The sequence below is a fragment of the Phaseolus vulgaris genome, chromosome 8 (assembly GCF_000499845.2).
Source record: "Phaseolus vulgaris cultivar G19833 chromosome 8, P. vulgaris v2.0, whole genome shotgun sequence".
Classification (NCBI taxonomy): Eukaryota; Viridiplantae; Streptophyta; class Magnoliopsida; order Fabales; family Fabaceae; genus Phaseolus; species Phaseolus vulgaris.
The window spans coordinates 18,173,381-18,317,559 of NC_023752.2; the positions used below are offsets into that span (position 1 = coordinate 18,173,381).

At 44.0% G+C, this 144,179-nt stretch overlaps 1 protein-coding gene and 2 pseudogenes across 1 annotated transcript in view; 1 reads left to right on the forward strand and 2 right to left on the reverse strand.

The window, feature by feature from the left end:
* Window positions 1-34,017: 34,017 nt before the first annotated feature.
* LOC137824690 (uncharacterized) lies at window positions 34,018-79,525 on the forward strand (annotated as a pseudogene).
* Window positions 79,526-108,775: 29,250 nt separating this feature from the next.
* LOC137827393 (small nucleolar RNA R71) lies at window positions 108,776-108,882 on the reverse strand (annotated as a pseudogene).
* A 33,926-nt stretch (window positions 108,883-142,808) lies between these two features.
* The window catches only part of LOC137824691 (uncharacterized), a 1,585-nt gene continuing 214 nt past the window's right edge, over window positions 142,809-144,179 (reverse strand). The window contains exons 1-2 of the mRNA XM_068630361.1: window positions 143,542-144,179; window positions 142,809-143,405 (exon numbers count right to left, since the gene is read on the reverse strand). The exon at window positions 143,542-144,179 is cut by the window's right edge and continues 214 nt beyond it. Coding sequence (XP_068486462.1) covers window positions 142,809-143,405; window positions 143,542-144,179 — 1,235 coding nt within the window. The remainder of the gene's footprint in view (window positions 143,406-143,541) is intronic.

Below are 144,179 nucleotides of genomic sequence, written 5' to 3' on the forward strand. Positions count from 1 at the left end.
TATCATCAGACTCGTTTTCCTTATAGGCCTTTATGTCTTTGTTGGAGGTTATCTTGGAAGTTTTAGCCATGAGGTCATCATAAGCCCTATGATAGATGGCTCTGTAATCAACGGAGGGAAGAGGGTTCGATGTGGTTTTGGTACGAGCCATCGAGAATAAAGCTAAAGAGAGAGAGGAAAAATAGGAAAAAACGAAGGCTCAAAAGAAAAAGATAGACGTAACTTAGGAAAACCTAGAAAAAAAGAGACTCGAAAACGAAGAACAGAGAAAACGTATAATGCAGAAAACATAAACAGTCCCAGAATAGTTATGGCATTTTATGAGCATCAAAATTATAGAGCGAGGGCAATCAGAGAGTAAAGATCATACCTTTGAAGAAATCAGGGTTTGAAGGTAGAGGTTTTTGAAAAAGAAGAGAGAGCGCTTCGAGAGTGAGAAATGTTTGGGAAATGCTTAAGTGAAGTAATGAAATAGTGAAGGGAGCATAGGGGTTTTGAGGGGTTTAATGTATATGAAGAAGAGCAAGCGGCAACGAGTCCTAACCGTTGATCTTGCCACGTGTACGCTAATTGAAAAAATATGGTGAAACGTCACTTCGATGCACTGTTCACGTCCTATCACTCATTGCCACGTAGGTCGCCCCAGACGAGTACTTAAGTCTCTTCGCTGAAGCAAGTTACAGCTTGAGACTAGGGGCTTGTGTACCGACCAGTCCTCGGTCATCGACGCCAGAGAAAGACCTCAAACATCGGCGCCAGAGAAAGACATCAAACATCGAACATCAGTGTCTGATAGTAATGGTGGGTTTCGTAAGGTGGGGCCCAAAAATCATATAAGATACTGATTAAACACCCAGATATAAGGAAAGACCTAAGTCACAAGAGGATCATGCGTGGGGTGTGCATGGTACATTCGAGTACGATACAAGCAAGTGGTCCTTAGAGGCGCTGAGGCACGTTAGGGTTAAAGTTTCCAAGGGAAGACCGCATGCATGGCATGTGAATACTAAGGGCACCCATAGAAAAGATGACCCCGCAGCATTGGTCCATGAGTTGGTACCTTAGCAGCCATATTGTTAGTCGTTGCACTCCAGTAAAGGGAAGTCTCATGTGCCAGATTACGCTAAGATTGTGTAATAGCGGCGTAAGGATGTTCTCCTAGGAACCCTAAATATGGGTAACAAAACATAAGTAACCTTAGTTACAACCTATATAAAGAGTGGTAAGAACCCTAGCAAGGTACACCATTTCTAAGACTAAAACTACTTTATACACTTACTATTTCTTTGCCCAAGTAGTGACTTGAGCGTCGGAGTGCAAACGGCCGCCAAAACGCCCTTTCGTCTTTGCAGGTGAGAAGTTCTTCAACAAAAGGAATTTTGATTCACAGGCGGAGACAGGCAGGCCAGAGACTGCTATTCGAGTCAATCGGCGAGAATAACTGGTAATTATTTAATCAATTTTTATGAGATATTTTGTGTTTTCTGCAGTTATTTTGTTGTGTTTCATTTTCTGTTTGTTATCTTCTTCTCTGTTCATCGTGTTTTTGAGGAAAGGTCTCAATTGTTGCGATTGTTTGGCATTTTTTTTACGTTCGTGGTTGTTAAGTTTTCTGAGCAAAGTTCTCCACTTGGTCTTTTTGGAAGAATAGGTTATTATTCATATAATTTTTTTATGTTCTTAGTTACCATGCGTAATAATATGATTTCATTTTTTGTAATGTTTTTTTGTTCTTCAGAACATGTCAGAATCAGATTCAAATTCAAATTGGGATGAAATAATAAGAAGGCCAACTAAGGGAATTTTTTCCTCCATGAACATTTTCGGGGAGGTATGTTTTGTATAGGTTTTAAGTTAACAACATTACTGTTCTTTGAAATATTTTCAACATTAATCATAGTCTTTTATTAATTTATTTTTGAAGGATATTGCTTTTGTGGATTGTGCTTTTGCTATAGAGTTTGCAACTAAACTTCGTGAGTTGTGGATTCTTCAAGACAATAATGGTGTAATACATTATGTGAACTAAAACATGAATTTGTTGTGTCCGGTTATTGACGATGAGTGGTAAGATTTAGTACAGTCTTATGAATTCAAAGATCATCATTGTATAATTTTTCGTTATGTTGGTGGAAATTATTTTCATATTACTATTTACAAAGGAAATTCACCACAATCTTCTGTGGTAGCTTTTATGGATGCCCTTAATCGTGCTTTACCGTTATCTGATGAACCCTTCTTTCATTTCACAATAACAACTACTCTCTACCAATGCCATGGACCTTACCTGGTGATAGTTACGTTGCTAACAAATTTACTGATATGGTTTATTTGCATAATGTTTATAATGTGGTCATTTCTTAATTATAATTCTTTAATTGGCAATCTGTGTAGGAACTTCCTCCTGTGTTTGACCCATTTATTCACTCACAGATGTTCAGTATTGTTTTTTTGCATGGTCCTTCAAAGGAGTTCACATGCGATGTTTTAATCGATCAATGGGAAATGGGATGTGTAGAATTTGGTAGTGGTTGAAGGGAATTTTGTGCATTACATGTTCTTGGAGAAGGTAACAAACTGTATTTTGAATGTGATACTGAGATGTCCTCAAATCACATTCGGGTCATTGTGGTTAGGAGCGAATCATATAGGTAAATGTTTACATATGTGATTAATATTTAGTTGCTACTTAAACAATTTTTCTCATATTTTTGCTATTTACTGTATTAGTTTATATGTTTACCTATATTATACTTTTCTATTTGTTTTATTGATTAATTTTATATTTATATTAGTTGGCATAATTGGTTGTGTTCAACTGCATATGCCTGTTTCAATAACAAAGAGTACATTATTATTTCAAATTGCAGGTTAGCAGAATAAGCACCCCATCTTAGAGTATTGGCTTCGACAAAGAAAGAAATTAAGTTTTACAAATGGACAATTCAAATTGGCTTCATTTAGGATTTTTTTTTTTCATTCAAATGTAGAATTCAAATGTTGTAGAATAGAAATATAAATTAAATGTAATGTAATTTTCGTTTAATATGTAAGTTGTATTTTGTTAATTATATTTAAATTTTATTTCAAAAGTGTTGTGAAGTTAATTCAAATCTAATGACTTCTCTCAATTAAAAATTGGAGCCCTAAATATATATACTAAATTTTGGGTAATAAATTAAAAACACAAGTATAAATTACATATTAAAGGGGAGTAAACATCACAAGTAAATGATAACGAAAGTGCGGTTATTTCATTCATGGACAATTAATAAAATTGAATAGAATTGAATAATTTTTAATATTAATTAAAAATGAATAAAGAAATAAATTAACTTAATACAAATTATAAAAAAAAAAAATTCGTAAAATTGTTAATAAATGAGCACTTCAAAATTATTAATAAATGAAGCAACAATTAAAAAAAATTCTCCTTTTAATATAAGTGATCCTGCCTGTTGACCGGAGCGCTGGAGAATGCCTCGTCAAAGGATCGACGTGCGCACCGCTTCTCACCTTCGTTCCTCCTCGGGATCTATCTCAAGAACCTGCAAAGAAACGACACGGCGCCGCTGCGGCCGATCGCACTCCGACGCTCAAGTCAGTGACGGTATCACCAAATACTAGAACTAGAACCGTGCAAATCCTCTCACAAACAGCTCTGTCACTCGCAAGCGTAAAGTGTATGAACTGAACGTGTGTACCTCAGAAAGTCTGTTAAGAACTCTTATATACCTGGTGGTTTTCTCTCTCCTGGCAGTTACAGACTTGGACACGTGGCTCGCATCCAACTGTACACGTGCCATCATCTGGAGGCTCCCTGACTTGGCGCCGCTTCTGCTCTCATTTTGGCTAAGTTACGTATGCATGGTACTGCCCAGTGCATAGCAAACTTAGGAGTGCGATCTCTACTGAAACTGGCGAGTTAGGGCCTTCATACACCTTCCCTGTGGTCTCGCCGGCCGCCTTCATAATCTGCTTCTCCTTCATCTTCGGCGATGTACTTGTTCTGGCGATCTCCGACTGCTTGGTCGCCTGGGTCTGCATCTGGCGACTTCATCTTCAACCTGGCGATCGCCTATTCTGGTAAGCTGGAAATCGGAACACGCCAACTTAACAACTGGCGACTACACGTGCCTCCCGACTTCCTTCCCATCCGCCAACCTGGCGCCTTGTCAACACGCCTACATTGTAGCAGGATGCCACGTCATCACACCCGACCACCAGGGCGGTACAATAAGTTTTCCATTCTCAATAAAAGTGTCTCATTTTCAAATTTATAATCACTACTCTTGCATATAGCATTTCAAACAGTTTTGAAAGGCCCACTTTTGTAGAAAACCTTTATCTATTATGGGCTTTTGCTGCATTCCTATTCTTTTTTGTTGTTGGGTTCTTCTTTTATGGCAAACCACATCCAGAAATCTTGCTTTCGTTCAGAATCTTTTATTCCCTTTCTGTTCTTTTATAGTTCATCTTTTTCCATGATTCCTTCCTTTCCCTTTATGTTCTATTTTTTGCACCTGAACTAATCCTTGCACTCTTTTTTCATGTCTTCATCTTTTAATCTGTGTTATTTGGCATTTTACATTTTTGTTTCAAAGTAAAATTATCTTCTTAATTTGTAATTAGGGTTTGGGGTTTGTTTATTTAATACGCCAATAAAGTGTATTTTTTTACTAATTGTATCATTTCGTTTTCCACATTCTTTTAATTTCTTTGATGTTCTGAAATACATTTTTATGGTCTCCATTGTGATATGTTTTTTTTTCTTTTATGCCATTTCAGGTTTGATCCAACTTTTAAAGATATTTTTGCTTTCAAACTCTTTTGAGTACATGTGTCCTTTTTTGTTATTGTCTATTTGACAATAAAATGTATATTTTTTGCTATCATTTTCAACATTCTTTTTATTTCTTTGAAGGTCTGAAATACACTTTTTTTTTGTTTACTGTCTAAGATGTTTTCTTCTTTCATGTTCATTTTATATTTGATCGAACTTTGAAAGATTTTTTCTTTTCAATGTGGTTTAAGTTATTTTCTGACGTGGGCTATTTTTCATCTTTGTTAGTATATATTATATTATTATTTATTACCATACCATTGATTACCATCTTACATCGCTATACTCTCTCTCACATTTTCCAAGCACTCTGACTTTGCCGTTTGCATTCTCCAAGAAAACTCCATTTCCCATGCTCTTCATCATGAACTTATGGAAGCGTATTTCCTCTTCATAATGTTTATTTTTTTATTTTCAATGATAACAATAGTATAATAATATATTTATAATTATTATAATAGAATAATAACTTTAATATTTATTTTGAAATGACAATAAAATATATTAACATTAATATTTATTATCGGAGTATATTTGTTGCTCCCAGTTTGGTTTGTCCATAATATTAAATGTTTTTGTCATTTTTCATGCAATCTGACTTCGTCGTTTGTATTCAACAAAAAAACTCCATTCACTTTTTCATAATAAAATTCTAATCTTAATATCTTGATTTCTTTATTTTAAATTATCAACTATCAATAATAATAATAATAATGATAATAAGAAAATATATTTAATTTTTAATTCCTAATAACCAACTTTCAATAATAATAATATCTTAATATGAATATCTTAATATATTTATTTAAGTTAATATATTTTATTATTATGTATTATATCTATTATAATCAATGATCCTGCCGGTTGACTTAGCGCAAGAGCGTTGCCTCGTCACGATCTTCCTCACCAGCTTGACACCACGTGCCCTCCAAGTCCACTCCACAGATAGCCTCTCTGAGAACCTGAAAAACACACAGTGGCGCCTCGGTGTTCTGTGCCACCTCGGAGGACAACTCGACCACGAAATCAGCGAAGACTTGCCCTTTGATCGATCCCCGGGGTTCATACTTGATGTCGAACTCCGAAAGCTCGACCGCCCACTTCACCATCCTTCCAGTCACATCGGGCTTCTTCAAAACCTTCTGCATTGGCAGATCAGTCATCACCAGTACCGTGAAGCTCTGGAAGTAATGGCGCAATCTCCTCGCCGAGAATACAATCGTTCTAGGGCCTGGTACCTTACCTCCGGGCCTTGCAGCACCTTGCTAACGAAATATATAGGCCTTTGGATCTGGTCTTGATCCTGCACTAGCACTGTGTTGATCGCCCTCTCAGTTATGGCAAAGTACAGCCTGAGGGGTGTTACGTCTTGGGGCTTGCACAGAACTGGAGGGCTCGCCAAATATTCCTTGAGATTTACGAAGGCCTCCTCACACTCCTTTGTCCAAACAAATTTGTTGTTCCTCTTCAAACATTGGAAGTATGGGTGGCCCTTCTCTCCGCTTGCCGATACGAATCGAGATAGGGCGGCCATCCGCCCCGTGAGTTGCTGCACCTCCTTCACATTGGCGGGGCTCCTCATTGCCAAAATGGCGGCGCACTTCTCGGGGTTAGCCTCAATTCCCCTCTCTGACAGGAGAAACCCCAGAAATTTCCCTGCTTCTACACCAAAAACGCACTTTTCAGGATTCAGTTTTAGCTTGTACCTGGCTATTGTGATGAACAACTCTTCCAAGTCTGTGACGTGTTTGTCTTTCTCCAGGGACGTCACGACAATGTCGTCGACGTATGCCTGCACATTCCTTCCGAGCATGGGCGCGAGCACCTTGTCCATCAGCCTTTGGTATGTGGCCCCCGCATTCTTCATCCCGAAGGGCATTACCTTGTAGCAATAACATGACCTTTCCGTCATGAAGGCGATCTTCTCTTCTTCCATGGGGTGCATTTTGATTTGGTTGTACCCCGAGAATGCATCCAGAAAACTGAGCAGCTTGCACCCTGATGCACTGTCTACTAGGGCGTCTATGCTTGGCAAAGGGTACGAGTCCTTCGGGCAGGCCTTGTTCAGGTCTGTAAAGTCAACGCACATCCGCCATTTTCCGTTGCTCTTCTTGACCAGGACAACGTTAGCGAGCCATTCTGGATATTGGATTTCCCTGATGTGGCCCGCTGCAAGTAGTTTCTGCGTCTCTTCTTTGATTGCCTGTCTCTTCTCCTCATTGAAATTTCTTCTTCTTTGGCGGATGGGTCTGACTTGGGGGTCCATTGCCAAACGATGGCACAAGAAATCGGGGTCGATCCCCGGCATATCTGAAGCAGCCCACGCAAACGCATCCAAGTGTCTACTTATTACCTCGGCGATCTGGTCTTGCGTCTTGCTATCCAGGGTTTTTCCCAACTTAAAGACCTTACCACTGATCTCCTTCTCGAGCCATTCCTCTACCGGCTGAGGTTTCCTCTCGCTGGCGATCAGTGCCCTCGCGATACCGGTTTCTCTGGCAGTCTCCGAGCAGTTTCTCTCCGACCTCGCCTCTGCATTCCCCATCGGCACATCGCCCTCGGCGACCACCTCTAACGCCGCATCCGAAACTCGCCGGGGTTCGCGCTTTGGCTCCACGCCAGGGGGAGGCGTTGTGGTTACGTGGCACACATACCTCTTGTTCTTGAGGCTGTTTTCGTAACACTTCTTCCCCTCCTTCTGGTCGGAGCAAATAGTGATGATCATTCCCTCCATAGACGGCAGCTTGACCTTCATGTGCCTTGTCGAAGGCACAGCTCCTGTTCTGTTGAGCGTTGGCCTTCCCAGCAGTATGTTGTACGTTGACGGGGCGTTTACAACAAGATACCTGATCTTCTCCGTTCGTTAGGCCAAGCCGTCAGTGAAAGTCATCCTCAGCTCGATATACCCCCTCACCTCCACTTGGTCACCGGCAAAACCGTACAAGCAGCCCCCATATGGTCTTAGTTGATCAGGGGAAAGTTGTAACTTCTCAAAAGTTGGCCAAAACATCACATCTGCTGAGCTTCCTTGGTCGACCAGCACCCGGTGGACGGTCCTTCCCGCCGTGACAAGCGAGATCACAATAGGGTCGTTGTCGTGAGGCACCACGTCCCTGAGGTCCCCCTTGGTGAACGTGATGTCCACGTCGGGCGAGTGATCCTCAAAGACTTCCACGTTGCGACGCTGTGCACCCCCCGCCGGAGAATTCGCCAGCTATGGTGTGGATCTCGCCATGAATAGGCACCTCGTGGTGTTGCCCTCCGCTGCTCGCCGGTTAAGACCCTGATGCTTGGTCCGCTTGCTTCTCTAGCAAGTAATCCTTCAGGAAACCACATTTGACCAGCTCGGCGAGCTGGTGTCCCAGAGCCAAACACGAGTTGATAGAGTGGCCAAAACTCTTGTGGAACTCGCACCATGCGTCTAGCTTTGGCCCCAAAATCTTCTCTGCCGTTTTCTCAGGCACTTTGAGCCTGGCAGCTATGTTTGGGATGGCGATCAAATCATCCAAACCCATCACAAACTCGTACCTCGGGGGGCGATTACTCTCCCTGGGGCGCTTTGGTCCCTTGCTCTTATTTTTCTTAGGGTCGTAAGGATGGTGCGTCCTTTGATCCCTCTTTCCCGCCGCCGCCTCCATTACCCTCTGCGGTTGTACCCTTGCTTGGGTGCACGGTTTAGTTGGGGCCACGTTTCCCCTCTTCTCGGTGACCTCACTCTCGGTGGCGATGTGAACCATAGCACGTCGCCGGATTTCGGCGAACGTGAAGGGGTGGCTCCTGATGAGCGACTCACTAAAAGGCCCAGGTAACACGCCCTTTTTGAAGGCGTGCACGAGCATCTCTTCGTCCTTTCCTGGCAAACGGACTATCCGAGCTCCGAATATGTTCAGGAAATCCTTCAAGGACTCCCCTTGGTACTGCCTTATATCAAACAAGTCGTAAGACACCAAAGGTGGCGCCTTGTTCACTATGTACTGCTCAACAAACATCTTGGAAAACTGTTAGAACGTGGTAATGTGGCCAGTGGGTATACTGACGAACCAGTCCAACGTCGTTCCGTTCAAAGTGCTCATGAACACCTTACAATACACCGCGTCTGAGCCCCCTGAGAGCATCATCTGAGTATGAAACGCCGTGAGATGGGCTTCAGGGTCCTCCACCCCAGTGAAAGACGCTTTCACTGCCACAGTGTTAGCCGGGACCACCGAGTCCATGATCTCTTGGGAAAATGGCATAGGAAAGCTGCGTGGTGGGGATGGGGGTGCAGATCTGTCCCCTGCCGCACGCTCCTCCCGCTCCTGAAGGGCTTTGCACAGCTCTTCGTTGATCCTGTTGAGCTCTTCGTTCCTTGCTTGCGAGCCCACCAGCGCCTCGTGCATCCTTTCCTGCTCAGAACGCGATGCAGCCACGTTCTCCTGCAGCGTCCTCATCATGTCCATCACTTGCGTCATCGACACAGCATCTTCGTCTGTTGATGGCGCAACTGAACTGGAGCGTGTTGTCCTCATCCTTCCTCAGCAAACTCAGCAGCTCAAAGAACTCCAAACAAACGGTGAAAACTCCAGGAGTCGACTGCGATAGCGAGCAGTCGAACAGAAAACACTCAAAGCACCACAAACACAAACTATGGTTGGGAATCACCTTTTATACGGCCCCGGTGCCAGATGATCCTGTCGGTTGACTTAGCGCAAGAGCGTTGCCTCGTCACGATCTTCCTCACCAGCTTGACACCACGTGCCCCAGATAGCCTCTCTGAGAACCTGAAAAACACACAGTGGTGCCTCTGCGCCGGTGGCGCTCCGACGCTCAAGTCAGTGACAAGAACACCCAAAAACTAAGAGAGAATATGCTCTGTAGGACCGTACTGTCGGCACACAACCCTAGCAGTATCAGCCGTAATGAAAAACGTACCCCTGCAGATTCTGTTAAGGTTACCTTTATAGCTAGGTTTCTTCTCTCTCCAGGCCGTTATGCTTTTGGCGCGTGGCTCGCATCCAGCCCTGCACGTGTCGCCATCTGGGCTGGGATAGCAGGTAGCGCCCAGCCCTACATGTGTCGTCATCTGAGCTAAGGCAACTTGAGCGTCATTTCTCCATGGCTCCCAACCCTACACGTGTCATCATCTAGGTTGGAGTAACTGGTGACATCCAACCCTACACGTGTCGTCATCTGGATTGGGGCAACTTGAATGTCATTCTTGTGTAGTAACCAGCCGCACAGCTAAGTCCTCAACTCAAGGAGCAACCTAGCACATAATGCGTTGTGAAACACCACCCGACAAGGCGAGTATCTGATGCAACAAAGTGCATCATCTCTATGATATCGCTCATCGCGAATGGCACCTTCCTTACTGCTACGCCATGCATGTTCTAGCTGGGGAAACCTCGCCACCAACAAATGTCCACTATGGGAATCCTGTCGCTGATGAGCAAGGTGTTTCCCCCCAACCCACTCGACCTTCATGCCCCATGCTGGTGCCACAATCGTCTTACTGAACTCACACGCTTGAAATTACCCTTCTTAGCCTTCAACAGCTTTAACTAAGTTTGCTGGGAGATCCGGCGATGTGCTCCTTGTGGCGGCGTGTAAACCACCCGATCTCCTAGCATTCCCGGGCGATCTCTGATCATCCGTTCTCCTAGCACTCTCATACGGCGACTGCGACGTAACTCTGGTGACCGCCGGTTATGCACACTAGAGATCGGAGAACGCCAATTCAGCGATCGGCGACTATGCCCACTTATGAACCATTCATCTTTTCTAGCCTACGCGTTCCATTGAGCACGCCCCACCCGAGCACGTGCAAGACACGTCATCACGCCTGATGACCGGGTCGGTACAATCAATTATATCTATTATATATTATACATATCTATTATTATGTCTGATCCTGCCTGTTGACCAGAACGTTGGAACTTGCCTCGTCAAACTTGGATCGACGTGTGCACCGCTTCTACCTCCGTCCTTCGTCGCGATCCACCTCAAGAACCTGCAAAAGAACAGAGCGGCGCCGCTGCGGCCGATCGCACTCCAACGCCCAAGTCAGTGACTGAACCACCAAATACTTCAATTGCAAACACTCAAGAACTCTCAAGGAACCGTGCAATGTTCTCTCTCACAGTATGCTCAAGAACTCGTAAGCGTAAAGAGTACAATCTGAACGTGCGTACCTTGAAAGTTCGTTGAGAAACCCTTAAATACCTGGTCACTTTCTCTCTCCTGGCAGTTACAGGCCTGGACACGTGGCTCGCATCCAGTCGTACAAGTGCCATCATCTGGAGCCTCCTTGACTTGGGCGCTGCTTCTGACTCTCTTTTGGCTAAGTTACTTATGCATGGTACTGCCCAGTGCATAGCCAACTTGGGAGCGCGATCTCTACTAGAATTGGCGAGCTAGGGTGCCTTCGTACACCTTCCCTGTGGTCTCGCCGACCGCCTTCATAATCTGCACCACCTTCATCTTCGGCGATGTGCTTGCTCTGGTTATCTCCAATCACTTGGTCGCCTGAGTTTACATCTGGCGACTTCATCTTTAACCCGGTGATCGCCGGTTCTGGTATGCTGGAGATCGGAGCACACCAACTTAATAACTGGCGACTACACGAGCCCCCCGACTTCCTTCCCTTCTGCAAATCTGGCGCCTTGTCAACACGCCTACACTGTAGTGATGCCACGTCATCACTTTCGACTACCAGGGTGGTACACAAGCCCCCCAGTCTTAAGCGAAGACTTGTCCAGCGAAAAGACTGAAAGAGTCACGTCAAAACCGATCTACGTGGCACTGACGCAGAATTCTAAACGGTTGTACTTTCTGCTTCTCTGACGCTCCACCAAACCCCTCACCCATCGCTCGACACGTGGCTTCATCAACGGTTACCTTCAGTTAACGTTTGCGCTTCCCAAACCCATTTCGAAAAACCCTTAAACTCATTTTCGCTTCACTGTTCCATCACTTTCTTCGTATTCTCAGACGCTCCAACTCTCTTCTGCAAAAAAGCTCTCAACGCTCTCCAACCTCCTGAATCACCAGCATCCTTCACTCCTCTTCCGATCATAAAAAGGTACTTCCTTTCCTTCTTCTGCTGGTTTTTCCTGCATTTTAACCGATTCGCATCATCCTTTAACTGTCTGGTGCATACGTTGTGGGTTGTTTTTGCTATTTCTCCTTCTTCGTAACTTAGGGCTTCGTCTTCGTTACAACGAACCTTCGTTCGTTGGTTTTTTTTTTTCACCCTTCGTTCCTGATCGAGTCAGCCTCTGCGAACCCTGATCATTTTTCCTTTTCTTTTTCCTCTGCAGCTTCCGCAATGACTCGCTCAAAGATCACCCCAAATCCTCCTCCTTCATCACGAAACCCCTCCTCACAAGCATACGACCCACCGCGAGCACGCGGTGCTTCGTCTTCTCAGGCTGAGAGGCCTGCACCTTCCCGCCCCAACCCGGCTCAGGCTACTCCGCCTGTCACCGGAGGAGCCTCCGTCCTCCCACCAGACTTCAAAAAACTATATCCCTGGGCCAACTCGACCTTGTTGAGGGAAACGTCTTCTGTAAACACTGCTGGGGCAGTTCTGCGATTGACGAAGGGGGATGAGCCTCACCAATCATTCCACAAGGAGCACGACGAGAAGATGACGGTGCTACCTTGCCCCCCGACCTGCCAGTTTGCGCCGACGACAAGGCGAGCAACGATGGGCCCTTCTGCTTCGTTTACACAACTTTGTTCAAGAAGGTGAAACTCAGGTTTCCCTTCACTCGCTTTGAGAGGGAGCTTCTTACCGAGCTCAACATCGCCGCCGCCCAGCTCCATCCCAACAGCTGGGCGTTCGTGCGGGCGTTCCAGGTCATGTGCGACCATCTGGGGTTGCCAGCATCTGTGGATGTCTTCTTATTTCTTTTTGAAGCCAAACACCCAGGAGACCGCCTGTGGGTAAGCTTGAACGGGATTGCTGGGAGGTCGATCCTCTCCATCTTCCAGCAATCCTATAAAGACTGGAAAGGAAAGTTCGTCCAGGTGCGCCCCAACGACAAGGACGCTTCCCTGCTCGACGGTTTCCCCTTGTATTGGGTAAACAAGGGGAACAAAGAGTCCAAAAGCAGCTTCAGGAGACCAAGAAGTCCTGATAGCATGGGCGCTTTGGACAGAGATCTCTGCTTCTTCTGGAAGAGTGTGGCAGATGCCAACATCACCTTCCTCACCACCACACTCATTTGCTTCGAGTTCTTCGAGGACCAGCTCGAAGTTCGCATAGGTTAGAACGTCTAAGTCTTTGTTCTAACATTACCTCTGTTAACTGTTTCTGGGCGTCTTGTGCGTTGTGCGCAAGACTTTGGTTTTATTTTTCTACACTATTCGTCTGCTTTGCTGCATACTGTCTTATGCATTTATTTTCTTTCTGGGCTAACCCATGCATTTTTGCTCTATGCAGATAATATGTTGGGCCGGGGCAAGCTCGCTGAACTGAGGGCGCTCGCCCGAACCCACGGGTTGGCATCGGGTTCCCAAACCGTGCCAAACTCTGTGGTGGAGATTGCCGCTGCTCAAGCCAGATCGCCACCCAGGGGCCCAACTTCCTCTGAGGCCCAACCCGCCAACCAACGCAAGAAGCTTGTCCTCAGGAAACCCAAGAGGAAAGCCCCCCAAGTGGTCCACGAGGAGGAGGAGGAAGACGACGAGGTAACTGAAGATGGCCTCGTCACGAAGAGGAAAAGGGTGGCACCTTCTTCTCCATCTGCTCCACCCCCTCTTCCAACATCAACGCCACCATCTACACCTGCTTCGCCTCCAACACTGCCACCTCCACCAGCTCCTGCCTCACCAGTCCAAGCAATCCCACTGGCGTCTGCGCCACCTGCGGTTGAGGCCCCCGAGCCAAATTTCATGGAGGGCCCCCCGAGCGCCTCCACACCTTATGTATCAGCTGGAGGGGGTCCTCCTTCAAATGCCTCAACCGCCAACATCGCACCAATCGGGGATGAGGTTGCCCACAACTCTCCGATTCTGATTACCGAATCCCCGACGTCGCCACCACGCTAGGAAGCGCCTGCTGAGCAACCAACTCAAGAAGGTGGCGGCGAAAACTAACAACAGGCCCACCCGGTGCCTCCACAGGCAGGTCTCTCCATTGAGGTTAATAGGATGTGGGAGCCTTTCTCTGCCAAACTGAAGATGATGGCAGAAGACTTCCCCACCATTATCTCTAGAGCTGTGGAGAGCTCCACCAGGAAGCTCCAGGACGACCTCTATGCCCTTCGAACTGAGAACAGCACTATAAGAATCGAGGCGGAGAAGTTGTCCTGCAATCTAACACTCGCGGAGATTGAACACTCCCGAGTAGAAGACGCAATGAGCACCGAGCTCCGGGTGGCGCGCAAGGAGGCTACCTATCTCCACCATAAGGTACAACTCTTGGCTCAAGAGAAAATCGAGCTGGAGAGCAAGATTGTACCTTATCGCGTCAAAGTGGCTGACCTGGAGGCCCTCATAAAAACTGACGCCGCCAAGGTGAAGAAACTGGAGCAAAGGTCAGCCAATCGGGAGGTCTTCCTTGGAAAGGTGGAGAAAGCGAGGGATGACGCCATGGCTGAGCTTGCCGAAGCCAACAAGGAAAAAGGGGAGATTGTTGCTGAACTGGGTCAGGTGCAAGCAGAATCCAAGAAGGTTGCTGAAGACCTTCTCCAAGCTCAAGAAACCATTGAAAAACTCAAAAAACAAGCTGAACAGCTGGAGCAGCAGAACAAGGAGCTGAAGGAACAAACTGAAGAACTCAAGAAACAGATTGAAGAACTTAATCTGAGTTCTGCCCAAATTCTAGTTGCTGGATTCGAGGCTGCACGGGAACAGTTCGCCTGCTTGTTCCCCGATCTGGACCTTAGCATGGTGTCCCTTGACAACGAGGTGGTGGATGGGAAAGTTGTTCCCGCTGAAGACTGATCAATTCCCTCCATCCACTACCTTTATGCTTTTTCTTTGCATATAAATTGTAATAAACTTCATATTTTCCTATACATGTGTTCTTGAATCTGATACTCACTTTAATGACAAAGTCTTGGTATTCCTTCTTATAACTTCTTTAGCTGCTTTAACTTTCCTTGCACAATTTGCTTCAAGAAATTAACTTAGCGATTTCGTAAGCGCGATCATATACTTAACTGCTTCGAACCACTTCAACTTCAAATAATAATCACTTTAACAACTTGTAATCTTAAGGCAATGAACCTTAGCGCAAAATCACTCTTCAAGCAACGAACTTAAACTCAACTACTGGCTTAAAACATCGCTTCACCCGATCTGTTTCATCAAAACGGGTCTTTAACTTTCTCGCCACTGTTTGAACTTTTCCTGGTCGCCAGAGACTCTTGGCGATATCAGCTTCTTTCTGGCTTCATACCTTGGCCATTGTTCTTTTATCTGGGGGTAGAGGCGCCTTTCGGATCCTTCTCTACCTTCCTGAACTTCAGAACAAAAGACCGGGTGGCTAGGCGCTCTCTTCGAACCTACCTTAGCCACCTTCCAGACTTCTTCCACCCTTTACACCATACCTGAACTCGTTCGAGACGAGAAGGATTTTATCTTGCCTGAACTCGCTCATCGGCGAGAAGGTCTTTAACTCGCCTGAACTCGCTCATAGGCGAGAAGGTCTTTAACTCGCCTGAACTCGCTCATAGGCGAGAAGGTCTTTAAATCGTGCCTCTACATTGCCCCAGGGGTTACATCTCCTCCCCCCCAGAAACACTTAGGACTTTTGCTGGTGCCTCTACATTGCCCCAGGGGTTACATCTTCTCGCCCCCAGGAACACTGAGGACTTTTCACTGGTGCCTCTACATTGCCCCAGGGGTTACATCTTCTCGCCCCCAGAAACACTGAGGACTTTTCACTCTTCCTCGCCTGCACTCGCTCGACGGCGAGGAGGTCTTTATCTCGCCTCAGGACGCGCGAGGGCGTTGAGGTCTTTTAACTGGTGCCTCCGATCGCCGAAAGACGATGAGGACTTAAAACTTTAACTGATGCCTTCGATCGTCGAAAGACGATGAGGACTTAAACTTTAACTGTTGCCTCCGATCGCCGAAAGATGATGAGGACTTAAACTTTAACTGTTGCCTCCGATCGTCGAAAGACGATGAGGACTTAAAACTTTTTAGAAAGCATGCAATATATCTTTACTTGCCTTAAATCACATATAAGTGACAAGGTCTTTCTTCAAAACTTTCTGAAAACAACAAGCACGCAATCTAAAACACCTTTGAACTTCGAAAACTCTTCTTTTATTGGGTGGCCTCATTAAAAACCCTCCTTAGGGAAAAAAGAGTGCCCCCTTCAAACTGTTTTAACAGAGACATTGTAATATAACTTTGTGTTTGTCTTTACTTACAAAGCTTCTTAACTGTAATACAACTTCAGGTGCGTGGCGTTCCAAGTGCGAGGAATTGCCCCTCCTTCCAATGTCTCTAAGCGGTAGGCGCCGTTCCCGAGCGCCTCGGTTATTCTGAACGACCCCGTCCACTTGGGCGACACTTTATTCTACATCTCGTACTGGTGGGCTTTCCTCATCACCAGGTCGCCTTCTCTGAACTGTCTCGGCATCACCTTCGAGTTATATCTTCGTTCAATCCTTCTCTTCACCGCCTCAGCTTTCAATCTCGCCTCTTCCCTGACCTCATCCAGTAGATCCAGGTTCAGCCTTCTCTCTTCATTCGAGTCTTCCTCTACGAAGTTCTGGAATCTCGGCAAGCTCTCCTGGATCTCCACTGGAATCATTGCATCACACCCATAGACCAAGCTGAACGGGGTCTCATGGGTTCCCGACTGCTCGGTGGTGTGGTACGCCCAGACTATACGGGGTACCTCCTCAGCCCAGCTTCCTTTGGCTTTCTCTAGCCTTCTCTTCAAACCTCTTAGCAACACCCGATTAGCTGACTCTACTTGACCATTTGTCTGAGGGTGCTCGACAGATGCAAACACCTGTTGAATTCCCACCCCTTCGCACAGCTTCTTCAACAGGTGACTTGCAAACTGAGTCCCGTTGTCCGACACCAGGCGCTTGGGCACACCAAACCGGCACACAATGTTCTTCCACACGAAACCTTCGATCTTTTGTGCGGTGATCTGGGCCACTGGTTCTGCTTCGATCCACTTGGTGAAATACTCAATCGCCACCACCAAGTACTTCATCTGCCTGATCGCCAGCGGGAATGGTCCCAGGATGTCGATTCCCCAAGTATGAAACGGCCAAGGGCTGTAGATCGACTTCAACTCCTTGGGAGGTGCCTTGTGCCAATCGGCGTGTTGTTGGCATTGTTTGCAACACTGCGCATACTTCTTGCAGTCTTCTCTCATCGTTGGCCAGTAGTAACCTGCACGGAGGGTCCTTGCGGCCAGAGCTCGACCCCCGACGTGGCTTCCGCATATACCTTCATGGAGCTCTGCCATAATCCTCGTGCATTTCTCACCATACACACATTCCAAGAGTGGGTGAGTGAACCCAAACCTGTACAACTCGCCATCGATCATTGTGTACTTGCTAGAATTTTTCTTTACCTTCCTAGCCTCTTTCGGATCCAGTGGGAGAAGGCCATCTGCCAGGCACCGCTTGTACTGTGTTATCCAGGTGTCTGGCTCATGGATAGCGCAGACCTGCGTCATGTTCACCTTCTCTCCTCGACATGCTCTAATTCTCGGCGATCTCAAAGTTTCTTGCGTCAGGGACTTATGACTTCTCGCTGCTTTCTCCGTCGACTTGCTTATATGAAGAACCAGGTGATCTGCTACAAATGCTCTCGGCGTCTTCAGAGTTTCTTGAATCACCGTCCTCTGCCTACCCCCCTTGCCTGAACTGGCGAGCTTAGCTAGCAAGTCAGCTCGGGCATTCTGCTCTCTGGGCACATGCACTACTTCAAAGGAGGCAAAGGAACTCTTCAATTCCTGCACATACTCCAGGTAAGCCGCCATTTGTGGATCTTTAGCCTGGAACTCGCCTGTTACTTGCCCTGTGACTAGCAGCGAGTCACTTTTAGCCATCAACACCCTGGCTCCCATCTCTTTGGCCAGCAAAATCCCGGCGATCAGCGCCTCATATTCTGCTTGATTGTTACTGGCTTTGAAGGCAAACCTCAAAGATTGTTCGATCAGCACACCGTTGGGTCCTTCCAAAATGACTCCAGCACCGCTACCCTGCTGGTTCGACGATCCATCCACTGAAAGCACCCAGCGGAAGTCGTCCCCTTCAACTCGTGTCACCTCGGATGAGAGCTCGACCACGAAATCTGCAAAGATTTGCCCCTTGATCGGGCCTCGGGGCTCATACTTAATATCAAACTCTGACAATTCTACTGCCCACTTTACCATCCTTCCCGCAACGTCAGGCTTCTTCAAGACCTTCTGGATGGGCAGGTCAGTCATCACCAGTATGGTGAAGCTGTGGAAATAGTGGCGCAACCTCCTCGCCGAAAATACCACAGCCAGCGCAGCCTTTTCCAAGGCCTGATATCTCGTTTCGGGGCCCTGCAGCACCTTACTAACAAAATAAATAGGCTTCTGAGCCTGATCTTGGTCCTGGGCGAGCACCGCACTCACCGCCCTCTCAGTTACAGCAAAATACAACCTGAGAGGGGTTCCCACCAGCGGTTTACACAAAACCGGCGGGCTCGTCAGATACTCCTTCAGCTTGACGAAGGCTTCCTCGCACTCCTTCGTTATTGCGCCTTAAGCACTGAAAATAGGGATGGCCCTTTTCTCCGCTAGCTGACACGAAGCGAGACATGGCTGCCATCCGACCTGTTAGCTGTTGAACTTCCTTCACCGTAGCTGGGCTCCTCATCGCCAAGATGGCGGCACACTTATCCGGGTTGGCTTCTATTCCTCTTTCAGTCAAGAGAAATCCCAGGAATTTTCCAGCCTCCACACCAAAGATGCATTTCTCTGGATTCAGCTTCAACCTGAACTTGGCGATCGTCGTGAACAATTCTTCCAAGTCTGCAACGTGCTTGCTTTTTTCTGGCAAGGTCACGACCATGTCATCGACGTACGCTTGCACATTCCTTCCCAGCATCGGTGCAAGTACTCGATCCATCAACCTCTGGTATGTGGCCCCCGCGTTCTTCAGCCCAAACGGCATCACCTTGTAGCAGTAGCACGATCTCTCGGTCATGAAGGCAGTCTTCTCTTCATCCATGGGATGCATCTTGATATGATTATACCCCGAGAAGGCATCCAGGAAGCTCAACAACTTACACCCTGCAGCACTATCCACCAGGGCGTCTATGCTTGGTAAAGGATATGAATCCTTTGGGCAAGCCTTGTTTAGATCAGTGAAATCGACGCACATGCGCCATTTCCCATTACTCTTCTTCACCAGCACGACATTTGCCAGCCATTCAGGGTATTGAACTTCCCTGATGTGGCCCGCAGCGAGGAGTTTTTGTGTTTCGTCCCTGATCGCCTGCCTCCTCTCCTCATTGAACTTTCTTCTTCTTTGTCGCACTGGTCTCACCAAGTTGTCCATCGCCAGATGATGGCACATGAAGTCGGGATCGATCCCGGGCATGTCCGAAGCGGACCATGCAAAGGCATCCAGGTGCCGTTCTATCACCTCAGCAATCTGGTCCTGGAGCTCGACCTCCAGAGATCTTCCCAGCTTGAAGATCTTTCCCCCGATTTCTCTCTCGAGCCACTGCTCGACGGGTTTTGGTCTGGTTTCTCTGGCGATCACCGCCCTGGCGATTCCCAGTTCCCTCGCTTCCTCAGGGCGATTCCTTGCCTCTTCCTCCTCCAGACCAGCGTTCCCCTCCCCCAGCTCAGCATCCACCATCTCCACGTCTCTTCCGACGGTCTCTTCTGTTACCGTCGATCTGGGCTTCACACCAGGAGGCGGGGTGGTCGTTACGTAACTCACCGATCTCTTGTTTTTCAGGCTATTCTCATAGCACTTCTTCGCTTCTTTCTTATCGGATTTGATGGTGATCACCACCCCCTCCATAGACGGCAACTTCACCTTCATGTGCCGGGTCGACGGTATGGCACCTATCCTGTTGAGCGTGGGTCTTCCCAACAGGATGTTGTATGCTGAAGGAGCGTTTACAACAAGGTATTTGATGTTCTCCGTTCTTGAACCCGCCACATCTGTAAACGTTGTCCTCAATTCTATGTACCCCCTGACCTCCACCTGGTCGCCAGCGAAACCATACAACCACCCTCCATTGGGCCTCAGCTGGTCAAGGGGCAGCTCCAACTGCGTGAAAGTCGGCCAGAACATCACGTCTGCCGAGCTTCCTTGGTCCACCAGTACCCTGTGGACCTTTCTTCCTGCTGTTATCAACGAAATCACTATGGGATCGTTGTCATGAGGCACAACAACCCGAAGATCTTGCTTGGTGAATGTAATATCCACTTCCGGCGAGTGGTCTTCAAACATATCCACCATCATCACAGACCTCGCGTACCTCTTCCTCTGTGATGCGGTGCATCCACCTCCTGAGAAACCCCCTGCAATGGTGTGGATTTCTCCGTGCGTAGGCATCTCGTGCTGCTGAGCCTCAGCGCCTGCTGGTTGGGAGCTCGACGCGCCCCCCGTCCTTCTATCCAGCAAATAGTCATTTAGGAACCCGCTCTTAACCAGATTGTTGAGCTGGTATCCTAAAGCCAATCACGAGTCCACTGTATGGCCAAAGCCCTGGTGAAACTCACACCAGGCGTCTGGCTTTGGTCCCAGCACCTTGTCGCCCACCTTTTCTGGTGCCTTCAACCTAGCGGATATATTGGGGATGGCGATCAGATCCGCCAATCCCATGACAAACTTGTGCTTAGGCGGGCGATTGTATTCCCGGCGTGCTGGTTGCTGGCGACCTTGGCCCCTACCCTTATTCTTCCTTGGATCGTAAGGATGGCGAGTCCTCTGATCCCTTCTGGCCGCCGCTGTCTCCAGCACCCTCTGTCGCTGGACCCTGGTCTGGGCGCGTGGCCTAGTGGGAGCCACGCTTCCTCTCTTCTCGGCGACTTCACTCTCGTCGGCGATGCGGGCCACCGCAAGTCGCCTAACCTCAGCAAACGTGGCGGGGTGCGCCCTGATCAATGCCTCGCAGAATGGTCCCGGCAGCACGCCCTTCTTAAATGCGTAGACCAGCATTTCCTCATCCTTGGCCGGCGACCTGACCATCTGCGCTCCAAAGCAATTCAAGTAGTCCCTGAGGGACTCTCCCTGGTACTGCCTTATATCAAACAAATCGTAAGACACCCTGGGCGGTGCCTTATTCACGATGTACTGCTCGACGAAAATCTTCGAGAACTGTTGAAAATTGGTTATGTGACCGTTAGGCAGGCTCACAAACCACTCCAACGTCGTTCCCTAGAGCGTGCTCACGAACATCTTGCAATACACGGCGTCTGATCCCCCTGACAGCATCATCTGCGTATGGAACGTGGTGAGATGAGCCTCTGGATCCTCCACGCTGGTAAAAACAGCCTTGACAGGTACCACACTCGTAGGAATAGGCGTGTCAGTAATCGCCTGAGCGAAAGGCATAGGAAACACACGAGTCGGCGTCGACGGCGCGACCTCTTCAGCTACAGGACGCCCTTGCTGCTCCTGAAGAGCTTGACGCAGCTCCTCAGTCACCTTGCTAAGCTCATCATTCCTGGCCCGAGAGGCGGCCAGGTCCTCATGCATTCTCGCCTGTTCTATGCGCGAGGCTTCCACAGTTGCCTGCAACGAGCGCATAATCTCTACCGTCTGCGCCATGGTCATGGCGGCGGCGCCTTCAGTAGCAACGGGCGCAACTGGACTTGAACGGTTGCTTCTCATTTTTCTCATGAAAACTCAGCAAATCACAGAGAATAATGAGCAACACTTCCTTCAGCGACGATCGATTCAGCGATCAATCGGTCAAACCGCGCGAAACTCCGCAAGAAAACTCAAAAACACAGCGAACCTCCACAGAAACCTGCAACTCCACCAGGAACCACCGCTTCTCCCTCGACAAACCAAACGAGCCAAAGAACTCAAACTTCACCGAACAGATCTCGCGCAAACAGCAGAAAACTTCACTTCACCGAACAAAAACCCGAACAATCGGTGGAAACGCGAAATCACCGAACAAAACTAGATGAATAGCGAACTACGGTTGCACCAGCACACAACCACTCAGAAAATTACGAAAACCTCCAAGAACTCACGCTGCGGATGGGAGCAAGTTTTACACGGCCCCACGGTGGGCGCCTGATGATCCTGCCTGTTGACCAAAACGTTGGAACTTGCCTCGTCAAACTTGGATCGACGTGTGCACCGCTTCTACCTCCGTCCTTCGTCGCGATCCACCTCAAGAACCTGCAAAAGAACAGAGCGGCGCCGCTGCGGCCGATCGCACTCCAACGCCCAAGTCAGTGACTGAACCACCAAATACTTCAAGAGCAAACACTCAAGAACTCTCAAGGAACCGTGCAATGTTCTCTCTCACAGTATGCTCAAGAACTCGCAAGCGTAAAGAGTACAATCTGAACGTGCGTACCTTGAAAGTTCGTTGAGAAACCCTTAAATACCTGGTCACTTTCTCTCTCATGGCAGTTACAGGCCTGGACACGTGGCTCGCATCCAGTCGTACACGTGCCATCATCTGGAGCCTCCTTGACTTGGGCGCTGCTTCTGACTCTCTTTTGGCTAAGTTACTTATGCATGGTACTGCCCAGTGCATAGCCTTCTTGGGAGCGCGATCTCTACTAGAATTGGCGAGCTAGGGTGCCTTCGTACACCTTCCCTGTGGTCTCGCCGGCCGCCTTCATAATCTGCACCACCTTCATCTTCGGCGATGTGCTTGCTCTGGCGATCTCCAATCACTTGGTTGCCTGAGTTTACATGTGGTGACTTCATCTTTAACCCGGTGATCGCCGGTTCTGGTATGCTGGAGATCGGAGCACACCAACTTAATAACTGGCGACTACACGAGCCCCCCGACTTCCTTCCCTTCTGCAAATCTGGCGCCTTGTCAACACGCCTACACTGTAGTGATGCCACGTCATCACTTCCGACTACCAGGGTGGTACACAAGCCCCCCAGTCTTTAGCGAAGACTTGTCCAGCGAAAAGACTGAAAGAGTCACGTCAACACCGATCTACGTGGCACTGACGCAGAATTCCAAGCGGTTGTACTTTCTGCTTCTCTGACGCTCCACCAAACCCCTCACCCATCGCTCGACACGTGGCTTCATCAACGGTTACCTTCAGTTAACGTTTGCGCTTCCCAAACCCATTTCGAAAAACCCTTAAACTCATTTTCGCTTCACTGTTCCATCACTTTCTTCGTATTCTCAGACGCTCCAACTCTCTTCTGCAAAAAAGCTCTCAACGCTCTCCAACCTCCTGAATCACCAGCATCCTTCACTCCTCTTCCGATCATAAAAAGGTACTTCCTTTCCTTCTTCTGTTGGTTTTTCCTGCATTTTAACCGATTCGCATCATCCTTTAACTGTCTGGTGCATACGTTGTGGGTTGTTTTTGCTATTTCTCCTTCTTTGTAACTTAGGGCTTCGTCTTCGTTACAACGAACCTTCGTTCGTTGGTTTTTTTTTTTCACCCTTCGTTCCTGATCGAGTCAGCCTCTGCATACCAAATTTGGATGAGATTTTGACAATGGAAACAAAGGGAAGTTTCCAAACCATGAGCATTTTAAACGAGGTATTTGTTTTCTATATTTGGTTTATTCAACATTATTAGTCACCAACATTATTGCCTTTGAACTTGGTATAAATTGGTTCTTGGTGGATAAAGAAGGCCATAAACATATTGTTAAATACAATATGGATTTGTGCATTCCTGAGATTTGTGGAGGATGGTTTGAATTCTGTGAATTTTATGGTCTTGAAGGCGATCATTTTGTATTTTTTCGGTATATAAGAAAGAACTTTTTTAATATTACTTTGTTTAAAGGAAAATTAGGCCCTTTATCCGTATTCAAATTTTATAATCGTATCCAGAATCAGTGCCCTCTCATTCATAGTTCGTATGTTCATTTTACTATCAAACTACCAAAATATCTCTGCAATTCAAGCCATTTGATAACTTTTTATGATACTATTTGTTAACTTGAATTTATTACTCTATTAATTTATTTATATCCTTATTTCTCTGGTTTTAGGATCTACCTCTTGATTTTGTAAACTACATTCAGGGTAGCAAGTTAAAGTATATTGTCCTTCATGGACATAAGAGGCAAGTGAAGTGCAAAATTCTGATTCGCCCACGTCCGAAAGCATCTGTTAAATTTGGCTGTTGATGGAAAGAATTTTGTGATTGCCATAAACTTCATGAAGGTGACAAATTAATTTTTGAGACTCATATTGGAATGAGCCTGATTGATATGAGGGTTCTATTAGTGGTTTGAACAGTTAAGGAATGGTGGTTTGCAAAGTACAATGCCATATTATAGTAATTAAGTTATTTATTTATTATAATAGTACAATAGTATGTCTTCATTCATTCATCACGTTTATTAGTATTTTTTTTCCTTAAATGTTTTGTATCTATGGCGAGGTAAGGCGAGGTACTATTTTGTAATTATGTTGCTTTTAATGTTCAAACCTCTTTTTTTCATATAAAGTCGTATACTATGAATCCAACATTTGCTTTGTAAATATACCTATAATTGTGATGTGATTCCAATAGCAAAGAAGAGAATGATTCTTGACATTCTTAGGAATCAACTTGAGTTGGACAATAGTTAGGCACTTTTTCTTAGAATTAGATCAATGTTCTAAGTCAAGAACTCATCAAAACTAGCACCAAATCCAAACTCATATGGAAGTTCCAAATATTGTCAAATTGAACCGATTAAAATGAAAGAAGAAGCAAATGCACCGAATAGAATTAGCTTAGAACTGAAATGAACCGAACATAAAGGCTAGAAATGAAGAAGAACAACAATGAACGACAAAGAAACCAAGGAACCGAACCAAAACACATAAGAATTGAAAACTGTCGAACAGAATTTCAAGAACAACAAGCTAAACATGAACAATTGAAAAAGAAGGAAGGAAGGAGAAGAGAAAGATCATGAAGATGGATGTATGGTTGGATGATCACGCCACTAGAAGGATGGAGACTCCTAGATGAGTGTGCAAGCCGCCACTTGAGGTAACCATGGAACCATCAAGATAAGACTAGTGAAGTAGGCACAAAGCTCTCCAATGCTCTCTCAAAATTTGAGTATAGTTTCTTTAGTCTAAATTCAAATCCGAAATGTACAAGGGAAGCACCTATATTTATAGCCTAGAGGTGCTGAAAATCAAACTAAAAGAATTCAAAATTCCCTCCTAAAAGCTACTAGAACCGGCGCCTAAACCAAACATGAGGAAGGTGTGACCTCTTCTCTCACTTTGGCACCTCCTTATTTACTCCTACACCTATCTACTAACGCACCCCCCCTCCTAAGACTCCTAACTAAAGACTAAAAGATGCTTTAACAATAGAGGTTTCTAATGTTTCCCTCTAAGCACCTTCAACCAAAGAAATTACAAAAAGAGTAAATAAACGTCCCCTAGCTCCTAAAGCTTTGAACATGCTTCTTGTAAGCCTTTGAGGTGGTCTTTGACCTCCATGGGCATCCTCCATTTGAGCCTCTACCTCTTCTTGATCTTGGTGTGAATATACCTATAATTGTCTTTAAAAAGGTTACAAGTCTGTATTGTTACAAAAAAAACGTGTCTACTCTAACGCACCTGTAAAGCCTATGTTATAGGTTTTATGTCTGACTTTGTTAAAATCGTGTTAATAGATTTTGTAAGTCCTCCTCGGAATGTGAAAGCACAAAAAAGGGATTGATTTTTAACACAAACATGTGCAATGTTGTTTTTTATAATAGAATACAATACTTAGCAGCAACAAGAACTATGTACTGTACCACATCTCAAAAAGGTAAATGAAAGGTATTTTTTTATATTTATGATCTAATTATATTTGTTATTGATCGATCGGTCATCGGTAGTCGATGACGTCAGCATCAGAGAACCACGTGGACCACTCGCGGGGTGACACGTGGACCAGGTGGCAGAGAGGTAGGGGGACGATCGCCAAGAGAGGCGATCGGTGGTCAGTAACCAAGTTACCACCGACAGATCAGGCGGCAGAGAGGTCGGGGGATAGATCACCCAGAATGGTGATCGGTGGTCAGTAGCCGAGTGACCACCAGCAGACCAGTTCCCAGACTCGCGCCTGGAGGCAGAGCGCGAGTAGTGAATAAACACTGATCAGTCATCGGGTGTATTGTCATCGGGGTCTCGTGTTACGCGCAGTTAAACTGGGACCAAAGTTCCCAGCGAGAGCGTTACGCATGGGCCTCGCATGAGCACACCTCAAGGAATCATGCACGAGAGTGGCCTGAGGGAACTAGTAAGCCAGTCGGTGGTTGGTGATTCCCTCAACCCATTACGTGCGTGTCATCCTGAAGGGTAAGTCGCCTACACAGAGAGTAACGTTTGGTGAGTGCGCCTAGACCAGCCCCACCCGACGTTCTCCTAAGAGTATGCAATTTACCCAGATAAGAGAAGCATCCTAGGTTACTCCGCAAGGGCGTAACTTAGGTAGACAAAGAGAGGCGCTAAAGCCCTTCCAGTAAGTGACACGTGTGTGTTTAGATGTAAGTTGCAGGCCTCCACGTGTCATCATCTGAGAGGGGTGCGGTCCAGACAAAAGAGCACTCCGTACCGCTAAAGGTACAGACAAGCGCAGACATGCGCAGACTCTCACGCTCCCCATTGCTGATTCTGAAGGTACGCTTTCTCTGAAAAACATGACAGGGTTCTGACACATGCCAGAAAAGCATAACAGAATTCTGTTATGCCCAGAAGCAGGGAAAGAGAGATAAAAGGCAGAATCAGAGTGAGAGTGAGGAGGAGGAGAAAAAAGAGAGACGAAAAAGATAGTGCATGTTTTTTCTCACACACACATTACTAGTTTCCAGTTTCTGGTGGTTCTGTTGGACTAACTTGATTGTCGGAGTGCAAACGGCCGCTAGAGGCGCCGCCTGTGTGTTTTGTAGGTCACATTTTGAAGACAGAAAGTTCAGGAGGTGATTCTTCAGGAGACGCAGTCGCGAAGACAGGGCAGAGAGTGTTGCAAAGCGATTCGCCCACGTTCAAGTTGCCGGCAGGATCATTTGGCGTCCACCGTGGGGCCCGAGTGAATCGTTGTCCCATACATACCACAGTTTTAAAGCTCACCAGAGTTTTATCATTTTCTTTGATAGAGAAGATGCCTAGAAACAGACAACCATCACCTGCGCCATCCGCTGATGAAGGAGCTGTGACAATGGCGCAGGTCCTGGAAATGGTGCGCACGCTGCAGGATAACGCTGCAGCGTCGAAAGTCGAACAAGAAAAGATGCAGACGGAGTTGGCTGCGTCGCAAAGCAGGAACGACGAACTGAATCGTGTCAACGAAGAGTTGAGAAGAGCGCTGCAGGCAGAGGGAGCACGTTGTTGACGAAAGGGTGTCTAGGCAGCCCTCACCTCCGAGGGCATTCCCCATGCCGTTCTCCCCTGAGATCATGGGAACCATGGTGCCTCCCAACCTGGTGGGGGTAAAAGCGTCGTTCAAAGGGGTAGAAGACCCGGAGGCGCATCTGACGGCATTCCACACCCAGATGATGTTGTCTGGGGGTTCAGATGCTGTGTACTGCAAGATGTTCATGAGCACACTGAGCGGAATCGCCATGGAGTGGTTCGTGAGTTTACCAGAAGGGCATATCACGTCTTTCTCTCAGTTCTCGAAGCTCTTCATTGAACAATACATCGTCAACAAGGCACCTGCAGTGGTGTCCTACGACCTGTTCGATGTGCGCCAATACCAGGGGGAGTCGCTGAAAGATTACCTCAACCGCTTTGGAGCACAAGTGGTTAGACTACCCAGCAAAGATGAAGACATGCTTGTGCACGCGTTTAAGAAGGGGGTGCTGCCTGGCCCTTTCAGCGAGTCTCTCATCAGGAGCCATCCCAGCACCTTTGCAGAGATCCGACGACGTGCGGTGGCGCACATAGTGGCAGAAACAGAGGTTTCTGAGAAGAGGGGAAGTGCTGCACCACCCAGACCGCGTGGAGGGCAAGGAAAACCACAACAAGCAAGGGTGCATGAGGCCAAAGAGGGGAAGAAGGTGCGGGAAAAACCTCGTCCCTATGCACCAGGCAAAGACCAGAGCAAGGGGCGTGCAAGGGAGAATAACGCACCCCCGAGATATAACTTCATGGTGGGATTGGCGGATCTCATCGCCCTTCCTGCCGTAGCAGCAAGGCTACGAGTACCAGAGAAGACGGATAAGGTACTCGGAAGGAAGAAGAATGAATGGTGTGAGTTCCATCAGGCCTTTGGCCATACACTTCATTCTTGTCTGGCGCTGGGACACCAACTGGCAGAGTTGGTAAAGTCTGGTTTTCTAGCAGATTACCTGCGTGAGCCGCAGGGGGATCGCGCGTCAGGATCCCAAGCTGGAGAGCAACAGCATGAAGTCCCCGTGCATGGGGAAGTGCAGACGATCGCTGGAGGCTTCTCTGGTGGGGGATGCACAGCTTCGCAAAGAAGGAGATACACTCGATCGGTGATGGCGGTCGATGCAGTGAATGAGAGTCATTACCCTGAGGTGGACATTATCTTCAGGAAAGCTGACCTACGGGACGTTGTCCCGCACGACAACGACCCTGTGGTCATTTCTCTCATCACAGCAGGAAGGCGGGTGCATAGAGTACTCGTAGATCAAGGAAGCTCGGCGGATGTCATGTTCTGGCCAACATTCAACAAGCTACAGTTGTCCCCTGATCAGTTAAGACCGTATACTGGTTGTCTCTACGGGTTCGCAGGGGATCAGGTAGAAGTGCGGGGATACATCGAGCTGAGGACGACGTTCACTGACGGAACGACAGCCCGCACTGAAAAGATAAAGTACCTGGTGGTGAACGCCCCTTCTGCGTACAATGTCCTGTTGGGGAGGCCAACGCTCAATAGACTGGGCGCAATACCATCGACAAGGCATATGAAGTTGAAGCTGCCATCGATGGAAGGGGCCGTGATAACCATCAAGTCGGATCAGGCTGAGGCAAGACGCTGTTATGAGAACAGCTTGAAACAAAAAAGAAGTGTGTGCCATGTCACCACGAAACCACCACCAGGCGTGCGCGAAGAGCGATTGGCGGTCAGGGAGACACAAGGCGCTCAGAGGATGGAGAGCGCTGCGGTGGGGGGCTCCCAGGTGGCCCAAGTTGAGGAAGAAGAGGAAGGCACGATCACTCCTCGCGAGTCAGGGATCGCGAGAGCGGTCATTGCCAGTGAGAGGAGGCCCCACCCAGCTGAAGGATGGGTCGAGGTGGACATCAGGGGAAGAAAATTCAAGTTGGGGGAATCCCTCGTTGAAGAAGAGCGAAGGCTGATCAGGGGTGTGATTGAGAAGCACATGAATGCCTTTGCATGGTCATCATCCGACATGCCAGGAATCGACCCCGATTTCCTCTGCCATCGTCTATCAATGGACCCCATGGTTCGACCGGTGCGACAGAGAAGAAGGAAATTCAACGAGGAGAAGAGGAAGGTGATCCACGACGAAGTGCAGAAGCTCCTTGTCGCAGGGCATATCAGAGAAATCCAGTACCCCGAGTGGCTAGCGAACGTGGTACTGGTGCAGAAGGCAAGCGGCAAGTGGAGAATGTGCGTGGACTTCACTGACCTCAACAAGGCGTGTCCCAAGGATTCTTACCCCTTACCCAGCATAGATGCTCTAGTCGATAGCGCCTTGGGGGGAAAGCTACTCAGCTTCTTGGACGCTTTCTCGGGGTATAACCAGATCAGGATGCACCCAATGGACGAATGCAAGACCGCGTTTATGACGGAATGGTCTTGCTATTGCTACAAGGTCATGCCATTCGGGTTAAAGAATGCGGGGGCCACCTACCAGCGGCTCATGGATAGGGTGCTCTCGCCCATGCTGGGAAGGAACGTACACGCCTATGTAGATGACATGGTGGTTACGTCCCAAGAGAAGAAGCATCATGCAGCTGATCTGGAAGAGCTATTCACCACCATTGCAAAGTATAGGCTGAAGCTCAACCCTGAGAAATGCATATTCGGTGTGGAGGCTGGGAAGTTCTTGGGTTTCCTCTTGACAGAGCGAGGAATTGAAGCCAACCCGGAGAAGTGTGCGGCGATCGTGGCAATGAGGAGCCCAACGACGGTGAAGGAGGTGCAGCAGCTCACCGGTCGCTTGGCAGCACTGTCCCGATTTATGTCTGCTGGTGGGGAGAAGGGTCACCCATACTTCCAGTGTCTCAAGCGCAACAGCAGATTTCTCTGGACGCAGGAGTGCGAGGAGGCCTTCATCAAGTTGAAGGGGTATATGGCAAGCCCACCAGTCTTGCGAAAGCCCCAGGTAGGCATCCCTCTTCGTCTATACTTTGCTGTTACGGAGAGGGCAGTCAGTTCAGTCCTGGTGCAAGAGCAGGACCAGGCCCAGAGGCCTGTTTACTTCGTAAGTAAGGTGCTGCAAGGCCCTGAAACAAGGTACCAGGCCCTCGAGAAGGCTGCTCTGGCGGTGGTATTCTCAGCCAGAAGACTCAGGCATTACTTCCACAGCTTCACAGTGGTGGTGATGACTGATCTGCCTATCCAGAATGTATTGAAGAAACCTGATGTGGCAGGAAGGATGGTCAAATGGGCGGTGGAATTGTCAGAATTTGACATCCAGTACGAGCCCCGAGGACCGATCAAGGGGCAGGTGTTCGCGGACTTTGTAGTCGAGCTGTCATCCATCGCGACACCTGCAGAAGGGCTAGATTTCCGATGGGTGTTATCGGTGGATGGCTCCTCTAATCAGCAGGGAAGCGGCGCTGGAGTCATCCTGGAAGGACCAAACGGGGTACTGATCGAGCAGTCCCTCCGTTTCGCCTTCAAAGCTAGCAACAATCAGGCGGAGTATGAGGCCCTGATCGCAGGAATGTTGCTAGCAAGGGAAATGGGAGCAAGAAATCTGCTGGCCAAGAGCGATTCGTTACTGGTCACCGGGCAGGTTACCGGGGAGTTCCAAGCAAAGGACCCCCAGATGGCAGCCTACCTGGAGTATGTGCAGCTCCTGAAGACGTCTTTCGCCGAGTTTTAGTTAGTGCATGTGCCAAGAGAGCAAAACGCCCGAGCAGACCTGCTTGCCAAGCTGGCCAGCTCAGGCAAGGGGGGGAAGCAGAGGACTGTCATTCAGGAGACCCTGAAGGTGCCGCGCGCGTTTGTATCAGACAACCAAGTGCTTCATGTATACAAGTCAATGGAGCGTCTAACGATCGGTCATCGGTCGTTGACTCAAGAGACGCTAAGAGCACCGAGGGTGAGATCGCGACCCTCAAAGACTGATGAGTCGATGGAGGTTCATGCGGAGAAGGAACCCAACACCTGGATGACGCCATACCGGCTATACTTAGAAGACGGTGTACTCCCGCTCGATCTGGCAGAGGCAAAAAGAATAAAGAGGGGTTCAAGTAAGTTTACTCTCATAGATGGAAGCTTATTTAGATTTGGATTTTCTCACCCTGTGCAGATCTGTGTACACGGCGAGCAATGCACCAGACTCATGTCTGAGCTGCACGAGGGGGTGTGCGGAAGCCATGTGGGTGGTCGCGCTTTGGCAAGTAGAGTACTCCGCGCGGGGTACTACTGGCCAAAGCTGAAGGAAGATTGCATAAGGTTTGCTCAGCGATGCAAACAATGTCAGCTGCATGCAGATTGGCACAAGGCACCCCCTGAGGAGTTGAGGTCCATCCATAGCCCGTGGCCATTCCATACATGGGGGATTGACATCCTAGGACCTTTTCCCCTGGCGACAAGGCAGATGAAGTTCCTCATTGTGGCCATCGAATATTTCACTAAGTGGGTGGAGGCAGAGCCAGTTGCACACATCACCGCACAGAAAGTCGAACACTTCGTCTGGAAGAATATTGTCTGCCGCTTCGGAATACCCAAGAGGCTGGTCTCCGACAATGGCACCCAGTTCACCAGTCATCAGTTGAGGAAGATGTGTGAAGAGCTAAAGATACAACAGGTTTTCGCTTCAGTGGAGCACCCACAAACAAATGGGCAGGTGGAGTCAGCAAATCGAGTGCTGCTCAGGGGGCTGAAGCGAAGACTAGACAAGGCCAAAGGAGGCTGGGCAGAGGAGGTCCCCAGAATTGTGTGGTCTTATCACACCACCCCACAGTCCAGCACCCATGAGACACCCTTCAGCCTTGTCTATGGGACAGACGCCATGATTCCTGTAGAGATACAGGAGAGCTCCCCCAGATTCTTGAACTTCGTTGCTGAAGAGTCCAATGAAGAGCGTAAGGTGAACCTGGATCTGCTAGACGAAGTGCGAGAAGAGGCCAGAGTCTGTGCTGAAGCTGTGAAGAGAAGAGTAGAGCGGAGGCACAACTCTAAAGTGAGGCCCAGGCGCTTCCAGGAAGGTGATCTGGTGATGAGAAAGGCGCATCAGAATGACATGCAGAACAAGTTATCCCCAAAGTGGACAGGCCCGTACAGAGTGGTGGAGACATTAGAGAACGGAGCCTATCGCCTAGAGACTTTGGAAGGAGGAGCAATCCCCAGAACGTGGAACGCCACCCATTTAAAATTTTATTTCAGTTAAAGTTGTACAGTAATGGCGTTCTCGCGCTAAAAGACACATGCTTTGTATGTGGTGGAAACAGTTGAACAGACAAGGGGGCACTCTTTTCCCTAAAAGAGGGTTTTTAACGAGGCCACCCAATTAAAGAAAAATTTCCAGCATATCAAGTGTGCTCAAGTATTAAAGTTAAAATCCTCCTTGCCCCAGGTGCAAGTGCAGGTGATTGGTTAGGCCGTACTTGCCCTAGGCGCAAGTACTGGCACCGATCTAAGTCTTCCTCACCCCAGGTGTGAGCGCAAGCAGAAAGGTTTGAAAAGCCAGGGGTGCTAGTAAGACCAAGAGAGGGAAAGGAAAGGTTTTGACAAAACGTCCTTACCCACTTCGCATACACCAATATTGGCCCAGTAAGACTCTCAGTCAGAAACCTTTCTCACCCCAGGAGTGAGACAGGGAATGAGCGACTCAACCCGCCAAAGGGTGATGACCTTGGGGAAAGGGAAAGGGGTTAGCGAGAAACACTTTCTTTCCCCAAGACGAGGCATCACTTTGAGCGATCGATGTCAAGGTCCTTTATGCACTTAGCGCTAGAGCGACAGGGAAAGCTAAGTAAGGACTAAAGAGCGATCACTGATGAGTTGTCGGTGATTGGCTAGTAGTGCAAAGCAGCGCACGAGGACTGTTAAACACCAAGCTGAGGGAATAGCCAGTCGTGATCAAGCAGATCGCGCTGAGCCTGAGCTGGTTAACACTTAGTCGCGCGCAAAGAGTAAGAGAAGCAGATCGCGCTAAGCCTAAGCTGGTTAACACTTAGTCGTGTGCGAAAGGAAAGGTAAAGCCCAAGATCGCGCTGAACCTAAACTAGCTAACAGTTAGTCGCGCACATAAAGATAAGTGAAGCTCAAAGAAAATACAAAGAGAAATTGAGCAGTTAAAATCAAGGTATATCACCAGAGATGTTCATACAATTGTCAGTTACAATGAGTCGAATGGTGCAGAAACGTAAGGTTGCAGAATGAAGCTTTGTACAGAAGAAGTCAAATTTACAAAAAGGAAGAGATTCAGGGAGTAGGAGGCCTAAGTTTTCCATCTACCACCGAGTGATGGATGCTGAATTGTGAAAGGTCCAGTTCTGGGAGGACGCAGCGGACTTGCTCGAGCGCCAGCTCGAATCCATCAATGAGGGAATCAGCGCCCACGTTCATCAAGTCCTCTTTCTCCGCCTCCAGACTTCGCCTCGTAGCCTCTGCAACATCCCTCTGCGTGGTGAGGGCAGCAAGGGAGGAGGCAGCTTCAGACAGCTTGCCCACTGCCTCCTCAAGCTTCCTTTCAGCAGCAGCAGTTGCCTCTTTGGCAGACTTGAGCATCTCCACCCGCTGAGAATCCTGTTGGCGTAGGGAGGCGTTCTCAGCCTGTAACACCTCCACCATTTGACTCTGTTCGCGCAAGGAAGAATTCTCAGCCTGTAGCTCTGCCACCTTGCAGTCCAGAGGACCAACAGTCTGCCCCATCAAGATCTCCATCTTGATGGTCTCCTGGACCTGCATCAAATACTCCCTCCTGGCCTTCTCCACCATGCCTCGCATCAGCTCAACAGAACCCTGGGCGGCTTCAAGGTCACATTGCAGCGACTCCTTGTCGTGCTCAAGTTCCTTCACCCTTTTCTCCAGGGCTTTCTGTTTGCGATGCTGGGTGGAGAACTCCAGCGAGAGCACCACCTGCTTGGCAAGGTGTGCATCTATCTCCTCCCCGCTCCAGTCGACGAGCTCCCCGTTGCTGATGTGCTGTCGCACCATGGAGATAACTCTGCTGAAGTTCTCATGGTTGGCCCCAGTGTTGCTTGGGCGCGAGCCGGACCCACCATGTTCAGCATGTGCAGTGGAGATTGGTAGTGGAGTCGGGGCACACTCGTTCTGAGCAGAGGCACCCCCAGCAGGGTGAGCGGATGGACCAGGCGATTGGCCTGCTGGGGGGGAAGTTGGCGGTAGAGAGACTGGGGGCGATTGTTGGCAAGGAGAAGATGGGCATGCGGGCTTTGGGGCAGGTCGAGTAGAGGGAGGGGGAGGTGGTGAACCTTCCTCTACCTCCACCACCTCGATCTCTCCAGGCTGGAGAGACGAGACCCCCTCAACCACTGGTTTCTTCCTCTGGCGGTGAATGAGGGGGGAGCCAGAGCTTTCCTCTTCCACTGAGGCAGCAGCTGCAGCAGGTACAAGTGAAGAAGCCTTCACCAGTCTTTTCCTTTTCTTCCCTGGCTCGGGGCCTTCAGCTGGCGCGACCGAGAGTGGAGGGGCTTCAATTGGCTCAGTGGTGGAAGAGGAGGAGCCAGTCCCTTTGGCCGCTCGGCGTTTAGCAAGCTCTAACACCGCCAACCTCCTATCTTTCCCTGACATTGAATCTGCATAGGCAAGAAAGGGGAAAATTAGACAGCTAAGAGACGCAAGCAAGGTGAAGCGTATAAGAGCATGCATGAGGAGGTATAAGTGCCCTAAGGGGCGGCAGAGGAAGAACTACCTATATATTTCTTCAGGGAAACCACATCAAACTCATCCTTGATGAGGCGAGCGGAGTCATACTTAGCCCCCAGGAGCAGCCCACACAGCTCGCGCTCGTAGGGGGCCATGGTCTCAAGGTCCTTGGGTTTTTTGAATTGAACCTGGGGGACCCAGTAGAGGGGGTACCCCTCGAGCAGATGAGGGCTTTGTGGGGTGGCGGATATCATGTAAAACCTGCCCTTCCAGTCTTTGAAGGACTGCTGGTACAGGCCCAGAAGCACCCGTCCAGCAACCCCGTTCAGGCTGACCCAAAACCTATCTCTTGGTTTCTTCGCCTCAAAGAAGTAAAGGAACACCTCCACCGAGGCGTTGTGCCCAAAGTGGTTGCACAGGATTTGAAACGCCCTGATGAAGGCCCAGGCGTTGGGGTGGAGTTGGCAGGGCGCGACGTTCAACTCCATCATCAGCTCTTTCTCGAAGAAGGTAAAGGGGAGTCGCAGCTTCAACCTTTTGAAGATCGCGGAGTAAACAAAAACGAAGGGCACCCCATTGGTGGCCCTGTCGTCAGCGCAAATGGGCATCCCTCGGGGAGGGATGCGGACTCGGATGTGGAAGTCGTTTTCCCTGTCTATGGAACACGAGGGTTCGTCCGGGTCGTGGCTCAGAAGTGAGTTAAGATGGTCCTCAGGTAGCAAGATGGACGTTTCAGATAGCAACGCCAGAGGGGCCCAGTCATAGACCTTGGCGTTGTCATGGAATGAGGTGACAACAGGCGGTGGCGAAGCTGGTGCACTCGCGGAGGGCTGTGCACCAGAGGAAGAGGCAATGACACGAGCGGTCTGCTTCAAGCGAGCCATCGAGAGATAGCTGCAATGGAGGAAAACGAAGGGTCAGAAATAGAAAGGGAGAGAGTGATGGATGGTTCGGTGAAAAACAGAGAGAGGGAACGAGAAAGAAATGCCCAGGTAAAGGAGAAAGAAGGGGAGGCAGAAGTCAAGGCGGAAACACGAGAAAAACCCTAGCGCGGGTTGAGAAGAAGAAAAACAGGGAAGATGGATGCATGATAACTAGAAGGATAAATGCAATCGGTAAAGATGACCAAAAAGGGGCCAGGGAAAAGAAAAACCATACCTTTGAATGATCGTAAGAGATTAGGATCACAGAGAATTTGAAGAAAGATGGGTGTGCAGAAGAGAAGTTCGCAGAGAGTCTGGGAGTCAAATGAAGAAGATGAAGGAACAGTGGAAGGGCGCGCCAATTTGAATGAAAGAAGCGCTAGCGACGCACAACGCTGGCCGTCGATGGCGCCACGTGTCGCGAGATGAAGAGAGGGAGTCCAAACGTTAAAGAAGCAGCACGTGAGGTGGCACGTGAGGCGGCCCCACTTGCCACGTGGACTGAAGGCACGACCACTTAGTCTCTTCGCTGAGAACGAGTTCTCGACTCGAGACTGGGGGGCTTGTGATCCGATCGGTCATCGGTAGTCGATGACGTCAGCATCAGAGAACCACGTGGACCACTCGCGGGGTGACACGTGGACCAGGTGGCAGAGAGGTAGGGGGACGATCGCCAAGAGAGGCGATCGGTGGTCAGTAACCAAGTTACCACCGACAGATCAGGCGGCAGAGAGGTCGGGGGATAGATCACCCAGAATGGTGATCGGTGGTCAGTAGCCGAGTGACCACCAGCAGACCAGTTCCCAGACTCGCGCCTGGAGGCAGAGCGCGAGTAGTGAATAAACACTGATCAGTCATCGGGTGTATTGTCATCGGGGTCTCGTGTTACGCGCAGTTAAACTGGGACCAAGGTTCCCAGCGAGAGCGTTACGCATGGGCCTCGCATGAGCACACCTCAAGGAATCATGCACGAGAGTGGCCTGAGGGAACTAGTAAGCCAGTCGGTGGTTGGTGATTCCCTCAACCCATTACGTGCGTGTCATCCTGAAGGGTAAGTCGCCTACACAGAGAGTAACGTTTGGTGAGTGCGCCTAGACCAGCCCCACCCGACGTTCTCCTAAGAGTATGCAATTTACCCAGATAAGAGAAGCATCCTAGGTTACTCCGTAAGGGCGTAACTTAGGTAGACAAAGAGAGGCGCTAAAGCCCTTCCAGTAAGTGACACGTGTGTGTTTAGATGTAAGTTGCAGGTCTCCACGTGTCATCATCTGAGAGGGGTGCGGTCCAGACAAAAGAGCACTCCGTACCGCTAAAGGTACAGACAAGCGCAGACATGCGCAGACTCTCACGCTCCCCATTGCTGATTCTGAAGGTACGCTTTCTCTGAAAAACATGACAGGGTTCTGACACATGCCAGAAAAGCATAACAGAATTCTATTATGCCCAGAAGCAGGGAAAGAGAGATAAAAGGCAGAATCAGAGTGAGAGTGAGGAGGAGGAGAAAAAAGAGAGACGAAAAAGATAGTGCAAGTTTTTTCTCACACACACATTACTAGTTTCCAGTTTCTGGTGGTTCTGTTGGACTAACTTGATCGTCGGAGTGCAAACGGCCGCTAGAGGCGCCGCCTGTGTGTTTTGTAGGTCACATTTTGAAGACAGAAAGTTCAGGAGGTGATTCTTCAGGAGACGCAGTCGCAAAGACAGGGCAGAGAGTGTTGCAAAGCGATTTGCCCACGTTCAAGTTGCCGGCAGGATCAGTTATTATTTATTATTAATTATAAAATAATTAATACATAATTTAGTTGTTTATCTCATTAATTAATATTTAGTTAAATATTCTAATTAATATTAAAATTTTGTCTGTTATTTTTTAATAATTTTCTTTTATTTATCTTATGCTTCATAAATACTCCTTTTATCATTTAAAATGCATTTTCCCTATTTTATGTAAATTTATAGTTGAGTGCAAAGTTGACTTCCAGTATTTCCAAAACTATGCTAAAACCAAGGATAACAGTTCAGTGAAAACATACTTTGCATATTAATAGATTGCACTGTTAAAGATATTGTGCACACTATGCATTTAATTATTCCATTAATGTTTAACTTTAATTAAAATTTTTGAAATATGTATTGTGAAATTTTAAACAAAATATTAAAAGTTACTTATATATATATATATATATATATATGTTGATAGGTATGTTCATCCAACTTCAGATAATTTAGTAGTTCTAGGTTTCTCTTAGGTGTATACTATAGTTTGGTATTTTCTGTTGTTTCTTTTGTGGTTCATGTAACAAAACATCATGTCCAAATTGAAAGTTCATAATCAGATACATTTTGTTATCGATGTTACTCCTGCAAAAGAAAACTAGAACATCATTGTTAGAGTTATACGTTTGTGGTTTGTTACTGGTCTTGCTAAATCCAAAATTTCGTTTTTGATGGAGTTGATTTTGCAAGACAAAGAGGTTATACTACATTGACTTACAATACTTTGTTCGGTTACATTTTTTTTTTTTTAGAACAGTAATCCTTACATCTTTATTTTCTGTTAGAATGATTTATGTTGTATTTTATTTCAGGGTGTTAGAATACATGGATCGATTAGAAGAACACTGATCTATAAATTTCAATGTCAGGTTTTTTATGGCAGTGTGTATTTTGTTCAATCGTTCAGTGTTGCAGCCAACGGTGGTTCCTACAGAACCACACACGATCCATATAAAATCAATTTTCAGTTTGGAACAAAGATAACTTCAGTTCCTGCACAGCTGGTACCATAATCTCCTTTTGAATACATCCCACTTTCTTCTATTTCTGCTCCAGGATTTGACACTGACTACTTAATGGGTATGTTGAAAGTTTAACTTAACATTCCCATTGAAGTAATTGAACTCGCTATATTCTTATAAGGATTTAATCTGTTATTACAATTTTTTCTGCCATGTAGATATTATAGGAGTGCTGATAGGAGTTGGAAATGAAAGAGAGTTGCAAAAAGATGGACGAAAGACAAAACTAAATGTCATCTCCTTAGAGTGTGATGGTTAATTCTTTTTTTAAGTTTATTTAATATTTTAATACTAAGAAATGTTTTTAAGTAGTTTGTACTGATGTGTTTTGTAAATAGCTTCCATATTGAATACACGCTTTTTGGAAACTGATCCTGCTTGTTGACCGGGACGCAAGAACCTTGCCTCGTCAAACCTGGATCGACTTCTGCGCCGTGTTAGCCTCCGTCCTTCACCGTGATTCACCTCAAGAACCTGCAAAAGACGAAACGGCGCCGCTGCGGCCGATCACGCTCCGACGCCCAAGTCAACGACTAAACCACCAAATACTAAGAGAAAACTTAAGAACTCTAAGGAACCGTGCAAAATTCTCTCTCAGCGTACTCAAGTTCTCGCAAGCGTAAAGAAGTAATCTAAACGTGCGTACCTCAGAAGTCCGTTAGAATCTCTTATATATCTGTGCATTTTCTCTCTCCTGACAGTTACACATCTGGACACGTGGCTCGCATCCAGCTGTACACGTGTCACCATCTGGAGCATCCTTGACTTGGGCGCCACTTCTTACTCTTCAGGCTTTTGGCTAAGTTACTTATGCATGAAACAACTCAGTGCATAGTTGCCTTGGAGCGTGATCTCTTTTGAGTGGCGAGTTCGGGTGCCTTCGTACACACCTTCCCTGTGGTCTCGCCGGCCGTCTTCATGATCTACTTTACTTGCTTCACCGTGTATGTTCAGGTAAGCTGCCTCCCGACCTCATCCTCTGGCTAGCTAGGAAATGACCATCTGACTTCGTCTTCGGCGATGTCCTTGTTTCGGCGATCTCTAACCACTAGGTCGTCTGGGTTCGCATCCGACGACTTCATCTCAACACGAGCCCGGAGCACGCCAACTTAATAATTGGCGACCACACGAGCCCCCCGACTTCCTTCCCTTCTGCCAGCCATGGGCCCTGCTCAACACGCCTACATAATAGCTCGCTGCCACGTCATCACTTCCGACTACCAGGACGGTACACAAGCCCCCCAGTCTTAAGCGAAGACTTGTCCAGCGAAAAGACTAAAGAAGTCACGTCACTACCGATCTACGTGACGCTGGCGCAGAATTCCGAACGTTCGTACTTTCTCCTTTCCTGACGCTCCACCAAACACTTTTCCAATCGCTCAACACGTGGCTTCATCAACGGTCATCTTTAGCTGTTGTTTACGCTTCCAAAAATCGTTTGAAAAAGCCTTAAACCCATTTCATTTCTACTGTTCCATCATCTCTTTGCCTTCTCAAACGCTCTGAGCTTCCTCTGCAAACCCACGACGCTCTTCAACTCTCTCAATCCCCAACTCCCTTCAGCGTTTGTCTGATCATCGAAAGGTACTTCTTTTACTTCCCCTGGCGATATTTGCTGCATTTTAACCGATTCGCATCATCCATTAACTGTCTGGTGCATACGCTGTGGATTGTTTCTTCTTCTTCTCCCTTTTCACAACTTAGGGCTTCGCCTTCCATCTCTTCCATCACAACGAACTTTCGTTCGTTCATTTTTGATCCTTCGTTCACAATCAAGTCGACCTCTGCAACCTTCGCTCACCTTTCTTTTCCTTTTTCCTTTGCAGTTCCCGCGATGGCTCGAACAAAGACCACCGCGAATCCTCCTCCTTCGTCACGAAACCCTCCATCCCAAGTGCATAACCCATCGCGAGCACCTGGTGCTCCCTCTTCCCAGGCTGAGAGGCCTGCAACCTCTCGCCCCAACCTTGCTCAGGCTACTCCACTAGTCGCCGGAGGAGCCTCCATCCCTACTCCAGACTACAAGAAACTTTACCCATGGGCCAACTCGGCTCTGCTGAAAGAAACTTCTTCAGTAAACTCTGTGCTGGCGGTGCACCGACTAAGGAAAGGGGACCAATCTGATCTTTCATTTCACAAGGAGCACGACAGCAAAATGGCCGTGCTGCCCTGCCACCCGGATGAGCCAATCTGTGCTGACGACAAAGCGAGCAACGACGAGTTGTTCTGTCTTCTCTACGCGACGCTCTTCAAGAAGGTGAAGCTCCGACTTCCCTTTACTCATTTCGAGCGAGAACTGCTAACTGAGCTCGACATCGCCCCTGCCCAGCTTCACCCTAATAGCTGGGCGTTCGTAAGGGCGTTCCAGATTATGTGCGCACACCTGGGACTGCCAGTGTCGGTGGACGTTTTTCTCTTCCTCTTTGAAGCTAAGAATCCAGGAGACCGCCTCTGGATTAGCTTGAACGGGATCGCTGGGAGATCGATCCTTTCCATCTTTCAGCAATCTTACAAAGATTGGAAGGGAAAATTTGTGAAGGTGTGCGCCAACGACCAAGATCCCTCTCTGCTCGACGACTTCCCCTTGTACTGGGTGCACAAGGGGAACAAGGACACCAAAGAGAGCTTCAGGAGGCCCAGAAGTCCCGACAACATGGGCGAGTTGGACAGGGACCTCTGCCTTTTCTGGAGGAGCGTAGCAGCTGCCAACATAACCTTTCCCACATCCTCCATAATTTCCTTCGAGTTTTTCGAGGGCCAACTCGAAGCTCACATAGGTTAGCGCTTACCTCAACATCTGGGTTTTTGTCTTGTGCTGCATCTCTGTTATTTGTTGTGGGGCGTTCTGCTCGCTACGCACTAGACTTGGTCTTTATTTCCTGCACCATTTGTTTAACTCGTTTGCACATGTATTCATATACTTTACTTTGTCTTTGAGCTTACTCGTATGCTTTTGCGCTGTGCAGATCTCATGCTGGGCAAAGGCAAGCTAGCTGAATTGAGGGCGCTCGCCCGCACCCACAAATTGGCATCGGGGTCTCAAACCGTGCCAAACTCAGTGGTGGAGATCGCCGCTGCCCAAGGCAGATCGCCCCCCAAAGGCTCGACTCCTCCAGAAGCTCTGCCCGCTCCTCAACGAAAGAAACTCATCTTGAGGAAACCAAAGAGGAAAACTCCTCAAGTGGTCCAAGAAGATGAAGAAGAGGACGATGAGGCAACAGAGGATGGCCTTATCACCAAAAGGAGAAGGGTGGCGCCTCCTTCACTATCTGTTCCACCTACCCTTCCAACGCCAACACCACCTTCTCCCCCAGCTCCAACACCAACACCACCTTCTCCCTCAGCTCCAACGCCGCCAGTCCAAGCAGTGCCCTTGGTGGCTGCACTTCCTGCGGTTGAGGCCAACGAGCCCAACTTCATGGAGAACCCTCCGAGCGCCTCCACGCCATTCGTATCCGCTGGAGAGGGTCCTCCTTCAATAGCCTCAATCGCCAAAGCTGCGCCAGGTGGGGAAGAAGGCGCTCATAACTCGTCGATAATCATCACCGAATCCCCTACATCACCACCACGCCAAGAAGCCCAAACTACACCAATCCAAGAGGGCGGTGGTGAGAGCCAGCACCAGGCTCCTTCAGCGCCTCCACCAACGGCGGTTGCAAGCCTTCCCCTCGCGGTTAAAGGGATCTGGGGACCCTTCACAGCCAAACTCAGAATGATGGCAGAGGACCTCCCCTCCATCATAAAAAAAGTTGTGGAGAGCTCCAGCAAGAAACTTCAGGATGACATCTCCGTGCTCCAAGAGGAGAATCGCCTAATAAGGTTCGAGGCGGAGAAGTTGTCTTGCAACCTTATGATGGCAGAGATCGATCATTCGAGAGTGGAGGACGCCATGAGCACTGAGCTGAGGGTGGCGCGTAAGGAGGCCACCAATCTGCGCCAGAAGGTGCACCTCCTAGCTCAAGAGAAAATTGAGCTGGAGAGCAAACTGGTTCCCTACCGTCTCAAGGTGGCTGACCTGGAGGCATCGATCAAAGCAGATGCAGCCAAGGTAGAGAGGCTCGAGAAGAGGTCAGTAGATCGGGAAGTCCTCTTAGGAAAAGTTGAGAAAGAGAGGGATGACACCGTGGCTGAGGTCGCCGAAGCCAGAAAGGAGAATGAAAAGATCGCTGCAAAGCTGGCTCGGGCGCAGGAGGAAAACAAGAAGGTTGCTGAAGACCTCATTCAAGCTCGTGAGAAAACTGAAGAACTAAAGAAACGAGCTGATGAGCTAGAACGGCAAACCGAGGGGCTGAAAAAGCAAAATGAAGAGCTCGAGTTGAGCTCCGCCCAAGTCCTCGCTGCTGGGTTTGACGCCGCCCTGGAGCAATTTGCCTGCCAGTACCCTGATCTGGACCTCTCCATGGTGTCACTAAATAACGAAGTGGTGGATGGGAAGATCGTTCCTTCTGAAGATTAGCTGCTTCCCTCCATCACTTATTCATTTGTTTTTCTCTTGCACAAACTTACTTGTAATAACTTTCCTTTTTTGTATGTGTATTTCGAACTGATACCACTTTGTTATGAAGTTTTCTGCTTCTTCATATAATCTCTCTGTTAGCTTTATTTCTTCTTGTACAAATCACTTAAACGAAATTAACTTAGCAATTCTGCGAGCGCAACTGTTCACTAACTGCTTCAAACTATCAACTTTCGAACGATAGCATTCTAATAACTTGTGAACTTAAGGCAATCGAGCTTCAGCGTGAAACTATTTACTAAACAACAAATAGTTTAAGGCGTAGTTCACCTGATCTGCTCCATCAAATGGGCCCTTTCTCATGCCATCGCCTAGACTTCTTCTGATCGCCAGAGGGTCTTGGCGATGTATGCTTCCTCCTGCCTTCACAATTTTGGCTATTGTTCCCTCATCTGGGGGTAGAGGCACCTTTCGGATCCTTCTCTACCTCCCTGAGCTTCAGAACGAGGAACCGGGTGGCTGGGCGTTCTCTTCGAACCTACCTTAGCCACCCTCTGAACTTCTTCCACCCTTTACACCATACTTGAACTCGTTCAGGACGAGAAGGATTTTATCTTGCCTGAACTCGCTCGACGGCGAGAAGATCTTTAACTCGCCTGAACTCGCTCGACGGCGAGAAGGTCTTTAGCTCGCCTGAACTCGCTCGACGGCGAGAAGGTCTTTAACTCGTGCCTCTACATTGCCCCAGGGGCTACATCTTCTCTCCCCTGGAGGCACTGAGGACTTTTTACTGGTGCCTCTACATTGCCCGGGGCTACATCTTCTCTCCCCTGAAGGCACTGAGGACTTTTCACTCTTTCTCGCCTCAGAACGCGCTAGGGCGTTGAGGTCTTTTAACTGGTGCCTCCGATCGCCGAAAGACGATGAGGACTTTTAAAACTTTAACTGATGCCGCTAATCGCCGAAAAGCGATAGGGACTTAAAACCTTTTAGAAAGTGTACCGCCCTGGTGGTCGGGTGCGATGACGTGGCACCCTGCTACAGTGTAGGCGTGTTGACAAGGCGCCAGGTTGGCAGATGGGAAGGAAGTCGGGAGGCGCGTGTGGTCGCCGATTGTTAAGTTGGCGTGTTCCGATTTCCAGCTTACCAGAATAGGCGATCGCCAGGTTGAAGATGAAGTCGCCAGATGTAGACTCAGGCGACCAGGCAATCGGAGATCGCCAGAATAAGCACATCGTCGAAAGACGAAGGAGAAGCAGATTATGAAGGCGGCCGGCGAGACCACAGGGAAGGTGTATGAAGGCCCTAACTCGCCAGTTTCAGTAGAGATCGCACTCCTAAGTTAGCTATGCACTGGGCAGTACCATGCATAGGTAACTTAGCCAAAATGAGAGTAGAAGCAGCGCCAAGTCAGGGAGCCTCCAGATGATGGCACGTGTACGGTTGGATACGAGCCACGTGTTCAAGTCTGTAACTGCCAGGAGAGAGAAAATCACCAGGTATATAAGAGTTCTTAACAGATTTCCTAAGGTACGCGCGTTCAGTTCATACACTTTACGCTTGCGAGTGACAGAGCTGTTTGTGAGAGAGAGTTTGCACGGTTCCAGTTCTTAGTATTTGGTGATACCGTCACTGACTTGAGCGTCGGAGTGCGATCGGCCGCAGCGGCGCCGTGTCGTTTCTTTGCAGGTTCTTGAGGTAGATCCGGAGGAGGAACGGAAGTGAGAAGCGGCGCGCACGTCGATCCTTTGACGAGGCATTCTCCCGCGCTCCGGTCAACAGGCAGGATCAGAAAGCATGCAACATAACTTCAACTCGCCTTAAATCACATATAAGTGACAAGGTCTTTCTTCAAAACTTTCGGAAGAACAACAAGCATGCAATCTAAAACACTTTAAACTTTGAAAACTCTTCTTTATTGGGTGGCCTCATTAAAAACCCTCCTTAGGGAAAAAAGAGTGCCCCCTTCAAACTATTTTAACAGAAACATTGCAAAGCTCTTCGTGTTTGTTTTTACTTACAAAGTTTTTAACTGTAATACAACTCGAGGTGCGAGGCGTTCCAAGTGCAAGGAATCGCCCCTCCTTCTAATGTCTCTAAGCGGTAGGTGCCGTTCCCGAGTGCCTCGGTTATCCTGAACGGTCCCGTCCACTTAGGCGACAACTTGTTCTCCATCTCGTACTGGTGGGCCTTCCTCATCACCAGGTCGCCTTCTTTAAACTGTCTTGGCATCACCTTCGAGTTATACCTTCTCTCGATCCTTCTTTTCACTGCCTCAGCCTTTACTCTCGCCTCCTCCCTGACCTCATCCAGCAAATCCAGATTCAGCCTTCTTTCCTCGTTTGAGTCTTCCGCTACAAAATTCTGGAATCTCGGCGAGCTCTCCTGGATTTCCACTGGAATCATTGCGTCGCATCCATAGACCAGGCTAAACGGGGTCTCATGGGTTCCTGACTGCTCGGTGGTGTGGTATGCCCAAACTATACGGGGTACCTCCTCAGCCCACGATCCCTTGGCTTTCTCTAGCCTTCTCTTCAAACCTCTCAGCAATACCCGATTGGCTAACTCTACTTTGCCATTTGTCTGAGGGTGCTCGACGGATGCAAATACTTGTTGAATTCCCACCCCTTCGCACAGCTTCTTCAACAGGTGACTTGCAAACTGAGTCCCGTTATCTGACACCAGGCGCTTGGGCACACCAAACCGGCACACGATGTTCGTCCACACAAAGCTCTCGATTTTGTGTGCGGTGATCTGGGCCACTGGTTCCGCTTCAATCCACTTGGTGAAATATTCAATTGCCACTACCAAGTACTTCATCTGCCTGACCGCCAATGGGAAAGGTCCCAGAATGTCGATCCCCTATGTATGGAACGGCCAAGGGCTGTAAATCGACTTCAACTCCTCGGGAGGCGCCTTGTGCCAATCGGCGTGCTGCTGACATTGCTTGCAACACTGTGCATACTTCTTGCAGTCCTCCCTCATTGTAGGCCAATAGTAACCTGCACGGAGGGTTCTTGCGGCCAGAGCTCGACCCCCGACGTGACTTCCGCATATCCCCTCGTGAAGCTCGGCCATGATTCTTGTACATTTCTCTCCGTGCACACATTCCAGGAGTGGGTGTGTGAACCCAAACCTATACAACTCGCCATCAATCATTGTGAACTTGCTAGAATTCTTCTTTATCTTTCTAGCCTCTGTCGGATCCAGTGGGAGAAGGCTATCTGCCAGGCACCGCTTGTACTGTGTTATCCAGGTGTCTGGCTCATGGATAGCGCAGACCTGCGTCATGTTCACCCTCTCTCCCCGACATGCTCTTATTCTCGGCGATCTCAAGGTCTCCTGAGTCAGAGACCTGTGACTCCTCGCCGCTTTCTCCTCCGACTTGCTTATTTGGAGAACCAGGTGATCTGCCACAAATGCTCTAGGCGTCTTCAGAGTTTCTTGGATCACCGTCCTCTGCCTACCCCCTTTGCCCGAACTAGCGAGCTTAGCTAGCAAGTCAGCTCGGGCATTCTGCTCTCTGGGCACATGCACCACTTCAAAGGAGACAAAGGAACTCTTCAACTCCTGCACATACTCCAGGTAAGCCGCCATTTGTGGATCTTTGGCCTGGAACTCGCCTGTTACTTGTCCCGTGACCCGCAGTGAGTCACTCTTAGCCATCAACACCCTAGCTCCCATCTCCTTAGCCAGCAAGATTCCGGCGATCAGCGCCTCATACTCTGCTTGATTGTTGCTGGCTTTGAAGGCGAACCTCAGGGATTGCTCAATCAGCACACCGTTGAGCCCTTCCATGATGACTCCAGCACCGCTACCCTACTGGTTTGATGACCCGTCCACCGAGAGCACCCAACGAAAATCATCCCCCTCAACTCGTGCCGCTTCTGAAGAGAGTTTGACCATGAAGTCAGCGAAGATCTGCCCCTTGATCGGACCTCGGGGCTCATACTTGATATCGAACTCCGACAACTCCGCCGCCCACTTCACCATCCTCCCAGCTACATCAGGCTTCTTCAGAACCTTCTGGATGGGCAAGTCGGTCATCACCAGTATTGTAAAACTGTGAAAATAGTGGCGTAACTTCCTCGCCGAAAATACCACAGCCAGCGCGGCTTTCTCCAGCGCACCTTGCTGACGAAATAAATAGGCTTCTGAGCCTGGTCCTGGTCTTGGGCGAGCACCGCACTTACCGCCCTCTCAGTTACAGCAAAATACAACCTGAGGGGGGTTCCTGCCAGCGGTTTGCACAAAACCGGCGGGCTTGCCAGGTACTCTTTAAGCTTGACGAAGGGCTCTTCACACTCCTTCGTCCAGGCAAACTTGTTGTTTCGCCTTAAACACTGAAAATACGAATGGCCCTTCTCTCCGCTGGCTGATACGAAACGAGACAGGGCAGCCATCCGACCTGTAAGTTGCTGCACTTCCTTCACGGTAGCCGGGCTCCTCATCGCCAAGATGGCAGCACACTTATCAGGATTGGCTTCTATCCCTCTTTCAGTCAAGAGAAATCCCAAGAACTTCCCCGCCTCCACGCCAAAAATGCACTTCTCGGGGTTCGGCTTCAATCTGAACTTGGCGATTGTGGTGAACAACTCCTCCAAGTCCGCGACATGCTTGCTCTTCTCCAGCGAGGTCACGACTATGTCATCTACGTACGCTTGCACATTCCTCCCCATCATAGGTGCAAGTACTCAATCCATCAACCTCTGGTACATGGCCCCCGCGTTCTTCAGCCCAAAGGGCATCACCTTGTAGCAGTAGCACGATCTCTCGGTCATGAAGGCGGTCTTCTCTTCATCCATGGGATGCATCTTTATCTGGTTGTACCCCGAGAAGGCGTCCAGGAAACTCAGCAACTTACACCCTCCAACACTGTCCACCAGGGCGTCTATGCTTGGCAGAGGATACGAATCCTTTGGGCAAGCCTTGTTCAGGTCAGTGAAATCGACGCACATGCGCCACTTCCCATTGCTTTTCTTCACCAGCACGACATTGGCTAGCCATTCAGGGTACTGGACTTCCCTGATATGGCCTGCAGCGATGAGCTTCTGGGTTTCGTCCCAGATCGCCTGCCTTCTCTCCTCGTTGAACTTTCGTCTTCTTTGTCGCACCGGCTTGACCTGATCGTCCATTGCTAGATGGTGGCACAAGAAGTCGGGGTCAATTCCCGGCATGTCTGAAGCAGACCATGCGAAAGCATCCAGATGCCGCTCTATCACCTTGGCAATCTGGTCTTGGAGCTCAGCCTCCAAGGATCTTCCCATCTTGAAGACCTTTCCCCCGATCTCCCTTTCGAGCCATTCCTCAACGGGTTTGGATCTAGCTTCCCTGGCGATCACCGCCCTGGCGATTCCCAGCTCCCTCGCTTCCTCTGGGCGGTTCCTCGCCTCTTCTTCCCGCTCAGCATTCTCCCCCTCAGCATCGGCGTCCATCATGGCGACGTCGCCCCCGGCGGCCACCTCCATCGCCGCACCAACAACTCGCCATCCTGTTGGCTTGGGCTTCACACCGGGAGGCGGCGTCGTTGTGATGTAACTTACTGACCTCTTGTTTTTCAGGCTATTCTCATAGCACTTCTTCGCTTCCTTCTGGTCAGATTTGATGGTGATCACCACCCCTTCCGTTGATGGCAACTTCACCTTCATGTGCCTGGTCGAAGGCACAACTCCTATTCTGTTGAGTGTTGGCCTTCCCAATAGAATGTTATATGTTGAGGGAGCGTTCACGACGAGGTACTTGATTTTCTCCGTTCTCGAGCCCGCCTCCTCCGTGAAGGTAGTTCTTAAATCTATATACCCCTTGACCTCCACCTGATCGCCAGCGAGACCATACAAACACCCTCCATAGGGCCTCAGCTGGTCAAGGGGCAACTGCAACTGTGTGAAAGTCGGCCAGAACATCACATCTGCCGAGCTTCCTTGGTCCACCAGAACCCTGTGGACCTTCCTTCCCGCCGTAACAAGCGAGATGACTATGGGATCGTTGTCATGAGGCACAACGTCCCTGAGATCTTCCCTTGTGAACGTGATGTCCACGTCTGGTGAGTGGTCCTCGAACATGTCCACCGTCATCACAGACCTCGCATACTTCTTCCTCTGTGACGCGGTGCATCCACCACCCGAGAAACCTCCTGCAATGGTGTGGATCTCTCCGTGAGTAGGCATCTCGTGTTGCTGAGCCTCACCACCTGCTGGCTGGGAGCTCGACGCGCCCCCCGTCCTTCTATCCAGCAAGTAATCGTTTAGGAACCCGCTCTTGACCAGGTCGTCAAGCTGGTATCCTAAAGCCAAACATGAGTCCACAGTGTGGCCAAAGCCCTGGTGGAATTCGCACCAGGCGTCTGGCTTTGGTCCCAACACCTTGTCGCCGACCTTCTCGGGTGCCTTAAGCCTGGCTGCTATATTGGGAATGGCGATCAGGTCCGCCAACCCCATGACAAACTTATGCTTCGGCGGGCGATTGTATTCCCGACGTGCCAGTTGAGGGCGCCCTGGGCCCCTGCCCTTGTTCTTCCTTGGATCATAAGGATGGCGAGTCCTTTGATCCCTCTTGGCTGCCGCTGTCTCCAGCACCCTCTGTGGCTGGATCCTGGTCTGTGCACGTGGCCTAGCGGGGGCCACGCTTCCCCTCTTCTCGGCGACCTCACTTTCATCAGCGATGTGGGCCATCACAAGTCGCCTAACCTTAGCAAACGTGGCGGGGTGAGCCCTGATCAGCGCCTCGCAGAAAGGTCCCGACAGCACGCCCTTCTTGAAGGCGTAGACCAACATCTCTTCGTCCTTGGCCGGCGAGCGGACCATCTGCGCCCCAAAACGATTCAAGTAGTCCCTGAGGGACTCTCCCTGGTACTGCCTTATGTCGAACAGATCATAAGACACCCTAGGGGGCGCCTTGTTCACTATGTACTGCTCGACGAAAAGCTTCAAAAACTGCTGGAAATTGGTTATGTGACCTGTAGGCAGGCTCACAAACCATTCCAGTGCTGTTCCCTGGAGTGCGCTCACAAACATCTTGCAATACACAGCATCCGATCCTCCTGACAGCATCATCTGCGTGTGGAACGTGGTGAGATGTGCCTCAGGATCCTCCACGCCGCTAAAAACAGCCTTCACGGGTACCACACTCGCAGGGATAGGCGTGTCCGTAATCGCCTGAGCGAAAGGCATGGGAAAAACGCGAGGCGGCGTCGACGGCGCGACCTCTTCAGCGACTGGGCGCCCTCGCTGCTCCTGAAGAGCTTGGCGCAATTCCTCAGTCACTCTGCTAAGCTCTTCGTTCCTGGCCTAAGAGGCGACCAGGTCCTCATGCATCTTTTCCTACTCTATGCGCGAGGCTTCCACGTTCGCCTGCAACGCACGCATGATCTCCACCATCTGTGCCATAGTCATGGCGCCTTCAGCAGCAACTGGCGCAACTGGACTTGAGCGGTTGCTTCTCATCTTTCTCATGAAAACTTAACAGATCACAATGGGCGACGAACAACACCTCCTTCAGCAACGATCGATTCAGCGATCAATCGGTCAGAGCTTCGCAAACTCCAAAGAACTTCAAGAACACAACCTCAACAGCGAACCTTCACAGAAACTCACAACTCCACCACAAATCACCGCTTCTTCCACGAAAATCCGAACGAACGGCGAAACTTAGATCTTCACCGATTAAAACTTGCGTAAGCAGCGAAAAACCTCACCTCACCGAACAAGAACTCAAACGAACGGTGGAAAACACAAACTACCGAACAAAGCTTAGATGAACAGCGGAAAATGGTTGCACCAGCACACAACCACACAAAACTGCAGAAACTTCCAAGAACTCACGCTGTGGATGGGGACAGGTTTTACACGGCCCCACGGTGGGCACCTGATGATCCTGCCTGTTGACCGGGACGCAAGAACCTTGCCTCGTCAAACCTGGATCGACTTTTGCGTCGTGTTAGCCTCCGTCCTTCACCGTGATTCACCTCAAGAACCTGCAAAAGACGGAACGGCGCCGCTGCGGCCGATCACACTCCGACGTCCAAGTCAGCGACTGAACCCCCAAATACTAAGAGAAAACTTAAGAACTCTAAGGAACCGTGCAAAATTCTCTCTCAGCATACTCAAGTTCTCGCAAGCGTAAAGAAGTAATCTAAACGTGCGTACCTCAGAAGTCCGTTAGAATCTCTTATATACCTGTATCGTCCCGTATCCGGGCGTTGACTAAGTCGAGGTCAAAGTCAACGACTGGAGAGTCAAAGTCAACGCCAGGCGTCGCCTAGGTGGAGAGACGCCAAGTGCCAGCATCGCCAAGAGGAAGCGTCGCCAGGACAAGGCGTCGCCTAGGCGATGGCGTCGCCCAACCAGGGCGTCGCCAGATCAAACAGTGCTAAAGCAAGGCAATCACGGTGTGGTTCCCCGATACCCATGGGTAGGAAAGACCATGGAGGGAGCGACGCCGTGGGAAGGCCTCAGGTCCCGATAGCCCGGAGCAGCGATACAGAGAAGGAAAAGGTGGCTTCAAGGCCATAGTGATAGCATCAGTGGAGGGCAGCCTGACTCGTGAGGTACCCCTGCCGCCCCAGAGACGCCTTGGGGACAGATACGACTCAAGAGGAAGATCATGCCCAGGGCAGCCGGGTGCAAGGTACGAGAGGAAGGCAGATACGCTCTCAAAGTAAGTGACTAGATGATTGGGGGCATGAGATGGGGCCACGGCGTCGTAGAAGAGGCGGCGCCCGTCGAGGATGATAGCAGGGAACAGCCAACGGCTAACGCCGTAGAAAGGGAGATTGGTGGCAAGACATTCAAGCTAGGGAGTTCGCTGAGCCCAGAAGAACAGGAAGGGTTGGCGGAAGTGATTTCACGCCACCTGGATGCCTTCGCATGGTCCGCCTCGGATATGCCCGGCATCGATCCCGATTTTCTATGTCACCACCTCATCATGGACGCCACGGTCCGCCCCGTGCGTCAGAGAAGGAGAAAGTTCAATGAGGAACGACAGCAGGTGGTGAAAGACGAAACACAAAAGCTGTTGAGTGCTGGCCACATCAGGGAGATTCAGTACCCTGAGTGGCTTGCCAACGTCGTCTTGGTGAAAAAGGCAAACGGAAAGTGGAGGATGTGTGTTGACTTCACGGACCTGAATAAGGCATGCCCGAAGGACTCGTACCCGCTGCCCAGCATCGACGCCTTGGTAGACAGTGCGTCCGACAGCAAGGTGCTGAGTTTCTTGGACGCCTTTTGAGGGTATAACCAGATCAAGATGCACCCCAGAGATGAGAACAAAACTGCATTCATGACTGAGACTTGCAGTTATTGCTATAAGGTGATGCCCTTTGGGCTGAAAAACGCGGGCGCCACGTACCAGAGGCTAATGGACAAGGTCCTGGCGCCCATGCTCGGGAGGAATGTGTACGCCTATGTCGACGACATGGTGGTGGCGTCGCAGGATAGGGCGCAGCGTATGACGGATCTGGAGGAGTTGTTCGTCACAATATCCAAGTACCGCCTCAAGGTGAACCCGGAGAAGTGTGTTTTCGGGGTAGAGGCCGAAAAGTTCTTGGGTTTTATGCTCACAAAGAGGGGGATAGAGGCGAACCCCAACAAATGCGCGGCGATTATCGCCATGCGGAGCCCGACGTCGGTAGAGGAGGTGCAACAGCTGACAGGGCAGATGGCGGCACTCTCGAGGTTTGTTTCCGCCGGAGGAGAGAAGGGGCACCCATATTTCCAGTGCCTCAAGAGAAACAGTCGCTTTGCATGGACTGAGGAATGCGAAGCGACTTTCATTAAGCTGAAGGAGTACCTGGCGACGCCACCGGTCCTCTGCAAGCCGGTAACGGGCGTGCCCCTCCGGTTATATTTTACTGTAACAGAGCGGGCCATCAGTTCTGTGTTAGTCCAGGAGCAGGACCAGAGTCAGAAGACCATCTATTTCGTAAGCAAGGCATTACAGGGAGCTGAGACGAGGTACCAAGCGCTAGAGAAGGCGGCGCTAGCGGTAGTATTTTCTGCCAGGAGGCTCCGTCATTACTTCCACAGCTTTACGGTGGTGGTGATGACCAACCTCCCTATACAGAAAGTGCTGCAAAAGCCTGACGTGGCGGGAAGAATGGTGCGCTGGGCGGTGGAACTGTCAGAATTCGACATCCAGTATGAGCCTAGAGGATCCATCAAAGGGCAGGTGTACGCAGATTTTATAGCAGAACTGTCGCCCGGAGGTGAGCAAGAGGTGGAGTTGAGTTCGCAGTGGCTGCTCTCGGTTGATGGCTCTTCCAACCAGCAAGGGAGGGGTGCGGGAATAGTCTTTGAGGGACCCGACGGCATACTGATCGAGCAGGCCCTGCGTTTCGCCTTCAAGGCAAGTAACAATCAGGCAGAATATGAAGCCCTGATAGCAGGAATGCTCCTGGCCAAGGAGATGGGCGCACAGAACCTCCTGGTGAAGAGCGACTCCCAGCTGATTACGGGGCAGGTGTCGGGTGAGTTCCAGGCGAAGGACCCACAGATGGCGGCGTATCTGAAATACGTCCAGTTGTTGAAGGGAGCATTCAACGCTCTTGAGCTGATACATGTCCCGAGGGAGCAGAATGCCAGAGCTGACCTGCTCGCAAAGCTGGCCAGCTCAGGCAAGGGGGGTAGACAGAGGACAGTGATCCAGGAGACTCTCAAAGCTCCGCGTAGATTCGTGGAAGACAACAGGGTGGATGTCCTCCAGATTTATACATCAAGGGGAAGGCCGAGGAGTCATTCCTCTTTGACCCAAGATACGCAGAGGGCGCCCCGCATCAGCATGTACGCGGGTGTGCCTGAGGAAGAGCAGATGCAGGTATGCGTTTTTTCGAAAGGAGACACCTGGATGACGCCCTATAAGCGGTACCTGGCGGATGGGGCTCTCCCAGTGGACCCTGAAGAGGGTAAAAAAGTCAAAAGAAATGCCGCAAGATATACTTTGGTGGATGGGGTGTTGTTCAGGCACGGTTTCACTCACCCTATCCTAACATGCGTCAGTGGCAATGAGTGCACCAGGATAATGGCGGAGCTACACGAAGGCATCTGCGGGAGCCACGTAGGGGGAAGATCCTTAGCCTCCAAGGTAATACGCGTAGGTTTCTTCTGGCCAACACTGAAAGAGGACTGCGCACGGCACGCCCAGCGGTGTAGGCAATGCCAAAAGCACGCCGACTGGCACAAGGCGCCGCCAGAAGAATTGCGATCCAGACACAGCCCGTGGCCTTTCCATACATGGGGAATCGACATCCTGGGCCCCTTCCCACTGGCGATCAAGCAGATGAAGTATTTGATCATCGCCATCGAATACTTCACTAAGTGGATAGAGGCAGAGCCCGTTGCACAGATCACTGCGCACAAGGTACAGCATTTCGTGTGGAAGAATATTGTGTGCCGTTTTGGCATACCTAGGCGCCTGATATCTGATAATGGGACCCAGTTTGCCAGTCAGCAGTTGAGAAATCTGTGTGCTGAAGTAGGAATCAAACAAGTGTTCGCATCGGTTGAACACCCCCAGACCAACGGACAAGTGGAGTCAGCAAACAGAGTCCTGCTGAGGGGGTTAAAAAGAAGGTTAGAGAAAGCCAAAGGGGCATGGGCGGAAGAGGTTCCAAGAATCGTATGGGCATACCACACCACGCCCCAATCCTCTACTATGGAGACGCCTTTCAGTTTGGTGTACGGGTCGGACGCGATGATTCCAGTAGAAATACATGAAAGCTCACCACGTTTTCAAAACTTTGTGGTGGAGGAATCCAATGAAGAGAGGCGGGTAAACCTGGACCTGCTAGAGGAGGCCATGGAAGAAGCTAGAATAAAAGCTGAAGCGATGAAGAGAAGAGTAGAGCGGCAATATAGCTCTAAGGTAAAGCCGCGACAGTTTCAGGTCGGCGACCTAGTGATGAGGAAAGCTCACCCATACGAGTTGGAGAATAAGCTGTCTCCCAAGTGGACCGGACCCTTCAGAGTTACCGAGGCTAAGGGCAACGGTTCGTACAACCTGGAGACTTTGGATGGAGGTCCCATCCCGCGCAGTTGGAATGCAGCCAACTTAAAATTTTATTTCAGTTGACTTATGTAAGCAGTATGTAACAATTTAGTTGAAGGGGACGCTCTTTTTCCCTCTCGAGGGTTTTTTAATGAGGTCACCCTAATAAAAGGTAAAATCAGTTTGAGGAAACGAAGTGCCTTGGTTTTCAGCCTTTATCTTTCTCCGTTTGAAGTAATGTGATGCGTCGCCAAAAAAGAAGGCGTCGCCTAGGTCATGGCGTCGCCAAGAAAGAGGGCTTCACCTAGATAAAGGCGTCGCCCCTGTGAAGGCACGCATCATTGGAAGAACAGGACGAAAGAAAAGCGCGCGGTATGCGAAGCATATGCAAAGTAAAGTGGCGTTGCAAAAAATCAAGTATGATATTGAAAAGTTGTGTTACAAGCAATGTTCAATACAATGGGAGTAGCACCAAAGGAGAAAACGCTACAGATCATGCAAAACACGAACAAGCCATTTCTCAGTGGTCGTCAGAATCAGCACTGGAGGAAGGCGAAGCCCCTTTCCCAGCCCGAAGAGCTCGAGTAAGCCGTGTCCTCCTTTCTTGGTTTATTTTCGAGCCTGCACCAAGGGAGATAAACGTGTCAGAAACACCATTAAGCAAGACATACACAGTCAGAAAGCAATGAAGGCGGAGGTTTCTAAGGCGGTGGTTCTTACATATGTACTTTTCGAGAGTCCCAGCGTTGAACTCCAGGCTGATCACAGTGGCAGAGTCAAAACCTCCCGCCTCAGCAAGAATCCGGCAAGCTATTTGATCACTTGGAGCCAACTTCTTGAGGGGTTTGGTTTTGAGGGCTCTCTCCTCTCTCGCCCAGTACAGCGGAAACCCATCCAGAGCGTCGGGAACAAGGTCGGTACGGCAGATCTTGAAGAACCGGCCTTTCCACCCAGTGAACGAGCTTTGGAAGGGTGTGAAGAGAACTCTCCCGGGTACATTACTGAGAGTTACCCAGAGGTTGTGTCTCTGCCTCTTCACCTCAAAGAAGTGAAGAAAGAGGTCAACCGAGGGTGCACAACCCAGAAACCCGAAGAGAATGTCGAAGGCTTTGACAAAGGCCCAGCTGTTGGGATATAACTGGGCCGGAGCAACGTTGATCTCCGTCAGCAGTTCCTTCTCGAACCAGGAGAAGGGTAAGCGCACTCCGATGGTCTTGAACACCACCTGGTAAAAGTAAAAGAAAGGGACCCCTTCGTTGGCCCGTTCGTCTCCACATACTGGCTCCCCTAGAGTGCAAGGGAGCACAGCGATGTCGTCGTCATGCCTCCTCGCAAAGGCCCGGTGGTCATAGGAACACGAATCCCCTTTGTGCTCCCTTATGGCCCTGGTAGAGAGTAAGCATGAACTCTCGTCAAGAAGTTCACTCGAAGCCCAATGGTACAAGTTCTTGGGATTGACCCTGGAGGAAGCAGCATGAGAGGACATTCTTCAACAAGATCAGGGATAGTCAAGGGTGTAGGGACTGCCGGAAATGCAAGGGTTTTAGACACCCGGGGACGATACGGCGCTGCTGTAGCAGGCCTCTCCTTAGGCGTGGGCGCCGGGTGCTAAAGATCAAGGAAAGAACTGTTTCGGTGCTAGAGACACCCCGTGGACGATGCGACGTCACTAGGTGAGCCGCTCCATGGGTGTGAGGGGTGGCACGCGACCTTACCCGGGCATACAAGGCCGCCCAACGAAGTGAAAGAAACAGGCAAAATACAAATAAAATAACCAAAGCGCGCGAAGGTAAAGGATGAGAATAAAATCGCACAGGCAGAATTCTATATAGCGAGGACATGAAAGTAATTGTAACAAAAATCCAGAGTTGCGTCGAGAGTGCAGATGATTCAGAAAATTACAAATTTGTCAGAGAAGCTTAAAACAAGTGCAAAGAAATGGGTTGATGATCGGGGGGTAGCGGCTCAGTCGTCTATTTCCAAGGGCACGACCTTTCCATCAACAATGTGGTGAGTGGGATCGCAACTGGAAATGTCAATCCCCAGATTCGTGCAAGCTGCTTGATCTAAAGCTTCTTGGAACCCCTCCTCGAAAGTACCCGCCATCTCCTGGATGAGGCTCCTATTTGCAAAGCATGAGGAAGGTGTGATCCTTTCCTTCACTTTGGCACCTCCTATTCTACTCCTACACCTATCTACTAATACACCCCCCTAAAGCTCCTAACTAAAGCCTAAAAGATGCTTTAACAAAAGAGGTTTCTAAAGTTTCCCTCTAAGCACCTTCAACTAAAGAAACTACAAAAAGAGAAAATAAATGTCCTTTAGCTCCCAAAGCTTTGAACATGCTTCTTGTAATCCTTTGAGGTGGACTTTGACCTCCATGGGCGACCTCCATTTGTGCCTCCACCTCTTCTTGAGCTTGATGAGTGGCCTCCATGTTCTCTTGAGCTTGATCTCCATCATACTCCCCGAGTTGGAGAGAATTCGACCACGAATTCTGGAGACCTACAGAAAAAGGAGTTAGATCGCTGACATTAAAAGTATGACTACCTAAGAATGTATCAGGCATATCTAACTCATAAGCATTGTCATTAATCCTCTTGAGGACTTGGAAAGGTCCATCCCCTCGAGGCATTAGTTTGGACTTCCTTTGAGTAGGAAAACGATCCTTCCTCAAATGAAGCCAAACCCAATCGCCCTCATCAAACAACAATGCTTTTCTCCTTTTATTGGCAAGTTCAGCATACTTGCCAACCTTCTTCTCAATTCTCTTCTTGATGTCTTTATGCAAAGTTTTCACAAAAGAAGCCTTTTCATCCCCATCTTTGCACAAGACATCTTCAAGAAGGGGAATAGGAAGAAGATCAAGAGGTGTTAGGGGATTAAACCCATAGACTACCTCAAAAGGAGAATGAGAGGTGGTAGAATTTACTACTCGGTTATATGCAAACTCAACATGGGGTAGTAAATTCTCCCACACTCTAGGATTCCCCGAAATAAAGCATCTCAATAGTTGTCCCAAAGTTCTATTCACCACCTCGGTTTGACCATCAGTTTGTGGGTGGCAAGTGGTAGAAAATAAAAGCTTAGTTCCAAGCTTGCCCCACAAGGTCTTCCAAAAGTGACTCAAGAACTTAGGATCTCTATCGGACACTATAGACCTAGGAATCCCATGCAAGCGAACCACTTCTTGGAAGAAGAGGTTTGCAATGTGGCATGCATCATCCACTTTGTGGCAAGGAATAAAGTGAGCCATCTTTGAAAAACGATCCACTACCACAAAAATGGAGTCCTTTCCCTTTGATGTCTTGGGTAAGCCTAAGATGAAATCCATAGATATATCTACCCAAGGCATTGAAGGGATAGGAAGAGGAGTATAAAGACCATGGGGATGCATTTTAGATTTAGCTTTGCGGCAAGCTATGCATTTATCACACAAACTATGAACATGTTTATGCATATGAGGCCAAAAGAAATGTTCATGCAACACATCCAAAGTTTTAGCAACCCCAAAATGTCCCATTAAGCCCCCCTCATGAGCTTCTCTAACAAGAGATAATCTAATAGAGCATTGGGGAACACAAAGACGTTTTCCCTTAAAAAGAAAGCCATCTTGAATAAAAAAGTCTTTGTGTCCTCCCTTAAGACACTCTTGATAGAGGAGAGAAAAATCAAGGTCATCATGATAAAGTTCCTTAATGTGATCAAAACCAAGATATTGAGAGGTTAAAAGATTTAGCAAGGTGTATCTTCTAGAAAGAGCATCCGCCACAATATTTATTTTGCCTTGCTTGTGTTTGATCACATAAGGAAATTGCTCAATGAATTCCACCCACTTAGCATGCCTTTTGTTAAGTTTGTTTTGGCTTTTCAAATATTTAAGAGATTCATGATCACTATGTATCACAAACTCTTTGGGAAAAAGATAGTGTTGCCAAGTAAACAAAGCCCTAACAAGTGCATATAATTCCTTATCATAGGTGGAATAGTTGAGATGACTTCCCTTCAATTTCTCACTAAAATAGGCTATGGGGTGGCCCTCTTGAAGGAGAACAGCCCCAATACCTATGCTTAAAGCATCACACTCAATCTCAAATGTCTTAGTGAAATTAGGAAGGGCCAATATGGGAGCATTAGTCAATTTTTCTTTCAAAGTATCAAAAGCATTTTGTTGTGCTTCTCCCCAATGAAAGACCACATCCTTTTTCACTATGTCATTGAGTGGTGCGGCAATGGTACCAAAGTTTGGGACAAATCTTCTATAGAAAGAAGCAAGCCCATGAAAACTTCGGACCTCATTCAAAGATTTCGGTGTAGGCCAATTTTGAATGGCCACCACCTTTGTTTTGTCCACATGGACCCCTTTACAACTCACAACAAACCCTAGGAATTCTATATGATCAAGAGCAAACATACATTTAGCAAGGTTAGCATACAAATGTTCCTTCCTAAGGGTTTCCAAAACTTGCCTAACATGCAACCTATGGTCATTCAAAGATAAGCTATAAATGAGAATGTCATCAAAGTAAACCACAACAAACTTACCAATGAAAGGTCTAAGAACATGATGCATGAGGCGCATGAAGGTACTTGGTGCATTAGTTAAACCAAAAGGCATAACTAACCACTCATATAAACCAAAGTTGGTCTTAAAAGCCGTCTTCCATTCATCACCCGGTTTGATACGGATTTGATTGTAGCCGCTTTTAAGATCAATCTTTGAAAAGATTTTAGAACCATGTAATTCATCCAACAAATCATCTAGTCTAGGTATGGGATGCCTATACTTAATGGTTATGTTATTTATGGCCCTACAATCCGAACACATTCGCCATGTGCCATCCTTTTTTGGCACTAAGATGATAAGCATAGCACAAGGACTCATGCTATCTTGCACCCACCCTTTCTCAATCAAAGCCTCAACTTGTTGGCGAATTTCCTTGGTTTCACTTGGATTGGTCCTATATGCTGGACGATTTGGTAAAGAAGAGCCCGGTATCAAATCAATTTGGTGCTCAATCCCTCTCAAAGGTGGAAGTCCATTTGGAGGATCTTGAAACACATCTTTGAACTCTTCTACCAATTTTTCCAAGCAATGAGGACTATCAACAAGTGATTCTATGCTAAGAGTTCTAGGGATGGCTAAAAAAAGAGGATGATGAGCCACTATTTCCCTTTCAATGTCACGCCTAGACACAAGGAGTGTAGGCTTAGAACTCTTATCTTTTTTATCTTTTTTATCTTTTTCACTCTCCCTCTTTTTCTTCATGATAACTTGGTCCTCATGGACTTCTCTTGGAGAGAGAGATTTTAAAGTAACCTTGTGACCATGGAATTCAAAAGATAATTTGTTGGTAAAGCCATCATGTAAAACTTTTCTATCAAATTGCCAAGGCCTTCCCAAAAGAACATGAGTGGCTTCCATGGGCACAACATCACATAATACCTCATCTTTGTATTTTCCAATGGAGAAATGGATGAGGACTTGTTTATTAACAATTATTTCTCCTACTTCACTAAGCCATTGTAACTTGTAGGGCTTTGTATGAGAGATAGTAGGCAATCCAAGCTTATCTACTACTCTTGTACTAGCCACATTTGCACAACTACCCCCATCCACTATCAAGGAACAAATGTTGTTTTGAATAAGACATCTTGTATGGAAAATATTTTCCCTTTGACTTTCATCAAAAGGTTGTGAAACTTGTCCAAGAAGTCTTCTCACAACTAACAAGTCCCCTTCGAGTGGACATTCGCTCTCTTCCTCACTAGATGTATGAGAATGCAATGAATGCTTTGGAGAATCCGAATCATGCTCACTAACTACAATGCCCTCATGCATGTACATACTTCGTTTGGAAGGACAATTTGCAGCAATATGACCATAACCCATACATTTAAAGCATTTAGTGTTAGATGTTCTAGTGGGAGACTTAGGTCTAGAAGTTGATGGCTTAGATTCCTTGGGTTTGAAAGAAGAATCTTTGGAAGGATGTTTAGAAAAAGAAGTTTTGTTTCTCCAAGACTTGGAGTAGTATCCATCATTGGAAGCATTTTTAAAAGAGTTTTTCTTAGCAAGTTGGGCTTCCACCTTCATTGCAAGATGAACTAAAGAGCCCAATGATGAATACTCTTGTAACTCAACAATGTCTTGAATATCCTTCCTAAGACCACTCACAAACCTAGCAACCATGGCTTCTTCACTTTCTTCTAATTCAATTTTAAGCACAAGCGTCTCAAGCTCCTTATAATATTCATCCACATTTAGCGTGCCTTGTTGAAACCGTTGGAGTCTCAACATGAGGTCTTTCCTAAAATGTGGGGGCACAAACCTAGCGCGCATATGATCCTTTAAAGAGTTCCAAGAGTCCACGGGAGGACCCTTGTGATAGATAATGTCCTTTACAATTCCATGCCACCATTTCATGGCATAATCACTAAACTCTAGGGTGGCTAGCTTGAGCTTATGCTCATCTTGGATCTCATGGATCTCAAAAATTTGTTCACACTTAGCCTCCCAATCTAAATACACATTTGGATCACTAGAACCATTAAAACAAGGTAGTTTGACCGAAGGAAGCTTGGACTTTGCATCATGGTAGAAGCCATTGCCGTAGTGAATTCTTTCCCCTTGGTGATGATGTCTTTGTCCATGGACTTGGGGTGGAGGTCTCCTTCTCCTATGCTCATCTTCACGGCCAACATCATTTGAAGAAGCTCTTGAAGATGGTCTATGAGAATGATGTCCATCATGGATAGAAGGAGATGGTCTAGTTTGTTGGACCTCCATCTTTTGCAATTTCTCCTCCAACCGTCTAATTGTTCTTTGAGCTTCATGTAATTCACCAATAATTGAAGCTTTGGAAGGAGAATTCTGCTTGTAGGATGCATCACTTGAAAATCCAGCCATTTGTAATTAAAAACAGCAAACACACAAAAACAGCAAACAAGTTAAAAATTAGCAAAAACAGTGAGCTGTAATGAAACTGCCGAAGTGAACTAAGGCTGAAAAAGATATCACTCTCAAAGAAATAATGTTCTTGCTCCAATCTGATCTTGAGGCCTTGGAATCCTCAAATGAAATATGTCAAAGCAAGCACACCAATCTTAAGAGCAAACCACCACAAAACCAAAGAAACAATAAAGACAAACAAGAAAAGGTAATTGCAAAAGGAATACTATATGTAAGACAAACTCAAAGAGTAAGAATGAAAGACAATCAAGAAAATAAAGAACTCAATGAGAAAAGTAGGCACACAAAAGAATACCTAAGGAAAAGCACTAGAGTAGATGAAGAAAACAAAAAAAATTTAGCTACTGGAAAAAAAAAAAAAATTATGCAAACTGTGTTTGATATTCACTGATTTAACTGGAACGTTGTAGAGCGAACTGGATTATGAAATTTATACCACAGAAACTTCAAGATGTTAACTCAAAAATGGCACTGGAATCAAATAAAAACAGTAAGCCAATTGAGAGAAATAAATTTTTTAAAATCGCTGCCAGATTACCGTATTTTTTTCGGCAGGAATGTACACTTTTTTTATTTTATTTATCATTTTTTGTGTACTTCATATTTTTGAATGATTCTTTTTTCTATTCTTTTCTAACACTTTGAATATCTCAAATCCAGAATTTCAGAATTTTACAGTACGTAAATCAGTTTCAATAAGGAAAAACAGTAAGCACTTTTTTCAGAAACAGAGGAATCCTAATTGGAATAAAAAACAGGATGATGAACTAGCAAAGACATAATAGAAAATGATGTATTGGAACTTGTATAGGTCTAGAATACAAGTATGAACTCAATTCTAAAAAGAAAATGCACAAAGGATCAACATCAAATCAGAAAATTATATGACACCAAAGCAAGAAACAATCAAAACAATAAAAGTACTACTAGAAGTAATGACATATATGGAATAACATGACTAAGACAAAACTTGACATGATTCAAAAATTAAAAGACACAACACAAATTGTAACAAGTGAAAGGAAGCTTAAGGTAAACTCTAGAAAGGATAATGCCATTCCAAAAGAGCAACCATACTCATAAGAATTATGAGTGCCATAAACCTTTCCACAAACACTTGGAGTAAAAGAAAAACAGCAAGAATACTCAATTAAAATTCTAAAACAGAAACTTAAATTGCAAGAAATTAAAAAGAGCTCTTGAAATAAAGTGCACACAACTCAACAATTAAACAAGAATGAACCTAAGACTCATGATACCACATGATGTGATTCCAATAGCCACATAGAACAAGATTCTTGACATTTTTAGGAATCACCTTGAGCTGGAAAATATAGAGGCACTTTTCTTAGAGTTGGATCATGGTTCTAAGTCAAGAACTCACCAATAACAAGTACCAAATCCCAAACTCATTTGGATGAACCAAATATTGTCAAATTGAATCAACAAAGGAATTATAAAAGGGATTGACCGAACAGAATTAGGCAAGAAAACATATGAACCGAACATAATAGGAATTAAAAACAAAAACAGAACATAGGTGCTGGAAAATGGAATAGCCGAACCAAAACAAATCAAGAACACAAGGCAACATGAACAATTGAAAAAGAAGAAAGGAAGGAGAAGAGAATGCTCATGAAGATGGTAGAATGGTTGGATGATCACGCCACTAGAAGTATGGATGCTCCTAGATGAGTGTGCAAGCCGCCACTTGAGGAAACCATGGTCCTTCAAGATAAGACTAGAGTAGAAGGCTCAAAAGCTCTCCAAATACTCACTCCAATTTTTGAGTATAGTTTCTTTAGATAAATTCAAATCTGAATTTTACAAGGAAGGCACCTCTATTTATAGCCTAAGGTGCTGAAAAAATGAAAGCTAAAACAATTCAAAATTCCCTCCAAATCAATCTAGAACCGGCGCCTATTTGCAAAGCAAGGAAGGTGTGATCCTTTCCTTCACTTTGGCACCCCCTATTCTACTCCTACACCTATCTACTAATACACCCCCCTAAAGCTCCTAACTAAAGCCTAAAAGATGCTATAACAAAAGAGGTTTCTAAAGTTTCCCTCTAAGCACCTTCAACTAAAGAAACTACAAAAAGAGAAAATAAATGTCCTCTAGCTCCCAAAGCTTTGAACATGCTTCTTGTAATCCTTTGAGGTGGACTTTGACCTCCATGGGCGTCCTCCATTTGTGCCTCCACCTCTTCTTGAGCTTGATGAGTGGCCTCCATGTTCTCTTGAGCTTGATCTCCATCATCTTCTCCTCCTCCAGAGCAGTTACCCTTGTTTCCAAGGCCTGGAGAGTTTGGGTTTGTACGGCAGCGTTCCTGGCCTGGGCGCGCCATTCAAGGGCCACCGCCAAGAAGGCCCCCAAGTAGAAAGGCATGCCTTCCTTCCTATCTGTGCCCTCTGGCAGAGTCCCGCCACTGAAGCCCCTCATTAGATGCATGATTGGAGGAGGGATGGCGATAAAATCGGGGGCGGCAGCGACGGGAGCAGGGGAAGCAATGGTTTCTGCCGGCGGCGGAGGCGGGGCAGATTCGGCGCCTTCGCCCCCTTCCTCTTGGAGTGTCATGGGAGGAAGTGAGGTCGCACTTGGGGGGTTGTCCATGAAGGAGTTCCCTCCCTGGGGCGACGCCTCTACCAAAAGAGGAACCCGCGCAGATTTTCTTCTCTTAAAGGGTGCCACGCCTTCTGAGTCCTCATCATCTGATAGAATCTCCAAGACCCGTTTCCCTTTGTCAAGGGGGGTTGGAGCCGGTGACGAGGCCGCGGCTAGCGGAACGGCGGCGATGGCTGGAGGAGAGCTAGGAGTCTGAAGTGCTGCGGGGCTATGTGGAGATGACGGAGGTGAACTAAAGGGAGCTTCGGCAGTGATCGGAGGCGGCTGTGACAGAGTTGGTGGGGGAACCGGATCGACAGCAGGGGTGGAGGAGACGCCCCCCTTAGCGGCGCGAGCCTCCTTCATTGCTTTCGCCAGCATCATTCTCTTAGAAGCGCCCATCACCGATCCTACATCAAAACAGACCAAACAGCAAAAATTAGGACCAAAGCAGCTATGCAAAATTACAATACACATGGAGGCGTGAGAGGCAAGTAACATGGCACAATATAAAACGAGTAGATTAGTCTGGGGAAACAAACGTCCGGTAGCAGGCTGTTCACAACAAGAAGGATGAGGGGAGAGTCCCCTTACCAAAGTAGGTGGTCAGGGCGTGAGCATTGTACTCGCTAGCGACAAGCTTCAAGGTATCAAAAACGATCCCCAGCCCGACCAAGGCTTTGCTTACCTCCCTGTCGGCGGGAGATAGCTCTTCCAGGGTTTTGGCCCTGAGCAGTTTTGGGCGCTCCGTCCAGTAAAGGGGGAAGCCATCCAAAGCCGTGGGATCGTGCTTGGCGCTGCACACCCTGAAGAACTTCCCTTTCCAGTTCTTGTAAGAAATTTGGAAGAGGGAGAGGAGGATCCTGCCTGCGATCCCGGAAAAGCTTACCCAAAAGCTTTTCCCCTGCTTTTTCACCTCAAAGAAATGCAGGAAGACGTCTACAAAAGGGAGGATACCCAGGTGTCCGCAAAGAATTTGAAAACCCCTCACGAATGCCCAGCTGTTCGGATGAAGCTGGGTGGGGGCGGTATTGATTTCAGTGAGGAGTTCCCGTTCAAAGGGGGTGAAGGGGAGGCGCACTCCTACGCGTTTGAACACGGTCTGGTACATGAAGAAGAAGGGTTTCCCCTTTCTAGGTCTGTCATCCAAGCAGACAGGTTCCCCAGGCCTGCCGGGACGGACGGATATGTGGGCGTCGTGTGTGCGGCAGAAAGCGTTAAAGTTGTACAAATGGGGATCCCCACGATGAGCTTCCAGGTCCTGGAAGGAGGTCAGGCTGGTACATTCGCTCAGGAGCTCGTCGGGGGCCCAGGGGTAGAAGGCTTTGTAGTTGGACTTGGGGGTCTTGGGGGAGGAATCAGGCTCCGCGTTCGTGCGCGTCATGGTGTAAATAAATAGCTGGAGAAAGAAGAGAGGAAAAAGGGTTTAGCAAGTGTAGCCATGGCAGGAAGGGGAGTGACCCCCAGGAAACGTCACCCACGCGAGAAAACCCAGAGGAGGAAGGAGAAGTGAAGGAACGCAGTAAAGCATGAATAACAACAGTCCCAGGCAGTTTAATAAATCATACAACGCGACGAAAGGGAAGGGTCGTGAGTGTTCGAAAATCATACCTTTGCTATCGAAGGGAAGATGGAAGAAGAGCACAGGAAGGGAAGAACAGCAATCGCGGAGAAAAGGAGTTTGAAGAAGACGAACAGTGCGAGGATACAGAGGGAGTGAATGTAACAGTGGGGTGAGCACGGGGTTTGAAGTAACTTAAACGTTACATTTCGCAACTCAAGAGGCGCTAACTAAGGGCCGTGAGATTGTACCACGCGTCAAAGGATCAATCACCCCAGGGAAACGCAAGGGTCTCGAGAGGCTAGCCGTGCGATGGGCCACGTGGCGCGCGATCAAGGGTAACCCCAAAAGGTGTTATTATCATCATTTCAGAGGAGGTCCAATCAGTCAGTAAGAGCGCTCCTAGGGTTCACAGAGCGTCACGTCAACAATTCAAGAATTGTTGAGTCAACAGGGAATGACACGTCATCAGGATGGCACGTGGACGGCGTGGGCGAGGCTTTAGTCTTTACGCTGAAGACAAGTCTTCGGCTTAAGACTGGGGGGCTTGTGTACCGTCCCGTATCCGGGCGTTGACTAAGTCGAGGTCAAAGTCAACGACTGGAGAGTCAAAGTCAACGCCAGGCGTCGCCTAGGTGGAGAGACGCCAAGTGCCAGCATCGCCAAGAGGAAGCGTCGCCAAGACAAGGCGTCGCCTAGGCGATGGCGTCGCCCAACCAGGGCGTAGCCAGATCAAACAGTGCTAAAGCAAGGCAATCACGGTGTGGTTCCCCGATACCCATGGGTAGGAAAGACCATGGAGGGAGCGACGCCGTGGGAAGGCCTCAGGTCCCGATAGCCCGGGGCAGCGATACAGAGAAGGAAAAGGTGGCTTCAAGGCCATAGTGATAGCATCAGTGGAGGGCAGCCTGACTCGTGAGGTACCCCTGCCGCCCCAGAGACGCCTTGGGGACAGATACGACTCAAGAGGAAGGTCATGCCCAGGGCAGCCGGGTGCAAGGTACGAGAGGAAGGCAGATACGCTCTCAAAGTAAATGACTAGATGATTGGGGGCATGAGTTGGCACCCAAAAAGTCACCCCTAGCGCAGTAGCACTCCTGAGCAGGAGGACTCACGCGTAGAAACGTCCCCAGCTGGGCAGAAACGCCCCCAGATGGGGCCACGGCGTCGTGAGTACCTCCACGTGTACGACAGCCATGCCAGAATAGAAACACCCTTTAGTCAGGTGCCAGGTAATTAAAGTCATTCAATACAGTTTCCGTTTCGAGCGTTCAAGTACTATGATGGCTCCCAAGCGTTTCAACGTCTTAAATGCGCTACGTTTTCTAATTAAACGCTTTAATGAGTGCGTTACGTTTGTGATTAAAAGCGCTTTAAGGCGCTTTAAATGCTTGGGTAGTTTAAATAGCGCAGAGAATGTTGGAAACGGGGTTGGTTCGAACTTTTGGCAAATTTACCAGAGAACTCTCTAGTTGCTTGCTCGTGCTTAAGGTTACGCACAAGGGACTGGGGAAAGATCTTTTCCTAAGGGAGAAAACACACACATACACACAGTTCTTTTTACCACCTTCAGAGTGCCATACGCGGTGCTCGGAGACGTAGGTGAACAGTTTTGGTGTTTCTTGCTGGCTGACTTGAGCGTCGGAGTGCAAACGGCCTCTAGGGCGCCTCTTTGTCCTCATTTTTGCAGGAATCCACAGGTAACCAGTGGGAAGGAGTCCCTAGCTGACGGTTGAGGTCGCGCACGAAGACGTCCCGGTCAACCAGACGGAACAATACCTGTGCATTTTCTCTCTCCTGACAGTTACACATCTGGACACGTGGCTCGCATCCAGCTGTACACGTGTCACCATCTGGAGCATCCTTGACTTGGGCGCCACTTCTTACTCTTCACGCTTTTGGCTAAGTTACTTATGCATGAAACAACTCAGTGCATAGCTGCCTTGGAGCGTGATCTCTTTTGAGTGGCGAGTTCGGGTGCCTTCGTACACACCTTCCCTGTGGTCTCGCCGGCCGTCTTCATGATCTACTTTACTTGCTTCACCGTGTATGTTCAGGTAAGCTGCCTCCCGACCTCATCCTCTGGCTAGCTAGGAAATGACCATATGACTTCGCCTTCGGCGATGTCCTTGTTTCGGCGATCTCTAACCACTAGGTCGTCTGGGTTCGCATCCGACGACTTCATCTCAACACGAGCCCGAAGCATGCCAACTTAATAATTGGCGACCACACGAGCCCCCCGACTTCCTTCCCTTCTGCCAGCCATGGGCCCTGCTCAACACGCCTACATAATAGCTCGCTGCCACGTCATCACTTCCGACTACCAGGACGGTACACAAACTATGTGGATGAGTTGAATGTGTTTGTGTCATCTGGTGAAGTACAAAATGTTGTTGTAAGTATTGAGTTCAGCAAAGTCTAAGTTTTTCAAGGTATATAAAGTAAATTATTGATATTTGATATGGATTTCTTAACATAAAGAATGTATTATATATCATAATATTATATTTTATGTTTTCTTTGTGTTTTATGTTTAGATAAGGTTTATATCCAGAACTGCATTGATTGTACCAAGGTACAATTTAATTTGAACACCGAAGCAGCACTTGCTTTGAAAAAAAGGTTGTCTCTTGATTGACGTGATATTAACAAATGCAGAACATGACTGATGTATTATTTAAGATTATAGATAGAACTGATACCTATATTGTGTATGGCGCAGGATGTCTTCAAGTAGTGAATTACCTTCTCAGGGACTTAGTCAACTTTTTGAAGCTTCTAAACATAGTTTAGAAGTTGAGTTCCTTCAGCTCACTCCTAGGAACACAATAGGAGGGCTCAAGGACTACATAGAGGTAATACTGTGAATAAATCTTTTATATAGACAAATGTTTTCATAGTTCTAGGGATATGTTTGTTAACAGATAACAATTGTTACAGGTAAACAGATTCATTATATTGGGCACCATCAAGCATGTTGTCGACGACGATGACTGGTGGTACACTGCCTGCGTTTGTAATAAGGCAGTGTACCCAGATTCAAAGATGTTCTTTTGTGAGAAATGTAACAAGCATGTGATGAAGGTTTCTCTCAAGTAGTACTTTTTTTATAAATATTTGTTTTAGGGTTGCAGAATTGTTATTCTAAGAGATCAAGTTCTAACATAAAAATAAAAATTATATTTATATGTATTTCAGGTATAAGATTAAATTGCGTGTTGTTGATGAACCAAATTCAACCACGTTTATTCTTTTCGACAGGGAAGCAAACTCGCTCTCAAACAAGTCATGTGCTAAAATTTTTGAAAGCCATGATAAGGTCTTAACTTTGATATCATAATTTTATTTAATTATTTTTTTTATATTTATACCTATATTATTTTATTTATAATATATATTTTAATAATATTATACATTAAAATATTCTTTTTTTCTTTATTTAGATCTACAATCTTTCGAAAGAGTTTTCAGATCTGTTGGATAAATCATTTCTATTCAAGGTTGACTCAAGAAATGATCAAGGCATTCGATTAGAGCAATCTTTTAGAGTTAAAAAGGTTTGTTTTGAAAATCAAATTATTCAGACCTTCATAGAAGGAAGAAGTAAGTCAATTGTAAGTATTTTATTATTCGTATTTACATTTGTTTCAATTTGCTTAAATGTACACTTAGTTTTAACCGCACTTTCTGTTTTTGAAGGACTTATATGAAAAAAATGGAAAACATTCGAAAGGAAAAACTCCTCTCAGTGATGGTACATATGTGAAAATTACAAAGGTAAATCAATTTAGATGCCAAAGAATTTTGTTCCAACTTATTTACCATGTAATTTTTTATTTTTTTTATTTGTGTAATAGGATTTGTTGTCAAAATTTTCTATTGAATGTACCAATTATGGATCTCAAACAATTGACCTTGGAAATGATAGCATAACTATGAAATCACATAAAAGAGAATCCCCCAATATTGCAGCTGGAAGAGGATAATCTTCCTTTGAAGATTTAAAAAAAAATATTAAGATTGAGAAATGAATTATTTTCTAATTTTGTGTTTTTTCATTAAACACTTTCTTCAGTTTGTAATATTTAAGGACCATAGAATTTTATTATTGTAAGTTACCGGTGTTTTGTAATTTGGATTATGTTTGTCGAATGGTTAGGTTTGGTCGTAGCTAATGAAGAATTATTTTATGTGTCAAGTATGAGCATCACATTTTGTTTCTACATCTACAGAATATTTATATTTATTATATTTTCTTAACTGTTTCATTCTCTTCAGACTTCTGTGATATAATTGAATTGAGTAACTTGATTTGTAGGGAATGCAGGAAAGTAAAGCATCAATATAAGAAACATACATTGTTATGTAGTTGAGTTCAATAACTTGATTTGCAGGGAAGGCATCATTTGTCCTGTCAATGTATTCAATGAATTTTGTACTTCAGACAATTTAGTATATAGTATTGTAATTTTATCGAATGTTTAAATTTAAATTATTTATATTGTAATAATAAGATTGTAATATTGTACTTCAGACAATTTAGTGTATGTTAGTGTAGTTGTAATAATGTAATTATATTGTAATATTGAAATTTCCTATGCTAAGTATTTCCTTTATTTCTTTTATATCAAATAACAACAATAATAATATATATATATAATAAATAATAAAAAAATAAGTATAACAACAATTAATAAGTTTAATTATATATATAAATATATATTATATACTATATAAGTATATATATATATATATATCAGTATATGTAAGTATATATAAATATAAGTAAATAAGGAATAAGAAATAATTATATATGTATCGTAAATATTGGAATTCTATAAGAAATAATTATATTAAATAAGAAGGGTATTAAATAAGTGGTGTACGAATGCTTATTATGTGTATTGAAAATTTTACAGTGTAAAATATAGAAAAAGATATGCAGAACAAAGTTGTTGGTGTATTCAGACATAACTTTAGGGACTCTTTTGAGATGATTCATTCTCTTAGTTTCTATCTTCTCTTCACTTTTCATGACATTCATTCTCTTAGTTTCTATGTTTTTTTTTCAATTTTCAAGACATGCAACCCATGATTCAAATTCCACAAGTCTTTACTGTATTTGATGTTGAGGAAAAATTAGATCTTGGCTCATTTTGCAAGAAAAATGAGAGCTTTACAAGTTTGGTTTGGCGAACAGTTTATTACCATACTTCTTTCTCTTGCATGCACAATCTCGATCATTGTTATGGTTTGTTTTCTTTTATGGTTTGTTTTCTTCATACATCTTGAATATGTTTACAACACTGAACTTAACACGAAAAGGGATTCTTGATTGGAAATAGAACTTCATAAGCTAGTTTGTTGGTTCTAAAAGGTTGCATCTTTCGTTGTTCTGAAGAAAAGTTGGAGCACAATTCCCTTTTTTGACAACTCATCAAAACAGAAGCAATATTATAATCATTCCTTGACATTGTTGCTCTTTTTTTCCATCTTTGTGCTTCTTTGTGGTTTCCTTCTCATGTCAAATTCATTCCATTTTTTTACCAACACCATCGAAAAGGACAAGGTATCTAAATATATTTTAAAACTTTTGAACAAAACCTAACAAATTGATTCTATGATATTTCAAAAGTTCTGAACAAAACCTGTGAAATGTATTCTATTTCAGCTATTTCAGATATCCTCTAATAATAGTCAACCAAGCAAAGCCAGTTTTTGTATGATTGAAAATAGAAATTGATATGATAGCAGAGAATTGGTTTGGAATAATGTTTGTGCTCTGTGTAAATTAATTTCCTACATGTTTATCTCTGCATACGTATTCTGTCTTTCTTTTTTAATGAAACATTATAATACTAATCCTAAACCCTAACTTTATTTTTAGATAAAAAATGTAATAATTTTGGTTTTTTGTTCTAAAGTACAATCATGACACTATAAATACAAAATTACAAAGAAAATATCATTTTATTTTGCATTTCATTAATTTAGAATGGAATGAATACATTGTTTATCCTAAAGTGATATGATTTTTTTGTGCTATTTTTAGGTTAGACACAATGTGTTCTGCATTGTCCAATATTTTACTTTTAAAAGAAGCAATATAAACAATATAAGTAAATATAAATAATTGCTTAACTAAGCTATTTATAGAGTTCTCTTCAAAATTGGTGCCAATTGAAAACACATCATTCGCTATTTAAACTTTATTTTGTGCAAACTAAACATTGAGGCAAAAACTTCATTTTCTTTGTTCAACAAAGGTATGGATGAAGATAGATAAAAAAATCCAAGTAACAAAATGGTTCTGAATTTCGAAACAAATTCCAATGCAAGTAGTAATATATCAGGTAAAACAAACTATCCACCTCTTTTTATTGATTTGTATTTGTATTTTTATATTTTGTATACATTTGTATATCATGTGAATATAAAATCTTAATTCAAGTTCAAACAACGTTTGAGTGAAAAAATTACAGTTATGTTAGAAGGTGAATAAATTTTTTGTATGGGGTATTTTTTTTTTGACAAGGTAGCACACTGAGAAAATAAAATGGCAGATATATGATGTTAACACTTGAGATTAAAATGACTCTTAACTTATATATTTTTTTTGTAATGTGTTGTTGTATGAAGTATTTTACTTCATTTAATCATTTTGACAGTTATCGTAGATAAACATAATTCACAAAATGCAAGAATGAAAAGGAAAACTATTCTTGCTCTGGAAATAATGAAGAAGAAACAAAAAGTGTTGTGAACTAGCATTGAAGGTGAAACTGAAAATTATTCACAATTGTCAACACTTGAGTTCAATATGACTCAAAAAATATCAGGTAGGATAAGTTTTATCCCTAACATATTCAACATCTCTCAGTTTGTTATGCAATAAGAAATATAAAATAAGTAAGTACTCAAATGTGTAATTTTTATTACAAATCAAATTTCATATATAATTGTATATAATTATAAGTGTATATAGATTTGTATCTACTATCATTTACCATTTAATTAATTAATTAATTTATATTGGATAAATGCAGTTGATAACAGGTTGAATAGGATACCTTATCTGAGATAAGCAATGGTAAGGTTAACTCATATATTATTATTCAACATGTTGTATGGAGTATTTATACTAATTATTTGGTTTTTACGTGATGTAACTATTTTGACAGTGAGCGTAGATAAACAAAATTCACGAAACACAAGAATGAAAAGGAGAAATATACTTGCGCAGAAATCAATGAATAACAAACAAAAAGTGTCAAGTACTATCAATGAAGGTGAAAGTGAAAAATTTTCACAATTGATATCAGTCAAAACATGTCCACCATAGGTTTAATCCCAGACATATTCACTACTCTTTGTTTGTTGTGTAATAAGAAATGTGAAATAAGTAAGTACCCAAAGGTGTAATTTTTATTACAAGTCATATTTCAGCTATAAGTGTATATAGACTTGTAATTGAATTACTTTGTCATTGAAATAATTAATTAATTTATATTCGATAAATGCAGTTGATAACACTTTCAATTGGATATCGTTATCTGACATAAACAATGCTAAGGTTAACTTATATATTTTTTTTCAAGATGTTGTTGTATGGATTATTTGTACTAATTATTTAGTTTTCACGTGATGTAATCATCTTTACCGTTATAGTAGATAAACATGATTCAAGAAATGCAATAATGAAAAAGATAAATATAGTTGAGCATAAATCAATGAAAAAGAAAGAAAAAGTCTCAAGTACTATCAATGAAGGTGAAACTGAAAATTATTCACAATTGCCAACACTTGAGTTCGACATCACTAAAAAAATATCAAGTACGATGAGTTTTATCCCAGTCTAATTTAGTGTGCCCTTTTTTTTGTACAATAAGTGGCCAAAGGTGTATTTTGTTATTAGAAGTCATATTTCATATATAACTGTATATAAGTATTATATACAGTTGTAATTGAATTAATATATCATTATATTAAGTAAGATTGTGAGCATGATACCCTTAAATATGATTTCTTTTTCAACATTTATGTTGTTCTGTTGATTATATGGATTATTTGTACTAATTTCTCGATTGTAGGAAAACATGATTCAAAAAAAGCAAGAATAAAAAGGAAAAATATACGTGCTAAAAAATTGTTGAACAACAAACAGAAACGGTTCGGTACAATATACTATCCTTCTATCGTTATTATAAGTCACATTTTACACACACTCTGAGAATAAAATGACAGGTTTATCAATGCCATGCGATATGAATGGAAACTATTCAGAATTGTCAACATATGAGGTGAATATGAGTGAAAATATATTAGGTACAATAACTCTTATCCAAATATATGTTTTGCATTTCTTTTTTGTGAAGTAACGGTGTGTAATAAGTTCAACTTCAATATACCGGTTATTAATGGAATAACTTTATATACAATTGAAATTTAATTAATATTAATTTTTGGAAAAATGCAGTTGATAACATACTTAACAGGAAACAACAGTTGATAACACGAATGAGCCATATAATTTCTTCACCATACACGAAACATATTAAGATGTTATATAGCAAAACCAAAAACAATAAACACTCTTTCAATTACGAACAAAACAAAGGTAATTAAAAAGATTATCTTACCTTTGTTTTAACTTGATATTAGATGATGAACAAAGCAAGTTCATCTCTGGTTTGTATGCAAAAGCTGAAACTGATGGTACATTTCTAAGAAATTGATTGTGTTATTATTATATACTATATCTTATTGCAAACATGATTAATTATTCTTTTTTTTTGAAAATTAGGAATTCTTGAATTTGGACAACCTGCTATACAGTGTGAGCATTCTATGGCTGAAGTTTGGTACGAGGAAAGATCAGATAAAACACAAACATATAAAAAAAATCATTTCTCCATATGTTGTCAAAAGGGAAAAGTTCAACTTCTTTTTTTACAAAAACCTTCTCAATTGATTCAAATGTTATAATGGTCAAGACAGCATAAGCAATCATTATCTACAAAAAAGTCGGAACTACAACAATATGTTTTCATTCACTTCAATTGGCGGTATGATTCATTCTTCAATTAATGATGGATCTGGACCTCCACAATTAATTCTGAATGGTCAAAATTACCATCGAATTGGAAGTTTGCTACTAGAAAGTGGAAACACTCCTATGTTTGCACAGTTGTACTTATATGATACTGAAAACGAAGTAAAAAACAGAGTCTCTAACTTTGAGTAAGTGTTTGTACATTGCTTTTCTTTTGAAAAATGTTTTACTACTGACAACTAAAAACTTTCAATATGAATTGTACAGGTCCAAAATGAAAAACTTCAGATTTGATAAGTCATTGATTATAGATTTAATGAAGACGATTTATGACCATAATGTTCTTGCACAATCCTTTAGAAGAGTTAGAGATGTCTTACAGACTGATGAACATTTTGACTTTGGATTGAGATTATATAGAAACCGATTCAAGGATCCTAGAATTTACAATACTCCCACATCTGATGAAATAGCAACATTAGTAGTGGGTGACCTTAGTACCATGGATGTAGGAAGAGATATCATCGTCAAAATAAGTGTTAGAGAATTGACAAGAATCCATGAAACCCGTACAACTTTCATTCCATTGCAATATCTGTTATTGTTTCCATATGGAGAAGATGGTTATCAAGAACATATTCCAATTCATGAAGCTATCACAACCAGTCACATAACGAAAAGGATTTGTATTTCCTTTAGGGAATTTATTGCTTTTAGAATTTAAGACAGACAAATTGAGTTTGGCAATGTAGTAAACTCATGTGACTGTTTCAACAATTTTTGGTTGATTCATAGATGATGATTGAGGCACAAAGGTTGTCATTCATTAGAGCTAACTAGAAACTTATTCGTTGTGATATTCTTCATGGTGTACAAGAAGCAATACACCAAGGAGAAACAAATTCTTCTATCATAAGAAAGAGTATAATTCTACCCTCATCGTTTACAGGTGGTATGAGGTATATGTTCAATAACTTCCAAGATGTTATGGCCATATGTAAGAAATTTGGATATCCAAATTTGTTTATCAAAATTACGTGCAACGTAAGCTGGCCTGAAATACGTGATTTAGTTTCCTCAAAAGGTTGTGCAGCATCTGACAGACCTAGCATTGTGTGTAGAGTATTTAGAATGAAGTTGGATCAAATGATGACTGATTTAAAAAAAAATGAATTCTTTGGCAAAGTAAATGTAGGTAATTTAATTTTTTTGCTTCTCATACATATTACTATTATTTCATAAGTTATGAAATCTAATATTCAATTCCCTTACTAATGTAGGCATGTACACAGTTGAATTTCAAAAAAGGGGATTACCACATGCGCATATATTATTGTGGTTAGACGGTGCAAATAAGTTGTTAAATCCCAGGGACATTGATAAAGTAATTTCAGCTGAATTACATCATGCGAAATTGTATCCTTAATTGGCAAAGATAGTTGTTGCATTCATGATACATGGACCGTGTGGTCCCGCTAGGTTTAGCTCACCTTGCATGAAAGGAGGTGGATGTTCTAAATTTTATCCCAAAAACTATACATTGTCCAATACTATTGATCAAGATGGATATCCATGTTCTAGACGTAGAGATAATGGCATATTCATAGAAAAGAATGGGATTAAATTAGATAATAGAAACATTGTCCCATATAGTAAATTGCTTATCATGAGATATCAATGTCATGTTAATACGGAATATTGCAACAAATCCAACTCAATCAAGTATTTGTTTAAATACATCAACAAAGGTCCTGATAGGGCAAGTCTTAAAAACACAAAGTCTTGTGAAGACTCGGTTATAGATGAGATACAACAATACTATGATTGTAGATACATATCTCCATGTGAAGCAGCTTGGAAAATATTTGGGTTCGATATTCATAATAGATGGCCTCCTATTCAAAGATTAACATTCCATTTATTCCGTGAGCAAGAAGTGTTGGTTAAAGATGATGATGAAATTGATGACGTCTTGAAGAATAATGAAAACAAGAATACTATGTTCTTAGCTTGGTTTGAGGCTAATAAGAAATATGTTGAAGGGAGAACTCTGATGTATGCTTATTTCGCTACCAAATTTGTTTGGAAGGCTCAATAAAGAGAATGGGAACCAAGAAAAAATGGATTTAACAATGGAAGACTTAACTTTGTCCCTCCAGGCTCAGGCGAATTGTATTATTTGAGGATATTGCTAACAAATCAAACAAGTTGTACTGATTATGACAACATAAAAACTGTTAATAGCGTAACTTACAAGACGTATCAAGAAGCTCGCTTTGGAATGGACCTATTAGCCGATGATAGAGAATTTATTGATGCAATTAAAGAACCTAGCTGCATTGCTTCTACACAACAACTGAGAACTTTGTTTGTTACACTATTAATGATGAATATGATGACTAAGCCTGATGAAGTATGGAGATGTACTTGGAAGTTACTATGTGATGATGTTCTATACAAAAAAAAAGGATTGAGTTAAACTTACCAGGTATAAAAGAAATGCTTATTGCAAAGTTAAATTATAATTCAAAGCTATGTAATTTCTGCTTATATTTGTATGACTTAAATCAAATGTCTAATATAATGTGTTTTCCAAGCCTTCATATTGACGATTTTGAATTACAAAATATTTGTCTTTTATAAATAGATGAATTATTAGTTTCAAATGGTAAGTGTTTAAAGGATTTCAGCTGTCTACCTCAGCCTATTCGATCAAATTCATATATTTTGAAAATTAGATTTCTTATTGATGAACTCAGTTATGACAGAACAGCCATTTCTGAAACACATGAATCACTATATAGATGTCTTACTGCTGAACAACTAAATGTATATGAAAATATAATGACAACAGTACATAATCAAGTAGGAGGTTTTTTTTATATGGATATGGCGGAACAGGCAAAACATTTATGTGGAAAACATTGTCCAGTGGAATCAGATCTACAAGAATGATAGTATTAAATGTTGTTTTAAGTGGGATTGCTTCTTTATTGCTTCCTAACGGAAAAACAACTCATTCTACCTTTTGTATTCCACTAATTATAAATGAGGAATCAACCGGTAACATAAGTCATGAAAGTCTTCGTTCAAAGTTATTGATTGAGACAAAGTTGATTATATGGGATGAAGCTCCAATGATGAACATGTTGTAATTAAGGCTTTCGACAGAACATTAAGAGATATTATGAAGGTTGTAGATGAAAAGAACAGTAAGAAGTCTTTTGGTGGGAAAGTTGTTGTTCGGGGAGGTGATTTTAGGCAAATTCTGCCTGTTGTCAAAAAGGGATCAAGATACGACATTGTAAAGGCAGCTATAAACTACTCTAAATTATGGAAACACTGCAAAGTTTTTACACTCTCAGAGAATATGAGATTAGCAAATCAAGAATCAGTTCAGAGTGTCGCAGAGATAAAGGAATTTGCTGAATGGATTTTAAAGATTGGTGATGGAAATATGAAGTTAAATGAAAATGGGGAAGGCATAATTGAAATACCCCAAACATCTCTTAATTGAGCATAGTGAGTCACCTCTACTTAGCTTACTCCAATTTGTGTATCCTAAATTCTTGGATAATATCAGCAATGCTAACTATTTTGATGACGGTTTGTCCAACAACTGAGTGTGTAGATGAAGTTAATGAATTCATCCTATGTTTAATTAATGGAAAAGAAGTTACTTACTTAAGTTTAGAGACACCTTGCCCGTCTAATGAACAAGGAGACATTCAAGCCGAGTGGTTTAGATCAGAGCTTTTAAACGATATTAGATGCTCGGAAATTCCTAATCATTGCCTAAAATTGAAATCTGGTGTTCCAATAATGTTGTTAAGAAATATTGATCAAGCAAATGGATTATGTAATGGTACCAGATTACAAGTTAATGAGTTGGGAAAGAATGTTATTGGTGCTACAGTCATAATCGGTAAAAACATTGGGCATAAAATACTCGTTCCTATAATGGACTTGATTCCTTTTGATTCATGACTACCTTTAAAGTTTCAAAGAAGACAATTCCCAGTATCACTGTGTTTTGCAATGACTATAAATTAAAGCCAAGGTGAAACACTTTTCAAAGTGGGGCTTTATCTTCGAAGACCTGTATTTACACATGGGTAGTTATATGTTGTTGTTTCTCGACTAAAATCCAAAAAAGTTTTGAAAATCTTAATTTTGGATGAAGATGGACAACAATGCACTTCAACAATTAATGTTGTTTACAATGAAGTGTTTCAAAATCTTGAAAATAAGATGTCACATAACACATGAGGTATGAACAACTAATGTCTTATTTTCTTACATATAAAACACATGATTGCCATGATATATTTTATTCGAGTTATATTCTATGTTTTTATTTAATATGGTTATGATATAAGGATTTTGTTTAGGTAATAAGTTGGCCGATCACAGCTCAGAATGTTACAGGTACTTAAATATAAGTTATTAGCGTTTTATACAATATAAAGTTAACCTCAGTCCATGTTTTAGTTCTCTTATTTCTAATGTAGTAAATTTTGGCTTATTTAAAATGTTTTCAATTTTAATTTAATATTGTTACATAAAAATAAGCCATCTAATTCTAATTGTTAGTTTTTACTCTGTTTTGCTTTCATATGTATGTTACAATCTCAAATGCTTAATTATTAGTGAAATTTAAATTGGTTATAATCATTATACATAAGTTGCAATAAATTTTTTATTAGGCACAACTCATTTATACATGCTTACAATAAATGTCTTACAGAGCATTTATTGTAGCACTCAGTGTAGTTCTAATAGCCATATATTTCTTGCTACATAATTTATAACTTACTCATTACATTATGCAATTATCCATTATTAATTCACTATGATTTTTCATTGAAATGTAAATATATATATATATATGTTTTTATATATTTATATTTATGCATATATAAATATTTATTTAATATTTATCTACATATAACTCTTTATATATATTAATATATTTATACTATAAATTAAAACTAATCAATATATTAATATATTATATATTAGTTTATTTTATATATTACTTATACTTATATATATTACTATATTAAAATTTGAAAATGCCAAAAATATGAAATATTAAAATAATTTTAATATAAATTAATTTTGGAATGCTTTGAGTGAAATGTCAGAATTGATGGTTGTAGTTTGGAAAAGCCAAACGTCTCACATTTTACATATTAATATGCTATTTATTATATATCCATAATCCTATTTCATTGTTTGTGTTGTAAGTCCTTTCATATTCTTTTGTTCATTTCTTCCTTTCATTTACTATGAAGGCAATGATGGCAACTACTGACAATATTGTCACACTGGATACCAAAGGCATGTTCTAAACAATGAGTGTTAAGGGTGAGGTATGTGTTTTTGGGGTTTATATTTTTATATTTGATTTTCCACAATTCAATGAATTCCTTATATATATATATATATATATAGATATTTATATTAATATATTAATATTTACAAATGTAAAAATATGAAATATTATATTAATATTAATACTAATTAATTTCGAAATGCTTTAAATGAAACGTCAGAATGGATGGTGGCAGTTTGGAAAACCCAAACGTCTCACATATTGGATATTAATATGCTATTTATAGGTGTGGTTTTTGAGATTATTGTATACACAAAATCCTCTTTCATTGTTTGTGTTGTAAGTCCTTTCATATTCTTTTCTCTTCATTTCTTCCTTTCATTTACTATGACAATAATAACCAGAACTGCTAAGGAGATTGTCGGGCTGGATATGAAAGGCATGTTTTAGACAATGAGTGTAAAGGGCGATGTATGTATTTTCTTGGTTATGCTTTTATATTTGATTTTCCAAACTTCAATGACTTCCTTACAGTTTTTATTTTGATTTTTAAATAACAGTATGGTATTGTTGATCGCGCATTTGCTATAGAATTTTAAAATGAACTTGGTGACCACTAGTTGCTGGCAGATTGAATCCTGAAATAGCCAATGCATGTGGGAGTTTACGTCATTTTTATGATCTTAAAGGAGAACACCGTGTATATTTCCGATACGTTGGTGATAACTGCTTTCATATTAATGTCTACATGGAAGAGGCTTCTCAAATAATGGTATAGTTGAATGTCGTGAACCACTCCCCAATGTTTTTTTTCAACATTTCTCTATAATGTTATCTCTTCGTCAGACTCAATCAAGTTATCTGGTGAAAATTTACTTTTTTCGTATTTAATATTTCAATCCTTACTTTGTATATTAAGTTGTTTACACAATGTTTTATTTTCTTGAAGTATCTACCTGGGGATTTTGCCAAATACATTCGTAGAGACAGATTCAAAAAAGTTGTTCTTCATGGGCTTATAAAAGATTTTCAATGCAAGGTTTAATGGAGACCTTTACTTGCAAAAAGTGTGAAGATTGGATATGACGGGAAGAACTTCTGCCAGGTTCATTCTTTTCGGGAAGGTGATAAAATAATATTTGAGTGTTCTAACAAGCCCACATCGCACATCAGAGTTCTTTCCATTATGCATTGCTATTATAAAAACCAATGAGGCCCTGTCCTGGAAACTTGAACAATTTATGTTTTTGTTAAATTAGGGTTATAACTTTGGATGTTTAGTTTTATTTTTATGTTTTTGAATTCAGATATTTTTTTTTTATTTTTATGTTTATGTTTAGGACCCTGGATATTTATTTTTATTGTTATGTTTATGTTTATTATACTGTTTTATTTATGGTTTTCTTTACGGTATTTGTTCTGCCCATGTAATATACATAAAATAACTGTTATATGATATTAAATTTATTTTTCAGATTTCACTTACAACATGGAGTTTGCTGAGCTGAAGACATGTTATTTTTATAAAATAACTGTTATATGATATTAAAGTTATTTTTCAAATTTCACTTACAACATGGAGTTTGCTGAGCTGAAGACATGAAGTTTTTTTTTATAATTATTGTTGTAAATAGAAATTGAGAGAGTATGTAATTCAAAATTTTGTAATGTGTAATTTACTTATTAATTTAATTTAGATGTTTTTTATTTTTACTTTTTTATGTTTATGTTTATGACCCTGGATATTTATTTTTATTGTTATGTTTATGTTTATTACACTGTTTTATTTATGGTATTTGTTTTGCCCATGTAATAAACATAAAATAATTTTTATATGATATTAAAGTTATTTTTCAGATTTCACTTACAACATTAATTTTTTATTTTACTTTTATTATTTATTAGTTATTTGTTATGTAATGTTTATTTACGAGAGTTGAGAGACATTTGTCATTGTTTCATTAGTTGATTAGTAAGAGATTTGCTATATGTGGTAAACAAAATTGTGGACTTAATTCATTTGAACTTATGTATGTTACTGACTTCAAAAGCAACAATATCAAGATCAATGGAGCAAAGAAACTGTAAAAGAGATGAACAGAATCAACATAAACATCAAAAGCAAGCAATTTTGAAAAGAAAAGCCAAAAAGAAATCATTTTTATGTTGCGAAAAATGTAACAAGCACTTAAGCAACAATATCAAGAACAATGGAGCAAATAAACCGATAAAGAGATGAAAAGAATCAACATAAATGATAAAAGTAAGAAACTTTGATAAAAAAAACCCAAAAAATAAAATTGATGTTGCGAAAAAACGTAACAAACAGATGAAGAGAATCGTTAGAAACAATAAAAGCAAGCATGTAGAAAAGAAATGATAAATAATAACCTGTTCTTCAAAAATTGAAAAGAAGAAATGAGAATGAATGAATATCTATTTATCAGAACCTATATAAACTCAAAACCCCATGGTGCAGTTGCCAAATTTGTGAAACATAAGCATAACAGAGGAGAGAAATGTGAGAGAGAGTTTTGGAGGGAATGCAGAGGTTTAAAGTTTAGGAAACGGAGAATGAAGAGAGTGGGAGGAATGGGCGTTTATATGAGCGCTACGTGGCTTCATGTGGTTACGTCATTTGTCAGCGTTTGATTGGTTCCTTCCTTTAGATTTTCTACATTTGGTAAAAAAAAAATTGAATTTTTTTAGTGAAATTTCTTTATTATTTATTAGTTATTTGTTATGTAATATTTCTTTTATTTAGTTTTATTAGGTGTCATTTTTTATAGAATACTCGTGTTGTGCACGAGTACAAGGCTAGTATATAACAATCGAGGGAGCAGAAACAGACCCATTTTTACACGTTTTAATCTCAAATTTTATTGGAAAAAAAGAACAAAATCAAATTTACCAAAGAAGAAAACAGGCCTGTACTTCAGTTGGCCCACATTGAGTGAGCCAACCCAATATGAAGAGGTGGAGGAGAAATTAGGGTTTCTGAAGGTGTATTTTATGTGGTTGATAATGGGTTTTCCTTTCCCGTGTATGGTTGTGCCCTGCGAAATCCAGTAGATGTTTCATAATAATCACAGAGCACCATTTCAGGTAATGTTTTTTGAATTTGAATTTCTGATTTCTAAAGTTTTTTTTTCGTTTTTCCCATTCTCTCTCTAAATTATCGCTATCTTTTCTCTCAAACCCTAATCGTAACTCTTCATCTCAATCTTCTTTCCTTTTCCTTTACCCCTTTTCACCATTTCGGAAACTGCATAAGATGCCGTATTAGAACACATTTTTTCCTTTTTGCACGACTGTTTTTCACTATATATATGTTGTTTTATAAAGCTAATCTTCTTCATCTTTTTTATGGTTTCTATTCTAAAGTGTTTTGGAAATTTTTGGTTGTCTGTTTGGTGAACCTCCGCACCTGATGCAGTTTATAAGGTTTTCTATTCACTATTTCTTCCTTTTATGTCTTTCTGACTATACTCTTCATCTCTTTTACCATTAGTTCTACACTGTTTATCATAATTTTGGTTATCTATTTGTTACGTTTTTCACATTTGTTAGGATTTTCTTATCAAAGTTATAAAATTTTATCTTTTCAGTTGATCTTCTTCATCTCTTTTGCGGTTTCTTTTCTATAGTGTTATAGAAATATTTGGTTCTCTGTTTGGTACTTTTTTGCAACTCATGCAGTTCATAGGGTTTTCTCTTTACTATTTCTTGCTTTTATGTTTTTTTTTTTACTATTCCCTTCATCCTTTTTACCATAAGTTCTACCGTGTTTATCATATTTTTGGTTATCTGTTTGTTACGTTTATCGTGTTTTTTTTATCAAATATGCAAACTTTTATCTTTTCATTGATCTTCTTCATCTCTTTTGCAGTTTTTTTTTTCTGTAGTTTTTGGACATTTTTGGTTATCTGTTTGTTATGTTTTTCGTATTTTGTAGGGTTTTCTATGTTTTCTTTTTTGCATTATTGATTCTTGAATATGTTGGCATAGTTTTTTGGACTATGTATACGTGTTCTTCAAAACTGATTTGGCACTGCATTCAATATCCCTTTTTTTGTTGCTTTGTTCATACGGTTGTTGTGGTGCATTTCATATTCATTTTCATTCTATTTTGGACCTCTTCTCATTGGATTCATTGATACATTTTGTATTCGTGTTCAAGTGCGTTGTTTTTTTATGACATGCATCTGTTGTTTAGTTTTTTTCTTCCTCATTGTTTTGCTGCAAGTGGAATGGTTTTCATATTGATAATGGTTCTGTCACATGTTTTCTTCCGCACTGTATTTAACATGGATTTTTTTTTTATGTTAGATTCTTTTCAGGCTACCATTTTATGTTTTTCAGATTATGCTATCTTAAAATTCTTTGTTATGTGTAGGCTGCATTTGACGAGCACTCTGAAGAACACGCTGCTTATTGTCTAAATGGATTGAAGAACATGCTTATTTCATATTTGTAGGAATCTGTAATTGTGTGAATACACATGTATACTTTGATGCAAACAGAGGAATTAAATGTAATAGAGAACCACTCTCTTTGATTGTGTAAAGACATATTTTGTATAAGTTGATGAGAGAAGTTTGTATCAATGTAAAATCAAATTTTGATGTAAACTATTTAGATTATATTCAATATAATTTCCTTTGTTGGGTGTTGAAGCTAGATGTAAACAGTTTGAGAATGGTAAATAATATGAATACTTTGTCATTGTTTTTCTTTATTTTGTACCACATTAAGTATTGCATTGTGAATCATGATATATTGGAATAATGTTAAATCTGCAGTCACATTAAATAGTTAATCATATATCCAACATAATTATAAATCAAATTATTAATAGAGGAATTAAAATGACATATGAGAATCGAATGGCTGCTATTATATCAGTGAGACTGCCAAACGAAAATGTTTTGTCATTGAATATTATTGTATTGAATATTGCACTGTGAATGATGTAGGTGTCAAACACAAAGTAATATACATTCATTACATTCAACATAGGAATAAAAAGTTTAAAAGGTATGTAATCTGCAAAATTAAACAACTTGATAGTAAAAAAAGAAGAAGCAATAAAACAATAATAAACGTGCCATAGACTTGAGAACAATGGGAAAACACTTCATTGGTAGAATCTGCAAAATAAAATAACTTTATACCCCACCAAAAAAAGCAATAAAACAACACAAACTTTCAATTGTTACAATATTGTATAAACTTCAGAAAAGTATACGAAGATTGTAAAGAAATATCTGCAAACTTCCTTTTCTGTATATCACAGCTGTTGTAGGCAAGCTAATGTGTTGCATCAAAATAATTTTGAACAAGTTAACCAAGTGCAAGCTACCAATACACTGAAGTACTGTGACCAAGAGAAAAAGCAATAGACTACCATCCCTATGTGAGCCTTGCTCAAATTGAGACATGGAAACTTTAATCAGAAAAGGATCAGTGAATATGCATTCTTAAGCTCTGTTATACAGAAATGTGCAATACAAGTTTTGCTACTATTATATCAGTGAGACTGCCAAACGAAAATGTTTTGTCATTGAATATTATTGTATTGAATATTGCACTGTGAATGATGTAGGTGTCAAACACAAAGTAATATACATTCATTACATTCAACATAGGAATAAAAAGTTTAAAAGGTATGTAATCTGCAAAATTAAACAACTTGATAGTAAAAAAAGAAGAAGCAATAAAACAATAATAAACGTGCCATAGACTTGAGAACAATTGGAAAACACTTCATTGGTAGAATCTGCAAAATAAAATAACTTTATACCCCACCAAAAAAAGCAATAAAACAACACAAACTTTCAATTGTTACAATATTGTATAAACTTCAGAAAAGTATACGAAGATTGTAAAGAAATATCTGCAAACTTCCTTTTCTGTATATCACAGCTGTTGTAGGCAAGCTAATGTGTTGCATCAAAATAATTTTGAACAAGTTAACCAAGTGCAAGCTACCAATACACTGAAGTACTGTGACCAAGAGAAAAAGCAATAGACTACCATCCCTATGTGAGCCTTGCTCAAATTGAGACATGGAAACTTTAATCAGAAAAGGATCAGTGAATATGCATTCTTAAGCTCTGTTATACAGAAATGTGCAATAGAAGTTTTGCTGCTATTATATCAGTGAGACTGCCAAACGAAAATGTTTTGTCATTGAATATTATTGTATTGAATATTGCACTGTGAATGATGTAGGTGTCAAACACAAAGTAATATACATTCATTACATTCAACATAGGAATAAAAAGTTTAAAAGGTATGTAATCTGCAAAATTAAACAACTTGATAGTAAAAAAAGAAGAAGCAATAAAACAATAATAAACGTGCCATAGACTTGAGAACAATGGGAAAACACTTCATTGGTAGAATCTGCAAAATAAAATAACTTTATACCCCACCAAAAAAAGCAATAAAACAACACAAACTTTCAATTGTTACAATATTGTATAAACTTCAGAAAAGTATACGAAGATTGTAAAGAAATATCTGCAAACTTCCTTTTCTGTATATCACAGCTGTTGTAGGCAAGCTAATGTGTTGCATCAAAATAATTTTGAACAAGTTAACCAAGTGCAAGCTACCAATACACTGAAGTACTGTGACCAAGAGAAAAAGCAATAGACTACCATCCCTATGTGAGCCTTGCTCAAATTGAGACATGGAAACTTTAATCAGAAAAGGATCAGTGAATATGCATTCTTAAGCTCTGTTATACAGAAATGTGCAATACAAGTTTTGCTGCTATTATATCAGTGAGACTGCCAAACGAAAATGTTTTGTCATTGAATATTATTGTATTGAATATTGCACTGTGAATGATGTAGGTGTCAAACACAAAGTAATATACATTCATTATATTCAACATAGCAATAAAAAGTTTAAAAGGTATGTAATCTGCAAAATTAAACAACTTGATAGTAAAAAAAGAAGAAGCAATAAAACAATAATAAACGTGCCATAGACTTGAGAACAATGGGAAAACACTTCATTGGTAGAATCTGCAAAATAAAATAACTTTATACCCCACCAAAAAAAGCAATAAAACAACACAAACTTTCAATTGTTACAATATTGTATAAACTTCAGAAAAGTATACGAAGATTGTAAAGAAATATCTGCAAACTTCCTTTTCTGTATATCACAGCTGTTGTAGGCAAGCTAATGTGTTGCATCAAAATAATTTTGAACAAGTTAACCAAGTGCAAGCTACCAATACACTGAAGTACTGTGACCAAGAGAAAAAGCAATAGACTACCATCCCTATGCGACCCTTGCTCAAATTGAGACATGGAAACTTTAATCAGAAAAGGATCAGTGAATATGCATTCTTAAGCTCTGTTATACAGAAATGTGCAATACAAGTTTTGCTGCTATTATATCAGTGAGACTGCCAAACGAAAATGTTTTGTCATTGAATATTATTGTATTGAATATTGCACTGTGAATGATGTAGGTGTCAAACACAAAGTAATATACATTCATTACATTCAACATAGGAATAAAAAGTTTAAAAGGTATGTAATCTGCAAAATTAAACAACTTGATAGTTGTACCGCCCTGATGGTCGGATGCGATGACGTGGCATCCTGTTACAGTGTAGGCGTGTTGACAAGGCGCCAGGTTGACAGTTGGGAAGGAAGTCAGGAGGCACGTGTAGTCACCGATAGCTAAGTTGGCGTGTTCCGATCTCCAGCTTACCAGAATAGGCGATCGCCATGTTGAGGACGAAGTCGCCAGATGCAGACTCAGGCGACCAAGCAGTCGGAGATCGCCAGAACAAGCACATCGCCGAAGTTAAAAGAGAAGCAGACTATGAAGGCGGCCGGCGAGACCACAGGGAAGGTGTATGAAGGCCCTACCTCGCCAGTTTCAGTAGAGATCGCACTCCTGAGTTAGCTATGCACTAGGCAGCACCATGCATAAGTAACTTAGCCAAAATGAGAGTAGAAGTAGCGCCAAGTCAGGGAGCCTCCAGATGATGGCACGTGTACGGTTGGATACGAGCCACGTGTCCAAGTCTGTAACTGCCAGGGGAGAGAAAACCACCAGGTATATAAGAGTTCCTAACAGATTTTCTAAGGTACGCACGTTCAGTTCATACACTTTACGCTTGCGAGTGACAGAGCTGTTTGTGAGAGAGATTTGCACGGTTCCAGTTCTTAGTATTTGGTGATACCGTCACTGACTTGAGCGTCGGAGTGCGATCGGCCGCAGCGGCGCCATATCGTTTCTTTGCAGGTTCTTGAGATAGATCCAGAGGAGGAACGGAAGTGGGAAGCGGCGCGCACGTCGATCCTTTGACAAGGCATTCTCCAGCGCTCCGGTCAACAGGCAGGATCATCAGGCGCCCACCGTGGGGCCGTGTAAAACGTGCTCCCATCCGCAGCGTGAGTTCGTGGAGTTTTTCGAGGTTTTCTGCGCGGTTGTGTGCTGGTGCAACCGTCGTTGGCAGTTTCTTTGAGTTTCGTTCGGTGAGTTTGTGTTTGTGCCGTTTGTTTGTCTTTCAATCGGTGGAGTGAGGTCTTTTGTTGCTTGCGCGCAATCTGTCTGGTGGAGGTTCGAGTTCTTTGGTGGTTTTCTGCAAAGGTTTGCGGTGTTTTTGGGTTCTTGCGCAGTTTCTTGAGTTTTCCCCGATTGGTAGCTGGTTCGTTCGTGGTTGAAGTGTTATTTGCTGTATTTCTGTGGCTCGCTGAAGTTGATGAGAAAGATGAGAAGCAATCGGTCCAGTCCCGTGGCTCCCGTCGCAGCTGAAGGCGACGCCGCCATGACCATGGCGCAGATGGCAGAAATGATGCGCTCATTGCAGGCCACTGTAGAAGCCTCGCGCGCCGAGCAGGCAAGGATACATGAAGACCAGGTCGCCTCTCGCGCCAGAAACGAGGAGCTCAGCAAGGTAGCTGAGGAGCTACGTCGAGCTCTTCAGGAGCAGCAGGTTCGTTCTTCCGCTGAAGAGGTGGCACCGTCGACGCCGCCTCGTGTTTTCCCAATGCCTTTCATTCAGGCGATTACCGACACGCCAATTCCCACGAGCGTGGTCCCGGTTAAAGCTGTTTTTACTGGCATGGAAGATCCAGAGGCTCATCTGACCACGTTCCATACACAGATGATGCTGTCAGGGGGGTCGGATGCTGTCCATTGTAAGATGTTCGTGAGCACGCTCCAGGGAACGGCGATGGAGTGGTTTGTGAGCCTGCCTAATGGCCACATAACTAATTTTCAGCAATTCTCGAAAATCTTTGTCGAGCAGTATATTGTGAACAAGGCACCGCCCAGAGTGTCCTATGATCTGTTTGATATAAGGCAGTACCATGGGGAGTCCCTCAGAGACTACCTCAATCGCTTCGGAGCACAGATGGTCAGATCGCCGGCCAAGGATGAAGAAATGCTGGTTTATGCCTTCAAGAAGGGCGTGCAGCCAGGGCCATTCTGCGAAGCCTTGATCAGGGCTCATCCAGCGACGTTTGCTGAAGTCAGGCGACTTGCGGTGGCTCACATCGCCGACGAGAGTGAGGTCGCCGAGAAGAGAGGCAGTGTGGCTCCCGTCAGGCCACGCGCCCAGACCAGGATCCAGCCACAGAGGGTGCTGGAAACGGCAGCGGCGGCCAGAAAGGATCAAAGGACTCGCTATCCTTACGATAGGAGAAACAAGGGAAGAAGCCAAGCGCGCCAACCGCCAGCACGCCAACAACCAGCACGCCGGGAATACAATCGCCCGCCTAAGCACAAATTCGTCATGGGACTAGCGGACCTGATCGCTATCCCTAACATATCTGCTAGATTGAAGGCACCCGAGAAGGTGGGCGACAAGGTGCTGGGGTCGAAGCCGGACGTCTGGTGCGAGTTCCACCAGTGCTTTGGCCACAACCTGGACTCGTGTTTGTCTTTAGGGTACCAGCTCGACGATCTGGTTAAGAGCGGGTTCCTAAACGACTATCTGCTGGACAGAAGGACCGGAGGAGCGTCGAGTTCCCAGCCGGCAGGGGGAGAAGCCCAGCAACACGAGATGCCTATCCATGGGGAGATCCACACCATTGCAGGGGGTTTCTCAGGTGGTGGATGCACCGCATCGCAGAGGAAAAAGTACGCGCGATCGGTGATGTCGGTGGACATGTTTGAAGATCACTCGCCCGAAGTGGACATTACGTTCACCAAGCAGGATCTTCGGGACGTTGTGCCTCACGACAACGATCCCATTGTTATTTCGTTGATCACGGCGGGGAGGAAGGTTCACCGAGTTCTGGTGGACCAAGGAAGTTCGGCAGACGTGATGTTCTGGCCGACTTTCACGCAGCTAGAATTGCCCCTTGACCAGCTGAGGCCCTATGGAGGGTGCTTGTATGGGTTCGCTGGCGACCAGGTGGAAGTCAGGGGGTACATTGAGCTGAGAACCACGTTTACCGATGAGGCTGGGTCGAGGACGGAGAAAATCAAGTACCTCATCGTAAACGCCCCTTCAGCATATAACATCCTGCTGGGAAGGCCCACCCTTAACAGGATAGGCGCAATTCCATCGACTCGGCACATGAAGGTGAAGCTGCCGTCCATGGAAGGGGTGGTAATCACGATAAAGTCTGATCAGAAGGAAGCGAAAAAGTGCTATGAAAATAGCCTGAAAAATAAAAGATCAGTGAGCTATGTCACAACCACCCCACCGCCCGGTGTGAAGCCCAGACCGCCGATAATGGAGGAGGCCGCCGGAAGAGATGTGGAGATGGTAGACGCTGAGCTAGGGGAGAGGAATGCTGCCCTGGAGGAGGAAGAGGCGCGGAATCGCCCGGAGGAAGCAAGGGAACTCGGAATCGCCAAGGCGGTGATCGCCAGAGAATCAAGGCCCAAGCCCGTCGAGCAGTGGCTCGAGAAGGAGATCGGGGGGAAAGTTTTCAAGCTCGGAAGATCTCTGGAGGTCGATCTCCAGGACCAGATCGCCAAGGTGATTGAACGGCATCTGGACGCATTTGCCTGGTCCGCTTCGGACATGCCCGGGATCGATCCCGACTTCTTGTGCCATCATCTGGCGATGGACAACATGGTGAGACCGGTGCGACAAAGAAGGAGGAAATTTAATGAAGAGAGGAGGCAGGCGATCAAGGATGAGACCCAGAAACTCCTCGCTGCAGGCCACATCAGGGAAGTCCAGTACCCTGAGTGGTTGGCGAATGTCGTGCTGGTGAAGAAGAGCAACGGGAAATGGCGCATGTGCGTCGATTTCACCGACCTGAATAAGGCTTGCCCAAAGGATTCGTATCCTTTACCAAGCATTGATGCCCTGGTTGATAGTGCTGCAGGGTGCAAGCTGCTGAGTTTCCTGGACGCCTTCTCGGGCTATAATCAGATCAAGATGCATCCCATGGATGAAGAAAAAACAGCCTTCATGACGGAGAGGTCGTGCTACTGCTATAAGGTGATGCCGTTTGGGCTGAAGAATGCGGGGGCCACGTACCAGAGGCTGATGGACCGAGTACTTGCACCAATGCTGGGAAGGAACGTGCAAGCTTACGTCGATGACATGGTCGTGACCTCGCAGGAGAAAAGCAAGCACGTTGCAGACTTGGAAGAATTGTTCACGACGATCGCCAAGTTCAAGTTGAAGCTCAACCCGGAGAAATGCATTTTCGGCGTGGAGGCTGGAAAATTTTTGGGTTTTCTCTTGACTGAAAGAGGAATAGAAGCCAATCCGGACAAATGTGCCGCCATCTTGGCGATGAGAAGCCCGGCTACAGTAAAAGAGGTCCAGCAGCTGACAGGTCGGATGGCAGCACTATCCCGCTTCGTGTCAGCAAGCGGAGAAAAGGAGCATCCCTATTTCCAGTGTCTGCGGCACAATAACAAGTTCGCTTGGACGAAAGAGTGCGAGGAAGCTTTCGTCAAGCTGAAGGAATATTTGGCGAGCCCGCCGGTTCTGTGCAAACCGCTGGCGGGAACCCCTCTCAGATTGTATTTCGCTGTGACTGAGAGGGCGGTGAGTGCGGTGCTCGCCCAGGACCAGGATCAGGCTCAGAAGCCTATCTATTTCGTGAGTAAAGTGTTGCAGGGCCCAGAAACGAGATATCAGGCCCTGGAGAAGGCTGCATTGGCTGTGGTGTTTTCGGCGAGGAGGTTGCGCCACTACTTCCACAGCTTCACAATACTGGTGATGACTGACCTGCCCATCCAGAAGGTCTTGAAGAAGCCTGACATTGCAGGAAGAATGGTGAAGTGGGCAGTGGAGTTGTCAGAGTTTGACATTAAATATGAGCCTCGAGGCCCGATCAAAGGGCAAATCTTTGCAGATTTTGTAGTTGAGCTCTCTTCAGAGGCGACGCGGGTTGAAGGAGACGATTTCCGTTGGGTACTCTCGGTGGATGGATCGTCAAACCAGCAGGGTAGCGGTGCTGGGGTCATATTGGAAGGACCCAACGGCGTGCTGATCGAACAATCGTTGAGATTCGCCTTCAAAGCCAGCAACAATCAAGCAGAGTATGAGGCGCTGATCGCCGGGATTCTGCTGGCTAAGGAAATGGGAAACAGAGTGCTGATGGCTAAGAGTGACTCGCTGCTAGTCATAGGGCAAGTAACAGGCAAGTTCCAGGCTAAAGATCCACAAATGGCGGCTTACTTGGCGTATGTGCAGGAATTGAAGAGTTCCTTTGCCTCTTTTGAAGTGGTGCATGTGCCCCGAGAACAGAATGCCCGAGCTGACTTGCTTGCTAAGCTCGCCAGTTCGGGCAAGGGGGGTAGGCAGAGGACAGTGATTCAAGAAACTTTGAAGACGCCGAGGGCATTTGTAGCAGATCACCTGGTCCTTCAGATAAGCAGGTCGACGGAGAGAGCAGCGAGAAGCCATAAGTCTTTGACGCAAGAAACTCTGAGATCGCCGAGAGTTAGAGCTTGTCGAGGAGAGAAGGTGGACGTGATGCAGGTCTGCGCCACCCATGAGCCAGACACTTGGATAACACAGTACAAGCGGTGCCTGGCGGATGGCCTCCTCCCGCTAGATCCAACAGAAGCTAGGAAGGTAAAGAAAAATTCCAGCAAGTATACATTGATTGATGGCGATCTGTACAGGTTTGGATTCACTCACCCACTCCTGGAATGTATACACGGCGAGAAGTGCACGAGGATAATGGCAGAGCTCCACGAAGGAATATGTGGAAGTCACGTCGGGGGTCGAGCTCTGGCCGCGAGGACTCTCCGTGCAGGCTACTATTGGCCATCCATGAGAGAAGATTGCAAGAAGTACGCCCAGTGCTGCAAACAATGCCAGCAGCACGCCGATTGGCACAAGGCACCTCCCGAGGAGTTGAAGTCGATCTATAGCCCTTGGCCGTTTCATACTTGGGGAATCGACATCCTGGGACCTTTTCCACTAGCGATCAGGCAGATAAAGTACTTGGTGGTGGCGATTGAGTATTTCACCAAGTGGATTGAAGCAGAACCAGTGGCCCAGATCACCGCGCACAAGATCGAAGGCTTTGTATGGAAGAATATTGTGTGCCGGTTTGGAGTGCCTAAGCGCCTGGTATCAGATAATGGGACTCAGTTTGCGAGCCACCTGTTGAAGAAGCTTTGCGAAGGGGTCGGAATTCAGCAAGTGTTTGCATCCGTCGAGCACCCTCAGACTAATGGCCAGGTGGAATCAGCTAATCGGGTGTTGCTGAGAGGTTTGAAGAGAAGGCTCGAGAAAGCCAAGGGAAGTTGGGCTGAGGAGGTACCCCGAATAGTTTGGGCGTACCACACCACCGAGCAGTCAGGAACCCATGAGACCCCATTTAGCTTGGTCTATGGGTGTGATGCCATGATTCCAGTCGAGATTCAGGAGAGCTCGCCGAGATTCCAGAACTTTGTAGAGGAAGACTCGAATGAAGAGAGAAGACTGAACCTGGATCTGCTGGACGAAGTCAGGGAGGAGGCAAGGCTGAAGGCTGAGGCGGTGAAGAGAAGGGTCGAGCGAAGGTACAACTCAAAGGTGATGCCAAGGCAGTTTAGAGAAGGCAATCTGGTGATGAGAAAGGCCCACCAGTACGAGATGGAGAATAAGCTATCACCCAAGTGGACTGGACCGTTCAGAATAACCGAGGCACTCGGGAACGGAGCCTATCGCTTGGAGACGTTGGAAGGGGGGGCGATCCCTCGTACCTGGAACGCCACACACCTGAAGTTGTACTATAGCTAAGAGCTTTGTAAGTAAAGACAAACACGAATATTACATTGCAATGTCTCTGTTAAAACAGTTTCAAGGGGGCACTCTTTTTTCCCTAAGGAGGGTTTTTAATGAGGCCACCCAATAAAAGAAGAGTTTTCGAAAGTATAAGGTGTTTTCAGATTGCGTATGTGTTATTTCCAAAAGTTTCGAAGAAAGACCTTGTCATTCGTACATGACTTAAGGCACGAAAAGATATGTCGCGTGTTTTCTAAAGTTTTAAAGTCCTCATCGTTTTTCGGCGATTAGAGGCACCAGTTAAGTTTTTAAAGTCCTCATCGTTTTTCGGAGATTAGAGGCACCAGTTAAGTTGTCAAGTCCTCATCGTTTATCGGCGATCGGAGGCACCAGATGAAAGACCTCCTCGCCGTCGAGCGAGTGCAGGCGAGAAAGAGGAAAGGTCCTCCGTGTTTCTGGGAGCGAGAAGATGTAACTCCCGGGGCAACGTAGAGGCAAGTTAAAGACCTCCTCGCCGTTGTGCGGGCGCAGGCGAGAAAGGTCCTCAGTGCATCCAGGGGGGAGGAGATGTACGCCCTGGGCAAGTTGAGGCACCGGACAAAGTCCTTATCGCCGTTGTGCGAACTAAGGCCCATCAAAGACCTCCTCGCCGTCGAGCGAGTGCAGGCGTGAGAAAGAAAAGGTCCTCAGTGCATCCAGGGGGGAGGAGATGTACACCCTTGGCAAGTTGAGGCACCAGACAAAGTCCTTCTCGCCGTCGAGCGAGTTAAGGCCGTTTAAAGTCCTTCTCGCCGATGAGCGAGTTCAGGCGAGTAAAAGTCCTTCTCGCCGTCGAGCGAGTTCAGGCGAGTAAAAGTCCTTCTCGCCGATGAGCGAGTTCAGGCGAGTTAAAAGACCTTCTCGCTTGTGCGCGAGTATAGGCAAGATAAAATCCTTCTCGTCTTGAACGAGTTCAGGTATGGCGAAGAGGGTGGAAGAAGCTTGGAAGGCTGGCTAAGGTAGGTTCGAAGAGAACGCCTAGCCAGCCAGTCTCTAGCTCTGGGGTTCAGGGAGGTAAAGGAAGATCCCAAAGGGCATTTCTGCCTCAGATAAAGAAATGACTGCCAAAGCCTGAGGCTAAGGAAAGCTGGTGTTACCAAGAGGTCTAGGCGATCGCGAAAAGTGCAAACACGGCGAGAAGGTTGAAAGACTTGTTTGATAAAGCGGGTCGAGTGGGACGTTGTTTGAACCGATGTTTGGATCACAGTTCGTTGCTTGGAACTCTTTCTTACGATCAGGTTAGTGCCTCAGGGGTACAAGTTGTTTAAAGCGATTATTGCTTAAGTTTGAATCGGCTCGAAGCAGTTATGTCAAACGTCATGTTTGCAAAATCGCTAAGTTAAACGCAGCAGAGTTAAACATACAAAGAAAATAAAGCGCTCAAAGGGAGTCAGAAGAAATGTCCAAGTTTCGCTATTGAAATAAGAAGCTGTTCAAAATACGTGTGCAAGAGTTTTTTACAAGGCAAATATAGGTGAATTTATAAAGAAGCAGATGGGGTGGAATTGGTTGAGCCTTCGGCGGGAACGACCTTTCCATCTACTACTTCATTGTTTAATGACACCATGCTGAGGTCGAGATCAGGGAATAGGCATGCGAACTGTTCTCGAGCGACATCAAACCCGGCAACCAGAATCTGAGCGGAGCTTAGCTTAAGTTCTTCGATTTGCTTTTGAAATCCTTCAACCTGCTGCTTAAGCTCCTTGTTCTGCTGCTCCAGCTCTTCGACCTGTTTTCGGAGTTGTTTGTTGGTCTCTTGAGCTTGAAGAAGGTCGTCAGCCACCTTCTTGGATTCTGTTTGAGCTTGGGCCAACTCGGCAGCCATCTTCACCTTTTCTTTGTTTGCCTCGGAGAGATCGGCCATGGCGTCGTCTCTTGCTTTCTCTACTTGCCCAAGTAGCTTCTCGCGGTCGATCGACCTTTGCTCCAGCCTCTGTACCTTATCGGCATTGGCTTGAATTTGAGCCTCCAGGTCGCTCGCCTTGGTACGTAGAGGCACGATTCTGCTTTCAAGTTCAACTTTTTCTTGGGCAAGTTCATGGACTTTGCGGCGAAGGTCAACAGCTTCCTTGCGCGCAAGCCTAAGCTCGGTGTTTAGGGCATCCTCCACTCGAGAATGTTCCATTTCCGCGAGCGTTAGGCTGAATGACACCTTCTCCACCTCGACCTTCATTGTGCTGTTCTCGGTCTTGAGGTTGTAGATATCATCCTGTAGCCGCCTGGTGGAGCTCTCCACAGCTCTCGTTATGATTGATGGGATATCCTCTGCAATGGTTTTGAGTTTAGCAGTCAGAGGTTCCCACATCCTCGTGACCTCGAGGGAAAGATTTGCAGCTTGGAGAGGCGCCAGGGGGGCTTGTTGAGGGTTCTCGTCGCCGCCTTCCTTAACAATATTTTCGGTGGTTGCTTCTTGGCGCGGCGACGCAATCGGGGACTCGGTGATTAGGATTGGAGAGGTGTGAGCGACCTCATCCCCGATTGGAATGATTCCTGCAGCTGAAGTGTTGGAAGGAGGGCCCCCTCCTGCTGATATATGTGGTGTAGAGGCGCTCGGGGGGTCCTCTAAGAAGTTTGGCTCCGGGGCCTCAGTTGCAGGTGGCGCGGTGGCCAATGGAACTGCTTGGACTGGTGGTGAAGGAGCTCGTGGCGTTGGCGATGAGGGAGGAGGGGCAGGTGTTGATGGTGGTGTTGAAGCTGGAAGAGGGGGTGGGGCAGGTGGAGAAGGCGGTGCCACCCTTGTCCTCTTTGTAACGAGGCCATCCTCAGTGACCTCGTCGTCCTCCTCCTCATCCTCTTGGACAACTTGGGGGGCCTTCCGTTTTGGCCTCTTCACGACCAGTTTCTTTCGTTGCGCGGGCTCCTTAGGCGGTGATCGCCCATGAATGATGGCCTTCTCGACCGCCGAGTTGGGCACAGTCTGGGAACCGCTCGCCAACCCGTGGTTGCGGGCGAGCGCCTTCAAGTCAGCGAGCATATTCTTACCCAACATGGTGTCTGCGCAAAATGAAAGTGCATAAGTTAGCTCAAAGGAGAATGGAGTAAGTGTACAAGGCAATGAAACAGCAAAAGCAGGCATATGCAGAAAAGATAAAACCAAAGTCTTGTGTGTGTCGCACAAGACGCCCAGAAACAATATCAGAAGCAATGTTAAGACAAGGGTATAGCGTCCTAACCTATTTGGAATTCCAACTGGTCCTCAAAGAACTCGAAGGAAATCAGGGTGGGGGTCAAGAATGTTATGTGGGCATCTGCCACCCTCTTCCAGAATAGGCAAAGGTCTCGATCCAAAGCTCCCATGCTATCAGGACTTCTGGGCCTCCTGAAGCAGCTCTTGGACTCCTTTTTCCCCTTGTCCACCCAGTACAAGGGGAAACCGTCGAGAAGGGAAGGGTCTTTGTCATTTGCGCGAACCTGGATGAACTTTCCCTTCCAATCCTTGTATGACTGCTGGAAGATGGTGAAGATGGATCTCCCAGCAATGGCGTTCAGGCTGACCCACAGGCGATCTCCTGGGTGTTTGGCCTCAAACAGAAATAAAAATACGTCCACTGACGCGGGCAGCCCCAGGTGGGCACATGTTATCTCGAAGGCTCGGACAAACGCCCAGCTGTTGGGGTGAAGCTGGGCGGCAGCGATACTGAGCTCGGTTAAGAGTTCCCTCTCAAATCGAGTGAGAGGGAACCTGAGTTTGACCTTCTTGAAGAAAGTGGTGTAGACGAAGCAGAAGGGCCCGTCGGCGCTCACTTTATCATCGGCGCACACTGGCAGAGTGGCAGGGCAAGGCCGCACCATCATTCTCTCATCGTGCTCCTTGTGGAATGATTGGTGGACCTCGTCCCCATTGGTCAATCGCAGAACCGCTCCCGCGGTGTTCACCGACGACGTTTCCTTTAAGAGGGTTGAGCTAGCCCATGAGTACAAAACTTTGAAGTCTGGCAGAGGGATGGGGGCTCCTCCAGCGTTTGGTGGAGTCGCCTGGGCCAGAGCGGTTTGAGAAGGCGCAAGCCTCACAGCCTGCGAAGAGGGAGCGCCACGAACTTGCGTGGGGTCGTGTGCTTGTGAAGGAGGGTTTCGCGCTGATGGAGGGGGGTTCGGGGTGATCTTCGTGCGAGTCATGGTAGCAACTGCAAACGAAGGAGGAAGGAAAAATAATCAGGAGGGTTACAAAGGCTGACTCGATCATGAAAGGAAGGTGAAAGACGAACGAATGTGAGTTCGTTGCGACAATCGGCAAAGCCCTAAGTCACGCAGAAGGAGAAATGGAAAAACAGCCCACAGCGTATGCACCAGACAGTTACAGGATGATGCAAATCGGTGAAAATGCAAGAAAACCCAGCAGATGAAGGAAAGTAGTTACCTTTCGATGATCGGGAGAATGTTAAAGGGAGGTGGTGATCTAGAGCGTCGAGGAACGTCGAGAGCTTTCGCAGAAAGAAATGAGAGCGTATGCAAGTGTGAAGAAAGTGATGGAACAGTAGGAGCGTAAGGGGTTTAAGGGTCTTCGAACGGTTTTGGGAAGCGCTAACGGCAGATGAAGATGGCCGTTGATGAGAGCCACGTGTCGAACGATGCGCGAAGAGTTTGGTGGAGCGTCAGAGCAGCAGAAAGTACTACCGCTTGGAATTCTGCGCCCATGCCACGTAGACCGGCGTTAACGAAGGCTTTTTAAGTCTTTTCGCTAGACAAGTCTTCGCTTAAGACTGGGGGGCTTGTGTACCGCCCTGATGGTCGGATGCGATGACGTGGCATCCTGTTACAGTGTAGGCGTGTTGACAAGGCGCCAGGTTGACAGTTGGGAAGGAAGTCAGGAGGCACGTGTAGTCGCCGATAGCTAAGTTGGCGTGTTCCGATCTCCAGCTTACCAGAATAGGCGATCGCCATGTTGAGGACGAAGTCGCCAGATGCAGACTCAGGCGACCAAGCAGTCGGAGATCGCCAGAACAAGCACATCGCCGAAGTTAAAAGAGAAGCAGACTATGAAGGCGGCCGGCGAGACCACAGGGAAGGTGTATGAAGGCCCTACCTCGCCAGTTTCAGTAGAGATCGCACTCCTGAGTTAGCTATGCACTGGGCAGCACCATGCATAAGTAACTTAGCCAAAATGAGAGTAGAAGTAGCGCCAAGTCAGGGAGCCTCCAGATGATGGCACGTGTACGGTTGGATACGAGCCACGTGTCCAAGTCTGTAACTGCCAGGGGAGAGAAAACCACCAGGTATATAAGAGTTCCTAACAGATTTTCTAAGGTACGCACGTTCAGTTCATACACTTTACGCTTGCGAGTGACAGAGCTGTTTGTGAGAGAGATTTGCACGGTTCCAGTTCTTAGTATTTGGTGATACCGTCACTGACTTGAGCGTCGGAGTGCGATCGGCCGCAGCGGCGCCGTATCGTTTCTTTGCAGGTTCTTGAGATAGATCCAGAGGAGGAACGGAAGTGGGAAGCGGCGCGCACGTCGATCCTTTGACGAGGCATTCTCCAGCGCTCCGGTCAACAGGCAGGATCAATAGTAAAAAAAGAAGAAGCAATAAAACAATAATAAACGTGCCATAGACTTGAGAACAATGGGAAAACACTTCATTGGTAGAATCTGCAAAATTAAATAACTTTATACCCCACCAAAAAAAGCAATAAAACAACACAAACTTTCAATTGTTACAATATTGTATAAACTTCAGAAAAGTATACGAAGATTGTAAAGAAATATCTGCAAACTTCCTTTTCTGTATATCACAGCTGTTGTAGGCAAGCTAATGTGTTGCATCAAAATAATTTTGAACAAGTTAACCAAGTGCAAGCTACCAATACACTGAAGTACTGTGACCAAGAGAAAAAGCAATAGACTACCATCCCTATGTGAGCCTTGCTCAAATTGAGACATGGAAACTTTAATCAGAAAAGGATCAGTGAATATGCATTCTTAAGCTCTGTTATACAGAAATGTGCAATACAAGTTTTGCTGCTATTATATCAGTGAGACTGCCAAACGAAAATGTTTTGTCATTGAATATTATTGTATTGAATATTGCACTGTGAATGATGTAGGTGTCAAACACAAAGTAATATACATTCATTACATTCAACATAGGAATAAAAAGTTTAAAAGGTATGTAATCTGCAAAATTAAACAACTTGATAGTAAAAAAAGAAGAAGCAATAAAACAATAATAAACGTGCCATAGACTTGAGAACAATGGGAAAACACTTCATTGGTAGTAATCTGCAAAATAAAATAACTTTATACCCCACCAAAAAAAGCAATAAAACAACACAAACTTTCAATTGTTACAATATTGTATAAACTTCAGAAAAGTATACGAAGATTGTAAAGAAATATCTGCAAACTTCCTTTTCTGTATATCACAGCTGTTGTAGGCAAGCTAATGTGTTGCATCAAAATAATTTTGAACAAGTTAACCAAGTGCAAGCTACCAATACACTGAAGTACTGTGACCAAGAGAAAAAGCAATAGACTACCATCCCTATGTGAGCCTTGCTCAAATTGAGACATGGAAACTTTAATCAGAAAAGGATCAGTGAATATGCATTCTTAAGCTCTGTTATACAAAAATGTGCAATACAAGTTTTGCTGCTATTATATCAGTGAGACTGCCAAACGAAAATGTTTTGTCATTGAATATTATTGTATTGAATATTGCACTGTGAATGATGTAGGTGTCAAACACAAAGTAATATACATTCATTACATTCAACATAGGAATAAAAAGTTTAAAAGGTATGTAATCTGCAAAATTAAACAACTTGATAGTAAAAAAAGAAGAAGCAATAAAACAATAATAAACGTGCCATAGACTTGAGAACAATGGGAAAACACTTCATTGGTAGAATCTGCAAAATAAAATAACTTTATACCCCACCAAAAAAAGCAATAAAACAACACAAACTTTCAATTGTTACAATATTGTATAAACTCAGAAAAGTATACGAAGATTGTAAAGAAATATCTGCAAACTTCCTTTTCTGTATATCACAGCTGTTGTAGGCAAGCTAATGTGTTGCATCAAAATAATTTTGAACAAGTTAACCAAGTGCAAGCTACCAATACACTGAAGTACTGTGACCAAGAGAAAAAGCAATAGACTACCATCCCTATGTGAGCCTTGCTCAAATTGAGACATGGAAACTTTAATCAGAAAAGGATCAGTGAATATGCATTCTTAAGCTCTGTTATACAGAAATGTGCAATACAAGTTTTGCTGCTATTATATCAGTGAGACTGCCAAACGAAAATGTTTTGTCATTGAATATTATTGTATTGAATATTGCACTGTGAATGATGTAGGTGTCAAACACAAAGTAATATACATTCATTACATTCAACATAGGAATAAAAAGTTTAAAAGGTATGTAATCTGCAAAATTAAACAACTTGATAGTAAAAAAAGAAGAAGCAATAAAACAATAATAAACGTGCCATAGACTTGAGAACAATGGGAAAACACTTCATTGGTAGAATCTGCAAAATAAAATAACTTTATACCCCACCAAAAAAAGCAATAAAACAACACAAACTTTCAATTGTTACAATATTGTATAAACTCAGAAAAGTATACGAAGATTGTAAAGAAATATCTGCAAACTTCCTTTTCTGTATATCACAGCTGTTGTAGGCAAGCTAATGTGTTGCATCAAAATAATTTTGAACAAGTTAACCAAGTGCAAGCTACCAATACACTGAAGTACTGTGACCAAGAGAAAAAGCAATAGACTACCATCCCTATGTGAGCCTTGCTCAAATTGAGACATGGAAACTTTAATCAGAAAAGGATCAGTGAATATGCATTCTTAAGCTCTGTTATACAGAAATGTGCAATACAAGTTTTGCTGCTATTATATCAGTGAGACTGCCAAACGAAAATGTTTTGTCATTGAATATTATTGTATTGAATATTGCACTGTGAATGATGTAGGTGTCAAACACAAAGTAATATACATTCATTACATTCAACATAGGAATAAAAAGTTTAAAAGGTATGTAATCTGCAAAATTAAACAACTTGATAGTAAAAAAAGAAGAAGCAATAAAACAATAATAAACGTGCCATAGACTTGAGAACAATGGGAAAACACTTCATTGGTAGAATCTGCAAAATAAAATAACTTTATACCCCACCAAAAAAAGCAATAAAACAACACAAACTTTCAATTGTTACAATATTGTATAAACTCAGAAAAGTATACGAAGATTGTAAAGAAATATCTGCAAACTTCCTTTTCTGTATATCACAGCTGTTGTAGGCAAGCTAATGTGTTGCATCAAAATAATTTTGAACAAGTTAACCAAGTGCAAGCTACCAATACACTGAAGTACTGTGACCAAGAGAAAAAGCAATAGACTACCATCCCTATGTGAGCCTTGCTCAAATTGAGACATGGAAACTTTAATCAGAAAAGGATCAGTGAATATGCATTCTTAAGCTCTGTTATACAGAAATGTGCAATACAAGTTTTGCTGCTATTATATCAGTGAGACTGCCAAACGAAAATGTTTTGTCATTGAATATTATTGTATTGAATATTGCACTGTGAATGATGTAGGTGTCAAACACAAAGTAATATACATTCATTACATTCAACATAGGAATAAAAAGTTTAAAAGGTATGTAATCTGCAAAATTAAACAACTTGATAGTAAAAAAAGAAGAAGCAATAAAACAATAATAAACGTGCCATAGACTTGAGAACAATGGGAAAACACTTCATTGGTAGAATCTGCAAAATAAAATAACTTTATACCCCACCAAAAAAAGCAATAAAACAACACAAACTTTCAATTGTTACAATATTGTATAAACTCAGAAAAGTATACGAAGATTGTAAAGAAATATCTGCAAACTTCCTTTTCTGTATATCACAGCTGTTGTAGGCAAGCTAATGTGTTGCATCAAAATAATTTTGAACAAGTTAACCAAGTGCAAGCTACCAATACACTGAAGTACTGTGACCAAGAGAAAAAGCAATAGACTACCATCCCTATGTGAGCCTTGCTCAAATTGAGACATGGAAACTTTAATCAGAAAAGGATCAGTGAATATGCATTCTTAAGCTCTGTTATACAGAAATGTGCAATACAAGTTTTGCTGCTATTATATCAGTGAGACTGCCAAACGAAAATGTTTTGTCATTGAATATTATTGTATTGAATATTGCACTGTGAATGATGTAGGTGTCAAACACAAAGTAATATACATTCATTACATTCAACATAGGAATAAAAAGTTTAAAAGGTATGTAATCTGCAAAATTAAACAACTTGATAGTAAAAAAAGAAGAAGCAATAAAACAATAATAAACGTGCCATAGACTTGAGAACAATGGGAAAACACTTCATTGGTAGAATCTGCAAAATAAAATAACTTTATACCCCACCAAAAAAAGCAATAAAACAACACAAACTTTCAATTGTTACAATATTGTATAAACTCAGAAAAGTATACGAAGATTGTAAAGAAATATCTGCAAACTTCCTTTTCTGTATATCACAGCTGTTGTAGGCAAGCTAATGTGTTGCATCAAAATAATTTTGAACAAGTTAACCAAGTGCAAGCTACCAATACACTGAAGTACTGTGACCAAGAGAAAAAGCAATAGACTACCATCCCTATGTGAGCCTTGCTCAAATTGAGACATGGAAACTTTAATCAGAAAAGGATCAGTGAATATGCATTCTTAAGCTCTGTTATACAGAAATGTGCAATACAAGTTTTGCTGCTATTATATCAGTGAGACTGCCAAACGAAAATGTTTTGTCATTGAATATTATTGTATTGAATATTGCACTGTGAATGATGTAGGTGTCAAACACAAAGTAATATACATTCATTACATTCAACATAGGAATAAAAAGTTTAAAAGGTATGTAATCTGCAAAATTAAACAACTTGATAGTAAAAAAAGAAGAAGCAATAAAACAATAATAAACGTGCCATAGACTTGAGAACAATGGGAAAACACTTCATTGGTAGTAATCTGCAAAATAAAATAACTTTATACCCCACCAAAAAAAGCAATAAAACAACACAAACTTTCAATTGTTACAATATTGTATAAACTTCAGAAAAGTATACGAAGATTGTAAAGAAATATCTGCAAACTTCCTTTTCTGTATATCACAGCTGTTGTAGGCAAGCTAATGTGTTGCATCAAAATAATTTTGAACAAGTTAACCAAGTGCAAGCTACCAATACACTGAAGTACTGTGACCAAGAGAAAAAGCAATAGACTACCATCCCTATGTGAGCCTTGCTCAAATTGAGACATGGAAACTTTAATCAGAAAAGGATCAGTGAATATGCATTCTTAAGCTCTGTTATACAGAAATGTGCAATATAAGTCTTGCTCAATTAATGTGAAAATTCAAAAAAATTTATTTTCAGAATCTGCTCAGAACAAAATTTAACTATAAGTATCAATGGAGTAAGCAATGATATATTTTTTATGAATGGATTAAGAAGCATTAACAACTTTGTATAATCAGAATGAGAATAGTACAGAGTGGACATTGAGGTGCCAAAAAAACACACTTCAGGTTAAGAAGACATTGAACATAGAAATAAGAAGACAAAAAGGTATTTCGTGCTTTCACATTACAAGTTCACTAGACTGCCCAATGTTGAGTGATGGACTAAGGAGAAATGCATAAACAAATACTGGGGAAATATTGCATTGTGTGTTTTCTGTTGGGTTCAATAGTGTCAAAGTTCAAGAGGGGGGTGAATTGACCTTTTAAAACTTTCGCGCAGATTCAGATTTTATCACAGTACACAGAAAATAAATCGATTTATTTAGCAATGAACAGATTTATTTTTATACTGTTTATGTACTTTAAGGCGTTTATATCAGTTAAGTAATTCTTTAATGTTAAGAAAATTAATTCGCAAGCTACACACACATTGATTTTAGAGAGGAAATTGTGAAGAACAAAATCAGTGAACTTCAACTTCTAAAGCAAGTGATAAATGTTCAATTACTAGCTTGACAATTAATTGAGTTACCTTCCACAATCAAAGGGTTCCAGATGTATTCAACAGTTCATATACCTTTTTTTAAAAGAACCAAATAGATTTTCCAAAAATCAAGAACAGAACGAGCAAGCCCAGAAAGAACAAATTTATTTTTAATTGAACAGATTCAATTTCTGACAGATTAACAGAGAAAGCAATAAAAGAGTGTAGGGATGAAGAGAAATTGAACACACAGCGATTATACTGGTTCACTCAAATGAGCTACATCCAGTCTCACCTAATCCAAGGTGAAATCTACTAAACAAACGAATCAAACACACTTACACAGCCACTGTTCTTGAACCCTACAAGAAACTTGGCACACTAGCTGAAAAACATTATTCCAGCACACAGACTCTTCAAGAAACACTATCAAGAAGAGTTCACAACCACACTTTACAAGAAATTGAAGTATTAAACGAATACACCTGATAGAAAATGCAGAAATCTGTCGTAGACCAGTAGAACAGATTGCTCAAACAGTGACAACACCTCTAACCAAGCCTTAAAACCAACCAAGAACAAGCACACTTTGTGATTTGGAAAATCTTTCAATAACACATGCTAATTCTCTGAAAATCCTCAGTTCCCTGTTGTAAAACTTGTTTTCTCAATTATATGATCAACATCTAAACGCAGGAACAAACTCTCCTTTTATAGAAAAACATCTTATAACAGATTTTGAAAACACAGTTAAAGTTGTTATAAAAAGAACAAATTGAAAATAAAATGAACAAATTTATTTTCAAAAGCCGTTAGAGAATTAGTTATATGTAGAAGACTTAGTCAAACTCCCTGGTGCAAGGATAAACCGTGAAAAGCCTTTTAAAAGAACCAAGGCACCAGACTTAAAAAGAATCTAGTCATTTACAGAAGAACAAATTCATTTTTCAAAACAATAACAGAAACTTCTTAACAAGTGAAACACAGTCATTTTGATGGAATGAAGACTTAGTCAAAATACATGATGCACAAAACATGAATTTTTAAAAACATTTAATCAAAGCATCAGCTTAAGAAAAGAATCTATTCATTTAGAAAAGAACAGATTCATTTTTATGCAGTAAGGATATTTTTTTTTCAAAACATGTGAAAAACAGTTTCATAAAACTTGTGCTTGCTCTTATCACATCGTCAGGGGTTAAGAGGTGAGTTACCTAGCAAAAAGCCTAATCTAAACAACCTCTAAACTATACCTAATACATTCTTAAAGCAAATGTAAATACAAATAAAATTTACACAAATGGCTTCATCAAATACATGTTTTGAAGGGGCAGCAACCATCTTCAACATATTCTACAAAATAAAACACCTTTATACCCAACCAAAAATAAAAAATAAAGCAATACAAACTGAATAATGTTTGTTGTAATAGTGTATAAAGTTTAGAAACCTATACCAAAATCGTAAGAACTTTATGCAAATTTCCATTTTTGTATAGCACAACTCTTGTAGGCAACCTGATGTGCTACATCAAAATCATTTTGAATATTGTGACTTAGAGAAAAAAAATGGATTACCATCAAAATTGTGCCATCAAAATCTTAAATAAATACATATCCTAAATTATTTAATGTCCTACTTAAATAAAAAATTTGAAATAAATAAAATTTTTAAAGTATTCAAAATTCTAAACAAATACAATCCTAAATTGTCTTACTTAAATAAAGTGTCTAAAATAAATAAATCTCCTAAATTATTCTAATCTCAATAAATACAAATTCTACATTATTTAATGTCCTACTTAAATTAAAATATGAAATAAATAAAATTCCTATTTTATTTAAAATTTTAAATAAATCTAAATCTAAATTATTTAATGTCCTACTTAAATAAAAATTTGAAATAAATAAAATACTTAAATTATTCAAAATTCTAAACATATACAAATCATAAATTATTAAATGTCATACTTAAATACAAATGGCAATAAATAAAATTCCTAATTTCTGTTTTATATTTAGCAAATATTTTACTTGATTATTCAATTGTTCCATGTGGGTTCGATATTCGTCCTTAGGGATACATTATTACTTATGACAACACGGTGTACTTGCTGTAAAAAGTCATTAAGTTATAATTGATTTTTTTAGTATAAATTGCCATATATTGTGAATATTTTAATTGTTTTTATTTTTAATTATTGTGTTTATATATGTTACTATTTTTATTTTGTTTTAAAATAGATTTGTTTTATTGTTTTAATTCTTATTTTCAAAATTTATTTGTTTTAATTTGTTTCTATTTATTTTAATATTTATTCTGTTTTTTTTATTTAGTTCAAATTCTTGAATTTATTTACTTTTATTTTTATTCTTTTTTAATTGTGTTTAATTTTAAAAAAAAACATTTTTTCACTACTAGTGATTTTTTGTAATAATCCTTGAATTAGCTGTTTTATATGATATTGAGAGTTCAAATTTCCAAAGACGAATTGTTATTTGAAGCAAAGATTTAAAGGGCAATTAAAAGAAACAGAGAGACCAGAAGACACAAGAAAGTAATCCTTAACCACTTTTTCTTTTTCCACTAATATTTTTCAGGAAGAAAGCAACATGGCATAAGAGCAAGCACCACCTCTTAGGAGGACACTTGGAGATTATGTCATGTATCGAGGGCCAAGGCATTTTTCTAGTATTGTAATACCTACTACCACCAATGCTTTGGAAATAAAAGTCGTTTTTCTTACTCTTATCAGTACCCATCAGTTTACAACAATGGTCATGAGGATCCATATGCACATTTGTTTACATTTTATGAATTGGTGGGAACAATGGGCTTCCATTCAGATGATCTTGAAAATGTCTATATGCGTTTATTTTCTTTTTCATTGGCAAGAAAGGTTAAGGAATGGCTCAACTTATATCCAAATCAGAGCTTTACTAGTTGGAATGATGTAGAGGAAAAATTTCTACAAATATTTTTTCCAATCTCTCGTTACATCAAAGATAAGTTTGAAATCTCTATGTTCAGACAAGGAGCAGAGGAATCTTTCAGTGAGACATGGGACAGATTCAAAATGATGCTTAGAAAATGCCCAAATCATGGGTTTGAAGACATTGCTCAACTGAGCATTTTTTTATAATGGTCTCAGATTTGATACCAAGATGCTTCTAGATGCTGCAGCTGATGGTACAATGATGGCAATTGACACAGAAAAAGCAACAAAGATTATTGAGGTAATGACATCCACAGATTATCAAGCCCAAAATGATAACAAAAATGAGCCAAAGAAGGGGACGATGGATCCTAATATTTTAAACACACTTGTGGCTCAAAACAAAATTTTGGCGCAATAGTTGGAAGCATTAACTGCACAAATGACTAAAATGCCTCAACAAATACAAGTTGTGCAGGTTTCTCAAAGTCAAAGTCAAGAAATAAGGTGTGAATTATGTGGATGTGATCATTCCAATGGCCACTGTGCTTATCAAAATAATTCATTTAAAGAAAAAGATTTTTATATGGAAAATCAAGGAAGGCAAGGTGAGAGAAGAAATCAGAATCAAAGTTTTAAGCAAGGCACTTTTCAACAACACCAACCACTGTATCCTTCGTTCCAAGAGAGAATAAGCAAATTGGAAGAAATTATACAAAAATTTACTCAAACAACATTGGCCCATCAAAAGAATTTTGAGAATTTGGAGACACAATTGGGGCAAATTGCGCAACGGTTGAAGAAGTCCAGGGAGAAATGTAAGTCAGTCACTACTAGAAGTGGGATGGTTGTAGGAAAGGGAATTAGTAATAATTTGATTGCTGAGAAAGAGAGAAAATTTGAGGAAAGAGACATGAAGAGTGAAGAAGATAGAAAACACGAGGAAAGAAAAGTTGAGAGTGAAAAGGAAAAAGAAGAGAAGAAAGAAAGAAAAAGGAGTGAGGAGGAGACGGAAAAAAATGAGAGGGTACAGGAAGAAAAGAAAAAAGAGAAAAATGAGAATAGGAAAAAAAGTGTTCCAGTTTTAGATTTACCTTATCCACACTCTTCCTCAAGAAAGAATATAAAAAAAATAGTTTATCAGATTCTGTGAAATTCTGAAACAACTGGAGATAAGTATTCCTTTCACTGAAGCTTTGGAACAAATGCCTACTTATGCCAGATTTATGAAGGATCTGTTGACTAAAAAGAGAAGATTAAAGGAACAAGAAATTGTGGAACTAGAAGCAGGATGTAGCGCCATTATCTAGAAATCATTACCAAAAACATCTAAAGATCCTAGGAGTTTTACTTTGCCAGACACAATAGGAAATTTTACAGTGGGTAAGGCATTACTATATCTTGGGGCAAGCATTAATCTCATGCTACTATCTATGTTGAATAAAATTGGAGATGTTGAAATTTTCCCTACAAGGATGACATTGCAATTAGCTGACATATCAATAAAATATTCACATGGAGTAGTTGAAGATCTTTTGGTTAAGGTAGACAAATTTTACTTCTCAGTTGAGTTTTTAATCATGGACATAGAGGGAGATGTTGAAGTACCTCTCATTCGTGGATGTCCATATATGAAAACTGCAAAAATTATGATTGATGTGGGCGAAGGAAAGTTGAAGGTTCGAGTGCAGGATGAAAAAGTTAGCTTTGATGTATTAGAAGCAATGAAACATCCGATTGATCAGAGAGATTGTTTTAAAATGGATGCACTTCATGAACTATATTTGGAAAATCAAAGACAAATATCTGCAAATGATTCGTTATGAAAGCAGTCCTAAATAAAAATGATGATTCAAAAGACTGGGATGATAAGGAAGTCAAGGAATGTTTGAAAGATCTGGTGATGTGATTCCACTACCCATATAGAGAAAGGTTCTTGACCTTCTTAGGAATCACCTTGAGTTGGACATTATAGAGGCACTTTTCTTAGAGTTGGATCATTGTTCTAAGACAAGAACTCACCAAAAATTAGTACCAAATCCCAAACTCATTTGGATGAACCAATTATAGTCAAATTGAACCGAACAAATGAGCAAGAAAAGCAAAGGAACAAGATGAATGGACAGAATTATAAAACTGCCGAACCAAAAACTCATAAAAACAGCAAGAACATCTAACCAAAACTCAAGAACACAAGCTAACACAAACAATAGAAAGAGGAGAAAGGAAGGAGAGAAGAAATGCTCATGAAGATGGAAGGAGGATGGATGATCTCGCCACTAGAAGTGTGGAATGCTCCTAGATGAGAGTGATGCCGCCACTTGAGGACTCCATTGATCCATCAAGATAAGACTAGAGAAGAAGGCTCAAAGCTCTCCAAAGTTCTCTCAAAATTTGAGTAGAGTTTTCTTAGATTAATTCCAATCTGAATTTTACAAAGGAAGCACCTCTATTTATAGCCTAAGGTGCTGAAAAATAGGTGGGAAATTTCAAATAAACTCATTTGAAATTCCCACCAAAAACAAGTCACATGGGAGGTGTGACCTTTTTCTACTATGACACCTCCCAAAAACTACACCTACACCACTCTCCTAAGTCACATGGACAATGTGACTTTATTTTACATTTTCACACACCTTTATTTAATAACCACACCTCCTAAAACTATACAAGAGTATTTCAAAGCTTGGCCTTGCCCCTCATGGGATGGACTTGGGCTCTTTGGGCTTTGGCCTTCTTGGGCTTGGGCTTGGGCTTTGGGCTTGGGCCTCATCTTTATTTTATGTCTTCTTTTAATTTTGAGAAGACTAGAAGGAAGAACTTCAAATGTGAGGGTGGATGTCCTCTTCCTCCATTAATAAAAGCCTCCTTTATTTGATTCTCATCATCTGGGGAAGGCAAGAGAAGTACATCAAGGGTTATTTTGATGAATTAGAGTTAAATAAAGTCAACACTCCTAAAAAAATAGACTTGAAACAGTTGCCATCTCATTTGAAGTATGTTTTTCTTGAAGAAAATGGGAATAAGCCAGCTATTATAAGAAACCGTCTATCCGAAAAAGAAGACCAAAAAGTAATAGAAGTGCTGAAGGAAAATAAAGAAGCTATAGGATGGACATTTGCTGACTTGAAAGGTATAAACCCATCATATTGTATGCACAAAATTCACATGCAGCAAGATTTCAAACCTGTAGCTCAATCGCCAAGGTGCTTAAATCCTTATATGAAGGAGGTTGTTAGAAAGGAGGTACAAAAGCTTTTAGAAGCAAGAATGATTTATCCCATTTCAGACAATGCTTGGGTTTGTCCGGTACAGGTGGTACCTAAGAAAGGAGGTATGACAATTATTTATAATGAAAAAAATGAATTAATTCCTACAAGAACTGTTACAGGATGGAGAATGTGCATTGACTATAGGAAACTAAACCAAGCTACGCAGAAGGATCATTATCCATTACCTTTTATGGATCAAATGTTGGAAAGATTGGCAGGTAAAGCATATTATTGTTTTTTGGATGGTTATTTAGGTTATAATCAAATTGGGGTGAATCCAGAAAATCTAGAGAAGACAACATTTACTTTCCCATTTGGCGTTTTTGCTTATCGAAAAATGCCATTTGGGTTATGTAATGCTCCCACAACCTTCCAAAGGTGTATGTTTGTTATTTTTTGCAGATATGATCGAGAAATGCATTGATGTATTTATAGATGATTTTTCTATGTTTGGATCTTCTTTTGATGATTGCTTAACAAATATTGACATCGTACTGAAGCGATGTGTGGAGACAAATCTTGTGCTAAATTGGGAGAAATGTCATTTCATGGTCACGATAGGGATTGTCTTAGGCCATAAAATTTCTCGTAGAGGGCTTGAAGTAGATAAAGCAAAACTTGAATTCATTGAAAAGTTACCTCCACCAGTCTTGGGCATGCTGGTCTTTACATAAGATTTATAAGGATTTCTCCAAGATTTCAAAGCCCTTATGAAATGTTCTCAATAAGGATACTCCTTTTAAATTTGATGATAATTGCTTAGCTGCTTTTAACATTTTGAAAGAAAAACTCATCTTTGCACCTATCATAACTGCTCCTGATTGGGAACTCAATTTTAAGATAATGTGTAATGCTAGTTACTATGCAGTAGGAGTAGTTTTAGGACAAAGAAAAGAAAGAATTTTTCAAGTAATACATTATGCAAGTAAAGTTTTAAATGAAACTCAAAGTAATTACACCACAACAAAAAAAAAGAATTACTTGCTATAGTATATGCACTTGAAATTTTTTGATCGTATTTGATAGGTTCTAAACTTATTTTTTTACTGATCATTTTGCAATTAAATATTTATTGAATAAAGCAAATTCTATGCCAAGGTTTATACGATGGATACTTTTGTTGTAGGAATTTGATTTTGGAAATCAAATATAAGAAAGGATGTGAGAACAACATAGCTGATCATTTATCAAGATTAGCAAATAATGAGGTAACCACCTTGGAGAGTGAAGTTCTTGCTGAATTTCCATATGAGAAGCTACAGGTAATCAATGAGAGGCCATGATTTGCAGACATGGTCAATTTTAAAGCTAGTGGAGCAATCCCAGAAAATTTGGACTGGCATCAACGTAAAAAAATTTTAAAGGATGTCAATCATTATGTATGGGTTGATCCTCAATTGTTTAAAACTGGTGTAGACAATTTGTTTAAAGTCTGTGGTCTTTATCCTTACTAAAAGGATCGAAGACTTCATTGGGAAGACCAACAACCCCATGCTCTTGTGGTGGTTCTTGAGGGGGTTTTTGGTTTTCGTGTTCGCCTAGGCTGATATATGGACCACTTAATAGTTGGGTATATGACTGCATGTATTTTTCCCATTCTCCAAGATGTTGATGGGTGGGTTCATTCTGATCTAATGAGAAAGGGTGTGGTGCTTCATGGGACAATAGTAGTGATAGGTGGTGGTATGAAGGTTGAACTTCTTGTGATTGTTCAAAATCTATGTTTAGTGAAGGAGAAGAGTGTGTGGGTTGACATTGTGTTGATGAACATGCAAACCTCTTAAATGTGACGTACACTTCGGGTTCGGTTTGTAGTTGAATGGAATCTTAGATGCCAAAGAATGCCTCAACATCATCATCCTTGGTCATCTCGATGGCGGTGTAATGACTTACCCCTCCACCAAGTCTAGTCGGGTAGCGGAAGTGAATTGTTGCAACCCTTTCTTCTACTTCCCTATGCAACTTTCTAAGGATGACTTCCTTCATTCTTTGTAGAGACATTACCCTATTGATAGCAACAACTTTTGGTGTCATAGAACTGAATGTACATCCTTCAATTGGACATTCTTTCATTGATCCATCATAGTGAACATACTTATTTAGTATAACCTTAAAAAATGAAAAAAAAATAACTAAAAAATAAATAAATAATAAAAAATCTAATATTTAGCATATTCTTTTCTTATTTTATTTTATCATCTTATATCTCTTATCTTTATCTTGTTTTTATTTGTTTTTTATTTTTTTATATCTTTTATCTTTATCTTATTTTGTTTTCCCCTTATTTTATATCTTTTCTATTTTTAGTTATTATTATTTTTTCTGCCATTCTTTATTTTTTTGTTTTTGTTTTTATTTTTATTGTTGTTGTTTTTATTTATTGAACTTGAAGCTTTGATGTCTCCAAATCCATGAAGATTGCTTGAAGACTAGGTTGTTGCTTGTAGGCATGGGTTCTGGGTAGATTAGAATTTTTCAATCCACTCTTAACTTAATCTAAAACTGAATCAATCAAGTTCTTTCAAAAGAAAAGTGTTTCTCAAAGTAGTGAAAAAAAACTTGTTGATTTATTGTTTCAATAAGTTGTTTTACACTTGGTGGTTTTGAAAAGGATTTGAAATGGTTGAAATTGACCGACCTCATAGTCAAGGCCAATTCAATCGGTTGAATCGTTCTTTAAATCGATATTGTTTTAAAAATCTTAATAGAATTGGTTAAGTCTGGTAAATCTGTTTTTCATTATTCAAAACTGTTTTGGCCCTTGATTCAAAACTGTTTTCCATTCAAAACCGATTGATTTTCTGGAATCAACTTAAAATATGATGTGTGTGTTGAAAAATCTTGGTCTGAATGGACTGAGTGTGATAGCAAGAATGCTAAATTTGACTGGATTGCGAAAAATATAATAACATTTGCATTGAGTTCTGATGAATTCTTCAAGGAATCACAGTGTGCATCTGCAAAGGAGATGTGGGACATCCTTGAAATCAGTCGTGAAGGGACAAACGATGTGAAGAGAGAAAGGAAGCATGCTTTCATTCAAGAATATGAAATGTTCAGAATGCAGAAAGGAGAGACAATCTCTAAAGTGCAGAAAAGATTCTCTCATATTGTTAATCATCTTATGAGTCTTGGAAACACTTTTGAGAAAGAGGAACTCAATATCAAGATTCTCAAATGTCTTGACAGAACATGGAAACTAAAGGTCACAACAATCTCATAATCCAGAGATTTAACTTCCATGACAACAACTTCATTGTTTGGGAAGCTTAGAGAGCATGAGTTGGAGATGAACATGTTGTTTGTTCAAGAAAATGAAGACAAACATATTATAAGCATTGCTTTAAAGATTGTTGGTCATAGGAGGTGTCAAGAATCAAGTGATGATAGTGATAAAGATACATTCAGCCTGCTGTCCAAGAAATTCAGCAAATTCTTGAAGAAGAACAGCAGCAAGAATCACTCCTCTAACAGGTACAATAGCAATAAATCAAATGATTTTAACACTAACAAGTATACCTGTTTTGGCTATGGTGAGCAGGGACACATCAAAGCAGATTGTCCCAACAGTGAGAACAAAGAGAAAGCATAAATCAAGAAAAGTGAGAGGAGAGGCAAAGCCAAGAAGGCATACAAAGCTTGGCAAGATAATGAGGTGTCTTCCTCTAGCTCCTCCTCAGAAGATGCAGAAGTCAATCTATGTTTAAAGGCAAAGGAATCATATGAATCAAGCAGTGTAAGTTCAAACTCTTCCATTAATGTGGAAAATAATAGCCAACTTTTTGAGGCTTTCAAAGAAACTCATGAAGAAGCCACTAGATTGGCCCATAAACAATAGATTGAAAGGTTTAAATAACTGGTTGGAAACTATAGTCAAAACCTTAGAAGAAAAGCTGCAAAACTGCAGAAATGATTTTGAAACTCTTGAACTGATTTACAAAACTCTTCTTGTGAGTGTGACTCAAAATTTTGTAATAACTGTGAATCTCTTGAAAATAAGATTCATTATTTTGTGAAAACTGTGGATAAACTTTCAAAGGGAAAATCCAACTTTGAGAATGTATTAGCATCTCAAAATTGTGTCTTTGGAAAATCTCGACTTGGTTTTAATCCACAGAGTAAGAACAGCGGCATTTCAAAATCTTTTTCAACCATTGGAGAAAAACAACCGAAACAATCGGTTGTTTCTTGCTTTTATTGTATGAGAAAAGGCCATTCTATCAAGTTCTGTAAAGTGAGGAAAGTTTTTGTTCCCAACGGTCTTTGAAAGTGGGTTCCTAAGAATCTTAAGGGTTCTTATGACCAAATTAACTCTAATGGACCCAAATTTGTTAAGGGACCAAATCTTGGTACTTGATCTTATTTCTTTTGCAAGCTATCTAAAAGAATTCAGAATCCTTGAGCTAGAGAATCAAGTGTGAAAGAGAAAATTTAACTTGGACTTTTTGTTGCAGATCATATTTGTATTTTGATTGCTTGAATCTCATGTGAATTTCTTTAATAATGTATAACAGCTATTTGACAGTAAAACTTTTTCTAAAGGATAAGAGTTTTCTTTTAAAATGATGTTTTCCTTCACATGAATTATGAATGATCTCATTTGATGTCTTTAAATAAAAAATCACTCATCTATGGAAAGGTATGTATTTCTATTATGATTCTTCTCTTCTAATAATCCTTGGTAGTGAAATGTCTTAATTGTTGTCACAGAAAAACAACTGATTGTTTTCATGAAACAATCGATTGTTTCCCCTCTGTCAGCATTGCATTAAATTGGATTCCATTCTATATGCATTGCTTCTGTTGTTGATTCTTTCACCAAGCTGTTACAAGTCAAAATTGAATTTATCATGGGTCTGATTTCGTTCTGAAAGGAAGTTACACTGGTCATAAATGGAACATATTCCATATCTTCTTGGAAAATTAAGGGCCTTTATGACTAGTCAAAGTCTACATGTGCCTTCCATGTGATTTCTGGTGCTAATTGACGTAGGACTGTGTGCCTCTAACCAGACTCTTTTTCTTGAGGAAAACAACCCACTAAAAGCCAAAATATGAAGCTATTTTAGGTGCCTATATAACAGTTCTTTATGCAATTGTTTTCCTTCACAAAATCAACCCAATACCCGTATCTCTTGTCTCTTCTCAAATATGCTACAGTTTTCTTCTGGTTTCAGAAATCTCCTTCTTTCTCCATGGATTCCACACCTCCCTCCTATACTGGCTGAAAGAACAAAAACTCATGGAAGTGTGGAGTGCTTGAAGGAACAGCTACTGAAAGGTTCCTTGAAATGTTTGGGAACATCTACCCAAATAGAACATCTGAATAAAAAATCCTGTTCAAGGGCACACCCTCACAGTGCTGCAACAGAACATAATCTTTCCTTCAGGGAGTACATAAAATAATAACAGAATAATCACCAGGGTACGAACTCATGTACCAACATCAGGGGTCCAGTCTGTTTACGTAGGCACCTCAGCGTGGCGCTACGCTCCTTTTCATCATACATGCAACCTAACCTTTATGTTCCCTAACACACATGGGCTTAGGTTTAAGAGAAAGTATTTTACTTGAACTAGACTCTATGCGCACTAAGCGCACCTCTAGGTCCATAACTACCCCTCGCTAGCCGCCTAGGCCTTATGCATGAAGGATTACATTAAGTATACGAAAAGGGACTAATACATACATCTAAGGCCGAATCACATGGCCCGCCAACTTGGCCCAAGAGCCGAGTTGGCCTGTCTGTGACAGGTGCTGAGGTCCGACCACCGAGTGTTGAGTTTTGAGAGCTCTAGTCCAGTACAATTTTAATACCTCATTTTATTCTATTTGTGAAGACAAATAGGGGGAGAAGTATGTGGTTTGTAATGTGCTAATATATGTTTCATGTCCTGCTTTAAAATTGGTTTATATAGATTAGTAGTTGTTGTTTTACTTTGATTAAACTGTTGCATCAACTCTGATTTGCACCTTGCTTTCACTTGTTTTCACACTGATTTTGCTGATTTTCCTTATGGTAACACTACAAAAAATCATGTATAAAGTAGCGGTTTTAATATGGCGGTTATTAGTAACCGTCACAAATTTCTATATAATATGACAATATCCTTCACAATATGTCAGTTTGAACTATCACAATTATCATTCAGATTCCCTCCACACACCATTGCTCATTATTTCCAATTATTTTTTAAAACATGGTTTGACTATTCACTCATTCGTGACTCTTCCCTCTCTCCTCCTTTCTCTCTGCTAAACACTCAAACCCTAACGAAACCTAACGCACCCTATCCGCCATTCACTATCGTGAAACCTAGTGCTCACTATCGTGTCATTCATTATCTACCATCGCCGCCTCTATGCAACCCTCATCGCGAAATGCACCGTGCTTCACTCACTTTTCCCTTTCACTCACTTGCGCATCCTATCTGCCATTCACTATCACGAAACGTAGCGCTCACTATCGCGCCATTCACTATCCGCCATTGCCGCCATCGACACCTCCGCGCAAGGATTTGAAACTTTTGTCCAGGTTTGTGCTCGCGTGCAAGGAATTAATGTTGCTATTCTAGTTTATCAGAGTCTCACTATTGATTTTTAATTTATTGATGCCTTTTGGGAGTGCGTTAGGTTGGTTATTCGAGTCGATCCATATCAAATAGCCATTCACCGCCTTTTCCAAAGGATTCTCGCATCCTCTGTCATATGATGCAATGGTAATCATTCTACCACAAACTCTATTTTGGATCTGCACCTTTGCCTTGGTAGAGCCACCAGTGGTTAATGTTTCTCTATTTTAGATGTTGATGCATTTCTCTGTATTTAGCACTAGTGTGGGGATGTATCTGTTCTAATTACTTTTATGGCTTGGATGACTTAATAGTTTATTTTTATAATGTTTTGAAGAATATATGTGTATAAATATAGAAGTGGTTAATAAGTTGGAGAATAGATTTGTTAAGAGAGAGAAAATGATGAGTGAGGTCATTGTGTTTGGCCATGGATGAAACACATGGTGGGCATAGATTCTCTGCTCTTGGGTTCTTATGGGAGAAAGGAAGAGAGTAAAAATTTGCAAAGATTTTATTCTTAATTAGCTCAATTGGATCCTTCAAACATGGATAAATCATCAACTAACAGAATGGGGTGCCCATCATGCTCAGCATTTTCCTATCTTAATTTTCTCCATAGTAGGCTTAATATACTTTTCCTCTGGAACACCTTTGGAAAGCTGAGCACCGAGATAATTGAAAGGTAAAATAACTCTTATGAAATTTATAGTAGAAGAAAAATGTTGAACCAAACAAGAAGAAGCCTTAGACGAAACATAAAAGTAATTTTTTAATCTATTATGGCATTGGTCCAAAGCATCCCCATAGAGGTTAAGTAAGTCATACATGCTCTTGAGAGGTTTTGTTACCTTTGCAAAAGTACCATAACATCATTTGCATAGAAAACATGAGCGGGCATAGGTTTACCCTTAACCATTATTGGAATAATTTTTCCATTTTGAACCAACTTTAAAATGCATAAAATAAGCTTTCAGAGAAAGAGTATTCTAATATTTTATTTATGTTTCGTTCTGTTGTAAATGACGCATAATTGATGTAATGAGACCACTTAAGGAGAGTGTGAATCATTAGTTATGCATTACATATCTACATTATCACCTTACACAAAGGTAGGTCATAAAAACAAGAGTTAAATATTGAACAAGGAATGCAAATTTCTTGCATCGTTGTTTTTTTGTTGGGTTGATGCTCGCTGGAATGTAGGATTGAGGAGCTTTGAGGTCAAGATTTATATCATAGATGCAATGCTGGAAGAGGTTAAACCAATACAGGGGAATTTCTCTGTTTCTATGATGACCAAATAGATAAAATGGACGCTGGTTTAATGCCATGATTATGTAGGTATGCCACATAATTATGCAATAATAAGCAGGTAGGAGATCTGATTAGGAAATAGCAAAGCTACCAAGCAAAGTAGTGGCACGGTGGTTATTGGGGCAATTATAGGTATGTTGTTTGAAATCCATGATGAAGTTTGAAGTTGTGCTGCTTTTAGTTTGGGTTTAGATTAGAATGTTTAGAATCTATGTAAAGATCAATTCTTGACACTTGCACAAAGCTTGCCCAATCTGTTTTAAAAAGCAAAGAGTTTTTCTAAGGAAAGAGAAAAACAAACAGTTGAATTATCGAAATAATCAGTTGTTTGTCACTTGGCTGGCTTAAAGGTTTAAAAACTGTTTTTTATTTGGTTATGTAACTACCTAACCAATTCAACCGGTTAAATCGTCTTTTCAACCGGTTGATTGTGACTTTCTCTAACAGTATTTTGAAAACTTGTTATTCTGTTTTAGGTGTGATTAAAACTGCTTTGGGTCATTAATGTTGCCTTGAACGGCTAGTTTTTAAGTGCTATAAATATAGCCTTTCTTTCAAAACAAAAGATAACAAGTTTTTACATAGTTTGAAATCAAAGAGAGATTGAGATTAATTTTTTAAAGAAGTTTTCAAAAGGTTAGCAAGATTGTTGTTAAGCTTTGCACTGGTACAAGATCTTATCATTGGACTTCTTGATTTGTGTAATCTTAGGTGTTTTCTATAACTTTCATGATTCTTGTTATTGTACATTGATAAACTTGTAAGTGTGTGTGAAATCCTGCAAAGTCAGAGGGTATTCTAACTTGAGGTGTGTAGTTGCAAAGAGGGTGAGTGTATCTTGTAGTTTTCAACCTCTTTGTGGTTGTGTGATGTAATATGTAAGTAATTATTAGTGGAACTCAGAGGTTGTTCTGAGAACTGGATGTAGCCCAAGGTTGAGTGAAACGGTATAAATTTGCTATGTAATTCTCTTTATCTCTAACTCCTTATAATTGTTTGTTTTAATTCTTCTTTTGTTGCTGATATAAACAACCGATTAAAACGTAATTTCAATCGGTTAAAATTTTGTAAACAGTTTTTGTATCATTGTTTTATTGCTTTCCTTAATTGCTTATCTGTGATTGTTTGATAAAGGTTCATTCTTAATCAATCTTTGCGAAAATATTTGACAAACAATTCACCCCCCTCTTGTTTAAGCCATCAATTCTTATATGAAGGAGAGTCACCGAATTTTAGCATCTGGTGCAACCAATCTGGTTTGTGGAAGTGTTTTGCAACTGCTACACTATGCATCTCAGCTCTGCATATTGATTCAAAATAGGTGAAAAAAGATTATGCTAAAGAACTAGCAATAACAAGCACAATAATGAAGTGTGGTAATGATAAAATGCCAGAGGCACTTCCTATGCAGAGGAATATCCAAACAAAGGCTTGTAGTGATGTTCAGAATGGTGAGAGGTTTTGATGCCAGCATACGTTGTATAGCTATACAGGATTAGGATTTTAGTAAGTTGTTTAATTGGTCTGTTAGTAGCATGGTCAGCAGGTATTGAGCTGGGTTAAGCATGTACTGCATATGTTAGTCACAGAATTACTTAAACCAAGGATAACGCAAATGCATAGCTAATCTGTTGCAGCAGAGGGAGATTCAGGTTTTGAGGTTTGATGTTATATTCTGTGCGGGTCCAAAGCCAATGCAGTTTTTATTTTGCTGTTTACTGCTCTTTGTTTTTGGTTGCAGCTATCTTTTTATGCAACAAATACTTTAGCATTCTCTGCCATTTTTTGTAAGTCAAGAGGTTTACCTAACCTTGCAATGTGGATGGTTAGAATTAGGCTTTTTTTTTATGGGAGGAATGTTTAAAAAGTTTATCTATTTAGACTTGATTGAACTAGATTGGAAAAAGGGTGTGAGATTTAGGTTTATGATTTTTCGGATGCATGTGCTTACTTCAAGTAATGTTTCCTGCAATTTTTCCTTCATTCCTCAGTCTCTGTCTCTGCCTGTTGTTAATTTTAGTATTTTGATGTGAGCCTTATTTCACTTAATCTACTTATACTGTGTGTGATTGTGGAAAAATGTTTATTGTGAATGTAGTTGCCTTGTCCCATCGAGTAAAAAAAATTAAGGATTCATATGTAGTTCTTCAGCCTTACAGTAGTAAAGTTGGAAATTAATTTCATGAATTAAACTAGTGAGCCATTTTAGCTGTACCGTCCCGTACCCGGGCGTTGGCAAAGTCAAGGTATAAGTCAGCGTCAAGGTCAAAGTCAACATAAGGCGTCGCCTAGGTGAGGCGACGCCAAGTGCAAGCATCGCCAAGGCGAGGCATCGCCGAGAGAAAGAGTCGCCCAGATAAGACGTCGCCAAGGTAGGGCGTCGCCAAGGTAAAATGTCACCAGAGCAAGGCATCCACAGCGTTGCTCCCCGATACCCATGGGTAGGAAAGACCATGGAGGGAGTGACGCCATGGGAAGGCCTCGAACCCCGATAACCCGGGGTAGCAATAAAGGGAAGAGAAAGGTGGCTTCAAGGCCATAGTACTAGCGCCAGTGGAGAGCAATCTGACTCGTGAAGTGCCCATGTCGCCCCAGAGAAGCCCTTGGGATAGATACGACTCATGAGAGGGTCACGCCCAGGGGTAACCAGGTGAAGGTAGATACGCTCTCAAAGCGAGTGACTAGAGGCTTGGGGGCACGAGCTGGCACCCAAAGAGTCACCCCTTGTGCCAGATGCACTCCAAGGAAGGAGGACTCACACGACGAAATACCCCTAAGTTGGGTCGCGGTGCTATGAGGCCCTCCACGTGTGATAGCAGCAAAGTCAGAACAGAAACATCAATTTGTCAGGTATAAGGTAATTAAAGCTATTTAAATTAAAGTTTACGTTTCGAGCGTTTAAGGTACTTTAAATGCTTCGAGCGGTTTAAATGTCTTAAAGGCGCTGAACGTTTCATAACCTTAAATGCGCTTTAAGACACTTTAAATGCTAGAGTCGTTTAAATAGAACCTTGGATGTTGGAAACGGGGTTCGAACTTTTGGCAAATTTTCCCATAATACACTCTAGTTGCTTGCTCGAATCTTGAGGCTACGCACAAGGGACTAGAGAAAGGTTGTTTTCCAGAAGGAGAAAAGATACACAATATACAGTTTCGTTTACCACCTTCAGAGTGCCATTCACGGTGCTCCGATACGGAGGTGCAGAGTTTTGGTGTTTCTTGCTAGCTGACTTGACCGTCGGAGTGCAAACGGCCGCTAGGGCGCCCTTTTGTCCTTCTTTGCGGGTATCCATAGGTTGCCAGAGGGAAGGTGTCCCTAGCTGACGGGCAAGGTTGCGCACAAAGATGTCCCAGGTCAACCGGCCGGAACATTTGGCACCCACCGTGGGGCCGATTTAAAACATCAGTCCTACCGCAAGTTTCAGTCAATTTATCAGAGCTACTCTAACGACTGGAGAAGTTTCAGAGGAAAACAGTGAAGAATGAGGGGCACGAGACAAGTTTCCGCACGTAGCAGGCGAGGAAATGTCCAAGCAGCAGGTCATGGACATGATGCGGGGGCTGCAAGATGAAATGGCGGAATCAAGGGTGGAGCAAGAGCGTATGCAGGCGGATCTCGCGGCTTCCCATGTGAGAAACGATGAGCTCCATCGCATCAATGAAGAGTTGCGCCGTGGTTTGGGCGATAACCAAGGGCAACGTGACCAAAATGAGACTGTGCCTCTCACCCCACCAAGGGAGTTTTCCACACCCTTCTCGTAGGAGATTTTGGAAGCTGTGATCCCCAACACGTTCGCGGGACCCAAGGTGATCTTCACCGGGATGGAGGATCCTGAGGTGCACCTCACTGCTTTCCACACGCAGATGGTGCTAGTAGGCGGCTCCGATGTCGTGAGGTGCAAGCTCTTTATGAGCACCTTGACGGGGATGGCCATGGACTGGTTCATCAGCCTCCCAAACGGCCATATCACCTCCTTCCAGCAGCTGTTGCGGTTTTTTAGGGAGCAATACTTAGCGAACAGGGCCCTGCCGCTAGTTTCGTATGACCTATTTGATGTGAAACAATATCAAGGAGAGACCTTGAAGGAGTACATAAACCGTTTCGGGGCCCAGGTAGTAAAGGTTGGTACTACGGAAAAGCCCATAATCGTGTACTACGGAATCCATCATTCGCAATCGCCCCAGGACCTTCGCTGAAATAAGGCGTCGCACAGTGGAGCATATCGCCTCTGAAGGAGAGGTGTGTGAGAAGCGCACCAGCGTCGTACCCTCACGCCCGAGAGCGCAGATGCGGGCTCAACCCGTTAGGGTCAACGAGACCACGACGGGGAGGAAGAAGCCAGATGGGAGACGCCCCTATGAGACAAGAAAACCCCAGCCCAGGGGTCCAGCAGGTGGAAATCGCCCGACCAGGGAAAGGGCCAGGCCAGCGAGGTACGACTTTGTGGTGGAATTGAAGGATCTGATTGTCGTGCCCAATATAGCTGAAAGGTTGAGGCGACCGGCGAAGACCGACAAGGTGTTAGGGCCTCGCAAGGATTCTTGGTGCGAGTTCCATGAAGCTTTTGGTCATCACATCAACAACTTCCTGTCGCTGGGATACCAGCCAGATGAGTTGGTGAGAAGCGGATTTTTGAAGGATTACATCGTGGAGCCCGCCACGACCGCGACCCTGCCGGCACAAGTGGAAGAACAAGTGCACGAGATGCCTGTCCTTGGCGAAGTCCACACCATTGCTGGTGGCTTTTCCGGGGGAGGACCCACTGCCTCCCAACGGAAGAAATATGCGAGGGGGGAGTCAGACCTTGTGTTCATGAGGACGGATCTACAAGATGTTGTGCCGCACGATAATGACCCCGTGGTCATTTCGGTCGTCACGGCCGGAAGAAAGGTGCATAGGGTTCTAGTCGACCAAGGAAGCTCCGCAGACGTTATGTTCTGGTCGACACTCAACAAGTTGCACTTGTCTCCTGACCTTTTGAGACCCTACACAGGGTGCTTATATGGGTTCGCTGACAACCAGGTGGAAGTACGAGGCTACCTGGAATTGAGGACGACATTCTCGGATGGACCGGCCTCACGTACCGAAAACATTAGGTACTTAGTCGTAAACGCCAACTCAGCCTACAACATCTTGTTGGGCAGACCGGCGTTGAACAGGCTGAACGCAGTAGCCTCCACGCGCCACATGAAAATGAAGCTGCCTGATCTCAGTGGCAAAGTGATCGTCATCATGTCAGATCAGGAGGAAGCGCGGAAATGTTATGAGAATAGCCTGAAAACGATGAGAGGCATGTTCATGGTGTTCGAGCGTCCGCCAAGTGCAGACGCGGCGATGGAGGTAGAACCCTTGAATGAGGCGACGCCCACGGAGTCAACGCCTGGCGAGGCCACACCCGTAAGGGCGACGCCCGAAGCAGACACGCACATGGAGGAGGGGCCTGACAACACGTCGCCCGTAGAAGATTCGACGCCCCTTAAGGAAGATAGCAGGGATCAGCCAGCGGCCAACGTGGTGGAAAGGCAGATTGGCGGCAAAACGTTTAAGCTGGGGCGTTTGTTGAGCCAAGAAGAGCAAGATAAGGTGGCGGAGGTGATTTCACGTCATTTAGATGCTTTTGCATGGTCCGCCTCAGACATGCCCGACATCGACCTTGACTTTCTATGCCATCACCTTAGCATGGACGCCACGGTCCGCCCCGTGCGACAAAGAAAAAGAAAGTTTAATGAAGAGAGGCGACTTGTGATAAAGGAAGAGACACAGAAGCTGCTGAATGCTGGGCACATCAGGGAGATCCAATACCCTGAGTGGTTGGCCAACGTCGTCCTGGTGAAGAAGGCGAATGGGAAGTGGAGGATGTGCGTGGACTTCACAGACTTGAACAAAGCGTGCCCGAAAGACTCGTACCCACTACCCAGCATTGACGCACTTGTGGACAGTGCCTCTGGTTGCAAGGTACTTAGCTTTTTGGATGCATTCTCAGGTTACAACCAGATCAAAATGCACCCAAGAGACGAGAGTAAAGCTGCGTTCATGACAGAGACTTGCAGTTACTGTTACAAGGTGATGCCCTTTGGGCTAAAAAACGGAGGCGCCACCTACCAAAGGGTGATGGACAAGGTCCTAGCACCCATGTTAGGGAGGAATATGTACGCCTACGTGGATGATATGGTAGTGGCGTCGAGGGAAAGGATGCAGCACGTGGCGGACCTAGAGGAGTTGTTCGTCACCATATCAAAATACCGCCTCAAGCTGAACCCCAAGAAGTGTGTCTTCGGGGTGGAGGCCAGTAAGTTCCTAGGTTTCATGCTCACGGAGAGGGGAATAGAGGCGAACCCTGATAAATGCGCAGCAATCATTGCCATGCGGAGCCCGACATCAGTAAAGGAAGTGCAGCAACTGACAGAGCGAATGGTAGCATTATCAAGGTTTGTTTCTGCGGGAGGAGAGAAGGGGCACCCCTATTTCCAGTGCCTTAAAAGAAATAGTCGCTTTGCATGGACCGACGAATGTGAAGCGGCTTTCATCAAGTTGAAAGAGTACTTGGCGACGCCACCGGTCCTTTGCAAACCAGTAGCAGGCGTGCCCCTCCGGCTATACTTCGCGGTAACAGAACGAGCTATTAGTTCTGTGCTGGTCCAGGAGCAGGACCAAATTCAAAGGCCCATCTATTTCGTAAGCAAGGCTTTACAAGGCCCAGAGACGAGATACCAGTCCCTGGAAAAGGCAGTGTTGGCCGTGGTATTTTCGGCCAGGAGGCTCCGCCACTACTTCCACAGTTTTACAGTAGTAGTGATGACGAACCTCCCTATACAAAAGGTATTGCAGAAACCTGACGTAGCGGGAAGGATGGTGCGCTGGGCGGTGGAGTTGTCAGAGTTTGACATCCAGTATGAGCCAGAGGATCCATCAAAGGACAGGTATATGCAGATTTTGGGGCAGGGCTCTCGCCCGGGGGCGAACAAGAGGTGGAGACGGGTTCACAGTGGTTGCTCTCGGTCAACGGCTCTTCCAATCAGCAAGGAAGTGGTGCAGGGATAGTCTTGGAGGGACCCAATGGTGTGCTGATTGAGCAAGCTCTGCGTTTCGCCTTTAAAGCAAGTAACAATCAGGCTGAGTACAAAGCACTGATTGCCGGGATGCTCCTGGCTAAGAAGATGGGCGCGCATAACCTCTTGGTGAAAAGTGATTCACAGCTGATCACGGGACAACTATCGGGTGAGTTCCAAGCAAAAGACCCACAGATGGCGGCGTATTTAAGGTACGTCCAACTGTTGAAGGGAGCATTCAGCGCTCTTGAGCTAATACATGTCCCACGAGAACAGAATGCCAGAGCTGACCTGCTGGCTAAGCTGGCCAGCTCAGGCAAGGGGGGCAGGCAGAGGACATTAATCCAAGAGACGCTCAAAGCTCCGAGAAAATTCGTGGATGACAACAGGATGGATGTCCTCCATATTAGCACTGTGAGAGGGAGGCCAAGGAGTCATCGTTCCTTGACTCAAGATACGGTAAAGACACCCCGTGTCAGCACATACGCAGACACGCCTGAAGGAGGAAGGCATGCGCAGGTATATGCTTTAGCCGAAGGAGACACCTGGATGACGCCATACAGACGGTATCTGGCGGATGGGGTTCTCCCAGCGGAACCAGAGGAGGGCAAGAAGGTCAAGAGGAATGCCGCAAGATACACCCTAGTGGATGGAGTATTGTTCAGACATGGGTTCACCCACCCTATCCTAACGTGCGTAAGCGGCGATGAGTGCACCAGAATAATGGCGGAGCTCCACGAAGGCATTTGTGGGAGTCACGTGGGGGGAAGGTCTTTAACCTCTACGGTGGTACGCGCAGGTTTCTACTGGCCAACAGTAAAAGAGGATTGCGTGCGGCACGCCCAGCGTTGCAAGCAGTGTCAGAAACACGTTGATTGGCACAAGGCACTACCAGAGGAGCTGAGATCCATATACAGCCCGTGACCTTTCCATACGTGGGGGATTGACATCCTAGGTCCATTCCCATTGGCGATAAGGCAGATGAAGTATTTGATCGTTGCCATTGAATACTTCACCAAGTGGATAGAGGCGGAGCCCATGGCCCAGATTACTGCGCACAAGGTGCAACACTTTGTTTGGATGAACATTGTGTGTCGCTTTGGCGTGCCTAGGCGGCTGGTATCCGACAATGGAACCCAGTTCGCCAGCCAACAGTTGAGGAACCTGTGCGCAGAGGTAGGCATCAAGCAAGTGTTCGCATCAGTCGAACACCCCCAGAATAACGGGCAAGTAGAGTCAGCGAATAGAGTTTTGCTGAGAGGACTAAAGAGAAGGCTAGAAAAAGCTAAAGGAGCATGGGCGGAGGAAGTGCCAAGGATTGTATGGGCATACCACACCACGCCCCAATCTTCCACCATGGAGACGCCTTTCAGCTTAGTATATGGGTTAGATGCGATGATCTCGGTTGAGATTCACGAAAGCTCGCTACGTTACCAGAATTTCGTGGCTGAAGAATCCAACGAAGAGAGGCGGGTGAATCTGGACCTACTGGATGAAGCCAGAGAAGAAGCAAGAATAAAGGCCGAGGTGGTGAAGAGAAGAGTAGAGCGACAATATAGCTCCATGGTGAAGCCACGACATTTCCAGGTTGGCGACTTAGTTATGAGGAAGGCTCACCCATATGAGCTTGAAAACAAATTGTCTCCCAAGTGGACCGGACCCTTCAGAATTACCGAGGCTAAGGGGAATGGTTCGTACAACTTAGAGACTTTGGAAGGGGGTCCCATAACGCGCAGCTGGAATGCGGCCAATTTAAAGTTTTATTTTAGTTGAAATATGTAAGTGAACAGCCATGTAACAATCTTATCGTAGGGGACACTCTTTTTCCCTCTTGGGGGTTTTTTAACGAGGTCACCCAAATAAAAAGAAAAGAAGTTCAAGAAAAACCTTGCCTCAGTTTTTATCTTCTTCCCACTCGAGGTGTAAGATCAAGGGGTAAAGAGATAAAAGACAAAGATTCAAAGTGGCGACAGGCGTCGCAAAACATACGCGTCGCTGAGAAGGAGGCGTCGCCAAACATACGCGTCGCCAAGAAGGGGGTGTCGCCAAGCGTACGCGTCGCCAAGAAAGGGGCGTCGCCAAACGTAGGCGTCGCCAAGAAACATAACGGAGGAAACGCGCACAACATGTCAGAGGAAGCGAATGTAGACGAGAGTGTGCAAAAATAAAGGAGCGGCATTACAGAAATCAAAACATGGCGCGAGAGTTAAGATTACAAATAGAGTTGGGGATAAAGGTGAGTAAGAAAAATGAGGCAAACATGTACATGCCCTATGCTCGTACGAAAAGTGCAAACAGACCACCTTTCAGTGGCCTCCGGAGTCTGGATGGGAGGAGGACGAAGCTCCGTTCTCAGTCCTCAGCGCCTGGGTAAGTTGTGACCTCTGTTGCCGGTTTATCTTCGAACCTGCACCGAAGAAAACAAGCATGGTGAAGGCACCACAAGACAGGACATGCAAAGATCTAGTAAAGATGAAGAGCGGGAGGTTCTAAGGTAATCTCTCGTACATATATATTTCTCCAAGGCTTCGGCGTTGTACTCCAAGCTAATCAAAGCGGCAGCGTCAAAGCCCCCCGCCTTAGCCAGGATTCGGCATGCAAGGAGGGTGCGAAAATACAGAGACGATGGGTGCAGGCACAAGATTTCAAAGACCTAAATGTCACAGTTGGAGCGCCAAATGACGCAAAGGGGAGCACCGTGCGATCGAGCCACGTGTCAGGGGATGGGAGGATGACCCTGGCGTCACTAGTTAACATTCAGAAAAAGTCGCGTCGACAGAATGCCCCAGGGTACGATGCGCCGTCAAGAATGGAAGCATCTTGTCAAAGGCTCATAAAATGTCAAGATCAAGTCAAGTGAGGGAACATCCCATCAGCCATATGGGAAATGCCACGTGGATGGTGCGGGCGAGACCTTAAGCTTTCCGCTACGGCCCCCCAGGCGTCGACCAGAGTTGAAGTCAAAGTCAATGCCAAGGTCAAAGTCAACAGGTTGATCGCACCAGGCATCGTCAAGACGCTGAAGGCGTCGCCAGAATAAGACGCTGAAGGCGTCGCCAGTATAAGACGCTGGAGGCGTCGCCAGTGTGAGGCATCAACGGCGTCGCCTCCCCGATACCCACAGGAAGGAAAGACTGTGGAGGGAGACGAGATCGCCAGAAGTAACGGCGTCACCTTCCCGATACCCACAGTTAGGAAAGACTGTGGAGGGAGACGAGATCGCCAGAAGCCAAGCGAGCCATCGGCAGGGTTGCTCCCCGATACCCACAGGAAGGAAAGACTGTGGAGGGAGACGAGATCGCCAGAAGTAACGGCGTCGCCTCCCCGATACCCGTAGTTAGGAAAGACTGTGGAGGGAGACGAGATCGCCAGAAGCCAAGCGAGCCACCGGCAGGGTTGCTCCCCGATACCCATGGGAAGGAAAGACCATGGAGGGAGCGACCCCATGGGGGGCTTCGAGCCTACCCGGTGTTTGGCGTTTCTAGACACCCTTAGGACGATACGACACTGTTGTAGTAGACCTCTCCTTAGGCGTGGGCACCAAGCACCAAGAATTAAGGGACAGATCGCCTTGGTGTTTAAGACACTCCATGGCGCTGTTAAACAGGCCTCTCCATGGGCGTGGGCACTGAAGTGCAATCTTGTCCCAAGTGTTTAGACCCAGAGCAGGTCTCGACTTTTGCGTTTGCAGCAATGGCGAAGTGGTCAGCGCCTTCACGAGGCAGAGGCCTCATAGATACGAAGGCGGAACGGGTTTTGAGGTGCGCGTTGGAAGTGAGGCGCCGCACGCACGGGATCGCCCGACACAGCAAAAGAAACAGGTAAGAGTACGGGTAAAGCAATTGAAGCATACAAAATGAAGAACGAAGGTGAAGATATCATACAAACAGAGCTCAACACCTCAGAAACTGCACCCCCAAGGCGCCCTCTCTTTCAGCTAGCTTCTGCCTCCAAGCAGCATCCAGTTCTTCGAGTTTTTTCCGCTGCATTTCGGAGGCAAGAGCCGCCTCTTGGAGGCCAATGCTTTGAACTTGGTAGGAGGTGAGCTGGGCTAGCTGGTCTACATGCGCTCGTTCAAGTTCACGCGTGTATGCCTCGGCCCCCTCCCTACCCTCTTGGGCCAGTTTCAGCGAAGCTTGGCAGGCTTCCTCCCTAAGCCCCCAAGCTTGCTTCTCCTCCTTCAGCGCTCCTACCTCTTGCCTCAGTTTACGGAGGGCCTCCCTCCCCTTGGCAGCGATTCGGGCCCGGGTGTTCCACTTTAGTGCCACCGCCAGGAACGCCCCCATATATTAAGGCATGCCTCCCCCCTTGCGAGGGTCCTTTGGCAACATTCCTTCAGTAAATCCCTGCGTCAACTCCCGGTGGACGGGGCGGGGAATCTGTGGCTCGTGGGAAGAAGGAGCAGGAGCTGATGCAGGGGGGGCAAAACCCGAAGCCTCAGCCACTTCACGCAGCGGTAGCGTCGGGGGAACCAAATCGGCCCCCTCATCTTGTTCCTCTTGGACTGTTCGAGGCGGAGGTGATGTGGCGCTTGGAGGATCGTCCCCGAGAGAACCCCCGCCACCGAAAGACGCGGCAGACAGGGTAGGAATACCCGTGGGCCTCCTTGATGGAGATCAAGCTCAAGAGAACATGGAGGCCACTCATCAAGCTCAAGAAGAGGTGGAGGCACAAATGGAGGACGCCCATGGAGGTCAAATTCCACCTCAAAGGATTACAAGAAGCATGTTCAAAGCTTTGGGAGCTAGAGGACATTTATTTTCTCTTTTTGTAGTTTCTTTAGTTGAAGGTGCTTAGAGGGAAACTTTAGAAACCTCTTTTGTTATAGCATCTTTTAAGCTTTAGTTAGGAGCTTTAGGGGGGTGTATTAGTAGATAGGTGTAGGAGTAGAATAGGGGGTGCCAAAGTGAAGGAAAGGATCACACCTTCCTTGCTTTGCAAATAGGCGTCGGTTCTAGATTGATTTGGAGGGAATTTTGAATTGTTTTAGCTTTCATTTTTCAGCACCTTAGGCTATAAATAGAGGTGCCTTCCTTGTAAAATTCAGATTTGAATTTATCTAAAGAAACTATACTCAAAATTGGAGTGAGCATTTGGAGAGCTTTTGAGCCTTCTACTCTAGTCTTATCTTGAAGGACCATGGTTTCCTCAAGTGGCGGCTTGCACACTCATCTAGGAGCATCCATACTTCTAGTGGCGTGATCATCCAACCATTCTTCCATCTTCATGAGCATTCTCTTCTCCTTCCTTTCTTCTTCTTCAATTGTTCATGTTGCCTTGTGTTTTGAGTTGTTTTAGTTTCGGTTCTTCCAATTTTCAGCACCTATATTCTGTTTTGTTTCTTAATTCTGTTCGGTACAATTGATTTTGGTTTAATTCTGTTCGGTCTTTTCTTTTTAAATTCCTTTGTTGATTCAATTTGACAATATTTGGTTCATCCAAATGAGTTTGGGATTTGGTACTTGTTATTGGTGAGTTCTTGACTTAGAACCATGATCCAACTCTAAGAAAAGTGCCTCTATATTTTCCAACTGAAGGTGATTCCTAAAAATGTCAAGAATCTTGTTCTATGTGGCTATTGGAATCACATCACTCCTCTTCTTGAAAACCAGGGTGCCGCCCGAGTCTTCACTGTCAGAATTTATCACCAGCACCCTTTTCCCTTTATCAGGGCGTGCTGGGGCAGGTGTCGATGCCATGGCCAATGGAACCGCAGCAATAGGGGGAGGAGAGGCGGACGTTTGGCAGGTTCGGGAGGACGGTGGAGGAGTCCGTAGGGAAGCGACGGGAACCAGGGGAGTGATGGGTAGCACGTCGGGGGCGATAGTGTCTCCACCTCCTTTGGTGGATTTTTCCTTCTTCAAAAATTTGGCAAGTGCGAGTCGCCTCGAAGAAGTCATCACTGAACCTGCAATAGTCAGAGTAACAGACCAAAGACCAATTCAGATAAAGCAGAATGGGAACATTTACAGCCAAACACATGCAGATAATCATAGGGGTTCAAGCGGCGTAAGTGAGTTCATATAACCACGATAACTCATACAGTACAAACAATCAAGAGCAGGTACCAAAGTAGGTGGAGAGTCCATGGGCGTTGAATTCGTTGGCGATGGGCCCAGCCAAAGCTTTGCACACGTCCCGAGGGGCGAGTTGATCCAAAGCCAGGGCTTTGATCGTTATGGGTTTGTCTGTCCAGTACAAGGGGAAGCCCTCTAGTGCAGTAGGGTCGTATTTGGTCGCACGCACCTTGAAGAACTTCCCCTTCCACCCCTTGAATGAGTTTTGGAAGAGGGTGAGGATGATGCGCCCGGCGACGCCAGAAAAGCTCATCCAAAGGCTTTTACCTTGTTTCTTCACCTCGAAAAAATGAAGAAAGACATCCACGGAGGAGGGGATTCCTAAATACCCGCAAAGAATTTGAAAACCCCTCACGAAGGCCCAGCTGTTGGGATGGAGCTGGGCAGGGGCGGTGTTGACGCAGGCCCACTCGTTTGAATACCATTTGGTAGAGGAAGAAGAAGGGACTTCCCCCGGTGGCCCTCGAGTCCACGCAAACAGGTTCCCCCGATTTCACACGGCATATTAGGACGTGGGAATCGTGGGTTTTGTGGAAAGCATTGAAATTGTAAACTGTGGGGTCTCCCCTGTGGGCCTCCACGTCTGTGATGGAGGTCAATGTAGAGCACTCCGCGAGGAGATCATCGGAGGCCCATCCATACTCCTCTTTGTAGGGGGACACGGGGCGGAGGATCGGCAATGGCTTTATCTCGCACCATCTGATCGAAAGCTGAAGAGTGAAGAAAAAAGAAAGGGTTCAACGAAAAAGGGGTTTGAAGAAGAAAAAGGGGGAAAAAGGAGGAACCCTAGGCAAACCCTACCCACATAAGAAAAGAAGAACAAGGGGGAACGAAGAAACACACAAACATCACGAGAACACAAGAAAATAAAGAGTCCCAGGAAGTTCATACACAGCAATGCAATGCAATGAAGAAGGAGAGTCAGCAAGGGCAGAAAAAAATCGTACCTTTGAGTGTCGAAGTAGGGAAGGAATGGAAGCGCGAAGGAGAGAGCAGGGATTGCAGAGAAAGAGCTCGAAGGAGATGAACAGTGCGGGAATGCAGAGAGAGTGGATGAAACAGTGGTTTCGAGCGCGGAGTTTGGGTAACTTAAACGTTACGAGGAGCGCGAGGGGCAACAAATGGTGACCGTGCGATGATGCCACGTGTCGTAGGATTAGGCGCTCACTGGGAGTGCAAGAGACTTTTGAGACTGACCGCGTGATGAACCACGTGGCAAGCGATTAAGCGTGGCCCCAAAAAGTGTTGCTTTCCCCGTTTCAGAGATCAGCCATTAAGAGCACCCCAATGGTTCAGAGAATGTCACATCAATAGTTTGAGGAGTGTCACGTCAGCAAGAATGACACGTCACCAGGATGCCACGTGGATGGCGTGGGCGAGGCCTTAGTCTTTTCGCTGAAAACAAGTCATCAGCTTAAGACTGGGGGGCTTCTGTACCGTCCCGTACCCGGGCGTTGGCAAAGGCAAGGTCAAAGTCAGCGTCAAGGTCAAAGTCAACATAAGGCGTCGCCTAGGTGAGGCGACGCCAAGTGCAAGCATCGCCAAGGCGAGGCATCGCCGAGAGAAAGAGTCGCCCAGACAAGACGTCGCCAAGTCAAGGCGTCGCCAAGGTAGGGCGTCGCCAAGGTAAAATGTCACCAGAGCAAGGCATCCACAGCGTTGCTCCCCGATACCCATGGGTAGGAAAGACCATGGAGGGAGTGACGCCATGGGAAGGCCTCGAACCCCGATAACCCGGGGTAGCAATAAAGGGAAGAGAAAGGTGGCTTCAAGGCCATAGTACTAGCGCCAGTGGAGAGCAATCTGACTCGTGAAGTGCCCATGTCGTCCTAGAGAGGCCCTTGGGATAGATACGACTCATGAGAGGGTCACGCCCAGGGGTAACCAGGTGTAGGGTACGAGAGGAAGGTAGATACGCTCTCAAAGCGAGTGACTAGAGGTTTGGGGGCACGAGCTGGCACCTAAAGAGTCACCCCTTGCGCCAGATGCACTCCAAGGAAGGAGGACTCACACGACGAAATACCCCTAAGTTGGGTCGCGGTGCTATAAGGCCCTCCACGTGTGATAGCAGCCAAGTCATAACAGAAACATCAATTTGTCAGGTATAAGGTAAATAAAGCTATTTAAATTAAAGTTTACGTTTCAAGCGTTTAAGGTACTTTAAATGCTTCGAGCGGTTTAAATGTCTTAAAGGCGATGAAAGTTTCATAACCTTGAATGCGCTTTAAGACACTTTAAATGCTAGAGTCGTTTAAATAGAACCTTGGATGTTGGAAACGGGGTTCGAACTTTTGGCAAATTTTCCCATAATACACTCTAGTTGCTTGCTCGAATCTTGAGGCTACGCACAAGGGACTAGAGAAAGGTTGTTTGCCAGAAGGAGAAAAGATACACAATACACAGTTTCGTTTACCACCTTCAGAGTGCCATTCACGGTGCTCCGATACGGAGGTGCAGAGTTTTGGTGTTTCTTGCTAGCTGACTTGAGCGTCGGAGTGCAAACGGCCGCTAGGACGCCCTTTTGTCTTTCTTTGCATGTATCCATAGGTAGCCAGAGGGAAGGTGTCCCTAGCTGACGGGCAAGGTTGCACACAAAGACGTCCCAGGTCAACCGGCCGGAACATTAGCATACGCATATAAAATTTCAAATTCAAACTCAATAAAGAACTAGTAAATGCTTTTTAGGATTCGCCCTCTGCCTTTGTGCGATGTAACTGGATAAGAGAAACTATTTTATTGTTGAGGAAAAGCGTAGCTAACCAGTTCATGGGTTTTGGAGTTCATGGTTTCCAAGCATGCTAGGACTGCAACATTAGTCTTTATATTTTTATTTATGGCTACTCGATATTGGTTAAACTCAATATCTTCTTTTTGGTAAAGTAGTAGTTAGTTAAGAAAGAAAGCCTTAAGTGTAGAAAACGCTTCAGCCTAACTTCTAATAGCCCAAAATCAAACAATTTGACAATACTAATAAGCAACATGACAAAAAAGTGCTTTCTTTCACGGATCATACTATTATTGATTGACTTGTGTCTTGGAGGATGAAGATCTTTGATTGGATTTTTTTTATATTAGGATTAAAGCACGTCTCCAGTATTTTATATTTATTTATTATTTAGTTATAAAAAAAAATGATCCACTTCTGTTTTTAACCAAGCCTTTTAGTAAAGTATTTACGTAGAAGACATGTGTATTCTCATTGTAGGCGTATATCGATTATAAAATATTTTTAATTGGTAGTAGTAAAATTAAAAAGAGTAAGAAAGTTGTTAAAGTTTTTTATCAATAAAAAAAGTTGTTCAAGTTTTTATTTTTCAAGTTTTAAATATGTTTAGCTAATTTTCTAGTATGTAACTATTTAACTAGTTTATAAACTTTTTCAGTCATGTGCTTTTGTCTGGTGAAAAATGTCTTCTAAGATTTTGTTCGTCCTATGTTTTATTGATTATTTTTTCATAAGCTTTTTTAATCGATACATTAGGAATATTTTTCTAAGAAATTTCTTTAACGTTTTAGTATTTGATATTTTGATTATTATAGATAATAAATATTTTTAAATATATATTGATTTAATATAATCAACTTATTATAAATTTAAATTTGATGTTGAATCGATTAACACGAATCAAATATTACTATTCATAATAGTCTAACATGTAATTAATTAAATGTGTTAAGATGATAGTTAGGTGAAAGATATTTTTAGAAGATCAACAAAATATATTTTAGTAAATCATAAATTATGTATATAATAATAATTTAGAATATTAATATTTTTTATTTTTAAATAATATTTTTGTTTAAAATGTGAATGATGGTGACCTAATTTGAAGGAGTAATGTTACCAACAATGAAAGCATGGGTCACAAGTCTTTGGCACCACTTAAGAAGAAAGACATCTTTGATCCCAAGCACTGACTTTGTGTGGTGTTGGATCTTTCTACTTTAGAGTAAAATTAGTCTTATTATTTCCAATAATTGCATATAATTTGCAAGGACTTATTTAAATCGATAAAAACATGTTTAAATAAGGAATTAGTGTGTCATTTTTAATCATTTAATTCATTCTTTATTAGATGTAATATGTAATTTTTTAATATAAATCTTAATTAAGTGTGTAAACACCTTTTAACTCGTCCAATCCAACTTTTCAAACAAGGCTCAATAATTGTCTATACGATTCATATTCCTCTAAACTAAATTATGATCTGTCGGAATACCAAATCACAAGTGTAAAACATCAAAGAATTTATCACAACATCATGCACAAATGGGTGCTTATTAGATCCTTTTGGAACATGTTTAAAGTTATTTCTTACATTGAGATCAACTTAATACGTATTTGTTTGTGAGTTGTAATCATTTTAGAAGGATTAGGAAAAACATAACAAATATAATGTCACAGAAATAGTAAAACATAATTGATATGCAGAGAGTCTCCCTCCCCTATTTTTAATTTGTTTAATATAGAGTTATTCTTACAATATTACTATTTGTTTATATAAATCTTGATATCTTCCCTCTCCATGTTCTCCATATTGATTGGCCTTGTACGAGCATTTTGAGAAGAAATGACACCATTCAATACTTACACTGCCACTTAAGTATTCGAGACAGAATTCAAATGATACAATAACTAAGCATAACAAAGCAGGACTATCTAATTATAGGCATCCAGGGTAAGAAAATCATCAAGAGATGGGGAGGTGCATGTGCTACTTAATAATCTCTTCCTGTATAGTTGTACATATTTGTACCGTCCCATATCCGGGCGTTGACAAAGTCAAGGTCAAAGTTAACGCCCGGAGTCAAAGTCAACACAAGGCGTCGCCTAGGTGAAGAGACGCCAAGTGCCAGCGTCGCCAAGAGGAAGCGTCGCCAAGGCAAGGCGTCGCCTAGGTGAAGGCGTCGCCCAACCAGGGCGTCGCCACGATCAAATATCATTAAGTCAAGGCAATCACAATGCGGTTCCCCGATACCCGTGGGTAGGAAAAACCATGGAGGGAGCGACGCCATGGGAAGGCCTCAGGTCCCGATAATCCGGGGTAGTGATAAAGAGAAGGAAAAGGTGGCTTCGAGGCCATAGTGATAGCACCAGTGTAGGGCAGCCTGACTCGTGAAGTACCCCTGCCGCCCAGAGACACCTTTGGGACAGATACGACTCAGGGGGAGGGTCACGCCCAGGGTAGCCAGGTGCAGGGTACGAGAGGAAGGCAGATACGCTCTCAAAGTGAGTGACTAGATGATTGGGGGCATGAGTTGGCACCTAAAAAGTCACCCCTTGCGCAGTAGCACTCCCAGGCAGGAGGACTCACACGTAGAAACGTCCCCAGCTGGGCAGAAACACCCCCAGATGGGGTCATGGCGTCGTGAGGCCCTCCACGTGTACGACAGCCAAGTCAGAATAGAAACACCCTTTAGTCAGGTACCAGGTAATTAAAGTCATTTAGTACAGTTTCTGTTTTGAGCGTTCAAGGTACTATAAAGGCTCCCAAGCGTTTCAACGTCTTAAATGCGCTGCGTTTTCTAATTAGACACGCTGATTGAGTGCGTTACATTTGTGATTAAAAGCGCTTTAAGGTGCTTTAAATGCTTGGGTAGTTTAAATAGCGCTGAGGATGTTGGAAACGGGGTTGGACGTTTTGGCAAATTTTCCCAGAATACACTCTAGTTGCTTGCTCGAAGTCGCAGGGCTACGCACAAGGGACTGGAAAAGAGGTTGTTTGCCAGAACGAGAATATACACACAATACACAGTTCTTTTACCACCTTCGGAGTGCCATACGCGGTGCTCAGATACGGAGGTGCACAGTTTTGGTGTTTCTTGCCGGCTGACTTGAGCGTCGGAGTGCAAACGGCCGCTAGGGCGCCCCTTTGTCCTCTTTTTTGCAGGAATCCACAGGTAACCAGTGGGAAGGAGTCCCTAGCTGACGATTGAGGTCGCGCACGAAGACGTCCCAGTCAACCGGACGGAACATTTGGTGCCCACCGTGGGGCCGAAGAGGCTCCTTCGCCCCTCAGCTAGGGGGACAAACTCCCCTTAGACCTCGACTGGGGGGCTTGTTCCCGTATGCCAATACAGTCCCACATCGTTCAGGAATCGAGGCCAAGGGCAGTTTATATACTCCCTCCTCCCTTCACCCTTCAAGATGCCGCCAGAAGAATTGCGATCCATATACAGCCCGTGGCCTTTCCATACATGGGGAATCGACATCCTGGGCCCGTTCCCACTGGCAATCAGGCAGATGAAGTATTTGATCGTCGCCATCGAATACTTCACCAAGTGGATAGAGGCAGAGCCCGTAGCACAGATCACTGCGCACAAGGTACAGCATTTTGTGTGGAAGAACATTGTGTGCCGCTTTGGCGTACCTAGGCGCTTGATATCCGATAACGGGACCCAGTTTGCCAGTCAGCAGTTGAGAAATCTGTGCGCTGAGGTAGGAATCAAACAAGTGTTCGCATCGGTCGAACACCCTCAGACCAACGGGCAAGTGGAGTCAGCAAACAGAGTTCTGCTGAGGGGGTTAAAGAGAAGGTTAGAGAAAGCCAAAGGGGCGTGGGCGGAAGAGGTACCAAGGATCGTATGGGCATACCACCCCATGCCCCAATCCTCTACCATGGAGACACCTTTTAGTTTGGTGTACGGGTCGGACGCGATGATTCCGGTAGAAATACATGAAAGCTCACCACGTTTTCAAAACTTTGTGGTAGAGGAATCCAATGAAGAAAGGCGGGTAAACCTGGATCTACTAGACGAGGCCAGGGAAGAAGCCAGAATAAAAGCTGAAGCGATGAAGAGAAGAGTAGAGCGGCAATATAGCTCTAAGGTAAAGCCCCGACAGTTTCAGATCGGCGACCTAGTGATGAGGAAGGCCCACCCATACGAACTGGAGAATAAGCTGTCTCCCAAGTGGACCGGACCCTTCAGAGTCACTGAGGCTAAGGGCAACGGTTCGTACAGCCTAGAGACCTTGGATGGAGGTCCTATCCCGCGCAGTTGGAATGCAGCCAACTTAAAATTTTATTTTAGTTGACTTATGTAAGCAGCCATGTAACAATTTAGTTGAAGGGGACACTCTTTTTCCCTCTCGGGGGTTTTTTAATGAGGTCACCCGAATAAAAGAAAAAACAAGTTTGAGGAAAAGCCGTGCCTTGGTTTTCAGCCTTTACTTTTCTCTGTTTGAAGTAGTGTGAGGCATCGCCAAGTCAAGGCGTCGCCTAGGTGAAGGCGTCGCCAAGAGAGAAGACGTCGCCCAGAGAAAAGGCGTCGCCAAGAAGACAGGTGCCTGAGTACAGGCGCTGTTGAGGAACATCAAGAAGGAAAAGCGCACAATATATGAAACGTATGCAAAGTAAAGCGGCGTTGCAAAAAAATCAAGTATGGTGTAGAAAAGTTTATGTTACAAGCAATGTTCGGTACAAATGGGCGTAAGGCGGTTAGGGCCAATATTACAACTCATGCAAAACACAAACGAGCCATTTCTCAGTGGCCATCGGAGTCAGCACTGGAGGAAGACGAAGCCCTGATCCCAGCCCGCAGAGCTCGGGTGAGTCGTGTCCTCCTCTCTTGGTTTATTTTCGAACCTGCACCAAGGGAGATAAATGTGTCAGAGACATCATGAAGCAAGACATGAACAGATAGAAAGCAATAAAGGCCGAAGTTTCTAGGGCAGCGACTCTTACATATGTACTTTTCGAGAGTTCCAGCGTTGAACTCCAAGCTGATCAAGGTGGCGGAGTTGAAACTTCCCGCCTCAGCAAGAATCCGGCAAGCCACCTGGTCATTCGGAGCCAGCTTCTTGAAGGGTTTGGTTTTGAGAACCCTCGCCTCCCTCACCCAATACAGTGGAAAACCATCCAGGGCGTTGGGAACGAGGTCAGTGCAACAGATCTTGAAGAACCGGCCTTTCCACCCGGTGAATGAGTTTTGGAAGGGTGTTAGGAGAACTCTCCCGGGAACATTACTGAGACTTACCCAGAGGTTGTGCCTTTGCCTCTTCACCTCAAAGAAGTGAAGAAAGAGGTCAACCGAGGGCGCACAACCCAGAAACCCGAAGAGGATGTCAAAGGCTTTGACAAAGGCCCAGCTGTTGGGGTATAACTAGGCCGGAACGACATGGATCTCCGTCAGCAGTTCCTTCTCGAACTGGGAGAAGGGCAGGCGCACGCCGATGGTCTTGAAAACCACCTGGTAAAAGTAGAAGAAGGGGACCCTTTCGTTGGCCCGATCGTCTCCATATACTGGCTCCCCTAGAGTGCAAGGGAGCACAGCAATGTCGTCATCATGCCTCCTCGCGAAGGCACGATGATCATAGGAGCATGAATCTCCTTTGTGTTCCCTTATGGCCCTGGTAGCGAGTAAGCATGAGCATTCGTCAAGAAGCTCACTCGAAGCCCAAGGGTACAGGTCCTTGGGATTGACCCTGGGGAAGGTAGCATGAGAGGACATTCTTTAACAAGATTAGGGATCGTCGAAGGCGTATGGCCCGCCGGTAACGCAAGAGTCGAGCGATGGTGGGAGCGAACGCTGGAAGAGCCCTTCGCGAGAGGAGAAAGGGTGCAAGAAGAAAGGGTGCAAGAAGAGAGAGTGTAAGTAGGTTATGAAGAGTGCAGAAATGATGAGAACAGTTTCAGAGTTTGAAGAGTTAAATAAAGCGGTTAGAGCACCAAACGACGCAAGTAGAAGTATTGCAGTTAGAGCATTGAACGACGCGAATGGATGCACCGCACGATCGGGCCACGTGGCAGAAGATGGAAGGGTGGCCCTGGCATCCCTGGTTAAACTCAGAACACGTCGTATCGACAGAATGCCCAGTGGTACGATGCGCCGTCGGAAGTGGGTCAGGGGCGCAGTAGGAGTCAGGATCAAGTCGAATGACTGAACGTCCCATCAGCCATACAAGGAGCGCCACGTGGATCAAGTCGAATGACTGAACGTCCCATCAGCCATACAAGAAGCGCCACGTGGATGGCACGGGGAGAACCTTGAGCTCTTCGCTGTCCCCAGGCGTCGACCAAGGCCAAGGTCAAAGTCAATGTCAAGGTAAAGACGACGCCCAAGGCGACGCCAGCATGAGACGCCCGAGGCGTCGCCTGGAAGGACATAAAGGGCGACGCCAGCGTAAGACGTCGCGGGCGTCGCCAACCAAAAAATCAGCGAGGTTGCCTCCCCGATACCCACAGGTAGGAAAGATTGTGGAGGGAGACGAAGTCGAAAAGGGCAAAGTTAGTTACTGGCGTCGCCTCCCCGATACCCACAGGTAGGAAAGACTGTGGAGGGAGACGAGACCGCCAAAACGCCAGCGAATCACTGGCAGGGCGTTCCCCGATACCTATGGGAAGGAAAGACCATGGAGGGAACGACCCCCCCCCCAAAGCACTCGGCGTTTCAGACACCCGAGGACGATACGGCGCTGCTGTAGCAAGCCTCTCCTTAGGCGTGGGCGTCGGGCGTTAAGGATCAAGGGAAGGACCGTTTGGGTGTTAGAGACACCCCGTGGACGATACGGCTCCATTAGGTGAGCCTCTCCATGGGCGTGGGCATTGGCGCGTGACCTTTCCCGGGCATACAAGGCCGCCCAACGAAGTGAAAGAAGCGAGTATAATACAAGCAAAACAACCGAAGCACGCGAAGGCAAAGGATGAGAATAAAATCACACAGGCAGAATTTTATGTCGCGAGGACATGAAAGTAATCATACAAAATCCCAGAGTTGTAGCAAGAGTGCAGACGATTCAAAGAATTACAAGTTTATCAAAGAAAGTTAAAACAAGTATAAAGGAATGGACTGATGATCGAGGGTGGCGGCTCAATCGTCTATCTCCAGAGGCACGACCTTTCCGTCAACAATGTGGTGAGTGGAATCGCAGCTGGAAATGTCGATCCCCGGGTTCATGCAGACTGCTTGAGCCAGAGCTTCCTGGAATCCCTCCTCGAAAGTGCCCGCCATCTCCTGGATGAGGGTCTTTTTGTCCTTCTCAAGTTCTCCAATGACGGTGTCCCCGGAGGCCACCTGCTTCTCCAAAGCCTCCTTCTCCACGCGGAGTCGGTTGACCTCGACTTGCAGTTTGTCGTAGTCCGCCCGGAGAAGGCCCATAGCTTGGGTCTGGGACGCCCTTTCCCCTTCCATCCGCTCCATTGCGCCAGTTTGTTCACAGCAGCGGGCCTTCAAGTCCTTTTGAACTTTTTCATAAGCTTCGACTATGTTTTGAAGGCTCGTCACCTGAACTTTGAGGGCGACTTCCCGAGCATAGAAGTCGGTCTGGAGCTCCAACGCCTCTGCCAGTTGTCCCTCAGCCTCTGCTTTGGACTCTTGCACCTGCTTCAGGGAGGTCTGGTAAGCTTCGTTCTGGCGTCCCAGAGTTTTCTTTTCCTCCTCCAGGGCAGTTACCCTTGTTTCCAAGGCCTGGAGGGTTTGAGCTTGCAGGACAGCATTTCTGGCCTGGGCGCGCCATTCAAGGGCCACCGCCAAGAAGGCCCCCAAGTAGAAAGGCATGCCCTCCTTCCTCAAGGTCCGCGATCTTTGTGCGAAGAGGGACCACCTCATTAAGAAGCCCTGCCTGGGATTGAGCCACCTCGTGCAGCCGTTTGTTGGCCTCCTCCCTTGCCTTTTGTGCCACCCTCAGGGACTCTTTGTAGGCACCCTCTTGATGCCCCCAGTGGGCAGCCAACCTCTCTTTCTCCTCTTTGAGCTTCTCCTGCCCCTCTTTCAGAGAAGAAACTTCCTTCTCTAGAGCTTGGAAGGCAGAAGCTTGGGCGGTCTTGGCCCTGGACTGTTTGTGCCAAGTGTAGGCACAAGACATGAAAAGGCCTATGTAATAGTACATGCTCTCCCTCTGAGGCTCTTCAGCTTGGCTACTAGCAGATCCCAGTCTCAGAAATCCCCTTAATGACTCCTGCATGGGAAGAGGGAGTTCTGGGGCAGGGGGAAGAACGTTCACGGGTTCAGCTTCAAACCCCCTCTCCTGATGCACTGATTGGGGAGGGGAAGTGGCACTCGGTGGATCCTCCCTTAAGGACTCCGCCCCATGAGAAGAGGAAGTAGCGGAGGTGACCATCTGAGGGGCATGTTGGGTTCTTTGTCGTTTGAAGACTTGCCCCTCAGCAGAGTCCTCATCATCAGAAACAACCTCCACCACCCGCTTGCCCTTGTCAAGGGGGGCTGAGGAAGCACCCGCCT